The sequence below is a fragment of the Corylus avellana genome, chromosome 2, assembly GCF_965113065.1.
Source record: "Corylus avellana chromosome 2, dhCorAvel1.hap1.2, whole genome shotgun sequence".
In the NCBI taxonomy this organism is placed as follows: Eukaryota; Viridiplantae; Streptophyta; class Magnoliopsida; order Fagales; family Betulaceae; genus Corylus; species Corylus avellana.
In genome coordinates, this window is record NC_142491.1 from 19797591 (window position 1) to 19915403 (window position 117813).

Below are 117813 nucleotides of genomic sequence, written 5' to 3' on the forward strand. Positions count from 1 at the left end.
GTAAGGATACAATCTGAGTTGAGATCACTATATTGAATAAATAAGGAAATTTACCCAACTCCTCACTGGAAAAATTAAAAGAAAAGGAATTCACCTGAAATCATATTAAAGGGCTATACTCTACAGGTTAGTAAATATGCCATCAAGAAATCAATTGGATTTTCTCTAGAGACAGTATTGACAAGAAAATGAAGAGCAAAATTGAATAAATTTACACCCAACAGAAGCTTGAAATGATCAAATATTAGCCTCCTACTATGTTTGAAAATATCCCAGTACTCAAAATCACAGGAAACAGTATAGAAACCACAAAAATCAACCATTTTAGATGCAAAAATGCAACCCATGAACAGTAGATGCAAAATAGAAAGAGAAGAAGAGAGGAGAAACTCATTTAAGGTTTTCAAGGGTTTAGGAGAAACTCATACCGGAGAGAGGTACGCCGAAGAGAAAGCTACAGGAGAGCGTTAAGTGCGCCGGAGTGAGAGCTGGCAGAGAGAGGTGCACCGAAAAGTGAGCTGCTGGAGAGAGAAACTTGCGCCGGAGTACTGAGTGAGAGAGAGAGAGCGATCGAGAGAGAGAAAGTGAGAGTGAGAGTGAGAGTGAGAGTGAGAGTGAGATGAGCTGCAGCTCATGTGGTCGTGGGGTTTGGTGAACAAATTTCCTCCGAAAATTTGAGCACCCGCCAGTTTTTAATAGATGGCGGCAAATTATTTTGTGCAGCTCAATTAGTGGCTATTTGGGGCATTTTTCTTAAAAAATAATAAATGAGAAAAATGTTAAAAAAAAAAAAATGAAGCAATTTGTAATTTATTTTTTTTTAAAAAAAAAAAAAAATCGTTTTTTATTCAATTATTTTATTATTTATTTGTTAAAATAATAGGGGTATTATATGAATATTAAAAATAAGTGGCATTTTTATACAATTTGGTTGTTCGGGATGCTACTTTAGTATCTTTTTTATATTTTTCCCAAAAAAAAATTATACTACCAATTTTTTAATTTTTATTTATTTATTTATTTGTAATTTTTCTCTTATAATATGTTTTTATTATTATAATATTAACTAAAATTTTCCGTTTAATAAATTTTTATGATAAAGATCATTAAGTTGATATTTATCTTATAATTACTTATAAAATAATACAAAATCCAAAGATAATATAAGATCAATATAACTAAGGCACTAAGATAATATAAAAAGCTAACAGTTCAATTGAATGTTCGATTGAACCTTCAATTGAATGTTCGATTGTACCTTCAATTGTATCTAGTTGGTTTATCAATTGATCATTCCACAGTCAATCGAACTAATTCATTAGGATCGCTCGGATGTTTGATCGAACATTTAATCCTATCACGATCAATCGAACTAATTCAGTAGGATCGATCGGACATTTGATTCTATCACTATCAATCGAACTAATTCATTAGGATCGATCGGATGTTTGATCAATCATTTAATCATATCACGATCAATCGAACTAATTCATTATGATCGATCGAATGTTTGATCAAACATTTGATCCCATTACGATCGATCAGACTAATATGTAATAGTATCGATCGGAATTGATTTTATCAGATGTTTGATTGAACCTTCAATCATGTCAAGTTTTATTGATTGCATCCCAATCAATTTAAGTAATGCACTAATATAATATAAAATGCTTAGACTTCAATTCAATGTTTGATCGAACATTTAATTTGTTTGAATTTTGTTCGATCATTTGATCTTATCATGATCGATCGAACGAATGCACTAGGTAGGACCAATCAGATGTCTGATCAAACATTCAATTCAATTGTTTCAATCATTTGATCATACCACATTCAATCGAACTAATTCATTATGATTGATCGGATATTTGATCAAACCTTCAATTTCAATTGTTTCAATCATTTGATCTTATCACGATCAATCGAACTAATTCTTTATGATTAATCGGATATTCGATCAAACCTTCAATTTCAATTGTTTCAAGTTTGATCGATCATTTGATCCTATCATGATCGATTGAACAAATGTACTATGATCAAACGGATGTTTGAACGAACCTTTAATTTCAATTGTTTCAATTTTGCTTGTCACTTGATCCTATCATTTGATTGTATCACTATCAAAGTTGTTGTACATTACGCAATAAAAAGTAAAAAAATTAAAAAAAAATAATAATATATATATATTACATTATGTTTCTACGATCGATTACATACTTGTTGCGATCAATCGCAGTAATAGAATTTTGGCTTTGAAGATTCTGTTATTGCGATCGAACGCACCTTGGGTGCGCTCGATCGCAGTAATCGAATTTTACACCTTTGAACATTCTGTTACTGCGATCGATCGCATCTTGGGTGCGATCGATCGCAGTAATCGAATGTATACCTTTGTACATTCTGTTACTACGATAGATCGCATCTTGGGTGCGATCGATCGCAGTAATCGAATGTATACCTTAACATTCTGTTACTGCGATCGATCGCATCTTGGGTGCGATCGATCGCAGTAACAGAAACAACAAGCACACTGTTGTTCGAATGCGATCGATCGCACCGTGTGTGCGATCGATCGCACTCAGACAGCACACCACGTGACCTATTTTAGGTCACTTTCCCCCCACACCCCACATATTTTTCTTCTCCAAGCTAGCACCCACCTCCAGCACTCCTCCACCATTTTTCACCAATCCTCCACTCCTCTACCGTTTTTCACCACCTCTACCACATAGCCACCACACGGTTCTCTTCTCCAGCAACCATACCAGGTACTTTTCACCACCTCTACTTTACACCCCATTCCCCATTCCCATCAACACCCCAACGCCGATCACTTCTCCAACTTTTTTTTTTTCTCATATTTCTGCAATTGTGGGTGTTCATCCACCCACATTGCTTTCTTGTGGTTGGGTTTTGGTGTTTTTGCAGGGGGTTTTGAGCGGAGTTGCATTGTTTTGCAATTTTGGCTATCTCTAGTGCACACATGGTGTTCGTCAAAAGTCCCCAATCAAGCTCATCATGCCAAGAGCTTAAGCTTCATCCTCCCGAGGGTCCGATACCCGAGCCATTTCTCCCCTGCCCACTTTTGAGGAGTGGGAGCTGCTATTTGAGACCACCTTCACCATTCGAAAAGACTTTCAAAATCTTGAGGCAACTCAATGGGCGGTCACCGAGTTCAAGCAACGGGAGCTCAACAAGCTTTTCAAGCCGGTCACCCCCACTGCCTACAGAAAATTGGTGATCGAGTTCTATGCCCACCTATCTCATGACTGCAATAGGGTGGCTGCCCTCTCTTCGAAAGTGAAAGGTGAAGCTATTGAAGTAACACGGGCCGACATTGCTGCTGTCCTTTGATGCAATCATGAGCACCCTCCAGAAGCCGCACAACTCGTTGAGCAACCGGACAGATTCTACGTGGCGGAAATCATTGAGGACATGTGCAAAGGGCAATATGCCGATGCCCATCATAATGCCGGCAGCCGATCCAAGCTACCTCAATGACTTTGGTTTGTGGACTCCGTATTACACCGTAATGCTTTTCCCTTGGGGCACAAAAGTCAAAGGCGGGATCAATTTCTTCAAACACTCTACACCTTCCATAAAAATGCTTGGTACTCAATTCCCGACATAATTTGGAACCAAATTCACAAATTTTGGAATGGGGTGCACGTTGGAGGAGCGGAGTCCACACATTCATGGGGGTTGCCTTTCCCATACTTAATCTCCTACATCCTTCGAAAGAAAGGCATCAAGGGTACCGCAGCTGATGAGCCAGTCACTACTACTCTCGTATTTGGCATTCACCAATGGAACAAGAGCTTGTCCCAAATGCCCCGGGTACGTCCAGCACCAGCAGCTGGTGCGGAAGAGAGTGAGGCCGAGCCGATGGCCGAAGATGAACCTGTAGTTGTGCCAGAGGCATCTGAGGAGGAGGCCCCGACAATTTTTCGTGAAGCACAAAACCGCTCACTTAATGAAGAAATAGCGGGCCTTCGGAGAGAGTTGGCTGGCCAAAGAAAGGAGGCTCAGGAAAATAAAGAATTGATGGACAAACGCCTAGGCACCTTAGAAGAATTGATGCAGTCCATTCTTAGACGGTTGCCACCACCATCTGCAGGAGCATCATCTTCTGGACAACAGTGAGCAAGGACTACCGTCTGGCTGAAGACGTTAAACTTAGCGTTCATGGGAGGTGCCTCATAGTTTACCCTTTTTATTTTGTTTAGTATGTTTTAAGTTAATCTTTTTATTTGTCTTTAGTTTTGTTTCTTTTTACTTGCTTTTGTGTTTTCTTATGGGAATGACCCCGTATTTGCACACGACCGGTTGTTGAATTGCAAGGTATCAATATATTTTCACTTAAAACTGAGAGGAATTATTTTACGGTTTAGATTTTATTTTGTTATATTTAACAGTGTAAAATCTTTCTGTAAGGTATCAATATATTCATCATATAATATATATACACTATTAGATCTATAAAATTTAATATGAATTATGAAATGGGAATTAAGTCTTCAAATTAGTCCGAATGAAAACTTTATCCTCCAAATGGAACTCCTAACCAAATGGCAAATATATACAAATTAAAATCTTTCTTTAGGAGGATGGAATTGAAATAGAAGAATTTTTCCTCTTTTTTTTTTTTTTTTTTTTTTAAAAAAAAAAAAAACTATATATATATATTGAAACAATTGTACATATGGAATAAGTGAAAGGGAGAGCTTTACTTTTACGATTAAAATTTTATTTTGTTATATTTAACGGTGCATATTGTGTCACTTTATTTAAAAATTTTAAAGAATGCAGTGATATATACACAATTTTAGTGGACGCTATTGGGCATCAATTTTATTTTTTTATTTTTTATTTTATTTTTCTACCTACTCTTCAGGGTCGACAAAGTTGACTCTAATACTTAAGTATTAGGAAAGTCGACCCAAATAATGGGTCTTCAGCGTCCGCTTTTTGCGGACTCTATTGGCCATCAATTTTTTTTTAATTCTTCTACGTACTCTTTAGGGTCGACTTTCAAAGTCGACTCTAATAATGGGTCTTCAGCGTCCACTTTTAGTAGATGCTATTGGTCATCAATTTTATTTTTTTATTTTTTTTTAATTCTTCTACGTACTCTTTAGGGTCGACTTTGAAAGTCGACCCTAATAATGGATCTTCAGCGTCCACTAAAAGTGGATGCTATTGGTCATCAATTTTTTTTTTTTAATTTTTTTTTTAATTCTTCTATGTACTCTGTCGACCCTAATAATGGGTATTCAGTGTCCACTAAAAGTGGACGCTACTGGTCATCAATTTTATTTTTTTATTTTTTTTAATTCTTCTAGGTACTCTTTAGGGTCGACTTTCTAATAATTGGTCTTCAGCGTCCACTAATGGTCATCAATTTTATTTTTTTATTTTTTTTAATTCTTCTAGGTATTCTTTAGGGTCGACTTTCAAAGTCAACCCTAATAATGAATGTTGAGCGTCCACTTTTAGTGGACGCTATTGGTCATCAATTTTTTTTTTTTTTTTAATTTTTTTACGTACTTTTTGAAAGTCGACCCTAATAATGGGTCTTCAACGTCCACTTTTAGTGGACGCTATTGGTCATCAATTTTATTTTATTTTATTTTTTTTTAATTTTTCTACGTACTCTTTAGGGTTGACTTTGAAAGTCGACCCTATTGATCTTTTATTTGATTTTTTTTTCTTTTTTCCCATCTTTTAGCGTCCACTTAAGTGGACGCTATTGGTATACTAATCAGCGTCGACTATTGTCAACGCTAAAAGTTTTTTTTTTGCCGCTTAAATTTTTTTCGCCCCTTGAATAATTCCCACGTGTATATTAGGGTCGACTTATTAGCGTCCACTGTAAAGTGGACGCTAATAGTCAACCTTTCGACCCATTATTAGCGTCCACTTTGATGTGGACGCTAATACTTAACTATTAGGGGCGACTTTTTAGTTGCCCCTAATAAGTCGCCCCCGATGAGTAACTTTCTTGTAGTATATGTTATGTAGGAGAGCTGCCCTCTCCTCCCTGGAAGTGGCCATGAATTGCCAATTGCCATGGAACCACCTTTTATTTTTTATTTATCATAGTTTTTTGAAGTAATAAGTGATCCTTTATCCTATAAAAATAAACACATGTTTTCTCAAAATATTCCTATGAGAAGATGTGAAAATTTTTCTCAATAGATCTATTGTATTTTGTTTTCTAAAAAGCTTTTTGTTTTGTGTTTTGAAAAGTGAATGGACACAGCTTTCTTCTAAATTGGGATAAAAAAAACATTTTTTACCCAATCTATAAAAGTGACAACAGAGTTTAATTTCTTTTAAATTGGGTTGAAAAAATTTCATCTAATTCATATCATATTTATAGATTGGATATGCTTGTGTCATTTGTATAAATTAAGTTGAGAACTTAACCAGCCCAATTGAGAGGAAAGACTTGTTCAAAGTGATTGTTTGTTAAATATTTTGAAAAAACAAAAAACGAATTAAATTAACAAAGAGAGCTTTCCATAATCTTTTCTTCTTCCTTTTTTTTTTTTTTTTTTTTTTTGGGTAACAAACCTTCCTTCATTCAACAAAGAAAATACAGAGGTAACAGGAAAAGAAAAACAAATACAAGTTTACTGTAAACCCCAACCGGCCAAATCTCAAAAAAAAGGAATGAGATCATAAACGAAAAAAAAAAAAAAAAAAAAAAAAAAAAAAAAAAAGATGTGAATGCAGTCCAAGAAAACCCTTGCCACGGCGCATACTGGTGATGGATACTACCATCGGGAGTACGAATACCCCCATCAAACATCTAAATAGTCTTCCTAAAAAGCCATGAAGATTTAGATGATAAGTAATTGTGGAAAAAAGGTTTCCCAAAGGAAACCAGAAAGAAAAGGAAAATAGATCCACTCCACAGACAAAGAGTTTGAAAACCAAACAGATCGGGATAAAAACTAAGTGAAAAAGCTGAAAAATATAGAAAGTTACACAAGATAACAGGAAAAAACTCAAAACACAGCAGCTGCGACGAAGGGGAGCTTCGGCGGACATTGCACAGTCCACGCCCCGACGCATGGCTGTCGGAAGGAGCCACACAGGAGGTCGCCGGAAAGCTAGAACGCCGGTGATGACGGCCGATGGGCGCATGTCTGGCAGGGGCTAATGGAAAGAAGTAGATCTGACTTAGAAAAAGCCATTCTTTAAGCCAACACAGATCTGGCCGGTGAAGCGATGAAGGAGGTGATCCATGGTAAAGAGGAAGCGAGAGATCCATTGCGGCTGCTGTTTCTTGTCAATAAATAGTTCTCTAGAAAACTCCAGAGAATAAAGAGTTGTCTCACGAAAGGAGAAACTCATGAAGAAAGGGAACAAAAACCATGAGAAGGGGGTGGGTGGAGGAGGGAAACCAGGTCTCTTCTCCTCAAGCTTAGTCGGCTGCGTTTGAGACAGGAGAGAGAAGAGAGGTTTTTGCTTCTAGAGGAAACCATAATCTTAAATTGCACTCAAAGCGAAGCAAGCTACATCAAACAACCTGTCTTGTACAACGTTACAGAAAGAAAATTACAAACTTATATTATATAGGACTAGAAATCCATGCACTATATATATATATATATATATATATATATATATATATATATATATATATATTACGGAAAAGCCTCAATGACAGATTGCACAGCACGAATGGGTTTCACTGTGTATCGACAAAATCCAGCCTTGCCAAGAACAAATCCCCACTCCTTGAAGGTCCTCTCTTTGCCAGTATTAGTATGGGCCATCATGATCATGTCTAGAGCCAGCCTCACATCAGTTAGCTTGTCCGTTTCTGCTTCTTCAATCACTGCTTCAACAATTATTACCTTCCCTTTATCCTCTGGAATGGCTTCTCTGCATTTCTTAAGGATTTGGATGCATTCCTTGTCTCCCCAATCATGGAGAACCGACTGCAATTGATCACAAGCCAAATTAATTAATTCATTACCCAAACATGCCTTCTTCTTTTGGGCTTCCTAATTATCACTTAAATGATCATATACTAATTTACCTTTAGGAAAACAGCATCAGCCTTTGGAACACTTAAAAACATGTCACCCCCGACATGTTCAACTCCGATGGACTCTGTCGCAACCGAGACAACATGAGGAAGATCAAAGTTGATGCCTCGAAGCCATGGGAATGCCTTCACCAACGTTTGCAAAGTGGTTCCGTTGCCCCCACCCACATCCACCAAACTGCCAAGCCCATCAAATACTTCTGGGCAATCGTGAATCATGGCAGGCACCGCCAACCTAGCATCACAAGCCATTGCCTCATTGATAAGCTGGCTGTGAGCGGGATTCTCTGCAGCATAGCTCCATATATCTTCGCCATGAGTCGCATCAAATGGCGAAGTCTCATTGGCTAGAACACGGGCGCTCAGACTGTGCCATGGTGCCAGCATCACTGGGCTACTTTCTAGTAAAATCAAAGCCACCATGCTACGTTCTCCATGTCTCATCAAACGGCGTGACAGAGCCGTTTGTGCATAACCTGGGGAGCCATGGGCGGTGGTGAGTTCCTCTCTGAATATTCCGCGGTGCATTAGAAACCTCATGATGCGGTAGAGGGGGGATGGAGCGCATGCTAGAGCTGACGACAACTTGGATAATGCCATCGGGTTTCCATGGCTTTCAATGGCATCGGCTATCCCAAGTTCAATAGCACACTTCACTACCGCCATTTCAGTGAACCCGAATGCGTATTTCCAGATAGCCACTTCCGCTTGTTCCTCTTCCTCTTGCCATGTTGCTTCTCTTTGTGTTTCTTCCATCTCTGATCAGTTTAAGAAATCTAGCTATTTTAGCCTTGCATTTCAGGTCAGAGCTTCATATATACAAGAATGAATAGTTGCCGCGCATTAGGAAGCGAAGCTATCACTATCACAGAGATTCTTTCACGATATCACTTGTAATTTTTTTTTTCTTCTTCTTTTCTTTTCTCATTTAACTTTTATGATAATTCAGCCAAAGACTGGCCCTCGACTGAAGTTGCTTTCTATATATATATAATAAAGACAACTAATGAATGCAGGGAATGGACTATTGTGAGTGTTGTATACCACTTTAAGAAAAGGAAAATACTAAGCTTACAAACACATTTTATAAAAGAAACTTTTATAAATTGATCTGGCATAATATGATTGGATTTTTCAAAATTTGAATTTATCTTATATCCAATCATGTTGTGCTACATCAGTTTATAATTTTTTTTTTTTGTAAAATGTGTTTATAAGCCTAGCATTCTTCTTAAAATAAAAAAAATAAAAAAAGTATTTAATATACCTAAGTGGACCGTAATCCATTAGCTTAAAGTTTTATGCTAAAGTTATTTTCAATTATGTGTTCTCTTTAACATTTTAAAAGGTTAATTAAGATTCATATTGGATTGGTCCATGTGACGATGTTGTAATTGTATGTGTCTCAAAAGTCTTATATTAATTTTTTACTTATTACTTAATTTATATAAGTGATTTCAAAAGGTTTCCATTGAAATATTGAATGCTTTTAGCTAATACCACAGACGTGAGTAGTGTGGCTTTTTAGATTTAGTGGATTTAGCTGCCCACCACATAGATCCTTTGTCAGATTCCTTTGTCAGATATTGATTACCAAAACCCCCAAATGATGATAATTGACAGAGAGATTCGAAGGTCCTGTTGCATAAATATATTAAGTATTTGGCCGACAGAGATACCCAAATTCTCAATATAAAAGGAAGCGTCGCATCCAATAAATCTGTCAAATAAGCCAACAACTTCGAAGGGTCCCGAGGAGCTGTGGCGTTTGTAATTGTTGGTTATTTGGCAGATTTTGATCATGTAAGGAAATTGTATTTGTAGGTGTGTAATGAGTTCTGTGAAAGTTATAAAAGAGAAACAATATAATTTTTGGCAAATGGCAAAGAGTTATATTGCATTCTATAAGTAGAGAAGAAGGTCATAAAGATCACACAATTTTCGTTTTCATTCAATTTCTCTCGGGCTCTGTTTCGGTGTAAAATAAGTTTTGAAAAATTATTTTTGTATTTTCGAGTGTTCGGTGTGTCAGAAAATAATAGTCAACCAAAAATATTTTCGGTTTGACCGAAAAAGTTTCTTTAATTTATGTAAAATGGTTTTCATTTTTGAAAACCATAAACTATTTTTCGAATTTGAACATCTTATTCACAAATCGACAGGCCTAGCCGAGATATCGTCGGAACCTGCCAAGACTTTATCGAACTACCGTCAGAACCCAGCTAGGACCCGCCGAGACCGAACCGAAACTTCTATACACAAATTTTCTATAAACTAGTTTGTAGATACAAGCTCCTATCAACCACTAAAGCAACATATATCATTTAAGCTATTAAAAAAACATGTGAAAAGTACAAACTATTAAAAATCATGTGTTCACATATACTTTTAAAAGTTAGTTTATTAAAAATTTCTTCCAAACTAATATGTTAAAAAAAAAACACTTGTATACTATATGGGGCATATAATAATAATAATAATATATATATATATATATATATATATATATATATATATATATATATATCGATGCACAGGGTTAAAATGCTTTAATCATTAACCATTGCACCAGAAAATATATTATTTTGGACACAAATTTTCTCCAAGCTAGCCACGTCACTCATTATTGACATAGCAAAAAATGCCATGTCAGTAAATATTTTTCTGACGTGGTTTTTTAACACGTCAGAAATTTCTGACGTGGTAAACTAGCACGTCAGAAATTTCTAACGTGCTAGTTTACCACGTCACAAATTTCTGACGTGGTAAAATGCTAACACACCACTAAAAAAATGAGCTGGACATTCAATTTTTTCCCTCTTCTTTCCCTCTTTTATTATTTATTCTTTTCAGATTTTCTTTTCTTTCCAGATCTTCTTTCCCTTTCTCAATCTCCCTCTTCTCTCTGCATGGCTAACTCCCTCTTTTCTTTCAATCTCTCTGCACGGCAGCAGAAGAAAAGCAGAAGAAGAAGAAGAAAAAAAAAAAAGGAGAAGATAAGAAGATTTTTTGGGTTTTTGAAGATTTTTTGGGTTTTTGATTTTTCAGGTTGATTTTTTTATTTGGGTTTTTGATTTTTTGAAGATTTTTTGGATTTGAGTTTTTGAAAATGGAGAAAAGAAGAGAGGGAGAGGACTGGAGAAACGACAAATTGGTGAAAAAAATTTTAAAAAATATATATTTTTTAATTGAAAAAAAAAAATTCCAAAAAAAATTTAAAAAAAGAAAAATTATTATTTTTTAATAATTTTTAAAAAATTTACTGACGTCTCAATTTTGACACGTCAGTAAATTTTAACGTGTCAAACAGTAGTACGTCAGTAAAAAAAATTTACTAACTCCTATGTTTTTCACCTTCAACACAAGTCATCAGAAACGGCACGTCAAAAAAGTTTTTTGACGTGTCAGACACATGACACGTCAGAAAACTCTGGTCAGGAAAAAAAATGATATTTTGTAGTGACTTCATTTCAAATAAAATGGAGAGAATCCAGTTAGTGTTTTTTAGAAGGGTTAAATTGTCTTTTTAATTTTTTGGTCAATTTTACCCATCTAAAATACACTAACGGGATATTCACAATTTCATTGAAATAAAGAGGACCATTTTCCAAAAATCAATATTTGGGTTCCTAGATTAGTAAAATGATAATAAGTAATTGTTAAAAATGTTAAAAAAACATGTGAAATATGATACTTCATACTTATTATAGTAGGTCGAAAAAAATTTACTTCAAACTTTCTGTCCTATTATCTATTTTTGATACATTCACACAAGGAGAGGAGCCTGTTATTCAAGATAGAATCAACGCACAATGAAAAGCCAAGTGTGTAAATTCGTGCAACATTAAATTATTAGTTTTCAATGGATTTATATATTTATTTTTTGCTGTTTGTTTGCATACCATTTTAAAAATCATAAAATATTTCATATAATATTATTAATTAACCTAAAATAAAAACTTTCTTTCACAATATAAAATATAGAGAGAGAGAGAGAGAGCCACATCCAAAATTAAACTACTTGTATAGGGGCAGAAATATATTGATCAGCCCCTTTAAAAATTGGTGTATGCCACTATGAGCAGCGAGCACACGGTATTCTTTAGTAAAAGGCGAAAGAATAGTTCGCTCTGTGCTCACTGCGAGGCTCTATGAGTTAGATGAATAGTTTACAACATATTATATAGGCATAGTCCCACTCCGCGTTTTATCTTCTAGTAGATGTGGGAATTGTATCTTCTATATTCATCAAAACATTTGAATACCCATGCCGCGCTTAATGGAATTTGTGCATAGAAACATTATCTATATACTAGAATCACGATGCTTAAATTAAAAAGAAAGGTGCATCAATTGTCTTGCTTGGTTAATTTGTAGTTTAAATGTAAATGTTTAATTTCCTAAGCATTCCTTCAAACAACCATATTTGAACTACTGACCTATAAAACAATTAATTACTTAGTTAAATCACCACTTAAATCTTAATCCAAAAGATTTAATCAATACATTAACAAATATATCGTATTTCATAGGGATCTCTATTTCTTAAGGCCTTAATCAAATATGTTATTACTTTCGATCTATGCAATCAAACATCTTAATCAATTGAGTTGGCCCTACTTGCAGTAGTAGCCATTATTCCACAAAAGAAAGAAAGAAAAAAAAATTCCAATTAGGACAAGAGATCCATCCACGTGCCTTCGGGAAATGCAACATAACTAAACTAAGGAAAGGCCTCAATAACAGATTGCACAGCATGAATGGATTTCACTGTATATCTTGTAAATCCAGCCTTTTCAAGAAGAAATTTCCATTCCTTCAATGTCCTTTCTTTGCCGGCATTTGTATGAGCCATCATCGCCATGTCCAGCGCCAACCTCGCATCACTTAGCTCGTCCATTTTCCCTTCTTCTTCAATCACAGCCTCAACAATTATTACCTTTCCTTTCTCCTCTGAAATTGCTTCTCTGCATTTCTTAAGGATTTGAACGCACTCCTTGTCACCCCAATCATGCAGAATCCACTGCGCGCATGTAATTCACAAAGGTTATTTATTTATTTAATTAAGCAATACATATATGATCAATACATATAATTTATATAAAAAAAAAATACGTATAATTAAAGGTCTTTTATTTTCTTACAGTCGGTGTGGGACCATAGCACTTACCATTAGGAAAGCCGCATCGGCCTTTGGAACACTTTGAAACATGTCACCCCCAACACGTTCAACACCATCGAACTCTGCCGCATTAGAGACAACATGAGGAAGATCAAAGTGGATGCCTCGAAGCCATGGGAATGCCTTCACCAACATCTGCAAAGTCGTTCCATTGCCCCCACCCACATCGACCAAACTGCCAAGCCCATCAAATACCTCTGGACAATCGTGAATTATTGCAGGCACGGTCATCTTGGCATCAGAAGCCATTGCTTCATTGACGAGTTGGCTTTGAGCAGGATTTGCTTCTAAAAAGCTCCATGCATCTTTGCCATGAGCCACCTCAAATGGTGAAGTCTCATTGGCTAGAATACGAGCACTGAGACAGTGCAATGATGACATCACCATTGGGCTACTATTTAGCATAATGAAAGCAGCCATGCTGTGCTCTCCATATCTCATCAAACGGCGAGACAGGATCGTTTGTGCATAACCTGGGGAGCCATGGGCGGTGAGTTCCTCTTTGAATATTCCCCGGTGCATTAGAAACCTCATTATGCGGTAAAGGGGAGATGAAGTACATGCTAGAGCTAATGACAACTCGGATAGTGTCATGGGACTTCCATGGCTTTCAATAACATCGGCTATCCCAAGCTCAATGGCACACTTCACTACCGCCATTTCTGTGAATCCGAAGACGTATTTCCAAATACTCACTTCTGCCAGTTCTTCTTCTTCGCACCATTTTGTCTCTCTTTGTGTTTCTTCCATCTCTCTCTCTCTCTCTCTTTTTGGATAACAAACAAACAACTACAGAATTCTCTTTAGTAAAAACTAAAGAACAATGACACTACAAGTATCAACCCCCACCAACTCTCTCTCTCTCTCTCTCTCTCTCTCTTTCGTCTCTTGAGCAATCTATTAATCGCTTAAGGCTGAGGTGATACACTTGAGGTTGATCAATCTATATATATATATACGAGAAAGAGAATTGTTTTCGCAATAAGAGATGAAGCTGTCATCATGCACAATAATTCTTTCAAGATTGTACTGCTATAATTTTTGTTTTAATTTCCTTTTATTGAAGATAGTCCATGATAGGAGTCCACCATAAATTGACAGAAATAGGTTGGGTCCTACGTGGGACTACATTAGTCCACCAATAAAGACCGGTCAGAGAACAAATGAATCTTTGTTGATCAATATAATTGTTTCAAGATTGTAGAGGTGTTACAGGACCCTCGAAAGTAGAGCTGTGCAACTGTGCAAGCATGTTCACTTGCAATCAGGTAAAACACGTGCCTCGCTATAAAAACACGTGAATCATAGACTATTTTCAAAGTTGAAAACATCACATGCTGACACCTCTTCGCCCATCCCCAAAAGACACACAACACCCCAGCAACCCCCACCCCCCCCCCCCCCGGTGTCGGCAGTCAGCACCCAACGCGCGCCCATGATCAGTACTGGCATACTGCCAAGCGTCAACCACTCCAAGTTACATGTCCATACCAAATTTAAAGGTACGGTGTTGAAAGAAATTTTGAAGTAGTTAGGTTGGGTTTGAATCTTTGTAATAAATAATTTTTAACAGATGCTTAATTAGTATTAATGGTTTTAGATTTTTATTAATACTTTGATAGGACTAAATTAATTAGGCTATAATTCAGTTGGACTTGAGAGAACGCTTGTAGTTCTCATAGTCTATCCAATTTTTTTGCGGCTCCAGCAGGTAGATGTTATTATAGTCACGCTCAGGTATAATCACGTACAATTCATCTTCCTAGCCTACCATTTTTTGCTCAAAAAATAAAAAAATGTACATGTCCATATTGAGGTTCGAATTACTTAATTGAACAACGCTATATAGTTCAATGAAAATCGGTTTAAGGCAAAAGGTTAAAATAAGGCTTTGGTAATATGTAAAATTTGTAAGTGTTGTCAGTAAATTTGTATTTTTTTTTTATTTTTTTATTTTTCCTAATCAATACGGGAGAGAGGAGAAAAAAGGACAGTAAATATGTACTTATAACTCTCTTTTAGTCCCTAAAGTATACGTACCTTACATAGTTCAATATCATATTTCTTTTGCATACACAATATTGCATATAATTAATAGTCAAATTATAATCATTCCTTAAGACCTTTAAAATCACCAAACCGTTCTGTAAATATCCCAATAGTTTACAACACTGAATTTTATTTTGTCTCCCTTAAAAATTGAATATTTTCTTCTGAAATTTAACTTAATAATAACCCAGGGGTGGCCAGCCTTGTTGGGATTTGAACGCATCACACCAAGTCGCCAACCCCTCAACTAGTAAACCATATTTTTTAAGAAAAACAAATTTAAAAAATTAAATTGTTATGACTCATTAATATCGTCTACCAAAGCCCTAATTACTATAGGGGGTTGGGAATATTTAGTTACGGGGTAAAGATATTGAGCACGCCCGGCGTGCTTCAACAGTGAAGCATGCCGGCCGTGATTTTTTTATTATTATTATTTTATTATTTTAATTTTTTTGAAAAAAAAAAAAAAAATTTAGCCAAGCGTGCTTCACTGTTGAAGCACGCCAGGCGTGCTATGAATCATGACTCTTAGTTACGACCCAAAAAAGCTAGTACCTTGGTGTTCAAAACATCACCAAATGGTGATGTGACAAGAGTAAAACGTCACTAAAAAATAATAATAATAATAATAATAATAATAATAATAGTGACATGTCAATATTAACATGTCACTAATTGAATTTTATTTATTTTTTTATTTTTCATTTTTTCTTTCTTCTTTAAAGGAAAGAGGACAAAACAAATTAAAATTCAATTAATGATGTTTGAATGTTCACACGTCACTATTTTTTTTTTTTTTTTTGTTAATTTTTTCTTTCTTTAGGGAAACAAGTTTCAAATTAAAATTTAATTAGTGATTAGTGACGTGTGAATGGTCAAAAGTCACTAATTGAATGTTATTTTATTTTATTTTATTTTTTCTTTCTTTCTTGTTTAAAGGAAAGAGCTAGGTGAAAAAAATAAAGAATAATAATTAATTAGTGACGTGCAAAGAGTAAAATGTCACTAAAAAATAAAAAATAAAAAATAAACAAAACTAGTGACATGTTAATATCCACATGTCACTAATTGAATTTTATTTTTCATTTTTTCTTTCTTCTTTAAAGGAAAGAGGAAAAAAGAAATTAAAATTCAATTAGTGACGTGTGAAAGTTCACAAGTCACTATTAAAATAAATAAATAAATAATTCTTTTTAAAAGAAAGGGGGAAACAAGTTTCAAATTAAAATTTAATTGGTGATTAGTGGCGCGTGAATGTTCACACGTCACTAATTGAATGTTAATTTTTTTTTTTTTTAATTATCTTTCTTGTTTAAAGGAAAGTGGAGGAAAAAAAAATTAATTTTAATTAGTGATGTGTTACTGTTCACAAGTCACTAGTTACAAATTCTGAATTTAAAATTTTAAAAACTATTATTTTAAATATTTTAAACTTATATAAGTAATTAGTGACGTGTAAACAGTGGCACATCACTAATTAGTGACATGCTACTATTCCGACGTCACTAATTTCATGTTTTGAATTTAAAAATTTTAAAAACTAATATTTTAAACTTATATAACTTTGAGGATCTGGATCCACTGAAATTCTTAGGTAAATTTCAATTTCTGAAATTTCAGATTTTTGCCATCCATTTTTTATCTAAGGGTCATTGTTCTGCTACGTGTCCCACTACTAATAAACTAATAAATGTGTATTATTTTATTTTTTTTAATAATAGTGGGACTTGTGGCAAAACAATAGCCATTGGATGAAAAATGGATGGCCTAAATCTGAAATTTCAGTAGATCCTGATCCTCCACCTCCTTCTATTTTTTTTTTTTTTTTCCTCCTCACCTGCCGACACGGCCTACTTTAGCTTCTCTCTTCTTTTCTTTCTTTTCTCCTTCTCCTTTCAGCTTTCTTCTCCCAAATTCCTTCTTTCTCCTTGTCTTTCAGTTCACACTGAAACAAAAGAGGAAAGAAAGATATGAGGGACAGAAAAAAATGAAGATCTGAGGAAGAAAAAAAAAAATCTGAAAAAAAAATAAATAAAAAAATTTTGGGAAAAAAAATTTAATGACCTTTTTTACTGTTCATGTGTCACCATGGCTATTGTGAACAGTAACACATCATCATTTTTGGTGACGTGCCATTTTGAAGAAGAGGGAGAGAAAAAAATGACGATACGAGGAAGAAGAAGAAAAAAAAGAAGATATCAAAAAATCAAAAATTAAATTAAAAATAAATAAAGATCTGAACAAACTGAAAAAATAAAATAAAATAAAATTCGGGGAAAAAAAAAAAAAAAAAACCACTTTAATGACATTTTTTTTTACTGTTCTAACGTCACCAATTTTGGTGACATTGCCAATCTTGACATGTCACCTTTAGGTGGTGATGTGTGGAATTTAATATGTCACCATTTAGTGATGTGTGGTCAATTCCAGACGTCACTAATTACCATTAGTGACTTTTCAATTTTTTACGTGTCAACCACGTCGCTATTAGCACGTCGTGCACCACTCTATTAGTGACCTTTTGGTAGTGGTTGTTGACATTTGATAGAGACAATTTAGAAATTGTCATCACTAGTGGAAGTCATGCTTAATTATCAAGAAAGAAGGATCCGGAAAAACCGTATGATTTTCTTAAGGCCTTAATCGAATATGTTATTATTTTATAGGCAATCAAACATCTTAATGATCAATTGAGCTGGCCCTACTTCTAGTAGTAGTAGCAAGACATATTATTACACAAAAGTAAGAAAGAAAGAAAAAAGGCCTCAATAACAGATTGCATCCACGTGCCTTTGTGAAATGCTACATATATAACTAAGCTAGGGAAATGCCTCAATAACAGATTGCACAGCATGAATGGATTTCACGGTATATCTTGCAAATCCAGCCTTTTCAAGAAGAAATTCCCACTCCTTCAATGTCCTTTCCTTTCCCGCGTCTGTATGAGCCATCATCGCCATGTCCAGCGCCAACCTCGCATCACTTAGCTCGTCCATTTTCCCTTCTTCTTCAATCACAGCCTCAACAATTATTACCTTTCCTTTCTCCTCTGAAATTGCTTCTCTGCATTTCTTAAGGATTTGGATGCACTCCTTGTCACCCCAGTCATGCAGAATCCACTACGCGCATGCAATTCACAAAGGTTATTTATTTATTTAAGCAATACATATAATTTATAAAAATAAAAAAAAGGCATAATTTAAAGGTCTTTTATTTTCTTACGGTCGGTGTGGGCCCATAGTACTTACCATTAGGAAAGCCGCATCGGCCTTTGGAACACTTTGAAACATGTCACCCCCAACACGTTCAACTCCGTGGAACGCCGCCGCATTGGAGACAACATGAGGAAGATCAAAGTGGATGCCTCGAAGCCATGGGAATGCCTTCACCAACATCTGCAAAGTCGTTCCATTGCCCCCGCCCACATCCACCAGACTGCCAAGCCCATCAAATACCTCCGAACAATTGTGAATTATTGCAGGCACGACCACCCTGGCATCAGAAGCCATTGCTTCATTGACGAGTTGGCTCTGAGCAGGATTTGCTTCCAAAAAGCTCCATGCATCTTCGCCATGAGCCACCTCAAATGGTGAAGTCTCATTGGCTAAAACACGGGCACTGAGACAATGCAATGATGTTGTCACCATTGGGCTGCTGTTTAGCATAATGAAAGCAGCCATGCTATGCTCTCCATATCTCATCAAACGACGAGATAGAGCCGTTTGTGCATAACCTGGGGAGCCATGGGCCATGAGTTCCTCTTTGAATATTCCCCGGTGCATTAAAAACCTCATTATGCGGTAAAGGGGAGACGAAGCGCATGCTAGAGCTGATGATAACTCGGATAGTGTCATGGGACTTTCATGGCTTTCAATGACATCAGCTATCCCAAGCTCAATGGCACATTTCACTACCGCCATTTCTGTGAATCCGAAAACGTATTTCCAGATACTCGCTTCCGCCTGTTCTTTTTCTTCGCACCATTTTGTCTCTCTGTGTTTTTCTTCCATCTCTCTCGCTCTCTCTATCTTTCTCTCTTGAGCAATCGATTAATCGATTAAGGCTGTGGTGATAGACTTAACGTTGAGCAACCTATATATATACTAGAAAAGAAAGAATTGTTTGCATGCTCAATAGGGAAAGGAAGCTGTCATGCACAGTGATATATTCTTTCAAGATTGTACTGCTAGACTGTACTGTACTGTATTTAAGATGGCGCACCAGTAAAGACCGGTCCTCTAAGTCGACGGTTGTTGGTTTTTTGCATCTTTTGTATTCGATTGTCGTCTATCTTTGTCCAACAGAAGTTTCAGGACCCTCGAAACTAGAGCCGTGGCATTTTCACTTGTTGTTGGCTATCACAGTATCACATGCAAATTATGCGATCACGTAAATTAAACACGTGATTGCATAATTTGCATGGGAACTTGTTTCACCTCGTCTCGCAAGGGACCACGGTCGCCCATCATCGATACGTGTTCTTGTCGGGGTTTGAATTAAATATTACTTGATTAACCATGTAAAACACGTGCGTCGCTCTATATATGTTTATTTACTACATCGGAATTATTTTTACCCGGATTAATATTCGATCACTATGTAAAAAGTAAAAACACGTGAATCGATCATACACTATTTTCACCTCTTCGCCATTCCCACAAGCCACCAAGGTCAGCACTTAACGCCCGTCATCAGTGCCATGCTTCAACCAACTTGTTAGGGTTTGAATTACTCGATTAACCAAAGCCATAGCTAAGTGAAAGTTGAGCTAGGTCTAAGCCAAAAATTTATAATGAGGCTTTCTAATTTTAAAATAATAATATACTATTTTTGTATAAATATGAAATATTAAAAAAATCAACTTATATATTTTTGTAAAAGCAACTGTTAGGGGTATTGTCAAAAAATTCTAAAAGCAATATGCAAGCATTTGAAAAATAGTCTAACTTATTTAATTATATAGCTTATTAGTATTTCAATTGGAGGGTTTATTTTTGTATTTAGGCCATGTGAGTCACTTAGAATCATAACATCATACCAATCCTTAATTAGTTGTTTGATCATGAACAACTAAAAATAAATTTAGTTCATTTTGATACCACAAAATGCTAATTAATTACAAATTAAGTAAATCATTGAGAGTCTTGAGACTAATTTTGTCAAGGATGATTTTTTTTTTTAATGGTAATTACAGTCACAGTCCCCCATGTTAAATACTAGATAATATTATTGGTATTTTAATTTTTTTGTCCTTCTTTTTTACTGGGTCAATGCTAAAATCCTTTTTACCAATAAGATGATCAGTGGATTAATGGCTTGATGGCCAAATCATGAGCGTTGAATCACACCCTAGCTTTAACTGGACTTGTAATGTGGTCGAAATCAACCCCTCCAAAAATTGGATCAGGATTCCCTCAGTTTTTTTTTTTTTTTTTTTTTTTTTTTAATTTGAGATTCTCTTATTATTAAATCTTAGTCATGATTTCAATTTAACTATCCACAATATGCCAACTGTCATATAAAATAAATGCTAAAGTTAATGATAATTTATTTTCTCTTTCCAGTTCATTGAGGAATTAAAGTTTAATTAACTTTAGCATTTATTTTGTTAGACAGAAGGTGACGAGTTCAAGGTATTCTTTAGTAAAAGGCGAAAGAATAGTTCACCACACGGCTAATTGTGGCATCCATTTGGGTACAATACCTTTATTAGCAGGGGTCCTCATTTTTGGTTTTATGTTGTAGTCGATGTGGGAAATGGAAATAGTTCATATTCAACACTAGGCATAAACAAGAAGCAGTTATCCAGCTGATAGAAAGAGGTAAAAACTCTATTTTAATAGGTGAGGCCCAAAATTGACGGAGTCAAGGTTCGATCGTAGGACCTTTGGCTCTGATACCAAGATAAATTACCGGTTGTTCCAAAAGCTTAAGCTTATAAAAATAGGTAAATTTTATCACTTAATCAATACTTTAACACTCTCTCTCACGTGTGAGCTGAAAAAATTCATCATCAAATGGAAAAATAAAATAGTAGCAGAATTAAAATAAAAGAGACACAAAAGATTTTATGTGGTTCAGTTAATGGCCTACGCCCACAGATAAAACCTTAAGGACTACATTACGTTTTTATTGAATGATTGTTTATAATACAGAATGCTCTATTTTTAGAACTTACACATAAATGTAATTGAAATCAAATCCCCTAATTTATGATGATGAAATCATAATCAAATCCCTAAAATTAGGTTAATCTAATCTTCATCAATCTTCATCAAATCCCTAATTTTCGAGTCATTCAAATGTATTCTAACATCCTCCTTCAAACTCAAGGTGGAAGATCCTGATACCTTGAGTAGTTTGACTTTTCCTTCTTTTTTTTTTCTTTTTTTTTTGAGAAAATACATTTTACCCCCCTAAACTATCCACACATTTGCACTTTGACCTCTAATGTTTAAATAGTGACATTTAACCCCCCTCAAACTTTCAAATTGTTGCAATTCGACCATTCTAACTCTCTTTTTTTCCCAAAATGCCCACATCCCAAGTTTTTTTTTTTTAAAAAAAAAAAAAAAAAAAAAAAAAAAAAATTAAGGGGTGACTAGCCACCCCAGTTGGGCCTAGCCACCCCAGACCTGACACCCCTTAATTTTTAATTTTTAATTTTTAATTTTTTTTTTTTTTAACTTGGGATGGGGGCATTTTGGGAGGAAAAAAAAAAAAAAAGTCAGAATGGTCGAATTGCAACAATTTGAAAATTTAGGGGTACTCAAGTGTCACTTTTTAAACATTGGAGGTCAAAGTGCAAATGAGTAGATAGTTCATGAGGTAAAATGTATTTTAAACAATACCACAAAAGCTAGGCCTGGGTTTTAAACAATACCACAGACCCAATAATAATAATAATAATAATAATAAAAGGGCCAACTTTGGGCTAAAATGACCTGGGTTTTAAACAATAACACAAAGCCAAGAAAAAGTACCCCAACTATGGGTCAATGGATGGGCAACTTGGCCTCTTTTGAATTTTATTTATTTATTTTGATTTTGATTTTTTTTGTTTAATTTTGTATTTTTGTTTTTTTTTTCTCCAATAATATCCTATTATCGATTACATAAACTAGGATAAGGATACCTTATTCCCATAACCAATTAGAACCCAAATTGGAACTTGAACCAGAATAGCCTATTACTAAACCAGAATAGGAATATATACTCATAAGAAGTAAACCTATTGCCAAACACCCTTCTTCCTCTTCAATTTCTTCTTCCAATTTACAGAGCACACAGCACCCTTCTACTCTAGCTTGTTGTGGCTGCAGATCGCCGGACGTTTGGTTGTGGAACGGACAGGGATGAGACTGTACGAGTCTAGGCCTCGCAGAGGCACCGGAGCTCCAAGGCTTGGATGTCGGATCTATTGCTGTGTGGATTCTTGTGGCTGCAGATGGCAGCGAACAGCGCTAAGAACGACGGACGTCGGCGCTAGACCGTGGATGGCTGGAGAAACGCTACCTGCGATTGGCCAAGGATGGTCAGAGGAAATGACGATGGACGATCGGAGGAGAAGGATCCGCCGAATCTAGGCTGTGGATGGCTGGAAGTCACACATAGGTGGTGAAGGCGCCGGGTGGTCACACCGCTGCACTTCGTGGGTGTGGCTCGACGCGGTGCTCTGAATTGAATGACGAGTGACGACAATCTCCTTCTCCTTCTTCTTCTTCTTCTTTTTCTTTTCTTTTCTTTTCTCTCCTTTTTCTTTTTTTTTTTTTTCACAAACTCAAAAGGAAATCAAAAGCATGACGGTTTTTGAAATCAATTGAAAAGGAAGATATGGAATACAAAATTAAAATCTAAGCTCAAATAATTGGCGTTAGCCAATTCGCTTTGATACCATGAAGAAAATCGTGGGTCTAACTCATCTCATAAAACCGATTCAATAAGAGAGGGTTGCGCATTTCCTATAAACATGCCCAAAATTAAAGAAAATTGTGGGCCTAACTCATCTCATAAAACCGATTTAATAAGATAGAGTTGTTCATTCCTTATAAACATGCCCATGATCTTGTCCACAAGCAATGTGTGATTATTCCTCAACACCCTCCCTCACGTACGTGCAGGCTAGTATTTTTTCTAGTCCTTATCACGGAGAAAGTAGTGTGGACCTCATTCATCCTGTGGTAGGCTTTGATACCATGAAGAAATTCATAATCAAAAGGAAAAATAAAATAACAGCGAAATTAAAATAAAAGAGACACAAAAGATTTTACATAGTTTGGTCAATGACCTACGTCCACAGATAAAGCCATAAGGGCTACATTACGCTTTTATTGAATGACATAATGCTCTATTTATAGAGCTTACACATAAATGTAAATGATCAAATCATAATCAAATCCCTAAAATTAGGCTAATCTAATATTCATCAAATCCCTAATTTCACTACAAAAAAAAAAAAAAAAAAAAAATGGTCATTAGCGGCGACACAAAGTCGCCGCTAATGAGGTAAAAGTGGACGCTATTTACAAATAGTGGCGATAAGTAGCCGCTATTAAGTGGCTGCAAGTAATCGGCCACTAATGCTAAATAGCGGTGACTATTAGGGTCGCCACTAATGACCCTTCATTAGTGGTGACTTTTTCTCGCTGCTAATGACTTTTTTCTTCCTTCTTTTTTTGTCGCCGCAAAATAGTTTAAAATGGGCCATGGGTTGCCGCTAATGATAGCCCATTGTCGCCATTAGCGGCGACTTCTTGGTTGCCACTAATGGGCTATCATTAGTGGCGACCTTGAGTCGCTGCTAATGAAGCAAGAAAAATTTTAAAAAAAATTAAAAAGATCAATAGCGGCGACATGGCGCTAATGATATGAGAATTTTTTTTTTTTTTTTAAAAAAAGAATTTTAAAAAAAAAATCAAATGATATGAGCAAATGAAAAAAAAAAAAAAAAAAAAAGCTTTTATTATATATAAATTATAGGAAATCAAAATAATGTTCATGGAACACACTAATCAAAAGGATCAAGCTTAAGTGACACGAGGAAGAATACACTATCACTCTCAAACCATTAAAAGAAACAATCGGGCAAAAAATTAGGGATCAAAAGAAAATAACCCAACACTATAAAATCTTATGATTAGGCCAAAAGTATGGGCATTGTTTTATCTCAACCATAAGACAGCAATCACCAAATTCAACAAGAAGTTGTTGTAGGATTCTATATTCTAATAACTCTAGAGCTCAAATTCCCAAGTAAAATTCTGCATTTAAAAATCAATTTCTATGGAATAGTGATTATAGTCCACACATCCAAATAAAAATGTTTTAAGTAATTTCATTTAATTGAGCAATGTACAGAGCAGCATCACCAACCAAAATGAATCAGAAATATGCACAAGTAGTAGTAATAATCAACTTCATGCAATAGCATTTAACAAATAATATCTTTTATTTCCCTTTCAAGCTGAGCAACAAGGAGAATTAAATTTATGAATCCAAGAAAAAACCTGCATCACTGTTTTTCATTTGCAAAAGTGAGGAGATTCAAGCCCAAACCATAGCTTAAATTGAAAACTTTACACTTAAATAAGTAAAAAAGCCTTCCAATTTTCAACAAATAAAATTAGCCTATTGAGTAGCAGTGCTTTCGACAAATCTGGGAGAGAACAAGTTACATATAAACCCAATGATTTCTTCGCTCTCTTTTTGGTATCCAAGATGATAAAAAAGAAGAAATGGGAACACTATAGAGTCCTAAGCTGTCTAAGATTTGCACAAATTCACTTTGAAATGTTGAAAGTTACCTCTGACATGATCAACCAAGGGACTGATCCCAATCCAATAGAGAAAGATGCTATGTAAATCTGATTTCAATAGAACAAAAGGAAAAATAAAAATCCATCTTGAATTTGAATTTGAATTTGAATTTTTACAACAAAACTTTGCAGTTATCATAGTTAATTTACCAGCAACAGCAAATATTAGTACCCACTCCAGCAACAACCTGTGGCTCTTATTCATATATAACTTAATTTTAACCCAAAAAAAAAAAAAAAAAAAAACACTCAGCCTTAATTACCACAATCAAAAACAAACACTAAGAAAATCAAGAAAAGAAAAAGAAAAGAAGTTAACTATATTTTGATAGAAACAGACATGTAGTTTGGCATAAAAAGACAACCATATGCTTGCCATAAGAAGGGATAGATCATAGAAAGTTTGGCATATTGATAGTTATATACTCTCGCAAGACATTATTTTTAAATCACCAAACAACTATAATCAAAAGCCAAACACTCCAATTCACATTCTTCTCATCCTTATAACTCCATGCAAGCCTCCCGCTCACTACATTTCACAGTACTTCCACCAACAAGTGAGTGACAATAGGATTGAAATTACTTACCATCAATTGAGTCCTTTAGTGCAACAATTTATTATTTTTTTTTTTTTCTCTTCTCAATAGCGGCGACCCCATAGTCGCCGCTAATGAGCCCTCATTAGCGGCGACATTTGGGGTCTCCGCTATTCAGGACAGAATAACGGCGACATTCCGTCGCCGCTATTGACCTTTTAATTTATTATTATTATTATTTTTTTTTCTCTTCTCAATAGTGGCGACCCCATATATAGTCGCCGCTAATGACCCCTCATCAGCGACGACTTTGGGGGTCGCCACTATTCAGGACTGAATAGCGGCAACATTTAGTCGCCGCTAATTAGCTTTTAATTTTTAATTTTTTAATTTTTCTCTTCTCATTAGTGGCGACCTCATAGTTGCCACTAATGACCCCTTATCAACAGCGACTTTGGGGGTTGTCGCTATTCAAGAATTTGTCACCGCTAATTGTTTTTAATTTTTTTTTTTTAATTTTTGATCATGTTATTAGCGGCGACCGCTATTTACTCATCATTAGCAGCTACTATTAGTGGTGACATGAGAGTCGCCGCCGCTAATGACTGACCATTAGCGGCGACATGGAATGGGTCGCCACTAATGACCCCTCATTAGCGGCAACTTTTAGGGTCGCCGCTATTTGTTTGGTCGCTAATGACTATATTGCTTGTAGTGTTTGAGGGTCATTCAAATGTACTGTAACAAAATTTATCTACTATCCTATGCTATATATGATTGACGGAATGTGATAATCTAAAAAGGAATAGAAACATTCACATTGCACAATTATAAGTGTGTTTTTAAATTCTTGAAATCTAAACTCATGAGGACTGAAACAACGTGTTAATTAATTACATAGCCAAGATGACTGAAGCACTTATACATTCTTTAAATGTAACCAAGATGACTAAAACACACATATATATATTCTTTAAATGTAATTGTATATATAAGCTTTTGGACACTCAGTTTTTTTAATGTTTTACTTAAAAACAATCATTTTCACAATCCTTTTCTGAGCACTTGACCTATAAAGGAGAATTCATAGCAATTAGAAGACCATTGTTAGGAGGACTCTGTCATTCTCCAGACACATATCTAACGTCTTTTTGGGATATTTTGGCCTTCATCCGTTGGTTGGCAATAACATAAATAGGGAGCGACATCAAAACTTAAACTAGTTGTATAGGGGCAGAAATATATTGAAATCAGCCCCTCTAAAAATTGGTGTATGCCACCATGAGCAGCGAGCACACGGTAATCTTTAGTAAAAGGCGAAAGAATAGTTCGCTCTGTGCCCACTGCGTGGCTCCATGAGTTAGATGCATTGGTTACAGCATGTTATATAGGCATAGTCCCGCTCCGGGTTTTATCTTCTAGTCGATGTGGGAAATGCATTTTCTATATTCATCAAAACATTTGAATACCCATGCCACGCTTAATGGAATTTGTGCATACACATGTACATTATCTATATACTAGATTAATCGTCGATGCTTAAATTAAAAAGAAAGGTGCATCAATTGTCTTGCTTGGTTAATTTGTAGTTTAAATGTAAATGTTTAATTTCCTAAGCATTCCCTCAAACAACCATATTTGAACCAACGTACTGACGTATAAAACAATTAATTATTACTTGGTTAAATCACCACTTAATCCAAAAAAAATTAAGGGTTAAATATTCTTTTACCTCATAGGGTTTAAATTTTTTATTTTTTTGTCCTTTAAGGTTTTATTTTTATCATTGGAGGTAGCTGAGGTTTTCATAAAGACGAAGATGGTACCTCCGTTAAAATTTTATCCAAAATTTAACGGAACGCCACATCAGCACCAATCAAATATCGCCACGTGTCATATAATTAATTTTTTTTTAAGAAAATATTTTAAAAAAAATTAAAAAGATTAAAAAATTATAATTTTTCAAAAAAAAAAAAACAATTTGGGACCACCCCTTTGGCCATTTGGGGGGTGGCATCTGGCCGGTTTGGGGGGTGGCGAGGGCCGGATGGGGGTGGCCTGGGGGTGGTTTCGGGCCTTTCGGCCACCCCCTTCCACTATCCCTTGCTTGTCCCAAATTTTCCCAAGAAGCCCCCCGATCCACGCCCTTTTCTACCATAAATCAAGAACTTCAAAGCTGGCTTCTGGGTAGAGGGATTGTTCTTTGGAGCTGGAACAACCGTTCGGCTCTAATTAGGATTATTTACTTCAAAGAAGAAGCAGAATTGCTAACATCAGGCCCATCAAACTTCCTTTCAATTCCAGGCACCATTAGCATTCTTGGATGTGGGAGAAGTGCTCCGGAAACATCACCCCACCAATCAGGATTGTTGACATACCACTCCTTGGTCTTCTTTAGACCCTCTTCCCATGAAGTTCGTTCAAACCATCCCAAGTTCTTCAGCTTCTGGTCATCCAAAAAGTATCTCTGGTCATTAAAAGGCCTATTCTCTACCAACTTAATATACTCATCTGGGTTCAAAGAGAAAAGATGAAAAATTTCCCTAGCCAGATGGGATCGAGTGGCCGAGGCAAAGGGGGTGGCCGAACCACCCCCAAACCCACTAGGGTGATTTCGGCCACCCCTTTGCCTCCTTGGGGTGGCTTCGGCCATGGGGGTGGCTCGCCACCCCCAAACCGGCCAGATGGGGGTGGCCAACCATCCCCCAAATGGCCAAAGGGTGGCTAGGGCCACCCCCAAAATTTTTTTCTTTTTTCCTTTTTTTAATTTTTTGAAAAAGTATAATTTTTTAATCTTTTTAATTTTTTTAAAAAATATTTTCTTTAAAAAATTAATTATTTGACACGTTGCGACATTTAATTGGTGCTCATGATGTGACGTGACATTTCGTTAAATTTTGGACGGAATTTTAACGGAAGTACCATCCCTGTTTTTATGAAAAATACAAGTACTTCCTGTGATAAAAATGAAACTGTAAGAGAAAAAAATAAAGAGTTTAAACCCTAAAGTGCAAAAGAGTATTTAACCCAAAATTTAATCAATACATTAACAAATATATCATTAATTATATATCATATTTCATATAGGGATCTCTATTCTTAATTATGGCCTTAATCAAATATATATGTTTGTATTTTCCAGGCAATCAAACATCTTAATCAATTGAGCTGGCCCTACTTGTAGTAGTGGGCTAGTAGCCGTTATTACACACACACACAAAAAAAAAAAAAAAATTCAATTAGGACTAGTGATCCATCCACGTACGTGCCTTTGTGAAATGCTACATATATAACTAAGCTAGGGAAAGGCCTCAATAACAGATTGCACAGCATGAATGGATTTCACGGTATATCTTGTAAATCCAGCCTTTTCAAGAAGAAATTTCCACTCCTTCAATGTCCTTTCTTTGCCCGCATTTGTATGAGGCATCATCGCCATGTCCAACGCCAACCTCGCATCACTTAGCTCGTCCATTTTCCCTTCTTCTTCAATCACAGCCTCAACAATTATTACCTTTCCCTTTTCCTCTGGAATTGCTTCTCTGCATTTCTTAAGGATTTGGATGCACTCCTTGTCTCCCCAGTCATGCAGAATCCACTACGTGCATGCAATTCTCACAAAGGTTATTTATTTATTTAAGCAATACATATATGATCAATACATATAAAAAATAACATATAATTTAAAGGTCTTTTATTTTCTTACGGTTGATGTGGGATGTTAGGTGTGACTTGCCACCCATCACACGTGGGCCCCACTAGTTCTCTACTCCTTTTGGGTTTAGGAGACTTTTGTCCAAGTTTGTTTTGGAGTACTTCTCCTATGTGTAATTGGACTCCTTATTTGACTTATAGTAGAAGTCCTAGACCAACATGTAAAATGAGAGTTAAGCTTCTATATAAGGAACAAAGCACAAGGTGAATTTGTGTGTGTGCCAAAAACGTGAAGCACCAAAGGGAGGAGAAAAAAGAGAGAATTTGAGAGAAGGAGGTACAAGGGCAGCAAGGGTGTTTTCTTCTTGGTAGTTTTTGGGGGAGCCAAAAACAAGTGATTAGAAGAAAAAGGTGCTGCAGAGTGAGAGAAGAAAATAGAGATCAGCCGCCATCTGTTCCAGCAAAAGAAGAGTTTGTACATCTGTCTTTTGTATTCTATTTTAGGAATAATCTCTCTTGTGTGATAGTGAGATTTGGGTGTATTGGGGCTTTGGGATTTGAGTGATTTTCTTTCTACTATTTTTGTGCTCTATCTTTTGATAGTGGATTGTCTCCGAGTCGTCTCTGCCAGTGGATGTAGGCTTGTTAAGCCGAACCACTTAAATCTTTATGTCGTATGTGATTGCTTATCTTTGTTATTCCGTATTCTTCTTATTTTTCGCATCTCACGGGTCTTGGAAAATATGATTAATTTCCTAACAACTGGTATCAGAGCTGTTGGTTCGAGTGGGAGAGATGGCAAGTGAAGAAGGAAAGATGGGAATCAAGAAATTCGACGGCAAAGATTTTGGGTATTGGAAGGTACAGATTGAAGATATTATTTATGGGAAGGATCTTCATCAACCTCTTTTGGAAGAACAACCTGACGACATGGATGATAGCGAGTGGGCTCTGCTTGATCGTAAAGCCCTAGCAGTTATCAGGTTATCACTGTCAAAATCAGTTGCACACAACGTTGTAAAGGAGAAGATCGCAGCAGGTCTAATGGCGGCTTTGTCAAGCACGTATGAGAAGCCGTCGGCTAACAACAAGGTGCATCTGATGAAGAAATTGTTCAACCTAAAGATGGCGGAAGGAGCTTCGGTGGCACATCATCTCAATGAGTTCAACACCATCACAAATCAATTGTCCTCGGTGGAAATTAATTTTGATGATGAGGTTCGCGCGTTGATCGTCTTGGCATCTTTGCCCAATAGTTGGGAAGCAGTGAGGATGGCTGTGAGTAACTCTTTAGGAAAGAGTAAACTAAGCTATGAAGACGTCAGGGATTTGATTCTCAGTGAAGAGGTTCGCAGAAAAGATGCAGGTGAAGCCTCTTGTTCTGGTGCTGCTTTAAACCTTGAGACTCGGGGCAGAGGACAAGATAGAAACTCTGGTCAAGGCAGATCAAATTCCAGAAAAGGGAGAAGCAAATTCAGATTCGGCCAACAACCTGAGTGTTGGAACTGTGGCAAGACTGGCCACTACAAGAAGAATTACAGGGAACTGCAGAAAGAGACTGAGAATGATTATGCAAATGTAGTGACAGAAGAAGTATATGATGCCCTACTTCTATCTGTTGATAGTCCCCTTGATTCTTGGGTCTTAAACTCAGGAGTATCTTTTCATACGACAGCGATTCGTGAAATTCTCGTGAACTATGTTGGTGGAGATTTCGGCAAGGTGTATTTGGCTGACGGAACAGCGCTGGATGTTGTGGGCCTAGGCGATGTTCGCATTAGAGTTCACAGTGACTCGGTATGGAAGCTACAGAAGGTCAAGCATGTTCCGGAGCTGAAAAAGAATCTGATTTCAGTGGGACAGCTTGATGAGGAAGGGCATTCAATTCATTTCCACGGTGGAAAGTGGAAGGTCAGCAAGGGAGCTAGGATTTTGGCTCGTGGTCATAAGACGGATACTCTCTATATGACGACGAACAGCAAGGATACAGTTGCTGTTATAGATATGGATGCTGACTCAAAACTATGGCACCTAAGGCTTAGGCATATGAGTGAGAAAGAGATGAAGGTACTTATGTCAAAAGGGAAACTACTGGGGTTAAAGTCAGTTGAGTCTGATTTGTGTGAAGGTTGCATCCTAAGGAAGCAGAAGAAGGTGAGTTTCGCGGAAGTTGGCAAAGCACCTAAGCTTGAAAAGCTGGAGCTGGTACACACGGATTTATGGGGTCCCGCACCAGTGGCATCTCTTGGAGGCTCGCGGTATTACATCACATTTATTGATGACTCAAGTAAGAAGGTATGGGTTTATTTCTTGAAAAGTAAATCTGATGTATTTGAGACTTTTAAGAAATGGAAGGCCATGGTTGAGACTGAAACGGGCTTGAAGCTCAAGCGTTTGAGATCAGACAATGGAGGAGAATATGAAGACAGGGGGTTTAAACAGTTTTACACAGTGAATGGGATTAAAATGGAGAAAACTATCTCGGGAACACCGCAGCAGAATGGCGTGGCTGAGTGCATGAATAGGACTCTCAATGAGCATGCTAGGAGTATGAGGTTGCATGCTGGGTTACCAAAGACTTTCTGGGCTGATGCAGTGAGCACTGCTGCATATCTGATGAATAGGGGGTCTTCCGTTCCCCTGAGCCATAGACTACCGGAAGAAGTCTGGAGTGGAAAATAGGTAAATCTTTCACATTTGAAAGTTTTTGGTTGTGCTTCGTATGTCCATGTTGAGTCTGATGCTATGAGTAAACTAGATGGTAAATCTAGTAAGTGTTTCTTCATTGGATATGGAGATAAGGCCTTCGGTTATCGATTTTGGGATGATCAAAATCGGAAGATCATTAGAAGTCGGAATGTGACTTTTAATGAGTGTGCTATGTACAAGGATAGGTCAAGTTCAGAACCTGAAGTTACAGAGCAGGAACCGAAGAAGTCTGGGTTTGTTAACTTAGATGAGCTTTCTGAAAGTACAGTTTAGAAAGAGAAACAATTCGTGGAGATGGAGCTTGATGAACAGTGTTCACTCACGGATGAATGCGATGACAGAAAATCTTCAAGAGACTTACAGCACCGAGAAAAGTCTTATTCTTTAACAAGAAGCAAAGAGAAACGTGATCGAAAAGCAACAAAGAGGTATGGCTTTGAGGATATGGTTTCTTTTGCTCTAAAAGCTAGTAGTGGAGATCCGTTGTCTATTCAGGATGGTATGCCGAAAGAGGTGGAGTCACTACGGAGTGGTAAAGCTTGGGAATCGGTAGAATTACCCAAGGGAAAGAAGGCTAAAGGGTGCAAATGGGTCTACAAGAAGAAAGAGTCATCGGATAAAGCTGTACGGTCGACGGGACAGATAGGGAGGCATAGTGTTATGTCTAAATCAGGTCATATGCTCAAGTTCAAGAGGCGCTTGGACTTGAGGGACACTTGTGAAGTATGATTGCCCTTGAGGGCTGAGGCGGAGACATCTGGAGGAGACACGTTTTGGTAGACTTGATGGGATTCAAGTCAAGGTGGAGATTGTTAGGTGTGACTTGCCACCCATCACACGTGGGCCCCACTAGTTCTCTACTCCTTTCGGGTTTAGGAGACTTTTGTCCAAGTTTGTTTTGGAGTCCTTCTCCTATGTGTAATTGGACTCCTTGTTTGACTTATAGTAGAAGTCCTAGACCAACATGTAAAAGGAGAGTTAAGCTTCTATATAAGGAACAAAGCACAAGGTGAATTTGTGTGTGTGCCAAAAACGTGAAGCACCAAAGGGAGGAGAAAAAAGAGAGAATTTGAGAGAAGGAGGTACAAGGGCAGCAAGGGTGTTTTCTTCTTGGTGGTTTTTGGGGGAGCCAAAAACAAGTGATTAGAAGAAAAAGGTGCTGCAGAGTGAGAGAAGAAAATAAGATCAGCCGACATCTGTTCCAGCAAAAGAAGAGTTTGTACATCTGTCTTTTGTATTCTATTTTAGGAATAATCTCTCTTGTGTGATAGTGAGATTTTGGTGTATTGGGGCTTTAGGATCTGAGTAATTTTCTTTCTACTATTTTTGTAATCCATCTTTTGATAGTGGATTTTTTCCGGGTCGTCTCCACCAGTGGATGTAGGCTTGTTAAGCCGAACCACTTAAATCTTTGTGTCGTGTGTGATTACTTATCTTTGTTATTCCGCATTCTTCTTATTTTTCGCATCTCACGGGTCTTGGAAAATAGGATTAATTTCCTAATATGGGACCATATAGTGCTTACCATTAGGAAAGCCGCATCAGCCTTTGGAATACTTTGAAACATGTCACCCCCAACACGTTCAACTCCGTGGAACGCCTCCGCATTGGAGACAACATGAGGAAGATCAAAGTGGATGCCTCGAAGCCATGGGAATGCCTTCAGCAACATATGCAAAGTCGTTCCATTGCCCCCACACCCACATCCACCAGACTGTTAAGCCCATTAAATATCTCTGGACAACCGTGAATTATTGCAGGCACTGCCACCCTGGCATCAGAAGCCATTGCTTCATTGACAAGCTCGCTCTAAGCAAGATTTGCTTCGAAAAAGCTCCATGCATCTTCGCCATGAACCACCTCAAATGGTGAAGTCTCATTGTCTAGAACACGGGCACTGAGACGGTGCAATGATGCCGTCGCTATTGGGCTGCTATTTAGCATAATAAAAGCAACCATGCTATGCTCTCCATATCTCATCAAACGGCGAGATAAAGTCGTTTGTGCATAACCTGGTGAGTCATGGGCGGTGAGTTCCTCTTTGAATATTCTCCAGTGCATTAGGAACCTCATTATGCGGTAGAGGGGGGAAGGAGCGCATGCTAGAGCTGATGACAACTCGGATAGTGTCATGGGACTTCCATGGCTTTCAATGACATCGGCTATCCCAAGCTCAATAGCACACTTCACTACCGCCATTTCTGTAAATCCAAAGGCATATTTCCAGATACTCGCTTCCGCCTGCTCTTCTTCTTCGCACCATTTTGTCTCTCTTTGCGTTTCTTCCATCTCTCCTTAATCGATTAAGGCTGTGGTGATAGAGTTAAGGTTGAGCAACCTATATATATATACACGAGAAAAAGGAAGAATTGTTTGTCAATATGGAAAGGAAGTTGTCATGCAGAGTGATTGTTTACTTTACTGTACTGTACCTTTTTTTGTATAATTCCTTTTATTTAAGGTAGCCCACCAACGGATCAGGATTCCTCTAATTGTTATTAATTGTAGAATCTCAATTTTTGAGATTCTAGTTATCCAAAATATCTAAAGGTCTAAAAACATTTAGGAACATAAAACACCTGATTATATTAAATAATAAAAAGATTTATTTATTTATTAAAAAATAATAATAATTGGAGGAGCCGCTGCCACCTATCCCATGGGTGGCTGGGGGTGGCGTGAGGCCACCCCTAGGCCATGGGGGTGGCCGCATGGCCTTCTGGGATGGCGTGAGGCCACCCCTTGGCGCGCAACCACCCTCAGACGGGCGGCTCTGGACGGAGTTGCCCTTTGGTTTTTTTTTATATATAATGAGGTTTTCTAATTTTAAAATAATGATATAATATTTTTGTATTAAATATGAAATATTAAAAAAAAAATCAACTTATTTTTGTAAAAGCAACTGTTAGCTAGGGGTATTGTCAAAAATTCTAAAAGCAATATGCAAGCATTCGAAAAATAGTCTAACTTATTTAATTATATAGCTTAGTATTTCAATTTTCTTTTTCTAAGCCTTATAACATGAAAATTTAGTATAAGGATGAAGGGGCCTGGCTTTATATCATAACAAGCTGATAAGTGTAACAAGCCTAAATTCCATGTGAGCAGAAGATTTCAAATATCTTCTTCTTTCTCATTTTGATTGATGGAATCATATTCAAATCCATCTTTGGTGCAATATTCATAACCCGAGTAATGCTACTTAGTAGACTGTTACATAACTGTTATATAACTTGACAAAGTGACAGTAAAAATCAAACTTAATTTAGATTATCACTTGCAAAAACAAAAATACTAAATACCACTACTATATTCATAACCCAATAAAGTATGTTTTAAGCATATTTCTATATATGTATTATTAGTTACAAATGCTGATAAGTTTGAATATACAAAAGATAAAAGATATACAAAATTTAAATCTTGCAAGCGGGAATTGAACACTTGAAAATTGAAATGTAGTTAATTTTCTCTGATTACAATTACTCAACCTTCATGTTGCATCAGGAATGGATCGACTCTACAAGCAATGGCGGATCCAGAAATTCATTCTATCAGGGGCGTCAATAAAATAATAAAATATAATGATAAAATAATTTTTTTTTTCTCTTTATACATTATATTTTTATTATAATATGGTAAATACAATCAAAAAAAGAAATTATACCACAATATATGTATCAAAAAAGCATATTTATATGCTAAATTGATATATTAGTTACCATGTAGGCACTAGTACAAAAGTAAAGGAAAATACAAAATACAAAGTGCCTAAAATTGCATTCTATGCGGTCTTAGAGAAACAAAATCATCAAGTATCAAATCTGGATCGAAGCTTTCAGCAATTTCCCTTTCAATGTAGACAAGTAAATTATTTTCAAGAAATTCATTTTCCATTTTGTTACGAAGTATTGTTTTAATAATTGTTTACTTCTCATACTCTAATGATATTATAATCAAATTATTAGCATATTCCGATAGCTATTAGCCTAAAATGAATTAATAAAAAGAAAAAATCTAAGATTGGCAATAATCTTCTGAAACACGTTGATGCTTGACAAAATCCCAAAGTATATAAAACACACCAAACAAAAAAAAAAAAAAAAAGAATAACAATATTATTTTAGAATAAGATAAACAAAATGATGAAAATGAGAGATATATCTCAATTAAAAAGCTTAAATTATAACCAAGATAAATTAAGGCGTTAACGGCTTTAATTATAAACTTTACTCTCAACATACTCGGTTGGGTACTTGGATTATGACAAGAAAATGCCAAATATTGATAAATAAACATTAAATTTCTTGAACTTTTTTTTTTTTTTAATGTGAAACCAAGAAACCAAAACAGCTGGAGGAGTTTTTTTCTTTTATTTTTGTTACATGGGGCGGTAAACAATTCATGTCAGAAAAATACTTTAAAAAAAAATTCTTAATATTTTTTACCCGCCCCAGGTCGCCCCCACTTCTCTCGATCCGAGACTACAAGTGTTTTGTCAAAATGAGAAACAGCTTCTGCATAATCTTCACATGTGGTGGTTGTCAATATTTGAAACAGCTGCAGCTTCATCTGCATTATTGAATATATATATATATATATATATGAGAAATCGAGATAGTTCAACTTCGAATACGTAATTGGTGATTATTTTACCAGCTCCCCACGGACACTTTGACCATGAAAAACATGCCAACGAATGGTCAGGGATGCCGGAGAGCCGTTTCATAAAGGAATAACAGGAATCTCTAGAATTCTGGTCCGCGCATAGATTTACAGTGCCCTCAGTTTTGAGGATTCTGATTTCTAGGAAAAATTTCACTTAATTCTAGTTATTAACTTTTATTATTTTTGTAATGTTCATTTAAAGTTCCAAAAGACTCTTAAATTAGTGTACCGAATTTTAAATTTTTTTATAATCTCACTCATCCGATTAGAATTTGGGGTTAAATTAAGTGGTCAAAGGATAAAATTATCATTATACCCTTGTAAACTTTATAAAATTACAATTATATTTTTATTTTTAAATAAAGGTATTTTAGAAATTTCAACGGCCTCTGTTAGGATTTAACAGAAATTCCTAACAAGGGTGAAATTTGATTTTAAGTTCGATATACTAAGTCGAAAGGTTTTAAACTTTGGAAGGACATTGTAAAAATGATGAAAGTTCAAGAGGATAAATTGAGTTTTTAATAAATTTATTGTTGGGATTGCTAGTAATTATTCATGTGCAAATGTGAGAGAATTTTTATATGGTCTATAATTTAGGCTTGCAAAACGTATTCGTGTTTATGACATAATTATAAACGGGTCTATAATTATCCAACCCGATTACAACCTGACACGTTTAAGCCCAACCCGAACACGACACATTTAACTAAACGTGTCAAAGTCCCAACCCGAACACGACACAATCTATAAACGAGTAACACGACACGATTATGACCCGTTTATATAAACGAGTCGTAATCGTGTCGTATTAACCGTTTATAGACCAACCCAACACAACATGAATGTAAATTCATTATAGTTTTTAACCTTTTATAGCCATGCCAAAATGGTTTTTTTTTTTTTTTTTTTTTTCCCCTAATCAGTCTTTCCTCTACTTCCTAAACAAAATCCTCAAAAACAATAACTAAACCATCAAAGGACAAAGCTTACAAAGTTACAAACCATCAAAGGGCAAAGTTTAATGAAAAAAAAAAAAAAAAAGAACATATGGGTCAAACATGTCAACCCACGAACCCGGCGGGTTGACATGCCACGACATGTTTACTAAACATGTTGTAAACGAGTGAACTGTTTATGACCCGAACTCGTTTAAGCCCAACTCTAACCTAAATTTTATGTATTGTGTTCGTATTGGGTTCGCGTTTCACGAGTTAAATTGCCAACCCTAGTTTATATGCTCCAATAGAATGGCAGGTTATTTTAAATCTGTTCTGATTTATGAGAGATGGACCCCATAGAAATTCTCTTCATTTGATATCAGAATTGCTAGTAATGCAAACAACAAAATTAATGAAGATCTATATCCAGTTTTTGATAACATTCAATATTGAAATTTAAAATGAAGTACAAAAAGAGCTTTAGACTTTAAAGATCGTGGGCATGTTCGCTAACTATTTTTTCTCATTTCTCCTAAAAAAAGTCAACTTCATTTATTCATTTTAACAAACAACTTTTTTTGGTTGTGTTTGGCAAATCCTTTTGCCTTCGTTATTGTACCTTATATGGATTGATGTGGTATAAAATTTTAAATTTTTTATATTAAAAAATGAAAATATTTTTATTTTGTAGTGATTTTTTAATTTGAATTGTAAAAAAAAAAAATTAAATGATGTGATATAAAAAATGAGAATATTTTGATGTTGATTTTTTTGAAAAAAAAAAAATGGTGCGTGAATAGTATTGAGGTGATGAAATGGTTTGCCAAACACGACTCTTATTTTTCTCTCCTAAAAAATTCTAAACTCATTTCTACTTTATATCACAACAATCAATTCTTTATTTATTTATTTTTTTCCTTTAAAAACTCTACGCCAAAAATTATTTATGATAGAATCGACGAACCATTAAAAGCCAAGTACATTTCACAGTTTTCACTAAAAAAAAAAAAAAAAAAAAAAAAAAACAAAGCAAATGTGTATTCGAAGGGGTTATTAATATGCTGCACGGAAAAAAGGACAATAATGCTTTCTTTCTTCTTCTTTTTTTTTTTTTTAAGGGTAAAATACTTTTTTGCCCCTATAATTTAACAACTTTATTTTTTTGCCCCCATCAATTTTATTTTGTATCACATATAAAAGCTAAAAATAGAGATAGTAACTCCGTCTAATTTTCATCTAAAATTTGACAAAAATCCATGTCAGCACTCCTAAAAAATCGACATGTGTCCATATATCTAATTAAAAAAAATTAAAAATAAAATGATTAAAAAAAAAAAAAAAAACTAGAAAAGGGGTGGCTCGAGCCACCCCTGGCCGGTTCAGCCACCTCAAAGAGAGGCCTAATATATGAAATATTTAACAAAAATAGAGTAGAGTGTGGAAAGAGGGTTAAAACCCGATACCCTTACTCTAATACCATAATAAATTATTACTTATTTCGAACAGCTAAGTTGATAAAAATAATAAATTTAACTATTTAATTATTATTCTAATAAATACGTGAAATATGCAATGTACAACTAGCTGGACAAAGAGGCGCCACGCAGCATTTTAAACCCAAGAGGACAGAAGCCACAAAGAGAATGATGTAGAGCAAGTTTGGTAGTTGCAAAAGTGTAAAGCTTCAACATGTAATCAAAATAAAATGACGCAGAAATGATAGCAACACTAAACACAGTTGGGGAAAAGTGTGCTTCCGACTTTTCTGAATTATTCATCAATTAAGATTTCAAATGGAAGTTATATCTTACCACTGGTAAGAAAGTAATGCTATAAGAAAGATTAAAGTTATCCTATAGTCCTTTCAAATATGACGTGACTTTTAAAATTACTAATAAATTAAAATTCAATAATGATAATCTCAAATTTAATAGTGATTTTAAAAGCCACGTCACATTTAGGAGGATTCTAGTCTTCCTTATATAACCTGGTAAGATACCAGATATCCTAACCAAAATCAACCACATGACAAGTTATGAGTTTTTTTTTTCTCTTAACAAGTCTTCTTGACATCTTCCTTCTTGGATGGTGAGGATGAGAATGATCATACTAAATAAGCAAGGTAGTATTCGCTTGTACCAACATCGCTGGATATAGAAAACAAATATGAAAAACCTTTCATTTCCTTCTTTTCAACGTACTAATTTACAAAACATTTTATATATTTATAAACATTTCTTTATAAAGAGGACTTCAGCTTCTCCACTTCTGTCAACAAAGAGGAATTCCCTTCACAAGCTTCTGTTAATACCTCGATCCTCTTCTCTACACCGCCTCTCTCTAGCGGTGAACCGCCATTTCTGTCAAGCATCTTAGATGTAGATGGCTTGTTATATCGAATAAGATTCAACATCATTCCCTGTGACATGCCATAATAAACAATTAGAATATTTTTACTTTCTTGTGTTGCTTTATTTATTGAAAACAAGGGAACACCAAAAGAAAAGTAGTGCAAAGCTAACCAAATGTGGTACATGTTTATGTATTTTATTCAACGAAAACAGAAGTGCAAGACACTGCAATTTCCCTTTCCATATCCATTGACATAGTTTTTCCACTTCTGTCAATTTCAAATATACACGGGCACCACATTTTGACAGTGTCAATCAGTAAACATTGAATCTGTTCGTCCCACTCATTTTTACCAGACCCACACTGGAGTTTTCAACAGTCTCTGAAAATTTCCGTACCTCATGGTGCTGCTTCCGGGAATAGTGTCGTAAAAGAGATTTTACGAGCTTGTTGCGCAACGGAAACTTGTCAACAGCATGAGAGTGAAATATGAAAGAAGAAAGGTGGTGTATAACCAGTGTATATGCTACCGATCCTCGAGTTGCAGCCCTGTCAAGGGCACCAGAATTCCATGACTTCACATAAGCCTCCAAAATACCATCATTGTCCTGCAGAAGAACCAATTTCCATAAATTTTCATGACATTTATACCAAGTTCTCAGGTATTTTAGAAGCCTTTCGGCTAATAACAAGAAATATATGTCAAGTGTAAGGGGAGCAGGTCCCCATATAAATAAGGTGATATTTAGGTAGCCATACCTCAATAGGTTCTAGGTATCCCTCAGCCTCGGCAATGCATTTCTCTAGAGGTGGAAGAAGATCAAGAACACAAGCATTGGTCAGAGTATTCCAGGCAGCAAGTCGTGTAGGAGTTTCGACTTGACAGTGTAGATAGACTGCAACTTGCCGGCCGAAAATCAAATCACCATAAGATAAGGCAGAAAACTGCTCCACAAGAGTTTCAATAAATGTTGAGTAACTCTCATGAATCTCTGATTGAAACATTAGAAACCCTGCATTATTTTTATTTCTGGATTCTGGCAATATATCTACTTTATTCTTCAAAATGAGGTCACCACTTATACTGGCCATTGCTTGGTCAAGAAGCTGCCCATAGATATTTTGCAAAGCTTCATAAACATCCCTACTCTTCTCCTCTTCAAGAACGCCCATTCCAACAACTAAGATCACAGATAAAGAATGCACCATCTGAACAGGGGAGGGGACTTCAGTGGATTTGAAAGTGGACATTGCTTCAACACCCAAATTAAAAAAAAAGTCCAGCTTTGGCAACTTCAAATAAATCATCGGGATCTTGGACAAGATTTTTTTGTTTTATCTCTTATCAGGCCAGCATGCTTGCTATCACAGATGGTTGAGATTGGACTGAGAAACCAATGAGTCGGAAGTGGCAGTCTCTGTTGAGCCCACTCTACGACTAAAGAAGTAGGCTTTTGATTGATCTTATTTGACGTGTCCAAGTCCTCAAATATAGTATCCAGACCTGCACTACCCTTTTTAAATGTTTTATTTCCAGAGCAACTATTATTGACCATGTCTTTGACCTTCTTCTTCATAGACAACCATCTGTTCCTGAAGTGAGAAGCTAATGTTTCACTGAAAACCAGGTAGTCCTCTTCTTTAAATTCCCACGCAAATGGTTTAAATCTCTTATTAAGGTGGAAAAACTGCTGAATACAGAGACCAAGGAACTTTAGAGCATGGACACGGAGTAAAATATTTAGCGCTTCTTCCACAAAAACGCTATCCCTAGGCCCAGCAGTTAAACATGCACCGAAGGCAGAATTGATCCTTTGCATTGCGAAGGTCATTGCTTCAACTGTGGATGTATCGGTAGAAGACAGCAATTGAAAACTTTTGAGCAAGTAAATGAGAAATCCTGCATCTATTTGTGCCAACAAAACATCAGCAGACCAAAATCCTCCACCAGATGCACCCCAGCCAACACCCAACCCTGGAGCTGGGCCGCCCCTGCCAAATATCTCAATGGACTGAACAAAGTGCCACTCTGAAGCAACTAACTTCATAAAAATGTTTAAGAGACTTCTCAATTCAACCATAGACCCCTTAAGTATCCCATTATCAAGTATTTTCCCTTCTTTTGAGATACAATATTCTTGGGGAGGACCATGGACAGCATTCTTCGCTAGCTGGATCAACCTATCAATGTTTACAATAACCTGGAAAAATCCATGAAGGCAACATACAGAAGCTAATGATGTTTCATGATTACTTTGCTGTCTCAAATGACATAGTTCCTCGATGAAAGAGCCACTTGCAGCAGGATATTCTGAACTATTGGCATCTGAAATGCCCAAAAATCCATTTTTAACAATCTCAAGTCCAACCTTAGGAACAAACTCGGACAGCCATGGCATGAGTTCCCTACTTCCATGCAGGTTGACACTAACCCCCTCTGGGATCACCCTCTCAAGCACTCTGCAAAGGATATGCATGACAGCTGAATATACCCACAACAAGGGAGTTACAGAAGTATCTTGGAAACAAAGTCACTCCCAATTCCTTTTTGCCAGTCAAAGAGTTTAGACATATGCGGATCATTCTTCAATGCTATCCACTTCATAGCTAAATCAACCATTGGACTGACATAATTCCAAGACCAGATCTCTGTATCATCACCAGCATGCTCCTGTGAAAAGAGAGCTGGAAGTCTTCTAGCCAAAGCTTCCAAAACAAGGTATGCCTCTGTACAGATGGAACTGAATTCACTAATAATACTATTCTGTATAAGTTTTTCAACTGTTGGTGGATTCAGCCACAAGCACAACGCAGGGAAAATATCTGAAAAACATGATACACAATATCCATACTGAATGCAGATCTTCCAAAAACGTAATTGTTCAACAATCGAAGCTGATGAAAGTTTACAGTTCTCTCTTCCTGATTTTACCCAGTGGTCAAGGGAGGAAACATATTGATACATATGCCATGTCATAGTTTTGAATGTCCCATTCTCTATAAACTTAATACAATTCTTCTGGTCTGATCGAGCCAAAACCTTGTATTTTATATCAAAAAAAGACAATATCAGCAGTTTATCAGCAGGATAATTCACAATCTAGAATCTCTCCAAAAATAAGAAAATAAAATTACTTACCTTTAACAGATTTTATTTTAGAAGGATGAATTTCTATGTTGTCTTTCGATGTAAATCTGTGGACAACTGTTTCAACGAGCCTTTAATTGAAAAGAGAAGAGAAGAGGATCGAAGAAGACAGATTTTTGATTTGAAGAAGCTCTGATTTGGTTTATTTTGATTTGATTTGAGAGATTTTTTATTTTTGATTTGAAGAGAAGAAGATCAAAGAAGGATAAGGTTTATTTTTTGATTTGGGTTTTTGATTTTTTGAAGATTTTTTGGGTTTGGGTTTTTGAAAATGAAGGAAAGAAGAGAGAAAAGAGAGTGAAAATGGAGGAAAGAAGAGAGAGAGAGAGAGAGAGAGAGTGAAAATGGAGGAAGGAAGAGATCAGGGAGAGAGCTGGGGGAGAAGAAACGTACTATTCCTTCATTAAAAAAATATTTTTAATTGAAAAAAAAATCCAGAAAAAATTTTAAAAAAGAAAAAAAAAATTTTTTAATAATTTTAAATTTCCTGACGTGTCAAAATATTTACTGACGTATCAAAGTTTGACACGTGAGAAAAATTCAGAAAATTCTAACGTGTTAAATTTAATACTAAGAAATTTTTCATTTCTGACACCCACAACTATAACGCCCGAAACACGTCAACACTAACCCGTCATGAGGATTTTCTGACGTGTCAGACCACCTGACACGCCAAAAATCGTAAGTCAGCAAAAATTTATTTTTTTGTAGTGTCGGATGCGTTTGAGACAAGAGAGAGAAGAGAGGTTTTTCTTTCTAGAGGAAACCATAATCTTAAATTGCACTCAAAACGAAGCAAGCTACATCAAACAACCTGTCTTGTACAACGTTACAGAAAGAAAATTACAAACTTATATTATATAGGACTAGAAATCCATGCACTATATATATTACGGAAAAGCCTCAATAACAGATTGCACAGCACGAATGGGTTTCACTGTGTATCGACAAAATCCAGCCTTGCCAAGAACAAATCCCCACTCGTTGAAGGTCCTCTCTTTGCCAGTATTAGTATGGGCCATCACGATCATGTCTAGAGCCAGCCTCACATCAGTTAGCTTGTCCGTTTCTGCTTCTTCAATCACTGCTTCAACAATTATTACCTTCCCTTTATCCTTTGGAATGGCTTCTCTGCATTTCTTAAGGATTTGGATGCATTCCTTATCTCCCCAATCATGGAGAACCCACTGCAATTGATCACAAGCCAAATTAATTAATTCATTACCCAAACATGCCTTCTTCTTTTGGGCTTCCTAATTATCACATAAATGATCATATACTAATTTACCTTTAGGAAAACAGCATCAGCCTTTGGAACACTTAAAAACATGTCACCCCCGACATGTTCAACTCCGATGGACTCTGTCGCAACCGAGACAACATGAGGAAGATCAAAGTTGATGCCTCGAAGCCATGGGAATGCCTTCACCAACGTTTGCAAAGTGGTTCCGTTGCCCCCACCCACATCCACCAAACTGCCAAGCCCATCAAATACTTCTGGGCAATCGTGAATCATGGCAGGCACCGCCAACCTAGCATCACAAGCCATTGCCTCATTGATAAGCTGGCTGTGAGCGGGATTCTCTGCAGCATAGCTCCATAAATCTTCGCCATGAGCCGCATCAAATGGCGAAGTCTCATTGGCTAGAACACGGGCGCTCAGACTGTGCCATGGTGCCAGCATCAATGGGCTACTTTCTAGTAAAATCAAAGCCGCCATGCTACGTTCTCCATGTCTCATCAGACGGCGTGACAGAGCCGTTTGTGCATAACCTGGGGAGCCATGGGCGGTGGTGAGTTCCTCTTTGAATATTCCGCGGTGCATTAGAAACCTCATGATGCGGTAGAGGGGGGACGGAGTGCATGCTAGAGCTGACGACAACTCGGATAATGTCATCGGGCTTCCATGGCTTTCAATGGAATCGGCTATCCCAAGCTCAATAGCACACTTCACTACCGCCATTTCTGTGAACCCAATTACGTATTTCCAGACAGCCACTTCCGCTTGTTCCTCTTCCTCCTGCCATGTTGCTTCTCTTTGTTTTTCTTCCATCTTTGATCAGTTTGAGAAATCTAGCTATTTTATGTTAGTAGTATGAATTCCACATCAGCAAAAGCCTTGCAAGCTGTCAACCATCTAGCTATGACATCCTGCTACGAAGAACCGTTGACACCAATTAAGGAAACACTATCAATCATGCAAGCTGTCAAGCAATCAGCTCCTATATCCTACAGCTGTGAAGAAACATTGACACCAGCTAAGGAAAGCATGGACAACCAACTAAGGAAACAATATTTGTCTTACATGAAAACTATTAATGTGCAGACAACAATGACACTACAAGTATCAACCCCCACCAACTCTCTCTCTCTCTCTATCGTCTGTTGTGCAATCTATATATTAATCGCTTAAGGCTGAGGTGATACACTTGAGGTTGAGCAATCTATATATATATATATATATATATATATACACGAGAAAGAGAATTGTTTTCGCAATAAGAAATGAAGCTGTACATCATCATGCACAATAATTCTTTCAAGATTGTACTGCTATAATTTTTGTTTTTTTGTTTTAATTTCCTTTAATTTAATTTCCTTTGTTTTGGGTCCTACGTGGGACTCCATCAGTCCACCAATAAAGACCGGTCAGAAAACAGATGCATCTTTGTCGATCAATATAATTGTTTCAAGATTGTAGAGGAGTTACAGGACCCTCGAAAGTAGAGCTGTGCAACTGTGCAAGCATGTTCACTTGCAATCAGGTAAAACACGTGCCTTCCTCTAAAAACACGCGAATCATCATACACTATTTTCAAAGTTGAAAACAGCACATTGTGTCACCTCTTCGCCCATCCCCACAATTTCCCCCGCGGGCAATGTCAGCAGTCAGCACCCAACGCGCGCCTATCATTAGTACTGCCCACCGTCAACCAACTTGTACTCCAATTTACATGTCCATACCAAATTTAAAGGTATGGTGTTCAAAGAAATTTTCAGTAATCTAAGTCGTGGGTTTCAATATTTGCAAGGGAGAATTTTTACAAATGTTTGATTAGTATTAGCGGTTTTGGATTCTTATTGATATTCTGGTGAGACTGAGTTAGGCTATGACGCAGTGAGACTTGAGGGAGCGCTTGTGATTCTCATAGTCTAAACCTTTTCTTTGCGGCTCCCAACAGATAGATGTTATTATAGTCACGTTCAGGTAAAATAGTCATAATTCATCTTTCTAGCCTACCATTATTTGCTCAAAAAATAAAAAAAATTTACATGTCCATATTAAGGGTCGAATTACTTAATTGAACAACGCTATAGTGCAATGAAAATCGGCTTGAGGCAAAAGGTTAAAATAAGGCTTAGGTAATATGTAAAATTTGTAAGTGTTATCAATAAATTTGTATTTGTATTTTATTTTATTTTTCTAATCAATACGGGAGAGAGGGGAAAAAGGGACAGTAAATTTGTACTTATAACTCTCTTTTAGTCCCTAAAGTATACGTACCTTCCATAGTTCAATATCATATTTATTTTGCATACACAATATTGCATATAATTAATAGTGAAATTATAATCATTCCTTAAACCTTAAGACCTTTAAAATCACCAAACCGTTCTGTAAATATCCCAATATTTTACAATACTGAATTTTATTTTGTCTCCCTTTAAAATTGAATATTTTCTTTTGAAATTTAACTTAATAAAAACCCAGGGGTGACCAGCCTTGTTGGGATTTGAATGCATCACACCAAGTCACCAACCCTCAACTAGTAAACCATATTTTTTTAGTGTTAAGAATATTATGTTAACAGTTATTTACTTCCTTAAGTACTTTAGGTCGTCTACTAGGTTACTATTATTAGCCTATACATATAGGCCCCTTCTATACATTATTCGGTGTGATTCAATATACAACCTTATCTTCAACATGGTATCAGAGCATAGGTCCTAAATCACCTTTAAATTTTTTTCGCATCCCGTATTATTTTTCCGGCGACGCTAGTGTTCTCCGGCAAATTCTTCCCTTTGTCCTTTTCGGTTCTATATCTTCTCCTCGTACTTTTCACCGGATCACTATACCGCTTAAAAGCTCGGAAGACAACCGTCACAGAGCCGCCGCACACAGTCCCATCGGAGTACTCACGCTCCCACATGTGCCGCCCAAAGTTTCGGCAATTTCACCATTATCGTTCTACCACAGGCCGCCATGGTAGTCCGATCGCTTCCGCCAGCCCACCGATCGATAGCTCTTCTTCCGGCGACTCCAGAACCGCCAACAGAATCACATTTCGCCACCTCACGCACCCTCACGCGCCACCCAAAGTTCTGCACATGAGATTCACGCACCAAGTGTCGCCGCCTACTGTCGCGCGTGCACCACATGCGCCAACACTCTAGGCTACCACGTCAGTCATGCCACATCAGCAGTGTCACGTCAGCCCTAGTGCCACGTCAGCAACTCCATGTCAACCCTAGTGACACGTCAGTCTTGCGTTGACTAGTGGCTGTTGACTTTTGTTGGCTTCCAGAGTTGACCAGGTGCTTTCTACTCTATTTTTTCGTCCTGATTTCATATTTGTGGTCTGTTTTTACATTTTACCAGTATAGATGGCACAAAACGAGATTATTCATCATGTTTAGACTGTATTGGATGGCACAAACTATATGGTGTGGTCCCAATCTATGCGTAGCTTTCTTAAAGGTCACAAACTTTGGCTTTATTTGACTGGGGAGGTTAAAAAGCCAGTTAATGGGGCTTTTGAATCAGATGATGTTTTCACCACTCGTCTTATTGATTGGGATAGTAACCATCATAAGATTCTCACGTGGTTCCGTAACACCACTATCCCATCCATTTCTGCGCTCTTTGGCAGTTTTGATGAAGCAAAGGGTGCTTGGGATATGCTTGCTTCTCGCTATTCTTCTGTGGATGGTGCTCACGAGTATTAGCTTCTATTTGAGCTTTTCCATCTAAGGCAAGAACCTAGTCAGAATATTAATGATTTTCTTGCTTGCATGCAATTCTTATGAAACCAAATTAATGTTTCTGACCCTATTTGGAAGGATCCTGTTGATGCTGAGAAGTATGTTACACGTAGAAATCAACATCACCTTTACTAATTTTTGATGGCCTTGCGTGATGATTTTGCGCCTGTTCGTGTGCAACTTTTACATCGTTCTCCTCTTCCCACGTTGGACACTACCATCTTCGAATTTGTCCGTGTCGAGACTAGATCCCAGACTATGCGCTCTTACCCCAGTCATACAGTGTTGGCTGTGCCATCATCTGGTTCTTCGTCATTTCAACGAGAGCATTTTGACAGGTCAAGTACTCCTCGACACGTTACAAAGGGGTTGTAACGTGTCAGATTTTGACACGTTACCAAATGGTAATGTGTCAAAATCTGACATGTTACAAAGGGTGGTAACGTGTCAGATTTTGACACGTTACAAAATTGCATTGCATGCAATCTAGATCATGATCTGCCTGCCACAAAGTCCTAAGTCTCAATTTTTTTTTCTCAAAGTTATTAATAATAGAATGAATGTCAACATAATTAATTGTATGATTGTTTACAAGATTACAAGATTACACTTGTATAAAAAAAAACACTCCTCATTTAGCAAATAATGCAAGGAGTCACTGAAACAATTTTTTATCATCAAATTTCTGAAAAATTTTATTTTTTAATTTTTTTTAAATTTTAACTAATTTGTAATGTGTGAAATTGACACGTTGCCATTTGGTAACGTGTCATATTGCCACGTTGCCATATGGTAACGTGGCGTTTTAACACGTTGCCAAATATAATGATACATTACCATAAGATGATGTGTCTATTTAGCACGTCATCTTATGGTAACGTGGCATTTTTGCCACATCACCGTATGGTGACATGTAAAAAATGCCATGTTACCAATAATAATGGTAACGTGTTGTCTTCTAACACGTTATAAAACGATGACATGGCAACAATTAATTAACAGTTGCCACGTCACTAAACCCATATTTTTTTGTAGTGGATTGGCAATCATCTTCTGAAACTCGTTGATGCTTGACAAAATCCCAAAGTATGTAAAACACACCAAACAAAAAACAAAAATAACAATATATATTGTTTCAGAATAAGATAAACAAAATGATGAAAATAAGAGATATATCTCAATTAAAAAGCTTAAATTATAACCAAGACAAATTAAGGACGCTATCATAACCAAGACAAATTAAGGCGTTAATGGCTTTAATTATAAACTTTACTCTCAACTTACTTGGTTGGGTACTTGGATTATGACAAGAAAATGACATATATTGAAAAATAAACATTAAATTTCTTGACTTCTTTTTTTTTTTTTTTTTTTTTTTTATGTGAAACCAAGAAACCGAAACAGCTGGAGGAGTTTTTTTCTTTTTTTTTTTTTTAACGAAATTTTGTTACCTGGGGCGGTAAACAATTCATGTCAGAAAAATACTTAAAAAAAATTTCTTAATATTTTTTACCAGGGGCGACCGCCCCAGGTCGCCCCCACTTCTCTCCGAGACTACAAGTGTTTTGTCAAAATGAGAAACAGCATCTGCATAATCTTCACATGTGGTGGTGGTCAATATTTGAAACAGCTGCAGCTTCATCTGCATAATTGAATATATATATGAGAAATCGAGATAGTTCAACTTCGAATACGTAATTGGTGATTATATTACCAGCTCCGATCCCCACGGACACTTTGACCATGAAAAACATGCCAACGAATGGTCATGGATGCCGGAGAGCCGTTTCATAAAGGAATAACAGGAATCTCTAGAATTTTGGTCCGCGCATAGACTTACAGTGCCCTCAGTTTTGAGGATTCTGATTTCTAGGAAAATTTTCACGTAATTCTAGTTAACTTTCATTATTTTTGTAATTTTCATTTAAAGTTCCAAAAAACTCTTAAATTAGTGTACCGAATTTTAAATTTTTTTATAATCTCACTCATCCGGTTGGGATTTGGGGTTAAATTAAATGGTCAAAGCATAAAATTATCATTATACCCTTGTAAACTTTATAAAATTACAATTATATTTTAATTTTTAAATAAAGGTATTTTAGAAATTTCAACGGCCACCGTTAAGATTTAACCAAAATTCCTAACAGGGGTGAAATTTGATTTTAAGTTCGATATACCAAGTCGAAAGGTTTTAAACTTTGGAGGGACATTGTAAAAATGATGAAAGTCAGGAGGGTAAATGAAATTTTTAATAAATTTATTGTTAGGATTGTTAGTGATTATTCATGTGCAAATGCGAAAGAATTTTTATACGGTCTATAATTTAGGGCTGGCAAAACGTGTTCGCTTGTCGGGTTCGTGTCCAACCCGATTACGACCCGACACGTTTAAGCGCAACCCAAACACGACACGTTTAACTAAACGTGTCAAACCCAAACACGACACGATCTATAAACAAGTAACACGACACGATTACGACCCATTTATATAAAACGAGTCGTAATTGTGTCGTGTTACCCGTTTATAGACCGACCCGACACAACACGAATGTAAACTCATTAAAGTTTCCTCAAAAACAATAATCAAACCATCAAAGGGCAAACCATCAAAGGGAAAAGTTCAATGAAAACAAAAAAAAAAAGAACATACGGGTCAAACATGTCAACCTGCGAACCCGGCGGGTTGACACCACACGACATGTTTACTAAACATATCGTAAATGGGTGACCCGTTTATGACCTGAACCCATTTAAACCCAACTCTAACCTGAATTTTACGTATCATGTTCATGTCGGGTTCGCGTGTCACGGGTTAAATTGTCAGCCCTAGTCTATATGCTCCAATAGAAGGGCAGGTTATTTTATATTTGTTCTGACTTATGAGAGATGAACCCCATAGAAATTCTCTCACATTTGATGTCAGAATTGCTAATAATGCAAACAATAAAATTAAAGAAGATCTGTATCCAGTTTTTTATAACATTCAATATTGAAATTTAAAATCAAGTACAAGAAGAGCTTTTTAAACTTTAAAGATCATGGGCATGTTCGCTAACTATTTTTTCTCAGTTCTCCTAAAAAAAGTCAACTTCATTTATTCATTTTAACAAACATTTTTTTTTTTTTTTGGTTGTGTTTGACAAATCCTTTTGCCTTCGTTATTGTACCTGACGTGGATTGATGTGGTATAAAATTTTGAATTTTTTATATTGAAAAATAAAAATATTTTGTTCTGTAGTGTTTTTTTAATTTGAATAATAAAAAAAAAAAAATTGAATGATGTGATATAAAAAATGAAAATATTTTGATGTTGATTTTTTTTGAAAAAAAATGGTATGTGAATGGTATTGAGGTGATGAAATGGTTTGCCAAACACAACTCTCACTTTTCTCTTGTAAAAAATTTAAAACTCATTTCTACCTTATATCAAATCAATAAATTCTTTATTTATTTATTTTTTTTCCGTTCAAAACTCTACGCCAAAAATTATTTATCATAGAATCGACGAACCATTAAAAGCCAAGTACATTTCACTAAAAAAATAAAAAAATAAAAAAAAAACAGAGCAAGCGTGTATTCGAAGGGGTTATTAATATGCTTCACGGAAAAAAGGACAATGATGCCTTCTTTTTTTTTCTTTTTTTTTTTTTTTTTGTGTAAAATATTTTTTTGCCCTTATAGTTTAACAACGTTATTTTTTTGCCTCATCGATTTCATTTTGTATCACAGATAATAACTAAAAACAGAGATAGTACCTCAGTCTAATTTACATCCAAAATTGGACGAAAATTTATGTCAGCACTCCTAAAAAATTGACATGTGTCAATATATCTAATTAAAAAAATTTAAAAATAAAATGATTAAAACATTAAAAAAAAAAAAAAAAAACTAGAAAAGGGTTGGCTTGAGCCACTCCCAACTTCCCAAGTGAGGTCTAATATATAAAATATTTAACAAAAATAGAGTAAAGTGTGAAAAGAGGGTTAAAACTCGATACCCTTACTCTAATACCATAGTAAATTATTACTTATTTCAAACAGGTAAGTTGATAAAAATAATAAATTTAACCATTTAATTAATATTCTAATAAATACGTGAAATATGCAATATACCACTAGCTGGACAAAGAGGCACCACGCAGCATTTTAAACCCAAGAGGACAGAAGCCACAAAGAGAATGATGTAGAGCAAGTTTGGTAGTTGGAAACGTGTAAAGCTTTAACATGTAATCAAAATAAAATGATGCAAAAATGATAGCAACGCTAAACACAGTTGGGGAAAAGTGTTCTTCCAACTTTTCTGAATTATTCATCAATTACACTTTCGAATGGAAGTTATATCTTACTACTTGTAAGAGAGTAATGCTATAAGAAATATTAGAGTTATCCTATAGTCCTCCCAAATGTGACGTGACTTTTAAAATTACTAATAAATCAAAATTTAATAATGATGATCTCAAATTCAATGGTGATTTTAAAAGACACGTCACATTTAGGAGAATTCTAGTTTTCCTTATATAACATAGTAAGATACCAGATATCCTAACCAAAATCACCCACATGACAAGTTATGAGTTTTTTTTCCCTTAGCAAGTCTACTTGACATCTTCCTTCTTGGATGCATGGTGAGGATGAGAATGATCATACTAAATAAGCAAGGTAGTATTCGCTTGTACCCTCATCGCTGGATATAGAAAACAAATATGAAAAACCTTTTCATTTCCTTCTTTTCAACGTACTAATTTACAAAACATTTTCTATATTTATAAACATTTCTTTATAAAGAGGACTTCAGCTTCTCCACTTCTGTCAACAAAGAGGAATTCCCTTCACAAGCTTCTGTTAATACCTCGATCCTCTTCTCTGCACCGCCTCTCTCTAGCGGTGAACCGCCATTTCGGTCAAGCATCTTAGATGTAGATGGCTTGTTATATCGAATAAGATTCAACATCATTCCCTGTGACATGCCATAATAAACAATTAGAATTTTTTTTTTTTTTGATGAATAAGGAATTTCATTCAAGAACAACCAATCCAAACTACAAAGATATTCCAATTACAAGCCTTCTCAAAAGGCCAAAACCTTAGCCACGCAGGGCTTCACACTTGCTCCAAGCAAGCCAAAAGCATACAACAGACAATATGGCAAAACCAGCACTACCAAAAGAAAATCCAAAGCAGGGCTGCTCTACAAAGAATCAACAAACAGAAACCAAATCTGCAGAAAACCACGCAGGGTCTAAAATCAAAAAAAAAATACTAAGCAAACAACTTCAAAGACACTACTCAACACCAATAGCAATACTAAAAACCTCTCCAAAAGGAGACCAGCCTTCAAGAAGAAGAGCAAGGCAGAAAAATAGAATATCAAGCCTGCACAGAAACTATAACAGCAAGTCAGCATGCAGATTCCACAAAGAAGCTAAATCCAGGTTCTTTGTGGAATCTGGATTCCACAAACAAGTAAAAATAGAATATTTTTACTTTCTTGTGTTGCTTTATTTATTGAAAACAAGGGAACACCAAAAGAAAAGTAGTGCAAAGCTAACTCCAAATGTGGTACATGTTTATGTATTTTATTCAACGAAAACAGAAGTGCAAGACACTGCAATTTCCCTTTCCATATCCATTGACATAGTTTTTCCACTTCTGTCAATTTCAAATATACACGGGCACCACATTTTGACAGTGTCAATCAGTAAACATTGAATCTGTTCGTCCCACTCATTTTTACCAGACCCACACTGGAGTTTTCAACAGTCTCTGAAAATTTCCGTACCTCATGGTGCTGCTTCCGGGAATAGTCTCGTAAAAGAGATTTTACGAGCTTGTTGCGCAATGGAAACTTGTCAACAGCATGAGAGTGAAATATGAAAGAAGAAAGGTGGTGTATAACCAGTGTATATGCTACCGATCCTCGAGTTGCAGCCCTGTCAAGGGCACCAGAATTCCATGACTTCACATAAGCCTCCAAAATACCATCATTGTCCTGCAGAAGAACCAATTTCCATAAATTTTCATGACATTTATACCAAGTTCTTGTTAGGTGTGACTTGCCACCCATCACACATGGGCCCCACTAGTTCTCTACTCCTTTTGGGTTTAGGAGACTTTTGTCCAGGTTTGTTTTGGAGTCCTTCTCCTATGTGTAATTAGACTCCTTGTTTGACTTATAGTAGGAGTCCTAGACCAACATGTAAAAGGAGAGTTAAAGCTTCTATATAAGGAACAAAGCACAAGGTGAATTTGTGTGTGCCAAAAACGTGAAGCACCAAAGGGAGGAGAAAAAGAGAGAATTTAAGAGGAGGTACAAGGGCAGCAACGGTGTTTTCTTCTTGGTGGTTTTTGGAGGAGCCAAAAACAAGTGATTAGAAGAAAAAGGGTGCTGCAGAGTGAGAGAAGAAAATAGAGATCAGCCGCCATCTGTTCCAGCAAAAGAAGAGTTTGTACATCTGTCTTTTGTATTCTATTTTGGGAATAATCTTTCTTGTGTGATAGTGAGATTTGGGTGTATTGGGGCTTTGGGATCTGAGTGATTTTCTCTCTACTATTTTTGTACTCCATCTTTTGATAGTGGATTTTCTCCGGGTCGTCTCCGCCAGTGGATGTAGGCTTGTTAAGCCGAACCACTTAAATCTTTGTGTCGTGTGTGATTGCTTATCTTTGTTATTCCGCATTCTTCTTATTTTTCGCATCTCACGGGTTTTGGGAAATAGGATTAATTTCCTAACAACTGGTATCAGAGCTTTTGGTTCGAGTGGGAGCGATGGCAGGTGAAGAAGGAAAGATGGGAATCGAGAAATTCGACGGCAAAGATTTTGGGTTTTGGAAGGTACAGATTGAAGATATTCTTTACGGGAAGGATCTTCATCAACCTCTTTTGGAAGAACAACCTGACGACATGGATGATAGCGAGTGGGCTCTGCTTGATCGTAAAGCCCTAGCAGTTATCAGGTTATCACTGTCAAAGTCAGTTGCACACAACGTTGTAAAGGAGAAGACCGCAACAGGTCTAATGAAGGCTTTATCAAGCATGTATGAGAAGCCATCGGCTAACAACAAGGTGCATCTGATGAAGAAATTGTTCAACCTAAAGATGGCGGAAGGAGCTTCGGTGGCACATCATCTCAATGAGTTCAACACCATCACAAATCAATTGTCCTCGGTGGAAATTAATTTTGATGATGAGGTTTGCGCGTTGATCGTCTTGGCATCTTTGCCAAATAGCTGGGAAGCAGTGAGGATGGCTGTGAGTAACTCTGTAGGAAAGAGTAAACTGAGCTATGAAGACGTTAGGGATTTGATTCTCAGTGAAGAGGTTCGCAGAAAAGATGCAGGTGAAGCCTCTTGTTCTGGTGCTGCTTTAAACCTCGAGACTCGGGGCATAGGACAAGATAGAAACTCTGGTCAAGGTAGATCAAAGTCCAGAAAAGGGAGAAGCAAATTCAGATTCGGCCGACAACTTGAGTGTTGGAACTGTGGCAAGACTGGCCACTACAAGAAGAATTGCAGGGAACTGCAGAAGGAGACTAAGAATGATTATGCAAACGTAGTGACAGAAGAAGTATATGATGCCCTACTTCTATCTGTTGACAGTCCCCTTGATTCTTGGGTCTTAGACTCAGGAGTATCTTTTCATACGACAGCGATCCGTGAAATTCTCGAGAACTATGTTGGTGGAGATTTCGGGAAGGTGTATTTGGCTGACGGAACGGCGCTGGATGTTGTGGGCTTAGGCGATGTTCGCATTAGAGTTCACAGTGACTCGGTATGGAAGCTACAGAAGGTCAGGTATGTTCCGGAGCTGAAGAAGAATCTAATTTCAGTGGGACAGCTTGATGAGGAAGGGCATTCAATTCATTTCCACGGTGGAAAGTGGAAGGTCAGCAAGGGAGCTAGGATTTTGGCTCGTGGTCATAAGACGGGTACTCTCTATATGACGACGAACAACAAGGATACAATTGCTGTTGCAGATACAGATGCTGACTCAAAACTATGGCACCTAAGGCTTGGGCACATGAGCGGGAAAGAGATGAAGGTACTTATGTCAAAAGGGAAACTATCGGGGTTAAAGTCAGTTGAGTCTGATTTATGTGAAGGCTGCATTATAGGGAAGCAGAAGAAGGTGAGTTTCGCGGAAGTTGGCAAAGCACCTAAGCTTGGAAAGCTGGAGCTGGTACACACGGATTTGTGGGGTCCCGCACCAGTGGCATCTCTTGGAGGCTCGCGGTATTACATCACATTTATTGATGACTCAAGCAGGAAGGTATGGGTTTATTTCTTGAAAAGTAAATCTGATGTATTTGAGACTTTTAAGAAATGGAAGGCCATGGTTGAGATTGAAACGGGCTTGAAGCTCAAGCGTTTGAGATCAGACAATGGAGGAGAATACGAAGATAGGGGGTTTAAACAGTTTTGCGCAGTGAATGGGATTAGAATGGAGAAAACTATCCCGGGAATGCCGCAGCGGAATGGTGTGGCTAAGTGCATGAATAGGACTCTCAATGAGCATGCTAGGAGTATGAGGTTGCATGCTGGGTTACCAAAGACTTTCTGGGCTGATGCAGTGAGCACTGCTGCATATCTAATAAATAGGGGGTCTTCCGTTCCCCTAAGCCATAGACTACCGGAAGAAGTCTGGAGTGGAAAAGAGGTAAATCTTTCACATCTGAAAGTTTTTGGTTGTGCTTCGTATGTCCATGTTGAGTCTGATACCATGAGTAAACTAGATGGTAAATCTAGTAAGTGTTTCTTCATTGGATATGGAGATGAGGCCTTTGGTTATCGATTTTGGGATGATCAAAATCGGAAGATCATTAGAAGTCGGAATGTGACTTTTAATGAGTGTGCTATGTACAAGGATGGGTCAAGTGCAGAACCTGAAGTTACAGAGCAGGAACTGAAGAAGTCTGAGTTTGTTAACTTAGATGATCTTTCTGAAAGTACAGTGCAGAAAGAGAAACAATTCGTGGAGGTGGAGCTTGATGAACAGTGTTCACTCATAAATGAATGTGATGACAGAAAATCTTCAAGAAACTTACAGCATCAGGAAGAGTCTTATTCTTTAGCAAGAGGCAAAGAGAAACGTGATCGAAAAGCAACAACGAGGTATGGCTTTGAGGATATGATTTCTTTTGCTTTAGCAGCTAGTAGTGGAGATCCATCGTCTGTTCAGAATGGTACGCTGAAAGAGGTAGAGTCACTACGGAATGGTAAAGCTTGGGAATCGGCAGAATTACCCAAGAGAAAGAAGGCTAAAGGGTGCAGATGGGTCTACAGGAAGAAAGAGTCATCGGAGAAAGCTGTACGGTCGACGGGGCTGATAGGGAGGCATGGTGTAATGTCTAAATCAGGTCCTATGCTCAAGTTCAAGAGGCGCTTGGACTTGAGGGACACTTGTAGAGTGTGATTGCCCTTGGGGGCTGAGGCGGAGACATCTGGAGGAGACACGTTTTGGTAGACTTGATGGGATTCAAGTCAAGGTGGAGATTGTTAGGTGTGACTTGCCACCCATCACACATGGGCCCCACTAGTTCTCTACTCCTTTTGGGTTTAGGAGACTTTTGTCCAGGTTTGTTTTGGAGTCCTTCTCCTATGTGTAATTAGACTCCTTGTTTGACTTATAGTAGGAGTCCTAGACCAACATGTAAAAGGAGAGTTAAAGCTTCTATATAAGGAACAAAGCACAAGGTGAATTTGTGTGTGCCAAAAACGTGAAGCACCAAAGGGAGGAGAAAAAGAGAGAATTTAAGAGGAGGTACAAGGGCAGCAACGGTGTTTTCTTCTTGGTGGTTTTTGGAGGAGCCAAAAACAAGTGATTAGAAGAAAAAGGGTGCTGCAGAGTGAGAGAAGAAAATAGAGATCAGCCGCCATCTGTTCCAGCAAAAGAAGAGTTTGTACATCTGTCTTTTGTATTCTATTTTGGGAATAATCTTTCTTGTGTGATAGTGAGATTTGGGTGTATTGGGGCTTTGGGATCTGAGTGATTTTCTCTCTACTATTTTTGTACTCCATCTTTTGATAGTGGATTTTCTCCGGGTCGTCTCCGCCAGTGGATGTAGGCTTGTTAAGCCGAACCACTTAAATCTTTGTGTCGTGTGTGATTGCTTATCTTTGTTATTCCGCATTCTTCTTATTTTTCGCATCTCACGGGTTTTGGGAAATAGGATTAATTTCCTAACAGTTCTCAGGTATTTTAGAAGCCTTTCGGCTAATAACATGAAATATATGTCAAGTGTAAGGGGAGCAGGTCCCCATATAAATAAGGTGATATTTAGGTAGGCATACCTCAATAGGTTCTAAGTATCCCTCAGCCTCGGCAATGCATTTCTCTAGAGGTGGAAGAAGATCAAGAACACAAGCATTGGTCAGAGTATTCCAGGCAGCAAGTCGTGTAGGAGTTTCGACTTGACAGTGTAGATAGACTGCAACTTGCCGGCCGAAAATCAAATCACCATAAGATAAGGCAGAAAACTGCTCCACAAGAGTTTCAATAAATGTTGAGTAACTCTCATGAATCCCTGATTGAAACATTAGAAACCCTGCATTATTTTTATTTCCGGATTCTGGCAATATATCTACTTTATTCTTCAAAATGAGGTCAGCACTTATACTGGCCCTTGCTTGGTCAAGAAGCTGCCCATAGATATTTTGCAAAGCTTCATAAACATCCCTACTCTTCTCCTCTTCAAGAACGCCCATTCCAACAAGTAAGATCACAGATAAAGAATGCAATTTCCAAACTAATGGCACCATCTGAACAGGGGAGGGGACTTCAGTGGATTTGAAAGTGGACATTGCTTCAACACCCAAATTAAAAAAAAAAGTCCAGCTTTGGCAACTTCAAATAAATCATTGGGATCTTGGACAAGATTTTTTGTTTTATCTCTTATCAGGCCAGCATGCTTGCTATCACAGATGGTTGAGATTGGACTGAGAAATCAATGAGTCGGAAGTGGCAGTCTCTGTTGAGCCCACTCTACGACTAAAGAAGTAGGCTTTTGATTGATCTTATTTGACGTGTCCAAGTCCTCAAATATAGTATCCAGACCTGCACTACCCTTTTTAAATGTTTTATTTCCAGAGCAACTATTATTGACCATGTCTTTGACCTTCTTCTTCATAGACAACCATCTGTTCCTGAAGTGAGAAGCTAATGTTTCACTGAAAACCAGGTAGTCCTCTTCTTTAAATTCCCACGCAAATGGTTTAAATCTCTTATTAAGGTGGAAAAACTGCTGAATACAGAGACCAAGGAACTTTAGAGCATGGACACGGAGTAAAATATTTAGCCCTTCTTCCACAAAAACGCTATCCCTAGGCCCAGCAGTTAAACATGCACCGAAGGCAGAATTGATCCTTTGCATTGCGAAGGTCATTGCTTCAACTGTGGATGTATCGGTAGAAGACAGCAATTGAAAACTTTTGAGCAAGTAAATGAGAAATCCTGCATCTATTTGTGCCAACAAAACATCAGCAGACCAAAATCCTCCACCAGATGCACCCCAGCCAACACCCAACCCTGGAGCTGGGCCGCCCCTGCCAAATATCTCAATGGACTGAACAAAGTGCCACTCTGAAGCAACTAACTTCATAAAAATGTTTAAGAGACTTCTCAATTCAACCATAGACCCCTTAAGTATCCCATTATCAAGTATTTTCCCTTCTTTTGAGATACAATATTCTTGGGGAGGACCATGGACAGCATTCTTCGCTAGCTGGATCAACCTATCAATGTTTACAATAACCTGGAAAAATCCATGAAGGCAACATACAGAAGCTAATGATGTTTCATGATTACTTTGCTGTCTCAAATGACATAGTTCCTCGATGAAAGAGCCACTTGCAGCAGGATATTCTGAACTATTGGCATCTGAAATGCCCAAAAATCCATTTTTAACAATCTCAAGTCCAACCTTAGGAACAAACTCGGACAGCCATGGCATGAGTTCCCTACTTCCATGCAGGTTGACACTAACCCCCTCTGGGATCACCCTTTCAAGCACTCTGCAAAGGATATGCATGACAGCTGAATATACCCACAACAAGGGAGTTACAGAAGTATCTTGGAAACAAAGTCACTCCCAATTCCTTTTTGCCAGTCAAAGAGTTTAGACATATGCGGATCATTCTTCAATGCTATCCACTTCATAGCTAAATCAACCATTGGACTGACATAATTCCAAGACCAGATCTCTGTATCATCACCAGCATGCTCCTGTGAAAAGAGAGCTGGAAGTCTTCTAGCCAAAGCTTCCAAAACAAGGTATGCCTCTGTACAGATGGAACTGAATTCACTAATAATACTATTCTGTATAAGTTTTTCAACTGTAGGTGGATTCAGCCACAAGCACAACGCAGGGAAAATATCTGAAAAACATGATACACAATATCCATACTGAATGCAGATCTTCCAAAAACGTAATTGTTCAACAATCGAAGCTGATGAAAGTTTACAGTTCTCTCTTCCTGATTTTACCCAGTGGTCAAGGGAGGAAACATATTGATACATATGCCTTGTCATAGTTTTGAATGTCCCATTCTCTATAAACTTAATACAATTCTTCTGGTCTGATCGAGCCAAAACCTTGTATTTTATATCAAAAAAAGACAATATCAGCAGTTTATCAGCAGGATAATTCACAATCTAGAATCTCTCGAAAAATAAGAAAATAAAATTACTTACCTTTAAAAGGGTAACAGATTTTATTTTAGAAGGATGAATTTCTATGTTGTCTTTCGATGTAAATCTGTGGACAACTGTTTCAACGAGCCTTTAATTGAAAAGAGAAGAGAAGAGGATCGAAGATGTCACAGGGAGTCCTAACAAAGACAGGCAATGAAGTGGAGCTTAGAAGATGAGCTGGAAAGGAAGAGCAGTTGAAGTCTGTTATGTAGTTAATGTAGTAATTCTGTTAGGAGATTGTGCACGTGTGGATATGGTAGTTAGTTGGAACCAAAACTGTAAACAGAATTATAAACAGAATTGCCTCAACTGATTAAGCCTTATAAAGGCTGGTGGAGTGCAAAGGAGGGGGGTAATTTTTCTTTGGTATTTTTGGCAGAAACTGTAGGAGATTAGCCATCTCGAATTGGCCAAGTTCATTCAATAAAGAGTTGATTCTTTTCTTTCCATTTCCATTCTTTGTTCTAGAGAAGTATTTTGTTACAAGTGGTATCAAGAGCCATTTGTTTTCTTTTCATGAAAACTAGATCTATGGGGCAAGATTCTGATTTGGTGCAGTTCAGGAAGGACTTTAAGCAGTTGCAGGATGATTTTTTAGAGAGGAATGCAAGGCAGGATAGATTTGAGAAGAAGCAAGATGATCAGTTTGCTTTCATAAGTGCAAGACAAGATCGTTTTGAGAAAAAGCAAGATGACCAGTTTGCTTTCTTGAGTGAACAGTTGGCACAAGTGATGAGAGGCATTCAGGAATCGCAGAGGGCACCAGAGCAAAGAGATAAAAGTTCCTCTTTTGACACTATGGAGGCCAATTTTGGTTCAACCTCAAATGGAAGGATTCATGCAACAAATGGTGCAGGGTTTCAGGCAGGAGATGGATTTCACACTAAGTCCATTCGGTTGGAGTTTCCTAAATTTGATGGGGAGGATCCATTGAATTGGTGTTACAAGGCTGAGCAGTTCTTTGATCACTACTCTACACCAGATTGTCAAAGGTTGAAGATTTCTTCTTTTCATATGGAAGGTACAGCCTTAATTTGGTTTCAAGAATTGCATAAATCAAATTCTTTTGCTACTTGGGATGATTTTGCTAGAGCATTACAGACTAGATTTGGTATGGGGTCTTATGATGACCCTATGGAAACATTGTCAAAGTTGAAACAAGAAGGATCTTTGCAGGAATATAAGCAACAATTTGAAGTATTAGCTAATAGAGTAGCTGATTTACCTGAAGCACATAAATTGAGTTGCTTTATGGGGGGGTTAAAAGATGAAATTAGATTGGCAGTAAAGATGTTTAAACCTAAGGCTCTAATTGATGCTTATTCTTTAGCAAAAATTCAGGAGGATTATGTGTGCAATTTCAGAAAAAGCACTAAACCACAATGGAGTCAACTCCCTTATAATAATGCTGCAAGAAGTTTTGGGGGAGAAAGTAAGAGTACTGGGTTTTTGGGAGGAAAAACTACTCTTTTTGGTCAACAGAAGAGTCTTGAGAATGCTGCGAATGGTAATAACCAGAATAAAGCTACTCTTCCTGTTTCTGGTAAAGCAATGTTACCAGTTCAAAAAATTTCTAATGCTGAGATGATGGATAGAAGGAAGAAAGGATTATGTTATAACTGTGATGCTAAGTGGAGCCGTGGCCATGTTTGTGCTTCACCAAGACTGTTCTTGATTGAGGAGATCGAAGAGAAGGTGAACAATTTGAAAGAGGTTGAAGAAGAACCAGATCCAGGTGAATTTTTTTTAGAAGAATTTCCTGAAATCTCTTTGCATGCCATTATTGGAAATCCTACTCCTAAGACTATGAGGATTGTAGGTATGATAAACAATCACAAGATAATAATTTTGATTGATTCTGGAAGTACACATAACTTCTTAGATCAAGAAAGGATTAAGGGAGTGGGAATTCAGCCTGTGAATAATGAATCTATCAAAGTTAAAGTAGCTAATGGTGATGAGCTTGTAAGCCCTGGTAAATGTAATAACACAAAGGTGAGGTTGCAAGGTTATACTTTTGTTGTTGACCTTTATATTTTACCTTTGGCTGGTTGTGATATGGTACTTGGCATTCAATGGTTGAGGACTTTAGGGCCTATATTGTGGGATTTTCTTAATCTCACTATGCAGTTTGTGTATGAGGAAAGAACTTGTTTGCTGGAAGGGCTGGTTGCTAATCTGAATCTGTGTGTAGAAGATGATGAATCCTTTAAACTAAGTAGAGGTGAGAACAAGGGTGTCTTGTTGCAGCTTCTTGGTGATGATAGTACCCAGATGCAAGGGGATGAAGATGGAAGGAAGCAAAACAAAGAAGTTGGTCCTATGGCTCAGTTATTGGAAGAATTTGCAGATGTTTTTGCTGATCCTAAGGAGTTGCCTCCTAAAAGATCTCATGATCATGCAATACATTTGCAGGAGGGTGCACAGCCTGTTTCAGTGAGGCCATACAGGTACCCTTTTTACCAAAAGGAGGAGATAGAAAAGATTGTGAAGGAGTTGCTGCAGTCTGGAGTAATTAGATGCAGTCAGAGCCCATTCTCTTCTCCAGTTTTACTTGTAAGGAAGGCAGATGGCAGCTGGAGGATGTGTATGGATTATAGAGCCTTGAATCAAGTAACTATCAAGGACAAGTTTCCTATACCAGTTGTGGATGAGCTGTTAGATGAGTTGTGGGGAGCTCAATGGTTTTCTAAACTTGATTTAAGATCTGGTTATCATCAGATTAGGGTGGTAGAGAGGGATATTCATAAGACTGCCTTCCGCACTCATGAGGGCCATTATGAGTTTTTAGTGATGCCATTCGGCCTTACTAATGCTCCATCTACCTTTCAAAGCCTTATGAATCAGGTTTTTAAACCTTTTCTTAGAAAGTTCATCTTAGTTTTTTTTGATGATATTCTGGTTTTCAGCAAAGATTTGGATACTCATAAGCAGCATTTAAGGATCACTTTGGATTTATTGAGGAAGAATCAGTTATATGCCAAAATGTCTAAGTGTAAGTTTGGTTGTCAGGAGGTGGAGTATCTTGGACATGTGATTTCTGCTTCTAGTGTTAAGGCTGATCATGAAAAGATTCAAGCTATGGTTGAGTGGCCTTTTCCTAAAACTCTTAAGTCTTTGAGAGGGTTTTTGGGACTCACGGGTTACTACAGAAAATTTATTCAAGGGTATGGATCTATTGCAGCCCCATTGACAGCTATGTTAAAGAAAAATGCTTTTTCTTGGGATGAAGCAGCTGTGGGTGCATTTAACAGTCTCAAGGCTGCCATGACAGCAGCTCTAGTCCTAGCTCTTCCTAACTTTTCCCAGCCATTTGTGATTGAGTGTGATGCTAGTGGTATTGGAATTGGAGCAGTGTTAATGCAAGCTGGTAGGCCAATAGCATTCTTGAGTAAAGCCCTCAAAGGGAAAGCTGTTCATATGTCCACTTATGAGAAGGAGTTGTTTGCCCTAGTAACAGCTATTCAAAAATGGAGACCTTATTTGGTTGGGAGGCCATTTATTGTCAAAACAGACCATCAAAGTCTGAAATTCCTATTAGAGCAGAAGGTGGGTACCCCATTTCAACAGAAATGGATCACTAAGTTGATTGGCTATGACTTTATAGTGGAGTACAAAAAGGGAGTGGATAATAGAGTAGCGGATGCTCTATCAAGAAGGGAGGATTGGGAACCTGAGTTGACCTTGTCTCTTCTATCCATACCTACTGTCAGTTGGGTTAAGGATTTAAGAGCTGAGTATCAAACTGATTTGCAGTTGAAAGCTTTATTGGAGCAATGGGATAAAGGTGAACTGGATTCAGAAAAATTTTCCCTTAGAGATAATCTGCTGTTCTATAAAAAGAGGATCTATATTGGGAGTTCTCCAACCATAAGAGCACAAGTGTTGCACTTTGTTCATGGTGATCCGATGGCAGGTCATTCAGGGTTTGATAAAACTTTACAAAGGGCCAAAAGGGATTTTTATTGGAAAGGGATGACTAAAGACCTGAAGAAATTTATCAGGGAATGTGAGGTTTGCCAACAATCTAAGTATGAGAATATGTCTCCTGCTGGACTGTTACAACCTCTTCCTATTCCTAGCAGAATTTGGGCTGATGTATCTATGGATTTTGTTGAAGGGTTACCTCTTTCTCAAGGGCAATCAGTGATACTGGTGGTGGTGGACCGATTGTCTAAGTATAGCCATCTTATTGCTCTTTCACATCCCTATACAGCAATTAAAGTAGCTCAAGTGTTTGTTCAGAATATCATAAGATTACATGGAATGCCTACTTCCATAGTCTCAGATAGAGACCCTGTTTTCACTAGTGCTTTCTGGAGAGAGTTGTTTAAACTTCAAGGCACTACCTTGCAATTTAGCACTAGTTATCACCCTCAAACTGATGGGCAAACTGAGATTGTGAATAAGTGTATTGAGACATATTTGAGGTGTTTTGTGCAGAATCGACCTAAACAGTGGCTGTCTTGGCTGCCATGGGCAGAGTATTGGTATAATACTACATGGCATGCTTCTACCAAAATGACACCCTTTGAAGCTGTTTATGGTTTACCTCCTCCACAATTGCTCACTTATATTCCAGGGACAACAAGATTAGAAGCTGTTGATGAATTTGTTCGTTCCAGGGAGCAGATTTTGTCTTTGTTAAAGGACAATTTGCAGCAAGCTCAGCAGAGGATGAAAAGGTATGCGGATTTAAGGAGATCTGAAAGAGTTTTTGAGGTGGGGCAGATGGTGTATCTAAGGCTGCAGCCTTATAGACAACAGTCAGTGAGTATTAGAAGGTCTTTGAAGTTATCTCCTCGGTTTTATGGACCCTTCAAAATTATCCGCAAAGTGGGGAAGGTGGCTTATGAGTTGGATTTACCATTGACAGCTCGCATACATCCAGTTTTTCATGTCTCTCAGTTGAAACTCAAGCTTGGTAGCAGGAATTCTATTCTTCCTCAATTACCTCCTGTTGATATGCAGGGGGTTATCTTATCTGATCCTTTGAAAATTCTGGCTCGAAGAAGTAAAAGAAAGGATAATAGAGCAGTCACTAAGGTTTTGGTTCAATGGGTGGGTCAAACTGAAGATGATGCTTCTTGGGAGGAATTGTTTCACATGCAACAGTCGTATCCGCACCTTGTGGGCAAGGTGCTTTAAAGGGAGAGGCTATGTCACAGGGAGTCCTAACAAAGACAGGCAATGAAGTGGAGCTTAGAAGATGAGCTGGAAAGGAAGAGCAGTTGAAGTCTGTTATGTAGTTAATGTAGTAATTCTGTTAGGAGATTGTGCACGTGTGGATATGGTAGTTAGTTGGAACCAAAACTGTAAACAGAATTATAAACAGAATTGCCTCAACTGATTAAGCCTTATAAAGGCTGGTGGAGTGCAAAGGAGGGGGGTAATTTTTCTTTGGTATTTTTGGCAGAAACTGTAGGAGATTAGCCATCTCGAATTGGCCAAGTTCATTCAATAAAGAGTTGATTCTTTTTTTTCCATTTCCATTCTTTGTTCTAGAGAAGTATTTTGTTACCGAAGAAGACAGATTTTTGATTTGAAGAAGCTCTGATTTGGTTTATTTTGATTTGATTTGAGAGATTTTTTATTTTTGATTTGAAGAGAAGAAGATCAAAGAAGGATAAAGTTTATTTTTTGATTTGGGTTTTTGATTTTTTGAAGATTTTTTGGGTTTGGGTTTTTGAAAATGAAGGAAAGAAGAGAGAAAAGAGAGTGAAAATGGAGGAAAGAAGAGAGAGAGAGAGAGAGAGAGAGAGAGAGAGAGTGAAAATGGAGGAAGGAAGAGATCAGGGAGAGAGCTGGGGGGAGAAGAAACGTACTGTTCCTTCATTAAAAAAATATTTTTAATTGAAAAAAAAAATCCATAAAAAATTTAAAAAAAGAAAAATTATTATTTTTTTAATAATTTTAAATTTCCTGACGTGTCAAAATATTTACTGACGTATCAAAATTTGACACGTGAGAAAAATTCAAAAAATTCTGACGTGTTAAATTTAACACTAAGAAATTTTTCATTTCTGACACCCACAACTTTAACGCCCGAAACACGTCAACACTAACCCGTCATGAGGATTTTCTGACGTGTCAGACCACCTAACACGTCAGAAATCGTAAGTCAGCAAAAATTTATTTTTTTGTAGTGTCGGATGCGTTTGAGACAGGAGAGAGAAGAGAGGTTTTTCTTTCTAGAGGAAACCATAATCTTAAATTGCACTCAAAACGAAGCAAGCTACATCAAACAACCTGTCTTGTACAACGTTACAGAAAGAAAATTACAAACTTATATTATATAGGACTAGAAATCCATGCACTATATATATTACGGAAAAGCCTCAATAACAGATTGCACAGCACGAATGGGTTTCACTGTGTATCGACAAAATCCAGCCTTGCCAAGAACAAATCCCCACTCGTTGAAGGTCCTCTCTTTGCCAGTATTAGTTTGGGCCATCACGATCATGTCTAGAGCCAGCCTCACATCAGTTAGCTTGTCCGTTTCTGCTTCTTCAATCACTGCTTCAACAATTATTACCTTCCCTTTATCCTTTGGAATGGCTTCTCTGCATTTCTTAAGGATTTGGATGCATTCCTTATCTCCCCAATCATGGAGAACCCACTGCAATTGATCACAAGCCAAATTAATTAATTCATTACCCAAACATGCCTTCTTCTTTTGGGCTTCCTAATTATCACATAAATGATCATATACTAATTTACCTTTAGGAAAACAGCATCAGCCTTTGGAACACTTAAAAACATGTCACCCCCGACATGTTCAACTCCGATGGACTCTGTCGCAACCGAGACAACATGAGGAAGATCAAAGTTGATGCCTCGAAGCCGTGGGAATGCCTTCACCAACGTTTGCAAAGTGGTTCCGTTGCCCCCACCCACATCCACCAAACTGCCAAGCCCATCAAATACTTCTGGGCAATCGTGAATCATGGCAGGCACCGCCAACCTAGCATCACAAGCCATTGCCTCATTGATAAGCTGGCTGTGAGCGGGATTCTCTGCAGCATAGCTCCATAAATCTTCGCCATGAGCCGCATCAAATGGCGAAGTCTCATTGGCTAGAACACGGGCGCTCAGACTGTGCCATGGTGCCAGCATCCATGGGCTACTTTGTAGTAAAATCAAAGCCGCCATGCTACGTTCTCCATGTCTCATTAGACGGCGTGACAGAGCCGTTTGTGCATAACCTAGGGAGCCATGGGCGGTGGTGAGTTCCTCTTTGAATATTCCGCGGTGCATTAGAAACCTCATGATGCGGTAGAGGGGGGACGGAGCGCATGCTAGAGCTGACGACAACTCGGATAATGTCATCGGGCTTCCATGGCTTTCAATGGAATCGGCTATCCCAAGCTCAATAGCACACTTCACTACCGCCATTTCTGTGAACCCAAATGCGTATTTCCAGACAGCCACTTCCGCTTGTTCCTCTTCTTCCTGCCATGTTGCTTCTCTTTGTTTTTCTTCCATCTTTGATCAGTTTGAGAAATCTAGCTATTTTATGTTAGTAGTATGAATTCCACATCAGCAAAAGCCTTGCATGCTGTCAACCATCTAGCTATGACATCCTGCTACGAAGAACCGTTGACACCAATTAAGGAAACACTATCAACCATGCAAGCTGTCAAGCAATCAGCTCCTATATCCTACAGCTGTGAAGAAACATTGACACCAGCTAAGGAAAGTATGGACAACCAACCAAGGAAACAATATCTGCCTTACATGAAAACTATTAATGTGCAGACAACAATGACACTACAAGTATCAACCCCCACCAACTCTCTCTCTCTCTCTCTATCGTCTGTTGTGCAATCTAAATATTAATCGCTTAAGGCTGAGGTGATACACTTGAGGTTGAGCAATCTATATATATATATATATATATATATATATATACACGAGAAAGAGAATTGTTTTCGCAATAAGAAATGAAGCTGTACATCATCATGCACAATAATTCTTTCAAGATTGTACTGCTATAATTTTTGTTTTTTTGTTTTAATTTCCTTTAATTTAATTTCCTTTGTTTTGGGTCCTACGTGGGACTCCATCAGTCCACCAATAAAGACCGGTCAGAAAACAGATGCATCTTTGTCGATCAATATAATTGTTTCAAGATTGTAGAGGAGTTACAGGACCCTCGAAAGTAGAGCTGTGCAACTGTGCAAGCATGTTCACTTGCAATCAGGTAAAACACGTGCCTTCCTCTAAAAACACGCGAATCATCATACACTATTTTCCCTTCTTTTGAGATACAATATTCTTGGGGAGGACCATGGACAGCATTCTTCGCTAGCTGGATCAACCTATCAATGTTTACAATAACCTGGAAAAATCCATGAAGGCAACATACAGAAGCTAATAATGTTTCATGATTACTTTGCTGTCTCAAATGACATAGTTCCTCGATGAAAGAGCCACTTGCAGCAGGATATTCTGAACTATTGGCATCTGAAATGCCCAAAAATCCATTTTTAACAATCTCAAGTCCAACCTTAGGAACAAACTCGGACAGCCATGGCATGAGTTCCCTACTTCCATGCAGGTTGACACTAACCCCCTCTGGGATCACCCTTTCAAGCACTCTGCAAAGGATATGCATGACAGCTGAATATACCCACAACAAGGGAGTTACAGAAGTATCTTGGAAACAAAGTCACTCCCAATTCCTTTTTGCCAGTCAAAGAGTTTAGACATATGCGGATCATTCTTCAATGCTATCCACTTCATAGCTAAATCAACCATTGGACTGACATAATTCCAAGACCAGATCTCTGTATCATCACCAGCATGCTCCTGTGAAAAGAGAGCTGGAAGTCTTCTAGCCAAAGCTTCCAAAACAAGGTATGCCTCTGTACAGATGGAACTGAATTCACTAATAATACTATTCTGTATAAGTTTTTCAACTGTAGGTGGATTCAGCCACAAGCACAACGCAGGGAAAATATCTGAAAAACATGATACACAATATCCATACTGAATGCAGATCTTCCAAAAACGTAATTGTTCAACAATCGAAGCTGAGGAAAGTTTACAGTTCTCTCTTCCTGATTTTACCCAGTGGTCAAGGGAGGAAACATATTGATACATATGCCATGTCATAGTTTTGAATGTCCCATTCTCTATAAACTTAATACAATTCTTCTGGTCTGATCGAGCCAAGACCTTGTATTTTATATCAAAAAAAGACAATATCAGCAGTTTATCAGCAGGATAATTCGCAATCTAGAATCTCTCCAAAAATAAGAAAATAAAATTACTTACCTTTAAAAGGCTCAGATTTTATTTTAGAAGGATGAATTTCTATGTTGTCTTTCGATGTAAATCTGTGGACAACTGTTTCAACGAGCCTTTAATTTTAAAGAGAAGAGAAGAGGATCGAAGAAGACAGATTTTTTATTTGAAGAAGCTCTGATTTGGTTTATTTTGATTTGATTTGAGAGATTTTTTATTTTTGATTTGAAGAGAAGAAGATCAAAGAAGGATAAGGTTTATTTTTTGATTTGGGTTTTTGATTTTTTGAAGATTTTTTGGGTTTGGGTTTTTGAAAATGAAGGAAAGAAGAGAGAAAAGAGAGTGAAAATGGAGGAAAGAAGAGAGAGAGAGAGAGAGAGTGAAAATGGAGGAAGGAAGAGATCAGGGAGAGAGCTGGGGGGAGAAGAAACGTACTATTCCTTCATTAAAAAAATATTTTTAATTGAAAAAAAAAATCCAGATAAAATTTAAAAAAAGAAAAATTATTATTTTTTTAATAATTTTAAATTTCCTGACGTGTCAAAATATTTACTGACGTATCAAAATTTGACACGTGAGAAAAATTCAGAAAATTCTGACGTGTTAAATTTAACACTAAGAAATTTTTCATTTCTGACACCCACAACTTTAACGCCCGAAACACGTCAACACTAACTCGTCATGAGGATTTTCTGACTTGTCAGACCACCTCACACGTCAGAAATCGTAAGTTAGCAAAAATTTATTTTTTTGTAGTGTCGGATGCGTTTGAGACAGGAGAGAGAAGAGAGGTTTTTCTTTCTAGAGGAAACCATAATCTTAAATTGCACTCAAAACGAAGCAAGCTACATCAAACAACCTGTCTTGTACAACGTTACTGAAAGAAAATTACAAACTTATATTATATAGGACTAGAAATCCCTGCACTACATATACTACGGAAAAGCCTCAATAACAGATTGCACAGCACGAATGGGTTTCACTGTGTATCGACAAAATCCAGCCTTGCCAAGAACAAATCCCCACTCGTTGAAGGTCCTCTCTTTGCCAGTATTAGTATGGGCCATCACGATCATGTCTAGAGCCAGCCTCACATTAGTTAGCTTGTTCGTTTCTGCTTCTTCAATCACTGCTTCAACAATTATTACCTTCCCTTTATCCTTTGGAATGGCTTCTCTGCATTTCTTAAGGATTTGGATGCATTCCTTATCTCCCCAATCATGGAGAACCCACTGCAATTGATCACAAGCCAAATTAATTAATTCATTACCCAAACATGCCTTCTTTTGGGCTTCCTAATTATCACATAAATGATCATATACTAATTTACCTTTAGGAAAACAGCATCAGCATTTGGAACACTTAAAAACATGTCACCCCCGACATGTTCAACTCCGATGGACTCTGTCGCAACCGAGACAACATGAGGAAGATCAAAGTTGATGCCTCGAAGCCATGGGAATGCCTTCACCAACGTTTGCAAAGTGGTTCCGTTGCCCCCACCCACATCCACCAAACTGCCAAGCCCATCAAATACTTATGGGCAATCGTGAATCATGGCAGGCACTGCCAGCCTAGCATCACAAGCCATTGCCTCATTGATAAGCTGGGTGTGACCGGGATTCTCTGCAGCATAGCTCCATACATCTTCGCCATGAGCCGCATCAAATGGCGAAGTCTCATTGGCTAGAACACGGGCGCTCAGACTGTGCCATGGTGCTAGCATCACTGGGCTACTTTCTAGTAAAATTAAAGCCGCCACGCTACGTTCTCCATGTCTCATCAGACGGCGTGACAGAGCCGTTTGTGCATAACCTGGGGAGCCATGGGCGGTGGTGAGTTCCTCTTTGAATATTTCGCGGTGCATTAGAAACCTCATGATGCAGTAGAGGGGGGACGGAGCGCATGCTAGAGCTGACGACAACTCGGATAATGCCATCGGGCTTCCATGGCTTTCAATGGCATCGGCTATCCCAAGCTCAATAGTACACTTCACTACCGCCATTTCAGTGAACCCGAATGCGTATTTCCAGATAGCCACTTCGGCTTGTTCCTCTTCCTCCTGCCATGTTGCTTTTCTTTGTGTTTCTTCCATCTCTGATCAGTTTGAGAAATCTAGCTATTTTAGCCTTGCATTTCAGGTCAGAGCTTCATATATACAAGAATGAATAGTTGCTGCGCATTAGGAAGCTAAGCTATCACTATCACAGAGATTCTTTCACGATATCACTTGTAATTTTTTTTTTCTTCTTCTTTTATTTTCTCATTTAACTTTTATGATAATTCAGCCAAAGACTGGCCCTCGACTGACGTTGCTTTCTATATATATATATATATATATATAATAAAGACAACTAATGAATGCTGGGAATGGACTGTTGTGAGTGCACTTATGAGTGTTGTGTTGTACACTACAAAAAACAGGTCATTTTCTAACGTTGCAAACTGTGTCTGTTTTTTGCCACGTCAGTAAATGCTGACGTGCTGAAACTGGCACGTCAACAAATATTTTACTGACGTGTCAAAAGTAACTCGTCAGGATTTACTGACATGTCAACTTTTGACCCGTCAGGATTTACTGACGTGTCAACTTTTGACACGTCAGTAAAAATTTAATCATATTTAATTTTTAACCAATTTATTTAATTAAAATTAAAATTTATTAATTTCTGACGTGTCAACGTTCGACACGTCAGAAAATTCTGACGTGTTAAACAGACATGTCAGAATTTGATGACGTGTCAAACAAACACGTCAGAAAATTCTGACCTGTCTGTTTGACACGTCAGCAGTTTTATTTTCCTATGTTTTCATGTATTAGGAGCCAATAGTTTTCTGGGATTTGTTGGGTTTCTCTTGTAGACATCGTGAAATTTTTATTTCTGGGATTCTTGGGTTTCTTTGGGAGGTGTTGAGCGTTTTGGGTTGTGGCTTTACAATGCATTTGGCTGCATGTTGATTGGTGGTTGGGAATCAGATGTATGATTTGTGTTTTGCTTCATGGGTTTTATTGGAATTTGCAACAAAGGTTGGAATTTGGAAGGTTGTGCTTAGTTTCCATTGATCAAGTTTTCTGATTCTGAGTGAAGCGTCTGCAATAGAGGTATTTTGATCTCTGGGGTCTTGTGAGTTTCATTATTCATCCTAATTTGGGGGGTCTTTGATTTAGAACCCATTTGGCTATTGAGTTGGAGGTGGCTGGGAAATTGAGGGTTTGAGATATAAAAAAATGTTCTTTGGCATTTCATTTCAGATATATTTGCTGTAGCTTTTTATGATTATCTATTTTCCTTAAACTTTGTACATTGAGCAAACTCAGCTGTAAGAAAATCTTACTTATTAATTTGAATTTGCCAAAACATAAAATATAAAAAATATAAAAGAAATTCCGGACGTGCCTAATGTTACGTCAAAAATGTCTAATGGGTTTTTTGGCATGTCAGAAATGTCTGACGCGCCAAGGATGGCACGTCATAAATTTCTTTTATTATTATTATTTTTATTTTTATTTTTTTTTTTTGTTTATACAACGTTTATTTAATATTTATATACTTCAATATGCCTAATGTTACTTAATTTTATTATTTAAGGAGGAGTAATGCTACGTAGTAGCATTTCTTCAGCAAACTGTCCGCATGGTGCTGAGTTGTCCTGGTTAAGTGAACCATGGTTATCAGCTTTTTTTTATAAAAATAAAATAAAATCACGCCTGAAGAGTAAAAGTGTGATAGGGTTTCGTAATTTTTATTTTTTCCCCCAAAACCTTTCCCCGTCCTCCTCTCCCACACTTCTCCCTCCCGCCTTCTCCCATCACCAAGCACTGCCGCCACCGAACAGACTGCCACCCACGGCACCAACTCGAAATCCGGAGACGCCACCCAGCCACCACTGGCGACGCCCGGTGAGTTGGAGATGGTATGTATAGATGATTTCATTGTTTTGTTGGTTAGAGCTTATTTCATTTTGAGACAAAAAAAAAAAAAAAAAAAAAAAGAAAAAAAGTCAGTTCGTGGGTTTTGGGTTGTTTGTGAATTTTGGGTTATTATTTCATGTTCTTCGATTCTATACAACTCCGTGAAAGAATGGGTTTCGATTTTGCCGAATCATCATCAATTTTTCCGTGTCCTTCGATTCTGTACAAGTCTCTGCACGAATGGGTTCCGATTTCGTCGATCTGCATGAATGGGTTCCGATTTCGTCGATTTTTCCATGTTCGTCGATCTCCATCTATCCAAGCTCTCTCTCTCTCTCTCTTCTGCCCATTGTATGGTTTTCATCTGCATCTACATCTGCAAGTTGATTTTGTCTTTGGAAGCAACTAATGAACATGAAAAATATTATTGTAGCTCTTTTGTCTTGGATGCAAAAAGAAAGTTTTGATTCCTTTGTGTGTGTGGCTGGTTTTGATTGTTAACATTCTCGAATTTGTTTGTGCTTTCTTTTAGTTGTAGCTAGTTGTGAATGTCAAGCTACACATGTGTTTGATGAAATGTCTGTGAGAAAATTTATTGCCTTTAGAAAGAGCTTTATTTATTAAAAAAAAAAAAAATTCCTTTCATTTGTGTTACTGCTGCTATTCACAACTAGCTGCAGCTGAATTTCCTTATCAAAAGAAAATTTTCCTTTCATTTGAAATAACTTGAAGCTAATGTTCTGTTTCTTATTTTCAGATGTAAGATTTTGGGCGGGATCAAGGAGAAGCAGAGCTACATGCTCGTTAGAGGGATTTTCAAGAAATTCAAAAGAACACGGGTGTAAAGGATGATAAACGATGGGATTTGATTTGATTTTCAAGAACTACACGTTGTCATATGTATTAGCCATTTTTCCTGATTTGATTTGAGTTTTAATAAGAGAATGTGTTGTTTGAAGTTGCAAATTATTTTGTATGTGGACCACTGTGCTTGTGAAATTGGTTAAGAAAGGTTGTGTACATGAGTCAAATTTTTTTTTGATGAATGTGCCTCGAGTATTGATTCGGTTATCACTCTCCAACAACCTCGATCTTTGATTGATGCCTTGTATGTATTACTGGTTAAAGCTTCTATAAATTTTGGGTCCGTTGAAACTGAAGATGAAATAGAAGCACCATGGACTCTTGTTGTACGTTGCAAGTTATGTCCAAATCATGAAATGCCTTTACCCTTGTGGATAAGATTAAAGAAGCAACCAAAATCATTTGTTCATTTTAACAAACTCTAATTTCAAGTATTACATAAAATCAACTTCAAGAAATGTAAATAATTTGTTTTTTTTCATCATCCTCAAAGAGGTACAAACAACCAAAAAGGTTACAATCCGAGAGTTTTTCAATGCAACTTCAAGCGTTTCTCATTTTTATTCATCTTAGCATCATTGATAATAACCGTCTCTGCGGCAACAAACCATGTCTTTGCAAAATAAGCAAAACACTATGAACTATGAGTAGCAAAAACAGAAGTAGTAGTATCAAAAAATGAAATTAGAAACCCAGGTAAAAAAAATTACCAAAACAAAAACTAGAAATCTCATTTTCATTCTTCTTGTTGGTGTGTGGTACAACCAGAAAATCAAAAACTAGACAAAAACAGAGAAACCCACGAAGACCAAATATCCAAGAATTGTTTTCAAGAAATATACCCATTCTCAACCAACCACCGAAAATCAAAGGGATTAAAATCTTCAAAACTATTGAGTGAAGCAAAACCGAAGCAGGGAGTAAAAGAAATCCCCCCACCTAGCCCATTCGGCCATGGCAGAAAGAAGACCCATGACCAATCGGCGCTCAACCGAAAATCAAAGGAAAAATCGTACCATAACCAACTAAAATTCCATTTCTTGTGTTTTTTTTTTCTTCCCAAAATGAAAGATTTATCTAGCTCAAAGAAGCTCTAACCAACAAAACAATGAAAACATTTATGCATGCCTTCTCGAACTCAGTGGGTATCGTCGGTGGTGGCTGGGTGGCGTCTCTGGATTTCGAGTTGGTGCTGTGGGTGAGCGTCGTTGTGCCGTGGGTGGCGGTCTGTTCTGTGGCGGCAGTGCTTAGTGGTGGGTGAAGGTCGGAGGTGAAGGGGGAGGGAGAAGCGTGGGAGATGAGGACGCGAAAAGGTTTTGGGGAAAAAACCTAAAAAAGGCTGATTTTGGGGAACTCAGTGGGCGAAGGAGTGATTTTTTTTTTTTATTTTATAAAAAAATCTGATAACCATAGTTCACTTAACCCACGCCAGCTCAGCAATTACGGACAGTTTGCTGAAGAAATGCTACTGCGTAGCATTACTCTTTAAGGAGATTCCAAATGAACGAGGATAATGTTATATATCCTTAATTTAGGTTTGACGTACACATGTCATTTTTATAGCTTTAATTTGGAAAATTTGCTTTACAAAACCAATCATTCCAAAACATGTTTTATATATAAACATGTCGTTTTACTATTTTTGTATAAAATGACATTTTAAATTAATTTGGAGATATTGCAACTTGAAGGATGAAAACACAAAATCTTTTTTACAAAATCTTTTGTAAATACTATATACTAATTTACAAACCTTTTTTTTTCTTCTTTGATTTTTTAAAAATACTTAGAATATTAGAACTTTTGCTATAAGTTACAATATTATACTTATAATTAAATACTACTTAGAATATTATATTTATAGGATATAAGTATAACTTATTTCCTACAATTATATTTATAAATATAACTTATAATATATATATATATATATATATATATATATATATATATATATATACACTCTCTCTCTCTCAGCTCTCTCTCCCAGCTCTATCTCTCAGCTAGCTAGCAAGTTCTCTAGCTCTCTCCAGCTCACTCCCCATCTCCGGCCAGCTCCATCACTTCGCCGTTGCCGTCTCCGGCGGTTTGCCGGCCGAAACTTCTCCGTCAATCAACTCCAGCTCTCCTGCAGGCCAGGTATATATATATATATTGTGTTGTTTTATCAAATTTATGTTTTATTTTGTCATGAATCCGTATGATGTTTGGTTAATAAATTGGATTGAGTATTTGTGAGTATGTATTAATTGATGGAGGTGTTTGTTTTTTTTTTTATAAATATATTATTTACTTATTGTACGTTCGTTGTATATGCACATGCATGGAAGATGATGTTTCTCATGGTAGCTAGGTTTTTGTTTCATAATATAATAGTTTTTTAAATGTGGCTTCTTGTTTTATTTTTTTTATTTTTTGTTTGTTTAGCTGAAAAAGGTTGGCTTATTAATTAGTAAATAATTTATACAACATTATTTCAATTTTAATCATTTGACCTTCTAATTAAGTACGTGTAGTACGTGGTGATAATTATAGAGATTTAATTCCAGACTTTGTTTAATTAATACTTAAATTGAATGAGTCTTAATATTGAAATGTACATTAAATCTCTTATTAATTTGTAAGTTATACATTCTCGTGGTAGCGAGGATTCAATTCGAATTCCATGGATTTAATTGGAAAAAAAGTTGGCAAAAGTGCAAACATTGTGAAACTTAGAGAGACTCCAAGTGAATACACACTTTGGTACTATCCCCTTATATTTATAACAAATTCATATCCATGAATATTGGATATGAATATTAACTAAATGACTAACCTAGTTATTGTTTTATTTTAGGGTCCTCAATCATATATATATATATATATATATATATATATATATATATATATATATAGGGAAAATTACAGTTTACCCCCCTAAAGTTGACAGCGTTTTTCAATTCGAACATCAAAGTTTCAATTTTTGCAATCCACCCCCACAAAGTTCCAATTTTTTTCAATTCGACCAATATCATTCCAAAATTCCCATATTGCCCCTGATTTAATTTTTATTTTTTTATTTTTATGAAAACGAAAACAAATTTGGGGGTGCAAAAATGACCAGATGACCAAAGGGGTGGCTACGGCCACCACGAATTTTTTTAAAATTTTTTTATAAAAAATAAAAAAATAAAAATTAGGGGCAATATGGGAAGTTTTGGATAAAATTGGTCAAATTGCAAAAATTTGGAACTTTGGGGGGGTGAATTGCAAAAATTGAAACTTTGGTGTTCGAATTGAAAAACGCTGTCAACTTTGAGGGGGTAAACTGTAATTTTTCCATATATATATATATATATATATATATATATATATATATATATATATATACTTGCATTAATATTCATTATATTTTGGACATAACAAATTTAAACCTATATGATAATGTATAGGTATATATTTTTTGTGTGGTTGAAATATTTATGTTTATATATATATATATGCATGTGCTTGAAACTAGGTATATATTAATACCTATACATTATCACGAAGTTTGCACTTTTGAATGGCAAAAGTGCAAACATTGTGAAACTTAGAGAGACTCCAAATGAATACACACTTTGGTACTATCCCCTTATATTTATAACAAATTCATATACATGAATATTGGATATGAATATTAATTAAATAACTAACCTAGTTATTGTTTTATTTTAGGGTCGTCGATCATATATAACAAATGCACATATATATATATATACTCGCATTAATATTCACTATATTTGGACATAACAAATTTAAACCTATATGATAATGTATAGGTATATATTAATACCTATACATTATCACGAAGTTTGCACTTTTGAATGGCAAAAGTGCAAACATTGTGAAACTTAGAGAGACTCCAAATGAATACACACTTTGGTACTATCCCCTTAATTTTCCGAACAAATCTATATTCATGAATATTGGATATGAATATTAATTAAATAACTAACCTAGTTATTGTTTTATTTTAGGGTCCCCCATATATAACAAATGCATATATATATACTCGCATGAATATCCATTATATTTGGACATAAAAAATTTAAACCTATATGATAATGTATATATAGGTTTATATTTTTAACGTGGTTGAAATATTTAGGTTTATATATATGCATGTGCTTGAAATTAGGTATATATTTTTTAAGTCTTATATATTGATTCGTAATTTATGTACTTAGCGAAAAATGGACAAAAGTTGGATGACAAAGTCTAGGGATACGAGGGAATACAAAGACGGGTGTAGACTGTTCGTGGAGTTTGCAGTTAGTAACTGTAGAACCCCTGATGAAAAAATCAATTGGTCTTGCAAGATTTGTCGAAATTACGAGCTTAAAAGGCGTTGTGCCATTACGGAGGAAGATACTCCGGATACTGTACGGGCAAGAGTGGGGGAACAAACACTCTCCGAGTACAATGCCGAAGACGTGGAGATCTTATTGGAGAGATGGTGTACTCGTCAGAATAAGGTAGGTCATGAGTTAAACTCTTCATTTTGTGTAGTGTCATTATATGGTTTTATTAACATGTACGGGTGTCATGTAAAATGAAATTGCCTCTTTATTGTGTAGTGTCACGAATAAAGAGTACTAAAACCAAATTTTCTTACATTATTAACATATCAATATGGTAACTGTGTAGGACTATGCGGCAAAAATGAATCGCTTACGAGCATTAAATAATACGCCCCATTGCACCGGATCAAAGAGCTATGCCAGAGTGACACATGAGGAGGTAAGTGTGTAATTTACCATGTAAACAACAAATCATTTGATATATTTAAAAATATCTGTATGTCCTATTTTTTCGGCAAGCCATATGTCTGGGCAAGTATCCTACTCGTGCAGAGAATTACATCCGCACGCACACGAAGACGGACAATACATATCCGAATGAGATAGTGGAAGAGAGATGTGTATGCTACAATTTAATTCTTTGTTTATATATTTGATAAATTATTTGCAATTAACAGTTGTATGACCCACTGACCCAATAATTAATGTAACATACAGAAAAGGATGAAGGAGCTGATACCCACCGACCCTGCAGCGTCGTCTAGCATCACAGTGGGAACGGTCAAGTGGGCGCCAAACGACTCGTATGCACAGGCGCTTGGAAATAAGCCTGAGTACGCCAGTAGGGTTCGGCAGGCTGGATCGAATATTTTGCCCGTGCGGGGTTCCATACGCTCATACTATACACCGTCACAAGCACGGTCAGAAAACACCAGCCACTCCATGATATCACAAGAAACGCTTGACAGAGCTCTTGAGGCGGAGAGGGCGAAGCACAAGGAAGAGATAGATGCATGATAGCCGCGAACAATGCACGTCAGGCAACGTTTGACGCCCGATTGCGCTAGATCAAGGCAATGATGCGGTTCAGCTCTGCACCAGAGGGAGCTTCCCCACACATTGCGGTGGTGCCATCGTCGATCGACGGCGAAGCAGGTACTGACATTTTTTAATGGTCAAATGTGTTTTTAGAACTTTACCTATATATATGTGAACTTTTAAAACCTATATATATGTCAACTTATAAATTTAGAGTATGGATATATATGTTGTAGTCATTCTCTTAATTAATGATGTAAATCCTGTTGAATTTGGTTTATATATCATGGTTGGTTTGGTGGTGGATGTGGGTACGTACGAGCTTTGCATTTGAACTGTTTTATTGGTATTATGAGATCAATGCACAACTATGGTCCTTGTAGAATATTAACAATCTAGTGTATGTGATTGTGTGAGAGTATGAAACGATCAAGTCTTAACTAGATGAATATCATAATTTTATGGAAATAATATAAAATGTTTTGAATATATGTAAAGTCCTATGTGTTAATATCCTCAACAAATTAAAATGTTAATATCTCACATAATTGCCATGGCAAAAATGAAGCACATCTGCTCATGTGTATAAATTTAACGTCAACATTGATTGCTCTGTGGAATAAATTTTTGTTTTTTTTTTATATGCATTTTTTGCTAATTAACTTCATCATCGTTTTACCTTTTTTTGTTATATCATTTACTGTGTTAGACTCAACAACTGAGTTTGGTGAATATTCGGACATTTTTCATTTTAATTTACATAGTGAATATTTTTTGGTGATTGTTTGTTTTTATCGTTTGCAGGTGATGGAGCTCATGAAGAGGATGCTATGAATGTCAATAATCAGCATTGACCGTCTAGTTCGCCATTCATACTTGTATAAAAGCTACTTTGTTGATGTAATTGTATTTATGATATCTTTTTTGATGATAACAGAGATAGTTTTTTGGTAATTGTGGTTGGTTATTGGCACTTGGTATATATGTTATTTTGTGTGAATTAAGACCTATTAGGATATGACTTATGTTATTTGTATAGATTGATGGAAAAATAGCTAGAATTATTTGCAATGATTGATGGATAAATTGTATATCAGGTTAATTGTAATCCAAAATTTGGGTATAGTCCCGAAAAAATTAAAAAAATATATATTGGGGGGGTGAAAAAAAAATAGAAAAACTAACCAATTTTTCTGACGTGTTACAAATTCACACGTCAGAACAATTTCTGACGTGCTACAATTTGACACGTCAGAAATTTCTGACGTGTCAAATTTGAAACGTCAGAAAATAATATCTAACGTGTCACAAATTGACATGTCAGAAATTTCTGACGGATTGAAACTTGACACGTCAAAAATTTTTCATTTCTGATACCTATAATGTTCACGCGTGAAACACGACAAAAAGGCCCCGTCATGGACGTTTTCTGACGTGTCAGACTACCTGACACGTCAGAAAAAATACAATTTTTTGTAGTGGTACCACATTAAAAGAAGAAAAATATTAGGCTTACAAACACATTTTATAAAAAAACTTTTACAAACTGATCTGGCATGACATGATTAGGTTTCTCAAAATTTGAATTTATCTCATATCCAATCATGTTGTACCACATCAGTTTATAAATTTTTTTTTTTTGTAAAATGTGTTTGTAAGCCTAGCATTCTTCTTAAAAATAAATAAATAAATATACCTAAGTGGACATAGTCCATTAGCTTAGAGTTATGTGTTCTCTTTAACATTTTAAAAGGTTAATTAAGATTCATATTGGGTTGGTCCATGTGATGATGTTGTAATTGTATGTGTCTCAAAAGTCTTATATTAATTCTTTATTTATTACTTAATTTATATAAGTGATTTCAAAAGGTTTCCATTGAAATATTGAATGCATTTAGCTAATACCACAGGCGTGAGTAGTGTGACTTTTCAGATTTAGTGGATTTAGCTGCCCACCACATAGATCCTTTGTCAGATATGGATTACCAAAACCCCCAAATGATGACAATTGACAGAGAGATTCGAAGGTCCTGTTGCATAAATATAATAAGTATTTGGCCGACAGAGATACCCAAATTCTCAATATAAAAGGAAGTGTCGCATCCCATAAATCTGTCAAATAAGACAACAACTTCGAAGGGTCCCGAGGAGCTGTGGCGTTTGTAATTGTTGGTTATTTGGCAGATTTTGATCATGTAAGGAAATTGTATTTGTAGGTGTGTAATGAGTTCTGTGAAAGTTATAAAAGAGAAACAATATAATTTTTGGCAAATGGCAAAGAGTTATATTGCATTCTATAAGTAGAGAAGAAGGTCATAAAGATCACACAATTTTCGTTTTCATTCAATTTCTCTCGGGCTCCGTTTTCGGTGTAAAATAATTTTTTTAAAATATTTTTTGTATTTTCGAGTGTTCGGTGCGACAGAAAATAATAGTCAACCAAAAATATTTTCGGTTTGACCTAAAAAGTTTCTTTAATTTATGTAAAATAGTTTTCATTTTTGAAAACCATAAATCATTTTTCGAGTTTGAACATCTTATTCAGAAATCAACAGACCTAGTCGAGATGTCGTCGGAACCTGGCAAGACTTTATCGAACCACCGTCAGAACCCAGCCAGGACCCACCGAGACCCAACCGAAACTTCTATACACAAATTTTTTATAAACTAGTTTGTACATACAAACTCCTATCGACCACTAAAGCAACATATATCATTTAAGCTATTAAAAAAACATGTGCTCACATATACTTTTAAAAGTTAGTTTATAGTAAATTTCTTTCAAACGAATCTGTTAAGAAAAACACTTGTATATATACTGTATGGGGTATATATATATATATATATATATATATATATATAACCATGCACAGGGTTAAAAAGCTTTAATCATTAACAATTGCACCAGAAAATATATTATTTAGTACACAAATTTCCTCCAAGCTAGTTTCGAAGAAATTTTCTTCAACTTACTCTAATAAGTGCCAAGTGTCATCTAACATGTTTAGGTTTATTTAAGGAATAGGATCTACTCACTACAAAAAAAATTAATTTCTGACGTGACTACAATAAACGACTTTTTGCCATGTCACTAATTACTGACATGGCAAAAAATGTCACGTTAGTAAATATTTTTCTGACGTGGCAAAGTTGGTAGCTCAGTAATTACTGACGTGGTTTTTTAACACGTCAGAAATTTCTGAAGTGGTAAACTAGCACGTCAGAAATTTCTGACATGCTAGTTTCACATGTCAAAAATTTGTGACGTGGTAAATTAGCACGTTAGAAATTTCTGACGTGCTAGATTCACAGGTCAAAAATTTCTGACGTGGTAAAATGCTGACATGTCACTAAAAAAATGAGCGAGACATTCAATTTTTTCCCTCTTCTTTTCCTCTTTTATTATTTATTCTTTTCAGATTTTCTTTTCTTTCTAGATCTTCTTTCCCTCTCTCAATCTCCCCCTTCTCTTTGCACGGCCTGCTCCCTCTTCTCTCTCAATCTCTCTGCACGGCAGCAGAAGAAGAAGGAGAAAAAGAAAATGAGAAGAGAAGAAGAAGAGACACTACAAAAAACCGGTCATTTTCTGACGTGGCAAACAGTGTCTATTTTTTGCAACGTCAGTAAATGCTGACGTGCTAAAATTGGCACGTCAACAAATTTTTTACTGACATGTCAAAAGTAACACGTCAAAATTTACTGACGTGTCATATTTGACACGTCAGTAAATTTTAATTCAATTTAATTTTTAAATAACTTTAAAATTTATAATTTACTGACCTGTCAAAGTTAGACACGTTAGTAATTTCTGACGTGTCAAAGTGACACTTCAAAATTTTCTGACGTGTCACTTTGACCCGTCAGAATTTTATTTTTCTCTGTTTTCTTTCATTTCTGTATCACACTATGTTCTAAATTTCCACCCACTATTTTAAAACTGTTAATGATTACAGGAGAATGAAAGAATATCTGCACACCTGAGGAGAAAAAAGGGAATATAATGTTAACTCAAAGCTGCAAACAAACAAACAAAAAAAAGAAAGGGACATTAATCCAAATATGACCAAATAAAAATACAAAAAGAATTCAGAATGAAGCTCAATATTTGCAAATGCACTACATTCATGAAATATTGCTGATTGATTTCTTAACCCCTCCCCACTTCTCAAAGAAACATACCTCTAATCAAACTCACCACCTTCATCTTCAAAATGATGAAGATGAGCCTCCATTTTTAAGCTCTCTCTATTATTTACAAACTCAAGCCGAGCCTTTGTTTTTGGGCTGTCATTATTATATACAAAGCCCTTGGTTTCTACTGGCATTTGAGAACCATCAAATTCAGTTTCTTCAATGCCATTGGGAAATTCTACCACGAGTTGATATTTTCGGCAGCCTGGGGTCATCCCAGTGTCTGCCAAAGTTTGGTCTTTTTTTTTTTTTTTTTTTTTTTTAAAGAAGAGATATTAAAAAAAATAAATAAATTTGAAGTATTAATATTAAATTTAAGGTATTAGCACCAAATTTAAGGCATTAGCACCAAATTTAGGATGATCGAATCCCTTTTGGGTGATACAATCCCTAAAGGGTTAACCTTCCACTCTTAGATTTTAGTTTTAAATCCAAAAATAAATTTTGAGGCATTAGAAACTAAATATTAACTCATTAAAATTTAACAAAAAATTAAAAAACAAAATCTAGCAGGACTAGGAAGAGAGAGATTTTTCTACAATTTTTTTTTTTTTTTTTAATAAAGCCACATTAGACTTTGGCAGACACTTGTCTGACTCTTGGCAGCCTGATAGCAGGACTCTTCTACCACTGGAGCACCACCATCAGTCATAGAGTCAAGAGAGCCAGAGCTGATCCCACCTGAAAGCCTCCTGTTAGCAGAAAGCCCAGACCTCTGATGCTGAAGTTGCCCATTGATATTGCTACCTAGAGCAGGGTTCCTGAATGACAAGGGTAATAGTATTTCACAATAAGACCCTCACTATTGTGCACAAAAAAAAAAAAAAAAAAAAACTATATACAAGGGAAACAGCAAGAGTCATTACAGATGCACATTAAGCAAAACATATAATTTTATTTGATTGATAGGTTGCAAACCCATCCAGTAGATCTTAGACCCACGAACTCAAACTCCATCCATTCTGATAAGAGGAAGTGGTACTACTTAAGCCACAGCTAGTAGCACATCAAACAAAACATATAATCAACAAATATCAAGCTTTATCTAAGTAAGTGTTCTTCAGTAAATAAAAGGAAGAAACAGGTCTCCATACATCCTAAAACATAATGGAAGAAAACACTGTTATTTAAGTAACAGTTGCATCTCCAGAAATAAGTAAAATAAATGGACTCAAAAAAAAAAAAATTCGGACATTTTAAGAAATGGTTAATAAAATTATAATTCGAACATCATAAGAAATTCGGACATCTGACGTGCCATATTTGGCACGTCAAGAATTCCTGGCGTGCCAAGCTGGCACGTTAGGCATGTGGCCTTGGGAAGGCCAACGCCTGCTGGCCGTCCCATCGCCCACGCCTTCTTTCCTTTTTTTTTGGTTTTCTCCCTTTTTTTTTTTGGTTCTCTCCCGCCCAGCCATTATTCTTCCCTCCCCCATTTTTTCTTTTTTTTCTTCTCTCCCCCGGCGCGCCCTCAGCTCCCTCATCATCTCCCGCATGCTCTCTCTCTCTCAGCTCTCTCTCCCAGCTCTATCTCTCAGCTAGCACTCTCTCTAGCTCTCGAGCTCACTCCCCATCTCCGGCGGCCAGCTCCATCACTTCGCTGTTGCCGTCTCCGGCGGTTCTCCGGCCGAAACTTCTCCGTCAATCGATCTACTCCATCTCTCCTGCAGGTATATATATATATATATATATATATATATATATATATATATATATTGTGTTGTTTTTGTAGCTAGAAGCAGAAGAAAAAAAAAAATGAGAAGATAAGAAGATTTTTTGGGTTTTTGAATTTTCAGGTTGATTTTTTGATTTGGGTTTTAGATTTTTTGAAGATTTTTTGGGTTTCGGTTTTTGAAAAGGGAGAAAAGAAGAGAGGGAGAGGGCTGGAGAAACGACAAATTGGTGAAAAAAATTTAAAAAATATATACTTTAATTGAAAAAAAAAAATTTCCACAAAAAATTTAAAAAAAGAAAAATTATTATTTTTTAATAATTTTTTAAAATTTACTGACATGTCAATTTTGACATGTTAGGAAATTTATTGACGTGTCAAAATTTGACACGTCAGTAAATTTTGACGTGTCAAACAGTAGTACGTCAGTAAAAAAAAATTTACTGACTCCTATGTTTTTCACCTTCAACACACGTCAGAAACACCACGTCATAAAAGTTTTCTGACGTGTCAAACACATGACACGTCAAAAAACTCTGGTCAAGAAAAAAATGATCTTTTGTAGTGACTTCATTTCAAATAAAATGGAGAGAATCCAATTAGTGTTTTTTAGAAGGGTTAAATTATCTTTTTAATTTTTTGGTCAATTTTACCCCTCTAAAATACACTAACGGGATATTCACAATTTCATTGAAATTGAGATGAGCATTTTCCAAAAATCAATATTTGGGTTCCTAGATTAATAAAATGACAATAAGTAATTGTTAAAAATGTTAAAGAAACATGTGAAATATGATTCATACTTATTATAGTAGGTCGGATAAAATTTAGGGTTAATAACTTTTTTGGTACCTCAGTTTTCACATTTTTATTTTTTCCCCCCTAAGTTTTAAAACATGACAAATTTAGTACCCAACCTATAGGAAAAGACAAAATCAATACCTCCGTTAATTCCGTCAGTCCCATTTAACAAAATTTCCACGTGTCACTTTCAAAATATGCCACGTGTCCTAAAAAGTAAAAATAATTAATAATTAATAATAATAATTAAATAATTAAATAATAATAAAATAAACTAGATGGACAGTGGGCGTGCTCCGGCGTGAACTAGCCGGACGGCACCGCCGTTGCCATACGTGGGTCATTTTCTGCTTCTCCGCCTCTCTCTCTCTCGCCTCACTATCTCCGTCCCTCTCCCAGCTCTCTCTCTCTCTCTTCCTTCAGGTAAGTTTGAGAGGAATCAGATGCTGAGGACATGTATGATATTGATCTTGATTTCCCCTTACCGTAAGTGCAGACAATACTCAAACCGTAAGTTTGGATGAATCTTCTTCTTCCTCATTCCTTGCTAGTGCAAACAATACCCAAACCAGCATTCCAACTCAGCCATCTGGGTTTGCAGAATCATTTTCGTAGAAGCTTTTGTAGAATCAAAAGTTTGCAGAATCATTTTCATTCTCGTCCAAACAAGTACACAACCAACCAAACGACCCACAAATCTTTAACCACCATAAGCCAATTTTCCAAGAAAACCTAACATATTCTCAAATCTCAATTCAACCACCTACCGAGAACAACCCAGAATTCAGCCATGGCAGAGAACATAAAATCAAACCCAAAGTTTAATCAACAACAAACTCAATCTTCGATACCCATTCGGCCAAGAATACCCAGAAAATCAACAAAGCACCCAAAACACTAAGAAACAGAGCAAATCAACAGAAACCCAGAACAAGGCAAATCCACCACAACCAAAACAGAACAATCGACCAACCGACCAAAACACCACAAAAAAAAAAAAAAAAATTGGACAAAACCCAACCCAGAAAATCAAACCAAAATAACCCAAAATCAAGCCTCAACTTCAACCAGCTAAGACCTGCCTGGGTTACCAGTGTGGATGAGAGAGAAAGAGGTGACCCACCAGTGTTTTCCATCCTATGTCAATCCAGTGGGGGTGGGTTTGGCCGGTTGGGTGATGGGTTTTCCGGTTGCGTTCGCGGTATCCGGTGGCCGGCCGTCTCCCGTCGGTGAGGGGGAGAGGGAAGAGGAAAGAGAGAGGAACAAAGATGAAGAAGGCAGCTCGTGTGTTTTTTTTTTTTTTTAAAAAAAAATTAGGTTTAGTTTTTTTTATTATTATTATTAATTATTTCTACATTTTAGGACACGTGGCATATTTTGAAAGCGACACGTGAAAATTCTATTAAATGGGACTGACGGAACTAACGGAGGTATTAATTTTGTCTTTCCTCATAAGTTGGGTATTAAATTTGTCATGTTTTAAAACTTAGTGGGAAAAAAATAAAAAAATGAAAACTGAGGTACTAAAAAAGTTATTAACCTTAAAATTTACTTTTTGATACATTCACAAAAGGAGAGGATCCTATTATTTAAGATAGAATCAACGCACCATGAAAAGCCAAGTGTGTAAATTCGTCCAACATTAAATTATTAGTTTTCAATGCATTTATATATTTATTTTTTGCTGTTTGTTTGCATACCATATAAAATTCATATAATATTATTAATTAACCTAAAATTAAAACTTTCTTTCACAATATAAAATATAGAGAGAGAGAGAGAGAGCAACATCAAAAATTAAACTAGTTGTATAGGGGCAGAAATATATTGATCAGCCCCTCTAAAAATTGGTGTATGCCTCTATGAGCAGCGAGCACACGGTATTCTTTAGTAAAAGGCGAAAGAATAGTTCGCTCTGTGCTCACTGCGAGGCTCCATGAGTTAGATGAGTAGTTTACAACATATTATATAGGCATAGTCCCACTCCGCGTTTTATCTTCTAGTCGATGTGGGAATTGTATCTTCTATTTATATTCATCAAAACATTTGAATACCCATGCCGCGCTTAATGGAATTTGTGCATAGAAACATTATCTATATACTAGAATCGCGATGCTTAAATTAAAAAGAAAGGTGCATCAATTGTCTTGCTTGGTTAATTTGTAGTTTAAATGTAAATGTTTAATTTCCTAAGCATTCCTTCAAACAACCATATTTGAACTACTGACCTATAAAACAATTAATTACTTGGTTAAATCACCACTTAAATCTTAATCCAAAAGATTTAATCAATACATTAACAAATATATCGTATTTCATAGGGATCTCTATTTCTTAAGGCCTTAATCAAATATGTTATTATTTTCGATCTATGCAATCAAACATCTTAATTAATAATCAATTGAGTTGGCCCTACTTGCAGTAGTAGCCATTATTCCACAAAAGAAAGAAAGAAAAAAATTTTCCAATTAGGACAAGAGATCCATCCACGTGCCTTCGGGAAATGCAACATAACTAAGATAAGGAAAGGCCTCAATAACAGATTGCACAGCATGAATGGATTTCACTGTATATCTTGTAAATCCAGCCTTTTCAAGAAGAAATTTACACTCCTTCAATGTCCTTTCTTTGCCAGCATTTGTATGAGCCATCATCGCCATGTCCAGCGCCAACCTCGCATCACTTAGCTCGTCCATTTTTCCTTCTGCTTCAATCACAGCCTCAACAATTATTACCTTGCCTTTCCCCTCTGAAATTGCTTCTCTGCATTTCTTAAGGATTTGGACGCACTCCTTGTCACCCCAATCATACAGAATCCACTGCGCGCATGTAATTCACAAAGGTTAGTTATTGCAATACATATAATTTATATATATAAAAAAAAATATACGTAGAATTAAAGGTCTTTTATTTTCTTACCGTCGGTGTGGAATCATGGTACTTACCATTAGGAAAGCCGCATCGGCCTTTGGAACACTTTGAAACATGTCACCCCCAACACGTTCAACACCATGGAACTCTGCCGCATTAGAGACAACATGAGGATCCACTACAAAAAAACGGCCATTTCTTCACATGGTAAACAATAATATTTTTTCGGCACGTCAGTAACTGCTGACGTGTCAAAAGTAGAACGTCAACAAATTATTTACTGACGTGTTAAAATCTACCCGTCAAGAATTCCTGACGTGTTGATTTCAACACGTCAGCATTTACTGACGTGTTGTTTTCAACATGTCAGTAAATTTGAGTCAAATTTAATCTAACATTATTTTAAAATTAATAAATAATGGATTGATTATTTACTGACGTGTCAAATACTAACACGTCAATAATTGTTGACGTGTCAAAGTGAAACGTCAACAATTGTTGACGTGTCAAAGTGACACGTCAACAATTATACTATATAAATATAAATAAATATATATAAATTAATGCTTTAAACATCAATGACGATGAAAAGCAAAAAATCTTTAGAATCTTTCAAAACAATGATTTTTCTGATTATTCTTCCAATGATGATCTTCCATCCTCTTCGGATTCTGATTATCATTCTGCTTCTGATATTTCCATAAATTGTTTTAAAAATGGTTGTGCTGATTCTTGCTGCAATCCAAAAACTTGTTATGTTTTGACAAAATCAGAAGAACAAGAAGATTTACTTCTGACTTTGATTTCAAAAATTGAAAATCCTGATTTGAAAGAAGAGTATCTTAAAGAACTTAAGAAACTCATGGTTAATGATTCTGAAAAACCTATCGGCACTAAAATCTCTCTTGAAGATACCTTGAAACGATTTTCAAACCAAAAATCCAAGGTAGTTACTATCTCAGATTTGCAGCTTGAGATCAGTAACATCAAGAAAGAAATTGCTGATTTGCAAAATGACTTGCAAATGGTTAAAACTGATAACAAAGAATTACAACAAAAGCTCTTGCTTTTTGGCCTTCAACAATTTTTCCCGGAAAATTCCGGTAATGAAAATGTTAACAATAACGTTAACAAGTCTGAGCATGATGATGAAGCTGAATCCAGTTATAAGCTTATCTCTAACGATGACGTTAAAATTGCCAGTTCTATTCATAAAATTGTTCCTCCTAGATGGTATTCAAAAGTTCATATTTCTATTGCTCCTGATTATGCTTTTGATGTCATTGCTTTGATTGATTCTGGTTGTGATTTGAATTGTTTTCAAGAAGGATTTATTCCTAGCAAGTATTTTGAAAAATCTACTCAAAAGATGGACTCTGCGAGTGGAAACAAAATGCACATTGATTTTGAATTAAAAAATGCTTATGTTTTACCAGCATAATGTTCATTTTCACATTCCTGCTGTTCTTGTCAAAAATATGGGTGAAAGAGTAATTCTTGGAATGCCTTTTCTTGCTTTACTTTATCAATTCTCAGTTAACGAGATTGGTTTGTCAACTGTTAAATTTGATATTAATATTCAAATCCCTTTTTCCTCTAGATTTGAAATTGATGTTAATAGGTTGGGTATCAAGTTTGGTCAGAACCCTGTCCTAGAGTTGGATAAGGACCCTGCCCCTGTCAGAATTCTATCTTGCTTAAACACCCCTCTAACGGTTGTGTTTTCCCAGAATTCTTTGTTCATACCTATTCCCAGCATATGGCGCATATTACTATTTCTGTTTTGCGAAAAATAATTTTGACATTATTCTGCATATACTTTATAAAGGTTTTTACCTTTTTAATTTTGATTATTTTCCTTTCCAATTTTTGCAGTGCCACCATGGCAGGCAAAAAAGACAAAGAGAAAAATGTTTCAAAGGCTTTGACTATAAAGTCAGAGTCTTCCATTGCTCCCATTGCTTCTCCTTTACCATTTTCATCTGTTGCCTTAACCAACAGATTCACTCCTTTCAATCCTGGTTCCCAGGTTTCCTACTCCAGCACACTAACTACTCCCTATGATCCCTTTGCGGATCCTTCCCAGAAACCATCCATTAAGTACGACAAGACGTCGGAATACATGACCCTCCCTTATTCCCAAAATTTATTCTTTGTTGAGTTGAATCGAGTTTCCTCTTCCCTCTCCCCCGGAGATATTGCCGTCTCCTATTTTCCTCCAAATTTTCATTGGATCCCTGAACATCCTTCGAAAAATTTAGCTTTTTATTCTGCTATCTTGAAACAAACAGGTTCTGTTTTCTTTAAAGCCATCCCAGACAAGATTAATCCCCAGAAAGCAATTTACCACAGTGTTTATTTCAAGAAAGTTATTTTGGAAAAGGAATGGGGAAGTCACCCTTCTGCCTCCAGGTCCCTTAACGGGTTTAATATTCCTTGTAATTATTATGATTACATTGATGCTCATTTTAAATTTTTGCTTCACCAAACCTCGAAATTTGAACATTCTTGGTTTGTCAGTTTCGACAAAGATTTCTGCGGTATCCTTCCACTATGGTTCGCCAGGTGGTGGAATCAATTCGGGCTTCTCCCTGATATTCTCCCTCTTCAACTTGTTGATGCCTTCCAATTGTTCAGAAGCAACTACAAAGTTGATAGTTATGGAGCTAAGTTTCTTCCTATGCTCCATTTTGTTAAAAAGTTCAAAATTCCTTGGATTCTGAAATGGCAATACCACCTTTCAGAAGACAAAATTCAAAGACATTGGTACATCAAATGGTGGGATAAATGCTCACTAAACGATTCCATTGTCCTTGCTGTTAAAAATATGGCTCATGCCCCTAAGGCCCTTCCTGCCCCAAAGGCATCTGCTTTGTCAAATTTATTAATTCCCCCCAGTGCTTTCTCCTCTCCAAAACGAGAAATAGAAAGTTCCCCTGCTTCTTCCCAATCGGCCTCTTCAAGTTCTTCAAAGAAGAATTCTTCCAAGAAAGAAATGATTGAAGCCTTACTTGCTGCCCTGGATAAATTAGATGATGATGGAGATGAAACGTCTAAACCATCAGCTGAGAATCCCATCCAGGTCCCTCCTTACCTTGAAGATTCACAAGACTATTATCCCTACCCAGGGGCTGAAGACATGTGAATGTTGGGGCCCTTTATGGCCCTCAGATAGGCCCATAACGGCCCTCAGATTTCATTTCATCATCTAGCCTCTCACAACGGCTAGTTTTCTCAGGTTTTCCCAGATTGGCTTCATAACAGCCAAATTGTTCAGTTCAACAAATCTAGCCCATAACGGCTGAGATTTCAAGTTTGTCATTGATCTTAACTTGAGAGGATGTTTTCAAACCAGGAGATTTCTTCAAATCGGGGAGAGAAATCAAAGGTTTTTCAATCTTAGGAGGAATAGGAGATTTTTTCAAATCAACAGAAGAAGAGGGAATTTGTTCTTCAATCCGGTCCAGCTGTTGTCCCATGATATGAAGAGAATGACTAATAAAATTGTTTTGTTCGATAATTCTTCTATCGTTAGTGATAGGATCCTTATCAACAATTTTGAAAGGAGAACATTTTACAACCAATTTGTTGACATCAAGAAGAGTATTTTCAACAGGAGGATGGGAAGCCCAAACCTGAGTTTTATCTTCTTTAACAAAAGTTCTTTTGACAACGTTCAAAACATTTTCGACAGGGAAATTCTTTTGAAGGTAATCAAAAAACAAAATATGTTTTTGGGACTTAATCATCATCTCGGTCCATTTGACTTTGATGAGATTTTGTTCCTGAACAGAATACTTGGCACGGTAAGCATGCCGCAAAACACGATTTTCATCAGAATTAAAGTCTTTTGACAACGCAGGCCAATCAATGACAGAAAAGAAGTCATTGATAGGAGTAACAGCAGTTAAAACACTACACTGATGAGGAAGAGAAGCAACAAAGTCTGATGCAGTAGGAGAAAGAGATCCACCTTCGTCATCCGTTTGAGGATGATTTTTGGTAGAATAAAAAGCAGAGGAGACTTGGGAATGGGTAGAAATTCCTTTAAGTTTCAAATCAGGGTTAACTGGAGGAGAAAGAGGAGGAGGAGCGTTAAGGGACTCATCCACTTCTTTGTCACGACGACAGAGTCCTTCTGAGGTTGTGGAACCAGCAAAAGAATTCCTTCGTTCGTTAACCAACAAAGGTCTTTCGAACAGAGGTCTTTCGATTCTGTTAGAAAGTCCAAAATCAGAAAAATTGATTTTGACAGATCCATCCATGTATTGCTGGATGTAATCAAGACTAGTGGAATCATTAACTACTCGAGAAGGTTTTGAAACGCCTTCCAAGAACCACTCGTTGGGGAGGTCAATCTCATCCCAGCGAATCATCTTTGGAGTTTTGATATTAGCATTCTGAGTAGAACTCTGAATTAACAAAGTAGATTCACCTGGATTCTTGATCACAGCTTGTGGATCTAGATTTGTCTTCATCAATTTATAATAAATACGGTAGATGATAGCAAGAGGTCTGCTACCTTCTTCCATATTATAACCAGAAGACTTCATGTTAAGCGTCAAAGCTTTCAAAACATGAATGTCATGCAATGCAAGTGACATGTTTGGGAAAACATCAAAATGAATAGGACCAAGAAACAAGGAAGATTGGATCATTCCAAGGATACTGGTCTTAAAATCAAGAAATCTTGCGTCACGCAAGCAAAGCAAAACAGAAGCATTAATACCGAGTCGAGTCAATGGCTTGACTGCAACTTGGGCACAACCAACATGCAAAAACTTGTAACCTTTGGCAAGAGATTCGTTAATGAATTTCTTGTTAAACAAAGTGATGGTCTGATCTTTGCCGGTAATAGCAAAGGTCTGTTCCACCGTTTTGACAGAAAACTGGGTTTTAAATGAACCTTTAAACCAAGAAGAAGTAGTGTAAACATCCTTAGCGTCCAGCTTAGGGATGTTCCATTTATCAAAACATAAATTATTATCAGATTCAACAGAAAATTTTTCAAAATTAACCACGTCAGGTGGCAAACTGGACTGAGAGCTAACAGAAGAATTAGATCTCCACATTATGACATACAAACTAGACTCAAAATTACTCACTGGGTGAAGTCTTAAAGGATCTCATCCTAGGTACTCACTCACTGTGTAAACTTCCTAAGGATCTCCTTCCTAGGACACTAGACTATCTGCACATACCCTTGGCCTAGCCCTCTGGTGAAACTATCCACACATACCCTTGGCCTAACCCTCGGCTGAAACCAGAACTATTCACACATACCCTTGGCCTAGCCCACAGATCTTCTTCACGCCCTAACGCCAACCCAGGCTTAAGCGGGACTTACAGATACCTCGACTACTGTAGTGACGGGGTGGTGAACTACCGTTCCTTACAACAAAGGTGACGGGGTGGTGGACTACCGTTCCAACAAAAGTGACGGGGTGGCAGACTACCGTCTAACAACCTAAGATCTCGACACAGAGAAGGTAAACTGGGAGTAAGGAAAGAGGAAGAGAGCAAGACATTACTCAGGGGGTTCAGAAGAGAAGGGTGTACATCAAGGCAGCAAAGAGACCGGAACTCTTATGTAGATCTCTTTCTCCTACTGCATCAGATTTCAAGTTTGTCATTGATCTTATGGCTTCCAATCTAGCCCATAACGGCTGAGATTGGTATCACTCTCCCCTACTCCCCTTGCATCTATATATATATATATGATCCCAACATTATTAGGGTAATTTAATATTGTACAGTATGATCGAATCCCAATTAACATTCAATAAAATTAATTTTTAGAAAACAAGCACCGACCAGTACTTTAATATATACTTTTCTTCACGTGGCATGTACCGTAACCCATTCCATTTGAACATTCAAAACTTAAAAAAAAAAAAAAAAAAAATTCCAACGGTTAGCCATGTTTTACTCGAGATACCATATATATATATATATATATAGCAAAACCATGCAAAAGGATATTTATATAACATGAATTTAACGTGCATGCATGGTTCAAATTATACTAAAGGATATATATATATATGTACGTATAACATGCATTTTTCTCGATCTCGTTCATTTAATTGTGAGATACCAAATTTGGTATTTCATTAATTAAAATAATTAAAGTAACAATATTGGTGATCGATGATATTAACGTTTTGACACACACACACACACACACACACACACACACATATATATATATATATATATATATATATATATCAATTAGGTTTTAGCCATGCACATTAAAATGAAATTGTTGTTTGTAAGATTAACTGCACTATTCATGTACATCAAATAAAACCAAATACATGAGAACTCAAATGAAATACAAAAGAGGAAAACATAAATTATATTAGTATTAATATAATTAATACTATATTATAAACATATAAACATATATATATATATATATATATATATATATATATATATATATATATATATATATATATATATTCCTGACGTGCCTATGTGGCGCGTCAGGAGCGTGCCTTGGTGTAACAACCTCGATTTTAAAAACTCTCATATAAACAATATTAAATAGATTAAAAGAATAAATGAATAAATTAGATCAATGATATATAGATTAATGATATTGAATAACTATTTAGTGTTACAAGTATATTACATTGATATTTGACATCTTTTGTATATCCATTCAATTCTAAAATTTAGCTTCACTAATATGTTTATGAGCATAATTAAACACAATCTAGTAAATAAATTATTTATATTGGTGTTTAGTGAAGTTAGAAATTAATTTGAAGCTTTGTAGTTTTTGGCCTAAAAAGCAGTGTCTTAATTTTCATACTGTCTAAATGGGATTAAAACTGCTAAAGAAAGATACCAAGGCTAGCCACCTTTGTTGAAAGCTTAAAGTCTTCTAGTAATGATGATTATAGTAAATATCATAATTATAATGATTTAATAAGGCAAGTGGCCAAGTGGGAATGCAAATAGTTAAAGCCTAAGTTGAATTGGAAACTTTGTATAGGCCAAAAGTAGACTCAAACGAACTCGGATGAAGTCGAACCAAAAATATAAAATGTTTGTTTCAGAGTCCTCTATCTACTCTCAAAATTTCATGTCAATCGGAGTATGTTTGGACATTGAAAAATGAATCGGAATACACTGCCCTCATTTTGGACGAAAATATCAATTGGTATAGAGCATGAAATATGGACTAGGTTCATTCTTTTGATTAAATACATCTCAACCCTTAGATCAAATGTGTAAAAATAAATCCTAACCATCCATTCTCTTATAAATAGAGCCTATAGCTAAATTCACTTTCACTTGAGTTTTTACAATCTTAGAACAAGTAAAATTGTTTGCTCCTCCTTTCATTTTATTTCTTAGTTCTACTCAAATACCATATAGCCTAGATCTTTCTTGTAGTGTTCAAGCGTTTTTCTAAAACTAGCTACCTAGAGAAGATTTGGTGGAGTTTTACTTCTAAAGGATTATTGGGTAAGTGTTTCATGTATAAATATCATGATTTATTGCTTTTATTACTTGTCCTCATTTAATTGTTTAAAAACCCAATAAAGCGTATAATGTAAAATAAAGTAATGGAACAAGTGAATTAATAATAAAGAGTTAGTGGACAAAATCAATTAAGGACTTATAATATTATCTATATATTATTTACTTTACAGTATTTACATTCAGTCATTTCTTTTATGTCATTTAAATTTCTGTTCATATTTCTGGCAGTAAAGACCATTTGATGTCATCCCCGAAATATGCATTTAACATTTACATTCAGTCATTTCTTTTATGTCATTTAAATTTCTGTTCATATTTCTGGCGGTAAAGACCATTTGATGTCATCCCCGAAATATGCATTTAACATTTACATTCAGTCATTTCTTTTATGTCATTTAAATTTCTGTTCATATTTCTGGCGGTAAGGACCATTTGATGTCATCCCCAAAATATGCATTTAACATTTACATTCAGTCATTTCTTTTATGTCATTTAAATTTCTGTTCATATTTCTGGCGGTAAGGACCATTTGATCTCATCCCCGAAATATGCATTTAACATTTACATTCAGTCATTTCTTTTATGTCATTTAAATTTCTGTTCATATTTCTGGCGGTAAGGACCATTTGATCTCATCCCCGAAATATGCATTTAACATTTACATTCAGTCATTTAATTAGTTATATATGACTATTTTAGATTAATATAATAAAATGAGTAAGTAAAGATGAAGTGACGGATAATAAATAAATATAAAAAGATGAGTGTCTTTAAACAATGATATTATTGGAGAATGAACTAAGTATTGTTTGTATGTATGTATTATATGCAGAAGTGGAGCAGAATACTACACTAAGGAGAGTAAGTATGGATATACTTACTGAGTACTAGCTTTGTTTTATTGTTATAGGAATTCTTATTTTGTCTTATTGATATAATTTTGCAATACAACTGCTGCATAATGTGTCTAATAAAATGGGCTGATAAGATAGCCACCTTAAGAACAAGCTGGGTGGATTGCCGCGAGGAACTGTCGGTATCTCAGTGGATGGGGGTATATAACCGTCCAACAGGCCTAATATATAACTAAGCTGGGGCGGTGTAGTTGCCAGCACCAAACAGGTAAACCTCTAAAGTGTGAGGGACATAACGGACGTAAGCGGGCTGAGAGCTCATGAGAAGAGGTCTGAAGAAAGATTATCATAAAACACAAACTAATCTGTCATTACGCTGCATTCACAACTCATTCATTATTATATATTTTAGTCTTTAATCTTATTTGTTCAAACTAGTCTTTTTAGTCTTTATATCTAGGAAAATAGATTACTCACTTGTTTGCCTATGTAAATATGATAACGTCATCTTTACATAGATCTTGATGCAGGAATAGAAAGTGAGGACGATGGTCCTTTTACTGGTTTTGATGGTTGATAGACCATCTGCTGCAGGATTTATGCTTACTCTATGGAGCAAGTCTCATTTATGTTAATCGCTTTTATTATGTATGGTGATGTGTGTAAACTTAATAGATTTTACTATGTTAATTTAGGTGCCGTCTGTGGCATATATTTGGTACACCTAGTGTATACATATGTTGTAATGAAAACCATGTTTCTATTTTATTTAATAATATATCACCTCGAGGTATTTCAGTCAGCTCAACTGTGTTGTGTAAGTTATTCCTAGGTCATAGAAAAAGAAAAAAATATACATACTCCGCTGTAAGATTGTATTTTCTAAAGTTGCAGCGTCACGACTTCGATATTTGCTAGCTCAAATATCAGGGCGTTACACTTGGGAAGGCCAGCGCCTGCTGGCCGTCCCATCGCACGCACCTGCTACCACTGATATTTTATTTATTTTTTATATTTTATTTTTTTTGATTTTCCCTCCTGCAGCTAGCTTTCATCCCCCACCCGGCCAGCTCGTCTCTCTTCTCTCCCGCCAGGCGCCAGCCCTGCTTTTGTTCTTCTGCATATCTCCTCTCTCACTCTTCCTCATTTTCTTCTACCTTCTCCTACGTTTTCTCCGGCCGTGATCAGCTCTATCTCTCTGCCGGAGCGCCGTACGTACCATTCTCTCTAGCTAGCTCACTCCCCGTCGCCGGCCACCGCCTCCACAGCGCCGTTGCCGTCTCCGGCGATTCTCCGGCCGAATCTGCTCCGCCAATCTCCTCCATCTCACCTGCAGGTATATATATATTTTGTTTTATTTTATATATACTATTGTTTTTTATTATTGCAGATTAATATATATATATATATATATTGTGTTGTTTTATGTTGTTTTATTTGATATATAGTATTGTTTTATTATTGCAGAATATATATATATATATATATATATATATATATATATATATATATATATGCATATATTGTGTTGTTCTATATTGTTTTATTTTATATAGTTTTTAGGTGATATATATATATTGCAGAATATATAAAATATATACATTTGTATATTGCAGAATTTTATGTTTCATTTTGTCATATATTCGCATGATGTTTCAATAATGTATGGGATTGAGTATTTGTGAGCTTGTAATTGATGTTAAATTTTTTTTTTTTTTAAGGAATATCTATTAATTAATTACTTATTGTACGTTGAAAATATAGATGCATGCAAAATGATGTTTCTTATGCTAGGTAGGTTTTTCTTTGTAAATATAATTGCTTCTTAAATGTGGCTATGTTTTTTTTTTTTTTTTGGTAGGTTTGTTTAAATGAAAAGGTTGGCTTATTAGTAAGGAATTTATAACACATTACGTCAATTTTAATCTATCATTCATTTCAATCTATATCGTTTGACCTTCTAATTAAGTACGTGTAGTGCGTGGTGACATATAATATTTATAGAGATTTAATTTAAGTCGTTGTTTAATTAATATTCACAGTTAATGTGTTTTTTAATATTCTTTTAACCGTAACGTTATGGATTAATGTGTAAGTTATAAATTCACACACGAGGGTTCACTTCGAATTACATGGATTTAATGGGAAAATTCATTGGCAAACGTGCAAATCTTGTCAAACTTAGAGAAGATTTGCCAAACTTAGAAAAGATTGGCAAACGTGCAAATCTTGTCAAACAAAGGTTGGCTTATTAGTAAGGAATTTATAACACATTACGTCAATTTTAATCTATCATTCATTTCAATATATATCGTTTGACCTTCTAATTAAGTACGTGTAGTGCGTGGTGACATATAATATTTATAGAGATTTAATTTAAGTCGTTGTTTAATTAATATTCACAGTTAATGTGTTTTTTAATATTCTTTTAACCGTAACGTTATGGATTAATGTGTAAGTTATAAATTCACACACGAGGGTTCACTTCGAATTACATGGATTTAATGGGAAAATTCATTGGCAAACGTGCAAATCTTGTCAAACTTAGAGAGACTTCAAATGAATAAGTAAAAAGTCATGACTTTGTTTGTTACACTATTTTTTTTATCACACTTTTGTTTTGAGTGTTTTTAACAAGTCTAATCATAATTAAACACATAACGTAAACACTTGCAAAATATATTTAATTCGATTCTTACTTCATTCTATCCCACATATATTATTTTTCAAACAAAAAAAACCATACAAAACGGTCCAAACGGTACAATTGTGATTAATATGAAAGAAATTAATCTAATGTGTCAATAACCGAAGAAACGTTCGGACCAATAATATATATTACGAAAACATACACCATATTTTCAAGACACTCAAAATTCTTTTAACCTTTATACATGTCATATTAAAAATAAATAAATACACCAAACAAAAGAGTTGTATTACCCATATATGCATGTCATCACCTAGTAATTCATGCCAAAGGCTAACGACATTTAAGCTATATTTATTGTATTTAGGGTCCTCGTAACGAACCTAGCTCGGTAGATGTACTAGAACAACCTTATAAGTTATAAGCTAGCTATAATTAATTTGTTTAGGGTCCCCACCAAAGAAAATGCTTAAATTTTGGATCAAGTATTTTTTATTTTATTTGGTTTTTGTAGATTAATTATAATAGATAAGGGTTATAAATACACCCTTCAGTACGGATGAATGTAGATACGCATGAATATGTATATATTTTTGGACATAAATAATTTAACCCTATATGAGAATGTATAGGTTTATATTTCTAATGTGGTTCAAATATTTAGGTATCGGTTTATGTTTATATACATGCATGTGCTTGAAAGTAGGTATACAATTTGTAAGTCTTATGTATTTATTCCTAACTCATGTACGTAGATAAAAATGGACAAGAGTTGGATGACAAAGTCTAGGGGTACGATGGAATACAGAGACGGGTGTAGATTGTTTATGGAGTTTGCAGTTAGTAACTGTAGAACCCTTGATGGATTCATCTATTGCCCTTGTTCACTTGATGGATTCATCTATCGAAAGTAGAGCTGTGCAACTGTGCAAGCATGTTCACTTGCAATCAGGTAAAACACGTGCCTCGCTCTAAAAACACGTGAATCATAGACTATTTTCAAAGTTGAAAACAGCACATGCTGACTTGTTTCACCTCTTCGCTCATCCCCACAAGACCCCCACCACCCCCCCACCCCCCCCGTGTCAGCCGTCAGCACCCAACGCGCGCCCATGATCAGTACTGGCGTACTGCCAAGCGTCAACCAACTTGTACTCCAAGTTACATGTCCATTCCAAATTTAAAGGTACGGCGTTCAAAGAAATTTTGAAGTAGTTAAGTTGGATTTGAATCTTTGCAATAATAATTTTTACAGATGGTTAATTAATATTAATGGTTTTAGATTTTTATTAATACTCTAATGGGACTGAATTAATTAGGCTATAATTCAGTCGGACTTAAGAAAGCGCTTGTGGTTCTCATAATCTAGGCCTTTTCTTTGCGGCTCCAGCAGGTAGATGTTATTATAGTCACGTTGAAGTATAGTCACAATTCATCTTCCTAACTTACCATTTTTTGCTCAAAAAATAAAAAAATTTACATGTCCATATTGAGGTTCGAATTACGTACTTAATTGAACAACACTATATAGTTCAATGAAAATCGGCTTAAGGCAAAAGGTTAAAATAAGGCTTTGGTAATATGTAAAATTTGTAAGTGTTGTTAGTAAATTTGTATTTTTTTTTTTTTTTCTAATCAATACGGGAGAGAGAAGAAAAAGGGACAGTAAATTTATACTTATAACTCTCTTTTAGTCCCTAAAGTATACGTACCTTCCATAGTTCAATATCATATTTCTTTTGCATATACAATATTGCATATAATTAATAGTCAAATTATAATCATTCCTTAAACCTTAAGACCTTTAAAAGTCACCAAACCGTACGTTCTGTAAATATCCCAATAGTTCACAATACTGAATTTTATTTTGTCTCGCTTAAAAATTGAATATTTTCTTTCGAAATTTAACTTAATAAAAACCCAGGGGTGGCCAGCCTTGTTCGGATTTGAACGCATCACACCAAGTCACCAACCCTCAACTAGTAAACCATATTTTTTTAGAAAAACAAATTTGAAAAATTAAATTGTTATGACTCATTAATATCGTCTACCAAAGCCCTAATTACTATAGGGGGTTGGAAATATTTAGTTACGACTCAAAAAAGCTAGTACCTTGGTGTCCAGAACATCACCAAATGGTGACGTGCCAAGAGTAAAACGTCACTAAAAAAAAAATAATAATAATAATAATAATAAAAACAGTGACATGTCAATATCCACACTAATTGAATTTTATTTATTTATTTTTCATTTTTTCTTCCTTCTTTAAAGGAAAGAGGAAAAAACAAATTAAAATTCAATTAATGATGTGTGAATGTTCACACATCACTATTTTTTTTTTAAAAAAAAAAAAAAATTCTTTCTTTTTAAAAGAAAGAGGGAAACAAGTTTCAAATTAAAATTTAATTAGTGATTAGTGACGTGTGAATGGTCAAAAGTCACTAATTCAATGTTAATTTTTTTTTATTTTTCCTTTCTTTCTTGTTTAAAGGAAAGAGCTTGGTGAAAAAAATTAAATAATTAATGACGTGCAAAGAGTAAAACATCACTAAAAAATAAAAAAAATAAAAATAGTGACATGTTAATATCCACACGTCACTAATTGAATTTTATTTTTCATTTTTTCTTTCTTCTTTAAAGGAAAGAGGAAAAAAGAAATTAAAATTCAATTAATAACGTGTGAATGTTCACACGTCACTATTTTTTCAAAAAAAAATTCTTTCAAATTAAAATTTAATTAGTGATTAGTGACGTGTGATTTAATGTTTTTTTTTTTCTTTCTTTCTTTCTTGTTTAAAGGAAAGTGGAGAAAAAAAAATTAAAATAATTAGTGACGTGTTACTGTTCACACGTCACTAATTTCAAATTCTGAATTTAAAAATTTTAAAAACTAATATTTTAAACTTATATAAGTAATTAGTGAGGTGTAAACGTACAGTAGCACATCACTAATTAGTGACGTGCTACTATTCAGACGTCACTAATTTCATGTTTTGAATTTAAATTTTAAAAACTAATATTTTAAACTTATATAACTTTGAGGATCTGGATCCACTGAAATTCTTAGGAAAATTCCAGTTTCTGAAATTTCAAATTTTTGCCGTCCATTTTCCATTTAAGGGTCATTGTTCTGCTACGTGTCCTACTACTAATAAACTAATAAATGTTTATTATTTTATTTTTTTAGTAATAGTGGGACTTGTGGTATAACAATAACCATTGGATGAAAAATTGATAACCTAAATCTGAAATTTCAGTAGATCTTGAACCTCCACCTCCTTCTGTTTTTTTTTCCTCCTCACCTGCGGACACGGCCTCCTCTTCTCTCTTCTTTTCTTTCTTTTCTCCTTCTCCTTTCAGCTTTCTTCTTCCAAATTCCTTCTTTCTCCATGTCTTGCGGTTCTCACTGAAACAAAAGAGGAAAGAAAGATATGAGGGAGACAAAAAAAATGAAGATCTGAGGAAGAAAAAAAAAAATATGAAAAAAAAATAAGTAAAAAATTTCAGGAAAAAAAATTTTAAGGGAAAATGTATAATAAATCCATGAGTCAACCCTTCAAAATGTTAATCTCCCTAGTTTTTTTTTTCGAAAATTAAGTCGTCCCTAGGTCAATTGAAATGACAATAAAATCCCAGCCGTTAAAATTTTTTAACAGACGTTAGGACAACTCAAAACGCACCATTTTACTCCATTAAAATATTAATTTTTTATTAATTTAATTTAAAAAATTAAATCAAAAAAAAAAAAATTGAAGGGTGGGATGGCTCGAGCCACCCCATGGGTGGCTTTAATTTTTTTTTTTTTAGATTTAATTTTTTAAATTAAATTAATAAAAATTTAATATTTTAATGGGGTAAAACGGTGCGTTTTGAGTTGCCCTAACGTTTGTTAAAAAATTTTAACGGCAGAGATTTTATTGTCATTTCAATTAACTCAAAGACTAAATTTTCGAAAGAAAAAAACTTAAGGAGATTAAAATTTTGAAGAGTTGACTCAGAGATTTATTATACATTTTTCCAAAATTTAATGACGTTTTTACTGTTCATGTGTCACCATGGCGATTGTGAACAGTAACACATCATCATTTTTGGTGACGTGCCATTTTGAAGAAGCGGGCGAGAAAAAAATGACAATACGAAGAAGAAGAAGAAGAAAAAGAAGGTATCAAAAAATCAAAAATTAAATTGAAAATAAATAAAGATCTGAACAAACTGAAAAAATAAATAAATAAAAAATTTGGATAAAAAAAAAAAAGAAAAAAACCACGTTAATGAAAATTTTTTACTGTTCTAATCAATCTTGACATGTTACCTTTAGATGGTGATGTGTGGAATTTAACATGTCACCATTTGGTGATGTGTGGTCAATTCCATACGTCACTAATTACCATTAGTGACTTTTGAATTTTTTACGTGTCACCCACGTCGCTATTAGCACGTCATGCACCACTCTATTAGTGACCTGTTGGTAGTGGTTGTTGACATTCGATAGAGACAATTTAGAAATTGTCATCACTAGTGGAAGTCATGCTTAATTATCAAGAAAGAAGGATCAGGAAAAACCATATGATTTTCTTAAGGCCTTAATCAAATATGTTATTATTTTATAGGCAATCAAACATCTTAATGATCAATTGAGCTGGCCCTACTTGTAGTAGTAGTAGCAAGACATATTATTACACAAAAGTAAGAAAGAAAGAAAAAAGGCCTCAATAACAGATTGCATCCACGTGCCTTTGTGAAATGCTACATATATAACTAAGCTAGGGAAATGCCTCAATAACAGATTGCACAGCATGAATGGATTTCACGGTATATCTTGCAAATCCAGCCTTTTCAAGAAGAAATTCCCACTCCTTCAATGTCCTTTCCTTTCCCGCGTTTGTATGAGCCATCATCGCCATGTCCAGCGCCAACCTCGCATCACTTAGCTCGTCCATTTTCCCTTCTTCTTCAATCACAGCCTCAACAATTATTACCTTTCCTTTCTCCTCTGAAATTGCTTCTCTGCATTTCTTAAGGATTTGGATGCACTCCTTGTCACCCCAGTCATGGAGAATCCACTACGCGCATGCAATTCACAAAGGTTATTTATTTATTTAAGCAATACATATAATTTATAAAAAAAAATAAAAAAAATAAATAGGTATAATTTAAAGGTCTTTTATTTTTTTACGGTCGGTGTGGGACCATAGTACTTACCATTAGGAAAGCCGCATTAGCCTTTGGAACACTTTGAAACATGTCACCCCCAACACGTTCAACTCCGTGGAACGCCGCCGCATTGGAGACAACATGAGGAAGATCAAAGTGGATGCCTCGAAGCCATGGAAATGCCTTCACCAACATCTGCAAAGTTGTTCCATTGCCCCCGCCCACATCCACCAGACTGCCAAGCCCATCAAATACCTCTGGACAATCGTGAATTATTGCAGGCACGACCACCCTGGCATCAGAAGCCATTGCTTCATTGACGAGTTGGCTCTGAGCAGGATTTGCTTCCAAAAAGCTCCATGCATCTTCGCCATGAGCCACCTCAAATGGTGAAGTCTCATTGGCTAAAACACGGGCACTGAGACAATGCAATGATGTTGTCACCATTGGGCTGCTATTTAGCATAATGAAAGCAGCCATGCTATGCTCTCCATATCTCATCAAACGACGAGATAGAGCCGTTTGTACATAACCTGGGGAGCCATGGGCGGTGAGTTCCTCTTTGAATATTCCCCGATGCATTAAAAACCTCATTATGCGGTAAAGGGGAGACGAAGCGCATGCTAGAGCTGATGATAACTCGGATAGTGTCATGGGACTTCCATGGCTTTCAATGACATCAGCTATCTCAAGCTCAATGGCACATTTCACTACCGCCATTTCTGTGAATCCGAAAACATATTTCCAGATACTCGCTTCTACCTGTTCTTTTTCTTCGCACCATTTTGTCTCTCTGTGTTTTTCTTCCATCTCTCTCGCTCTCTCTATCTTTCTCTCTTGAGCAATCGATTAATCGATTAAGGCTGTGGTGATAGACTTAACGTTGAGCAACCTATATATATATATATATATATATATATACTAGAAAATAAAGAATTGTTTGCATGCTCAATAGGGAAAGAAAGCTGTCATGCACAGTGATATATTCTTTCAAGATTGTACTGCTATACTGTACAATCTTACTTGATTATTCTTAAGATGGCCCACCAATAATGACCGGTCCTCTAAGTCGACGGTTGTTGGTTTTTAGCATCTTTTGTATTCGATTGTCGTCTATCTTTGATTCTTTGTCCAACAGAAGTTTCAGGACCCTCGAAACTAGAGCTGTGGCATTTTCACTTGTTGGCTATCACATGCAAATTATGAAATCACGTAAATTAAACGCGTGATTGCATAATTTGCATTGGAACTTGTTTCACCTCGTCCCACAAGACACGAGGGTCGCCCATCATCAGTGTCAAGCTTTTAATTAAGTTTTAACCAACCAACTTGTTGTCGAATTTACGTGTTCTAGCTTGTCGGGGTTTGAATTAAATATTACTTGATTAACCATGTAAAACACGTGCGTCGCTCTATATATGTTTATTTACTACATCCGAATTATTTTTACCCGGATATATATTCGATCACTATGTAAAATGTAAAAACACGTGAATCGATCATACGCTATTTTCACCTCTTCGCCATTCCCACAAGCCACCATGGTCAGCACTTAACGCCCGTCATCAGTGCCATGCTTCAACCAACTTGTTAGGGTTTGAATTACTCGATTAACTAAAGCCATAGCTCAGTGAAAGTTGAGCTAGGTCTAAGCCAAAAATTTATAATGAGGCTTTCTAATTTTAAAATAATAATATACTATCTTTGTATAAATATGAAATATTAAAAAAATCAACTTATATATTTTTGTAAAAGCAACCGTTAGGGGTATTGTCAAAAAATTCTAAAAGCAATATGCAAGCATTCGAAAAATAGTCTAACTTATTTAATTATATAGCTTAGTATTTCAATTGGAGGGTTTATTTTTGTATTTAGGCCATGTAAGACACTTAGAATCATAACATCATACCAATCCTTAGTTGTTTGATCATGAACAACTAAAAATAAATTTTGTTCATTTTGATATCACAAAATGCTAATTACAAATTAAGTAAATCATTGAGAGTCTTGAGACTAATTTTGTCATGGATGATTTTTTTTTTTAATGGTAATTACAGTCACAGTCCCCCATGTTAAATACTAGATAATATTATTGGTATTTTAATTTTTTTGTCCTTCTTTTTTACTGGGTCAATGCTAAAATCCTTGTTACCAATAAGATGATCGGTGGATTAATGGCTTGATGGCCAAATCATAAGCGTTGAATCACACCCTAGCTTTAACTGGACTTGTAATATGGTCGAAATCAACCCCTCCAAAAATTGGATCAGGATTCCCTCAGTTTTTTTTTTTTTTTTCTTCTAATTTGAGATTCTCTTATTATTAAATCTTAGCCATGATTTCAATCTAACTATCCACAATGTGCCAGCTGTCATATAAAATAAATGCTGAAGTTAATGATAATTTATTTTCTCTTTCTAGTTCATTGAGGAATTAAAGTTTAATTAACTTTAGCATTTATTTTGTTAGACAGCTGGAATGTTGTGGATTATTAGATGTAAAACATAGTTAAGATTTATTAATAAAAGAATCTTAGATTTGAAAGAAATTTGAGGGGATCATAATCCCCAAAAATAAATTGGCGTATGACGCTTTGGGTGACGAGTTCAAGGTATTCTTTAGTAAAAGGCGAAAGAATAGTTCACCACACGGCTAATTGTGGCATCCATTTGGGTACAATACCTTTATTAGCAGGGGTCCTCATTTTGGGTTTTACGTTGTAGTCGATGTGGGAAATGGGAATAGTTCATATTCAGCACTAGGCATAAACAACAAGTAGTTATCCCGAAAACTTAAGCTGATAGGAAGAGGTAAAAACTCTCTTTTAATAGGTCAGGCCTAACACGTAGAATATTTAATTGAAATGGGGGGTGAAATTGACGAAGTCAAAGTTCGATCCTAGGACCTTTGGCTCTGATACCATGTTAAATCACTAGTTGTCCCAAAAGCTTAAGCTTAAATTTAATCATTTAATCAATACTTTAACATTCCCACTCACGTGTGGGCTGAAGAAATTCATCATCAAATGGAAAAATAAAATAGTAGCGGAATTAAAATAAAAGAGACACAAAAGATTTTACGAGGTTCGGTTAATGGCCTACGTCCACAGATAAAACCTTAAGGGCTACATTACGCTTTTATCGAATGATTGTTTACAATACAGAATACTCTATTTATAGAGGTTACACATAAATGTAATCGTGATCAAATCCCCTAATTTATGATGATCAAATCATAATCAAATCCCTAAAATTAGGTTAATCTAATCTTTATCAATCTTCATCAAATCCCTAATTTTAGGGTCATTCAAATGTATTCTAACATCCTCCATCAAACTCAAGGTGAAAGATCCTGAAACCTTGAGTTTGACTTTTTTTTTCTTTTTTTTGGGGCAGGGGAGATACATTTTACCCCCCCCCCCCCCCCCCCTCCCCTCCCACCCCGAACTATCTACTCATTTGCACTTTGACCTCCAATGTTTAAAAAGTGACATTTGACCCCCCCTCAAACTTCCAAATTGTTGCAACTCGACCATTCTGACTCTCTTTTTTTTCCAAAATGCCCCCATCCCAAGTTTAAAAAATTAAAAATTAAAAATTAAGGGGTGATCGGCCACCCCAGTTGGGCCTAAGGGTGGTCAAGTTAAAAAAAAAAAAAAAAAAAAAGAAGTCAAAATGGTCGAATTGCAACAATTTAGAAGTTTGGGAGGATCAAGTGTCACTTTTTAAACATTGGAGGTCAAAGTGCAAATGGGTGGATAGTTCAGGGGGGTAAAATGTATTTTTTTTTTTTTTTTTTTTTTTTGAGATAGCAAAACAATACAAAAGAGAGAGCTAACTTTGAACTGAAATGAGAGCCAAATGTGGGCTTGAGTTTTAAACAATACCACAGAGCCAAAAATAAATAAATAAATAATAATAATAAGGGAAATCATATAAAAAATCCTTAGATCAACGCGCTTTTATTAAAAACTTCTTGGGTAATTTTTTTTGAAAATTTAGTCCCTGGGTAACTCGAAACTACTAGAAACTCCCTACCGTCAATTTTTATTAACTGCCGTTAGTCCACTCAAAACTCACCGTTTCATCTTATTAAAATATTAATTTTTTATTAATTTAATTTTAAAAAATTAAATTTAAAAAAAAAAAAAAAAAAAAATTTGAAGGGTGGCCAGGGGTGGCCGTGCCCCCCCCCCCCCCCCCCCCCCCCCCCTAAGGGGTGGCCGTAAGCCACCCCGTAAGCCACCCCAGGGATAGTTTGACCACCCGCAGGCCACCCCTTTCCACCCATGGGGTGGCTCGCGGCCACCCTAGGGGTGCCAGGGGTGGCTGCGAAGGCCACCCCAAACCACCCAAGGGTGGCCGCAAGCCACCCCTGGCCACCCTTCAATTTTTTTTTTTTTTTTTAATTTAATTTTTTAAAATTAAATTAATAAAAAATTAATATTTTAATCAGATGAAACGGTGAGTTTTGAGTGGACTAACGGCAGTTAACAAAAATTGACGGTAAGGAGTTTTCTAGTAGTTTCGAGTGACCTAAGGACTAAATTTTCAAAAAAAAAATACCCAGTGAGTTTTTAATAAAAGCGCGTTTACCTAAGGATTTTATATATGATTTTCCTAATAATAATAATAAAAAGAGCCAACTTTGGGCTGAAGTGAGAGCCAACTTTGGGCTGAAGTGAGAGCCAACTTTGGGCTAAAATGATCTGGGTTTTAAACAATACCACAGAGCCAAGAAAAAGTAGGCCAACTATAGGCCAATGGATGGGCAACTTGGCCTCTTTTGAATTTTATTTATTTATTTATTTATTTTGATTTTGATTTTTTTTGTTTAATTTTTTATTTTTGATTTTTTTTTCTCCAATAATATCCTATTCTCGATTACATAAACTAGGATAAGGATACCTTATTCCCATAACCAATCAGAACCCAAATTGGAACTTTAACTAGAAGAGCCTATTACTAAACCAGAATAGGAATATATACTCATGAGAAGTAAACCTATTGCCAAACACCCGTCTTCCTCTTCAATCTCTTCTCCCAATTTACAGAACACACAGCACCCTTCTGCTCTAGCTTGTTGTGGCTATAGATCGCCGGAAGTTTGGTTGTGGAACAGACTGGGATGAGACTGTACGAGTCTAGGCGTCGCAAAGGCGCCGGAGCTCCAGGGCTGGGATGTCGGATCTACTGCTGTGTGGGTTGTTGTGGCTGCAGATCGTAGCGAACAACGTTGAGAACAACGGACGTCGGAGCTAGACCATGGATGGCTGGAGAAACGCTGCATGCGATTGGCCATGGATGATTGGAGGAAATGACGATGGATGACCGAAGGAGAAGGATCCGCGGGATCTAGGCTATGGATGGCTGGAAGTCGCACATAGGTGGTGAAGGCGCCGGCTGGTCGCACCGCTGCACTTCGTGGGTGTGGCTGGATGCGGCGCTCTGAATTGAATGACGAGTGACGACAATCTCCTTCTCCTTCTTCTTCTTCTTCTTTTTCTTTCTTTTCTTTTCTCTTTTTTTTTTTTTTTTCACAAACTCAAAAGGAAATCAAAAGCATGACGGTTTTTGAAATCAATTGAAAAGGAAGATATAGAATAGAAAATTAAAATCTAAGCTTGAATAATTGGCGTTAGCCTATAAAACCGATTCAATAAGAGAGGGTTGCGCATTCCCTATAAATATGCCCAAGGTTGAAGAAAATCGTGGGCCTAACTCATCTCATAAAACCGGTTTAATAAGATAGAGTTGCCATTCCTTATAAATATGTCCATGATCTTGACCACAGGCAATGTGAGATTATTCCTCAACACCTCCTCTTACGTACATGCAGGCCAATATTTTTTCTAGTCCTTGTCACAGGGAAAGTAGTGTGGACCTCATTCATCTTGTGGTAGGCTTTGATACCATAAAGAAATTCATAATCAAATGGAAAAATAAAATAACAGCGAAATTAAAATAACATAGACACAAAAGATTTTGCGTGGTTTGGTCAATGACCTACGTCCACAGATAAAGCCATAAGGGCTACATTACGCTTTTATTGAATGATTGTTTACAATACATAATACTCTATTTATAGAGCTTAAACATAAATGTAAACGATCAAATCATAATCAATCCCTAAAATTAGGCTAATCTAATCTTCATCAAATCCCTAATTTCACTACAAAAAAAAAAGGGTCATTAGCGGTGACACAAAGTCGCCGCTAATGAGGTAAAAGTGGTCGCTATTTACAAATAGCAACGACAAGTGGCCGCTATTAAGTGGCTGCAAGTAATCGGCCACTACTGTTAAATAGCGGTGACTATTGGGGTCGCCGCTAATGAGGGGTCATTAGCGGCGACATTTTCTCGCTGCAAATGATTTTTTTTTTTTCTTTTTTCTTTTGTCGCCGCAAAATAGTTTTAAATGGGCCATGCGTTGCTGCTAATGAGGGGTCATTAGCCGCGACTTCTTGGTTGCCACTAATGGGCTATCATTAGTGGCGACCTTGAGTCGCCGCAAATGAGGCGAGAAAAATTTTTAAAAAAAAAAATTAAAAAGCTCAATAGCGGCGACCTATTGTCACTGACTCACCGCTATTGATAAGAGAAAATTAAAAAATATATTAAAAAGATCAATAGCTGGCGCTAATGATATGAGAATTTAAAAAGAAAAAAAGAAATTAAAAAGTAAAAGAATTTTTTTAAAAAAATAAAAAATATTTGCTAATGATATGAGCAAATTAAAAAAAAAAAAAAAAAAAAAAAGCTTTTATTATATATAAATTATAGGAAATCAAAATAATATTCATGGAACACACTAATCAGAAGGATCAAGCTTAAGTGACACGAGGGGAGAAATTACCAATGTTATACCTGGACAAACAAGAGCAAGGAACTGCAAGATAACAAAATTGAAAAGTGTAAACTTTTATAGTGTAAACTATGGATGTTTAATTTACTGATATTAAAAAGAACTAATGAAACTAAAAATCTTGCATCTAAGAAAAGGAAAAAATCATTCCCACAGAATCAATGATGTAAGTAACCATACATGTGAAAACCATACACATTGGATAACTGAAAACTAAGATGGCAAAACCAATAACAAGATCATACCGGGCAAGCTACTTTAACTAAACAATGAATTAGAAAAGGAACTACTAGCAAACACTTTCTAACATATTCACTGATAGAAAACAGTTCAGATTCTAAATAGTAAAACTCAATATGAACATAGATCCTGCCTAACAACTTTACCTTATCCACTTGTGTACTCTGCAAATTTTGAAATCTTTGAGTTTGAAAGGCCATTAACCTGAAAAGGATAAATGAATTCTTTATTTAAGGAATTGAGGGTTAACAAATTCTGAATATGCCTTTGGTTTTAGTAAGATAAAAACATCTTTGTATTAAGGCAAATTCTCAAGAAATCATTCCACTATTTACATGTGATAATGTGTTGTAAATTCATAGGAACAACTGAGGCATTTCTTAAAAGGCCTTTAAGAATACACTATCACTCTCAAACCATTAAAAGAAACAATCGGGCAAAAAATTAGGGATCAAAAGAAAATAACCCAACACTATAAAATCTAATGATTAGGCCAAAAGTATGGGCATTGTTTTATCTCAACCATAAGACAGCAATCACCAAATTCAACAAGAAGTTGTTGAAGGATTCTATATTCTAATAACTCTAGAGCTCAAATTCCCAAGTAAAATTCTGCATTTAAAAATCAATTTCTATGGAATAGTGATTATAGTCCACACATCCAAATAAAAATGTTTTAAGTAATTTCATATAATTGAGCAATGTACAGAGCAGCATCACCAACCAAAATGAATCAGAAATATGCACAAGTAGTAGTAATAATCAACTTCATGCAATAGCATTTAACAAATAATATCTTTTATTTCCCTTTCAAGCTGAGCAACAAGGAGAATTAAATTTATGAATCAAAGAAAAAACCTGCATCACTGTTTTTCATTTGCAAAAGTGAGGAGATTCAAGCCCAAACCACAGCTTAAATTGGAAACTTTACACTTAAATAAGTAAAAAAGCCTTCCAATTTTCAACAAATAAAATTAGCCTATTGAGTAGCAGTGCTTTCGACAAATCTGGGAGAGAACAAGTTACATATAAACCCAATGATTTCTCCGCTCTCTTTTTGGTATCCAAGATGATAAAATAGAAGAAATGGCAACACTATAGAGTCCTAATTAAGCTGTCTAAGATTTGCACAAATTCACTTTGAAATGTTGAAAGTTACCTCAGACATGATCAACCAAGGGACTGATCCCAATCCAATAGAGAAAGATGCTACGTAAATCTGATTTCAATAGAACAAAAGAAAAAATAAAAATCCATCTTGAATTTGAATTTGAATTTTTACAACAAAACTTTGCAGTTATCATAGTTAATTTACCAGCAACAGCAAATATTAGTACCCACTCCAGCAACAACCTGTGGCTCTTATTCATATATAACTTAATTTTAACAAAAAAAAACACTCAGCCTTAATTACCACAATCAAACACAAACACTAAGAAAATCAAGAAAAGAAGTTAACTATATTTTGATAGAAACAGACATGTAGTTTGGCATAAAAAGACAACCATATGCTTGCCATAAGAAGGGATAGATCATAGAAAGTTTGGCATATTGATAGTTATATACTCTCGCAAGACATTATTTTTAAATCACCAAACCACTATAATCAAAAGCCAAACACTTCAATTCACATTCTTCTCATCCTTATAACTCATCCTTATAACTCCATGCAAGCCTCCCGCTCGCTACATTTCACAGTACTTCTACCAACAAGTGAGTGACAATAGGATTGAAATAACTTACCATCAATTGAGTCCTTTAGTGCAACAATTTATTATCTTTTTTATTTTTCTCTTCTCAATAGCGGCGACCCGCGACCCCATAGTCGTCGCTAATGACCCCTCAATAGCGGTGACGTTTGGGGTCTCCGACATTCAGTCACCACTATTGACCTTTTAATTTTTAATTTTTTTTATTTTTCTCTTCTCAATAGCGGTGACTGTGGTCGTCGCTAATGACCCCTCATCAGCGGTGACTTTGGGGGTCGACGCTATTCAGGACAAAATAACGGCGACATTCCGTGCTATTGACCTTTTAATTTATTATTATTATTATTTTTTTTTTTCTCTTCTCAATAGCGGCGACCCCATAGTCGCCGCTAATGACCCCTCATCAGCGACTACTTTGGGGGTCGCCACTATTCAGGACTAAATAGCGGCAACATTTAGTCACCGCTAATTAGCTTTTAATTTTTAATTTTTTAATTTTTCTCTTCTCATTAGTGGCGACCTCATAGTTGCCACTAATGACCCCTTATCAACGGCGACTTTGGGCGTTGCCGCTATTCAAGAATTTGTCACCGCTAATTGTTTTTAAATTTTTTAATAAAAATTTTGATCATGTTATTAGCGGCGACCGCTATTTACTCATCATTAGTAGCTACTATTAGCGGTGACATGAGAGTCACCGCTGCTAATGACTGACCATTAGCGGCAACTTTTAGGGTCACCGCTATTTGTTTGGTCGCTAATCACCATATTGCTTGTAGTGTTTTAGGGTCATTCAAATGTACTGTAACAAAATTTATCTACTATCCTATGCTATATATGATTGACGGAATGTGATAATCTAAAAAGGAATAGAAACATTCACATTGCACAATTATAAGTGTGTTTTTAAATTCTTGAAATCTAAACTCATGAGGACTGAAACAACGTGTTAATTAATTACATAGCCAAGATGACTGAAGCACTTATACATTCTTTAAATGTAACCAAGATGACTAAAACACACATATATATATTCTTTAAATGTAATTGTATATATAAGCTTTTGGACACTCAGTTTTTTTAATGTTTTACTTAAAAACAATCATTTTCACAATCCTTTTCTGAGCACTTGACCTATAAAGGAGAATTCATAGCAATTAGAAGACCATTGTTAGGAGGACTGTCATTCTCCAGGCACATATCTAACGTCTTTTTGGGATATTTTGGCCTTCATCCGTTGGTTGCCAATAACATAAATAGGGAGCGACATCAAAACTTAAAACTAGTTGTATAGGGGCAGAAATATATTGAAATCAGCCCCTCTAAAAATTGGTGTATGCCACTATGAGCAGCGAGCACACGGTAATCTTTAGTAAAAGGCGAAAGAATAGTTCGCTCTGTGCCCACTGCGTGGCTCCATGAGTTAGATGCACTGGTTACAGCATGTTATATAGGCATAGTCCCGCTCCGGGTTTTATCTTCTAGTCGATGTGGGAAATGCATTTTCTATATTCATCAAAACATTTGAATACCCATGCCACGCTTAATGGAATTTGTGCATACACATGTACATTATCTATATACTAGATTAATCGTCGATGCTTAAATTAAAAAGAAAGGTGCATCAATTGTCTTTCTTGGTTAATTTGTAGTTTAAATGTAAATGTTTAATTTCCTAAGCATTCCCTCAAACAACCATATTTGAACGAATGTACTGACGTATAAAACAATTAATTATTACTTGGTTAAATCACCACTTAATCCAAAAAAAATTAAGGGTTAAATATTCTTTTACCTCATAGGGTTTAAATTTTTTATTTTTTTGTCCTTTAAGGTTTTATTTTTATCACTGGAAGTAGCTGAGGTTTTCATAAAGACGAAAATGGTACCTCCGTTAAAATTTTATCCAAAATTTAACGGAACGCCACATCAGCACCAATCAAATATCGCCACGTGTCATATAATTAATTTTTTTTTAAGAAAATATTTTTTTAAAAAAAATAAAAAGATTAAAAAATTATAATTTTTCAAAAAAAAAAACAATTTGGGACCACCCCTTTGGCCATTTGGGGGGTGGCATCTGGCCGGTTTGGGGGGTGGTGAGGGCCGGATGGGGGTGGCCGAAACCACCCCCAGTGGTCTGGGGGTGGTTTCGGGCCTTTCAGCCAACCCCTTCCGCTATCCCTTGCTTGTCCCAAATTTTCCCAAGAAGCCCCCCAATCCACGCCCTTTTCTACCATAAATCAAGAACTTCAAAGCTGGCTTCTGGGTAGAGGGATTGTTCTTTGGAGCTGGAACAACCGTTCGGCTCTAATTAGGATTATTTACTTCAAAGAGGAAGCAGAATTGCTAACATCAGGCCCATCAAACTTCCTTTCAATTCCAGGCACCATTAGCATTCTTGGATGTGGGAGAAGTGCTCCGGAAACATCACCCCACCAATCAGGATTGTTGACATACCACTCCTTGGTCTTCTTTAGACCCTCTTCCCATGAAGTTCGTTCAAACCATCCCAAGTTCTTCAGCTTCTGGTCATCCAAAAAGTATCTCTGGTCATTAAAAGGCCTATTCTCTACAAACTTAATATACTCATCTGGGTTCAAAGAGAAAAGATGAAAAATTTCCCTAGCCAGATGGGATCGAGTGGCCAAGGCAAAGGGGGTGGCCGAACCACCCCCAAACCCACTGGGGTGATTTTGGCCACCCCTTTGCCTCCTTGGGGTGGCTTTGGCCATGGGGGTGGCTCACCACCTCCAAACCGGCCAGATGGGGTGGCCAACCATCCCCCAAATGGCCAAGGGGTGGCCAAAATTTTTTTCTTTTTTCCTTTTTTTAATTTTTTGAAAAAGTATAATTTTTTAATCTTTTTAATTTTTTTAAAAAATATTTTCTTAAAAAAATTAATTATTTGACACGTTGTGACATTTGATTGGTGCTCATGACGTGACGTGACATTTCGTTAAATTTTGGACGGAATTTTAACGGAAGTACCATCCCTGTTTTTATGAAAACCACAAGTACTTCCTGTAATAAAAATGAAACTGTAAGAGGAAAAAATAAAGAGTTTAAACCCTAAGGTGCAAAAGAGTCTTTAACCCAAAATTTAATCAATACATTAACAAAT

The 117813-nt window shown here is 36.1% G+C and overlaps 7 protein-coding genes, 1 long non-coding RNA gene, 4 other non-coding genes and 5 pseudogenes across 12 annotated transcripts; 1 reads left to right on the plus strand and 16 right to left on the minus strand.

The window, feature by feature from the left end:
- Positions 1-7655: 7655 nt before the first annotated feature.
- Positions 7656-8818, minus strand: LOC132167931 (acetylserotonin O-methyltransferase-like). Its single transcript, XM_059578978.2, has 2 exons — positions 8054-8818; positions 7656-7952 (listed from the first exon to the last, which is right to left on the minus strand). The coding sequence occupies exons 1-2, from the start codon at positions 8816-8818 to the stop codon at positions 7656-7658; spliced, it is 1062 nt and encodes a 353-aa protein (XP_059434961.2).
- Positions 8819-12095: 3277 nt separating this feature from the next.
- LOC132168274 (U5 spliceosomal RNA) lies at positions 12096-12211 on the minus strand. The gene has a single exon (XR_009438794.1). It is a non-coding gene; the product is annotated as a U5 spliceosomal RNA (small nuclear RNA).
- Positions 12212-12609: 398 nt separating this feature from the next.
- On the minus strand, positions 12610-14141 carry LOC132167544 (acetylserotonin O-methyltransferase-like). Its single transcript, XM_059578548.2, has 2 exons — positions 13233-14141; positions 12610-13085 (listed from the first exon to the last, which is right to left on the minus strand). Exons 1-2 carry the CDS (start codon positions 13992-13994, stop codon positions 12786-12788), a joined length of 1062 nt encoding a protein of 353 aa, XP_059434531.2. The 5' UTR covers positions 13995-14141; the 3' UTR covers positions 12610-12785.
- Positions 14142-17937: 3796 nt separating this feature from the next.
- LOC132167408 (acetylserotonin O-methyltransferase) lies at positions 17938-19345 on the minus strand. The gene is made up of 2 exons (XM_059578376.2): positions 18545-19345; positions 17938-18415 (listed from the first exon to the last, which is right to left on the minus strand). Exons 1-2 carry the CDS (start codon positions 19304-19306, stop codon positions 18116-18118), a joined length of 1062 nt encoding a protein of 353 aa, XP_059434359.2. The 5' UTR covers positions 19307-19345; the 3' UTR covers positions 17938-18115.
- A 7540-nt stretch (positions 19346-26885) lies between these two features.
- On the minus strand, positions 26886-27003 carry LOC132168273 (U5 spliceosomal RNA). The gene has a single exon (XR_009438793.2). It is a non-coding gene; the product is annotated as a U5 spliceosomal RNA (small nuclear RNA).
- Positions 27004-28948: 1945 nt separating this feature from the next.
- LOC132167847 (acetylserotonin O-methyltransferase-like) lies at positions 28949-34302 on the minus strand (annotated as a pseudogene).
- A 5409-nt stretch (positions 34303-39711) lies between these two features.
- On the minus strand, positions 39712-44000 carry LOC132169773 (transcriptional elongation regulator MINIYO-like; annotated as a pseudogene).
- LOC132167259 (acetylserotonin O-methyltransferase) lies at positions 43934-45216 on the minus strand. The gene is made up of 2 exons (XM_059578171.2): positions 44411-45216; positions 43934-44309 (listed from the first exon to the last, which is right to left on the minus strand). The coding sequence occupies exons 1-2, from the start codon at positions 45173-45175 to the stop codon at positions 44013-44015; spliced, it is 1062 nt and encodes a 353-aa protein (XP_059434154.2). The 5' UTR covers positions 45176-45216; the 3' UTR covers positions 43934-44012.
- A 7579-nt stretch (positions 45217-52795) lies between these two features.
- LOC132169782 (transcriptional elongation regulator MINIYO-like) lies at positions 52796-61191 on the minus strand (annotated as a pseudogene).
- Positions 61192-67037: 5846 nt separating this feature from the next.
- Positions 67038-68279, minus strand: LOC132190422 (acetylserotonin O-methyltransferase). Its single transcript, XM_059605411.2, has 2 exons — positions 67515-68279; positions 67038-67413 (listed from the first exon to the last, which is right to left on the minus strand). Exons 1-2 carry the CDS (start codon positions 68277-68279, stop codon positions 67117-67119), a joined length of 1062 nt encoding a protein of 353 aa, XP_059461394.2. The 3' UTR covers positions 67038-67116.
- A 2699-nt stretch (positions 68280-70978) lies between these two features.
- On the minus strand, positions 70979-72138 carry LOC132167634 (acetylserotonin O-methyltransferase-like; annotated as a pseudogene).
- Positions 72139-73711: 1573 nt separating this feature from the next.
- On the plus strand, positions 73712-74981 carry LOC132171370 (uncharacterized). Its single transcript, XR_009439029.2, has 2 exons — positions 73712-73958; positions 74714-74981. It is a non-coding gene; the product is annotated as an uncharacterized LOC132171370 (long non-coding RNA).
- A 13684-nt stretch (positions 74982-88665) lies between these two features.
- Positions 88666-88781, minus strand: LOC132168270 (U5 spliceosomal RNA). The gene has a single exon (XR_009438791.1). It is a non-coding gene; the product is annotated as a U5 spliceosomal RNA (small nuclear RNA).
- Positions 88782-89315: 534 nt separating this feature from the next.
- Positions 89316-90083, minus strand: LOC132169769 (flavonoid 6-O-methyltransferase 6-like). The gene is made up of 3 exons (XM_059580747.2): positions 90068-90083; positions 89793-89896; positions 89316-89666 (listed from the first exon to the last, which is right to left on the minus strand). Exons 1-3 carry the CDS (start codon positions 90081-90083, stop codon positions 89316-89318), a joined length of 471 nt encoding a protein of 156 aa, XP_059436730.2.
- Positions 90084-105410: 15327 nt separating this feature from the next.
- Positions 105411-106686, minus strand: LOC132167895 (acetylserotonin O-methyltransferase-like). Its single transcript, XM_059578932.2, has 2 exons — positions 105925-106686; positions 105411-105785 (listed from the first exon to the last, which is right to left on the minus strand). The coding sequence occupies exons 1-2, from the start codon at positions 106684-106686 to the stop codon at positions 105486-105488; spliced, it is 1062 nt and encodes a 353-aa protein (XP_059434915.2). The 3' UTR covers positions 105411-105485.
- A 1742-nt stretch (positions 106687-108428) lies between these two features.
- LOC132168277 (U5 spliceosomal RNA) lies at positions 108429-108530 on the minus strand (annotated as a pseudogene).
- Positions 108531-115987: 7457 nt separating this feature from the next.
- LOC132168271 (U5 spliceosomal RNA) lies at positions 115988-116105 on the minus strand. The gene has a single exon (XR_009438792.2). It is a non-coding gene; the product is annotated as a U5 spliceosomal RNA (small nuclear RNA).
- Positions 116106-117813: the final 1708 nt, after the last annotated feature.

Bases quoted from the DNA above. Each gene is read 5' to 3' on its own strand.
- LOC132167931 (XM_059578978.2), bottom strand. From the start codon at position 8,818: ATGGAAGAAACACAAAGAGAAGCAACATGGCAAGAGGAAGAGGAACAA. The intron at 7,953-8,053 runs GTAAATTAGTAT...GATCAATTGCAG, and splicing joins CTGATGCTGTTTTCCTAAAG to TCGGTTCTCCATGATTGGGG.
- LOC132167544 (XM_059578548.2), bottom strand. From the start codon at position 13,994: ATGGAAGAAACACAAAGAGAGACAAAATGGTGCGAAGAAGAAGAACTG. The intron at 13,086-13,232 runs GTAAGTGCTATG...ACATGCGCGCAG, and splicing joins CCGATGCGGCTTTCCTAATG to TGGATTCTGCATGATTGGGG.
- LOC132167408 (XM_059578376.2), bottom strand. From the start codon at position 19,306: ATGGAAGAAAAACACAGAGAGACAAAATGGTGCGAAGAAAAAGAACAG. The intron at 18,416-18,544 runs GTAAGTACTATG...GCATGCGCGTAG, and splicing joins CCGATGCGGCTTTCCTAATG to TGGATTCTGCATGACTGGGG.
- LOC132167259 (XM_059578171.2), bottom strand. From the start codon at position 45,175: ATGGAAGAAAAACAAAGAGAAGCAACATGGCAGGAGGAAGAGGAACAA. The intron at 44,310-44,410 runs GTAAATTAGTAT...GATCAATTGCAG, and splicing joins CTGATGCTGTTTTCCTAAAG to TGGGTTCTCCATGATTGGGG.
- LOC132190422 (XM_059605411.2), bottom strand. From the start codon at position 68,279: ATGGAAGAAAAACAAAGAGAAGCAACATGGCAGGAAGAAGAGGAACAA. The intron at 67,414-67,514 runs GTAAATTAGTAT...GATCAATTGCAG, and splicing joins CTGATGCTGTTTTCCTAAAG to TGGGTTCTCCATGATTGGGG.
- LOC132169769 (XM_059580747.2), bottom strand. The intron at 89,667-89,792 runs GTAAGTACCATG...ACATGCGCGCAG, and splicing joins CCGATGCGGCTTTCCTAATG to TGGATTCTGTATGATTGGGG.
- LOC132167895 (XM_059578932.2), bottom strand. From the start codon at position 106,686: ATGGAAGAAAAACACAGAGAGACAAAATGGTGCGAAGAAAAAGAACAG. The intron at 105,786-105,924 runs GTAAGTACTATG...GCATGCGCGTAG, and splicing joins CTAATGCGGCTTTCCTAATG to TGGATTCTCCATGACTGGGG.